The 103,415-nt window shown below is 35.6% G+C and overlaps 20 protein-coding genes across 20 annotated transcripts; 8 read left to right on the top strand and 12 right to left on the bottom strand.

The window, feature by feature from the left end:
* Nucleotides 1-12,051: 12,051 nt before the first annotated feature.
* BKA55DRAFT_668896 (uncharacterized protein) lies at nucleotides 12,052-13,309 on the top strand (the record flags this gene model as incomplete). Its single annotated transcript, XM_046197921.1, has 4 exons — nucleotides 12,052-12,317; nucleotides 12,354-12,443; nucleotides 12,528-13,146; nucleotides 13,262-13,309. Exons 1-4 carry the CDS (start codon nucleotides 12,109-12,111, stop codon nucleotides 13,307-13,309), a joined length of 966 nt encoding a protein of 321 aa, XP_046040894.1. The 5' UTR covers nucleotides 12,052-12,108.
* A 6,738-nt stretch (nucleotides 13,310-20,047) lies between these two features.
* BKA55DRAFT_587315 (uncharacterized protein) lies at nucleotides 20,048-20,986 on the top strand. Its single transcript, XM_046194642.1, has 2 exons — nucleotides 20,048-20,546; nucleotides 20,605-20,986. Exons 1-2 carry the CDS (start codon nucleotides 20,356-20,358, stop codon nucleotides 20,747-20,749), a joined length of 336 nt encoding a protein of 111 aa, XP_046040893.1. The 5' UTR covers nucleotides 20,048-20,355; the 3' UTR covers nucleotides 20,750-20,986.
* On the bottom strand, nucleotides 20,780-22,255 carry BKA55DRAFT_698653 (glycosyl hydrolase family 61-domain-containing protein; the record flags this gene model as incomplete). Its single annotated transcript, XM_046200538.1, has 2 exons — nucleotides 20,780-20,877; nucleotides 21,229-22,255. The coding sequence occupies 2 exons, from the start codon at nucleotides 22,253-22,255 to the stop codon at nucleotides 20,780-20,782; spliced, it is 1,125 nt and encodes a 374-aa protein (XP_046040892.1).
* Nucleotides 22,256-23,895: 1,640 nt separating this feature from the next.
* Nucleotides 23,896-24,402, top strand: BKA55DRAFT_547285 (uncharacterized protein; the record flags this gene model as incomplete). Its single annotated transcript, XM_046191006.1, has 2 exons — nucleotides 23,896-23,935; nucleotides 24,062-24,402. The coding sequence occupies 2 exons, from the start codon at nucleotides 23,896-23,898 to the stop codon at nucleotides 24,400-24,402; spliced, it is 381 nt and encodes a 126-aa protein (XP_046040891.1).
* Nucleotides 24,403-25,117: 715 nt separating this feature from the next.
* Nucleotides 25,118-25,470, bottom strand: BKA55DRAFT_722850 (uncharacterized protein; the record flags this gene model as incomplete). The annotated part of the gene is made up of 1 exon (XM_046201036.1): nucleotides 25,118-25,470. Exon 1 carries the CDS (start codon nucleotides 25,454-25,456, stop codon nucleotides 25,118-25,120), a length of 339 nt encoding a protein of 112 aa, XP_046040890.1. The 5' UTR covers nucleotides 25,457-25,470.
* A 4,003-nt stretch (nucleotides 25,471-29,473) lies between these two features.
* BKA55DRAFT_587314 (uncharacterized protein) lies at nucleotides 29,474-30,817 on the bottom strand. The gene is made up of 4 exons (XM_046194641.1): nucleotides 30,632-30,817; nucleotides 30,337-30,581; nucleotides 29,927-30,288; nucleotides 29,474-29,872 (listed from the first exon to the last, which is right to left on the bottom strand). Exons 1-4 carry the CDS (start codon nucleotides 30,734-30,736, stop codon nucleotides 29,610-29,612), a joined length of 975 nt encoding a protein of 324 aa, XP_046040889.1. The 5' UTR covers nucleotides 30,737-30,817; the 3' UTR covers nucleotides 29,474-29,609.
* A 1,017-nt stretch (nucleotides 30,818-31,834) lies between these two features.
* Nucleotides 31,835-33,304, bottom strand: BKA55DRAFT_629165 (uncharacterized protein). The gene is made up of 2 exons (XM_046196917.1): nucleotides 32,535-33,304; nucleotides 31,835-32,443 (listed from the first exon to the last, which is right to left on the bottom strand). The coding sequence occupies exons 1-2, from the start codon at nucleotides 33,012-33,014 to the stop codon at nucleotides 32,015-32,017; spliced, it is 909 nt and encodes a 302-aa protein (XP_046040888.1). The 5' UTR covers nucleotides 33,015-33,304; the 3' UTR covers nucleotides 31,835-32,014.
* Nucleotides 33,305-34,059: 755 nt separating this feature from the next.
* On the top strand, nucleotides 34,060-35,524 carry BKA55DRAFT_587304 (uncharacterized protein). The gene is made up of 6 exons (XM_046194640.1): nucleotides 34,060-34,311; nucleotides 34,373-34,832; nucleotides 34,887-35,171; nucleotides 35,224-35,422; nucleotides 35,454-35,458; nucleotides 35,482-35,524. The coding sequence occupies exons 1-3, from the start codon at nucleotides 34,163-34,165 to the stop codon at nucleotides 35,133-35,135; spliced, it is 858 nt and encodes a 285-aa protein (XP_046040887.1). The 5' UTR covers nucleotides 34,060-34,162; the 3' UTR covers nucleotides 35,136-35,171; nucleotides 35,224-35,422; nucleotides 35,454-35,458; nucleotides 35,482-35,524.
* A 712-nt stretch (nucleotides 35,525-36,236) lies between these two features.
* On the bottom strand, nucleotides 36,237-36,695 carry BKA55DRAFT_600390 (uncharacterized protein; the record flags this gene model as incomplete). Its single annotated transcript, XM_046196517.1, has 3 exons — nucleotides 36,237-36,260; nucleotides 36,325-36,345; nucleotides 36,465-36,695. 3 exons carry the CDS (start codon nucleotides 36,693-36,695, stop codon nucleotides 36,237-36,239), a joined length of 276 nt encoding a protein of 91 aa, XP_046040886.1.
* Nucleotides 36,696-37,475: 780 nt separating this feature from the next.
* On the top strand, nucleotides 37,476-38,195 carry BKA55DRAFT_587299 (uncharacterized protein). Its single transcript, XM_046194639.1, has 3 exons — nucleotides 37,476-37,753; nucleotides 37,841-37,862; nucleotides 37,923-38,195. The coding sequence occupies exons 1-3, from the start codon at nucleotides 37,679-37,681 to the stop codon at nucleotides 38,036-38,038; spliced, it is 213 nt and encodes a 70-aa protein (XP_046040885.1). The 5' UTR covers nucleotides 37,476-37,678; the 3' UTR covers nucleotides 38,039-38,195.
* A 12,803-nt stretch (nucleotides 38,196-50,998) lies between these two features.
* On the bottom strand, nucleotides 50,999-53,904 carry BKA55DRAFT_530888 (uncharacterized protein; the record flags this gene model as incomplete). Its single annotated transcript, XM_046189177.1, has 5 exons — nucleotides 50,999-52,753; nucleotides 52,804-52,989; nucleotides 53,051-53,557; nucleotides 53,622-53,676; nucleotides 53,744-53,904. 5 exons carry the CDS (start codon nucleotides 53,902-53,904, stop codon nucleotides 50,999-51,001), a joined length of 2,664 nt encoding a protein of 887 aa, XP_046040884.1.
* Nucleotides 53,905-57,271: 3,367 nt separating this feature from the next.
* Nucleotides 57,272-59,218, bottom strand: BKA55DRAFT_530949 (Up-regulated during septation-domain-containing protein; the record flags this gene model as incomplete). Its single annotated transcript, XM_046189181.1, has 4 exons — nucleotides 57,272-57,853; nucleotides 57,905-58,707; nucleotides 58,763-59,094; nucleotides 59,154-59,218. The coding sequence occupies 4 exons, from the start codon at nucleotides 59,216-59,218 to the stop codon at nucleotides 57,272-57,274; spliced, it is 1,782 nt and encodes a 593-aa protein (XP_046040883.1).
* Nucleotides 59,219-61,798: 2,580 nt separating this feature from the next.
* Nucleotides 61,799-63,350, bottom strand: BKA55DRAFT_547277 (uncharacterized protein; the record flags this gene model as incomplete). The annotated part of the gene is made up of 4 exons (XM_046191005.1): nucleotides 61,799-61,985; nucleotides 62,027-62,209; nucleotides 62,357-62,828; nucleotides 63,164-63,350. The coding sequence occupies 4 exons, from the start codon at nucleotides 63,348-63,350 to the stop codon at nucleotides 61,799-61,801; spliced, it is 1,029 nt and encodes a 342-aa protein (XP_046040882.1).
* Nucleotides 63,351-73,971: 10,621 nt separating this feature from the next.
* Nucleotides 73,972-74,145, bottom strand: BKA55DRAFT_530927 (uncharacterized protein; the record flags this gene model as incomplete). The annotated part of the gene is made up of 1 exon (XM_046189180.1): nucleotides 73,972-74,145. A coding segment is annotated over one exon (174 nt), but the record flags the coding sequence as incomplete, so codon positions are not given.
* Nucleotides 74,146-79,241: 5,096 nt separating this feature from the next.
* Nucleotides 79,242-79,418, bottom strand: BKA55DRAFT_530912 (uncharacterized protein; the record flags this gene model as incomplete). The annotated part of the gene is made up of 1 exon (XM_046189179.1): nucleotides 79,242-79,418. A coding segment is annotated over one exon (177 nt), but the record flags the coding sequence as incomplete, so codon positions are not given.
* Nucleotides 79,419-84,609: 5,191 nt separating this feature from the next.
* On the top strand, nucleotides 84,610-85,330 carry BKA55DRAFT_722774 (uncharacterized protein). The gene is made up of 3 exons (XM_046201035.1): nucleotides 84,610-84,810; nucleotides 84,876-85,187; nucleotides 85,239-85,330. The coding sequence occupies exons 1-2, from the start codon at nucleotides 84,676-84,678 to the stop codon at nucleotides 85,134-85,136; spliced, it is 396 nt and encodes a 131-aa protein (XP_046040879.1). The 5' UTR covers nucleotides 84,610-84,675; the 3' UTR covers nucleotides 85,137-85,187; nucleotides 85,239-85,330.
* Nucleotides 85,331-85,474: 144 nt separating this feature from the next.
* BKA55DRAFT_681896 (uncharacterized protein) lies at nucleotides 85,475-86,814 on the bottom strand. The gene is made up of 3 exons (XM_046198277.1): nucleotides 86,663-86,814; nucleotides 86,376-86,605; nucleotides 85,475-86,317 (listed from the first exon to the last, which is right to left on the bottom strand). Exons 1-3 carry the CDS (start codon nucleotides 86,698-86,700, stop codon nucleotides 85,683-85,685), a joined length of 903 nt encoding a protein of 300 aa, XP_046040878.1. The 5' UTR covers nucleotides 86,701-86,814; the 3' UTR covers nucleotides 85,475-85,682.
* Nucleotides 86,815-87,107: 293 nt separating this feature from the next.
* On the top strand, nucleotides 87,108-88,194 carry BKA55DRAFT_722770 (uncharacterized protein). The gene is given in 2 exon segments (XM_046201034.1): nucleotides 87,108-87,983; nucleotides 88,002-88,194. The coding sequence occupies 1 exon segment, from the start codon at nucleotides 87,550-87,552 to the stop codon at nucleotides 87,724-87,726; it is 177 nt and encodes a 58-aa protein (XP_046040877.1). The 5' UTR covers nucleotides 87,108-87,549; the 3' UTR covers nucleotides 87,727-87,983; nucleotides 88,002-88,194.
* A 2,151-nt stretch (nucleotides 88,195-90,345) lies between these two features.
* Nucleotides 90,346-91,413, bottom strand: BKA55DRAFT_587282 (uncharacterized protein). The gene has a single exon (XM_046194638.1). It carries the CDS (start codon nucleotides 91,057-91,059, stop codon nucleotides 90,637-90,639), a length of 423 nt encoding a protein of 140 aa, XP_046040876.1. The 5' UTR covers nucleotides 91,060-91,413; the 3' UTR covers nucleotides 90,346-90,636.
* Nucleotides 91,414-94,716: 3,303 nt separating this feature from the next.
* Nucleotides 94,717-94,890, top strand: BKA55DRAFT_530890 (uncharacterized protein; the record flags this gene model as incomplete). The annotated part of the gene is made up of 1 exon (XM_046189178.1): nucleotides 94,717-94,890. A coding segment is annotated over one exon (174 nt), but the record flags the coding sequence as incomplete, so codon positions are not given.
* Between the last annotated feature and the right edge of the window lie 8,525 nt (nucleotides 94,891-103,415).

The following is a 103,415-nucleotide window of genomic DNA, read 5'->3' as shown; positions in this document are numbered from 1 at the left end:
AAATTGAATTTCGCGCCCACTGAAACGGCGTCGCCATGAAATTTTGAAAGTCTTAACCAATAGCTTTTGATTAAGCAGATAAGCAAAGAGCCCCAGCAGCCAGGCTCAAAAAACTCACACTCCAGGCTAAAATCTTCTTCTGTTTCATTTTACCTCACTCAGTTTTTCAGGGGAAGTTTTAAGAGAACTGGACTTGTTCCTTTTGACCCAGAACGTGTAGTCTCAAAGCTTGATGTGCAGCTACGGACTCCAACGCCTGCCGAGGAGGAAGCAGGCCAGGCTCAACCTTGGACTTCAAAGACCCCAAAGACAATTATTGAGGCTGAATCGCCGTCTGAATACTTTGAAAGGCGAATTAGAAGGCATCAAAGCAGCTCTCCAGAGTCAATTTTAGAAGCACTAAAGTCTGTTTCGAAAAGGAATAAAGGCAGTTATGCATGAGATGGCTTTAAATAGGGCTGAGATCCAAGATCTTCAACAGGCGAATAAGATACTTAGCCGACGGCGCAGAGCAAAAAGAACCCGCCTACAGCATAGAGGGAAGATGACCGTAGAGGAAGGTCGGGATCTAACGGATGAGATGGATGTAGATACGCAGGTAGTAGCCGAATTGTCGAAAAGTGGTGGTCAAGGAAGGTCGGCGCGACCGGGGGTTCGGCGCTGTGGCACATGCGGCAAGACCGGGCATAATGCAAGGACCTGTCAGGAATGTATTGGGGTTTCTGGAGAAGAGTATAGCAATTAGCATTAAATGATTAGATAGTTTATGGTGTTTTTATTGTGATTTTTATTTTTAAGGTGAAGATTTTTGTAACACTTGCTTATCTGTAACACCCGCTTATCATCTACGTTATTTATTTACTCTGGTTTTACTTCTCTTAATCTCCTTATGATCAATCTCTTGTAAACTTTCCTTTCTCTTTACTTCCCCCGCTCACAGCCGCGCTGGCAACTTCCTCTACTTCTTTTTGGTGGGTCTTCTCTCTGACCAATCACCTTCACCGCTTTCACTAAAGTCCTTCACTTGGCATCCCACCGTCCCTCTGTCGACGCCATGTCACTCCCCCCGCCAACTATGCCGTAAGAGGTACTTCCACAAACGACAGGGGTTTCCTCTTTCAGTGAAAGCAGGACGAACAATAAGGATGTAGGGGCGAGCTTAATTTCGAGACTCAATACATAATTGGATGGACTGACAGGGTTGAGAAACGATTACTGGTTGGTTTCGGAGGGACGGACAGAAGCGCCTGTTGAGAGTTTGCGAGCTGATGGGGAAAAAGCAAATAAGAGGTCAACCCGGCACTTGTTATGTCAGGGCCGCCAGGTAAAATACGGCGATGGCGATCTAGGGTAGGAGCAAAGAACAATCGCGACAAGCGATCGCGGTGGAAAAGTAAACTCGGTAACGAAGGATATATAATAATCTCTTAATGAATCAAGTGGCCCCTCAAAATCATATTTATTGTATCTTGAATTCATGCTATGTTAAGTAATAAGTCTAGATTGTGCACAATATAACAATATCTGCAACTATCTGGCCGTTTAGTCTTGATAGTGCTTGCTTGACTACTCGCTTGGCTAGTTCTATGGGCAAAACGAAACTTACCTTGTTTAGGACATTGTTATGGAGTCAATAAGGATACCGTCCGGTCCAAGCCCTCCTTTTATTAGTTTGAGCTCTAGACCAAGCGACCAGGGTGTAATGATATTTTATAAGCAGCCTCTAAGCTCAGACTATGCTTTCGTCTTAACACCGAGTTAGATGCTTTCTTTTCCTGTGTTTTTTAGCTAATAATAAATAAAAAATGGCTCTATAGAGATTAATTAATTAATTGCTTTATTTTCTATCGTTTTATATACATATTGCTAGATACATTATTATAGTTAAATTTTGATAAAATAAAATGCCATAAAATGCCACTGTCGACTGCCCGCGCGAATTCCACTAAGACCACCAAGGACCCAAGCCTGGGGGAGCCCGATTCGCATGTCCTATAGACCCTAGCTCAGCACGTCCTGTGCCCCAGTAGGGGACTTTCGGGGCCGATGGCCCCCCGGACGAAAAATAAACATATATACATACATCCGGCGCCAGAGCCTCTAGCACCAGATATGCCCATCGTTGCAGCCCTGGCTAAGGTCTTTACAGTACGGGACATCTGGAAGGAGTAGGAGGAAGGGATTGCAGGTTAGCCGGCTGTATAGGTGCTGGAAGTGACATAGGGAAGCCGCTAGCGCCCGGGGAACAGGTCAGGGTGCAGTTCTGTCTCCGGAAGGTGATCTAGGACGAGCTCTTGGCCTGTATGGCATCCGGTAAGAATGAGGAAGAGGCTGTTATAGAGCTAGAGCTCTTATGTGCTAGTTGGAGCTTAAACCGGCTTATCGATAAGCTCAAATAGCGCCGCCGGGCAGGGCCAGGGCCAGATATGGGTACAGGTAGGGACCCCTGTGCCTGATGGCGCAGGCCTAGGGCCAGAACTAAGGCCAATTCGGAGCCAGGGCCATGGCCATTAGGGCCGCCAGACTCAGCTAGGGAGGAGGTGTTACGATCCTCGCGGTTACGTCACGTGGAACCCACAAATTTCCCCCAATTAATTGACGACTTATGCTTTCTTATTTCTATCATAAGCCGCTTGATAGGACTTACGATTAGACTTATAACTTATGTATAAGTACTGACTTACTATAGCAAGTTATTATAAGTATATAGAACATATTTATTAGCACTTTTATAAATTCTAGCTTACTAGCTATTAATATAACTTCTTTATATTAATTAAGCCTAATATATATTAAATTTACTATTAAGAGATATAATACTTTAATAATGCTTAGTTTATGCCTTATATAATTTATTAATAATAAACCTAATATAGCTTAGTTTAATATAGTTAAACCTAACTATTATATATTAATAGCTCTTATTTAGACTATATTATATAATGCTAAGTAATATAAATATAATAGCTATACTAGTTACTTCTATCTAGCAAAATGCTACTGCTAATATTACCCTAACTCTAGTTAATAATAATCTACCTACTAACCAGGATATAAGAGAAAATAATAATAACTTATTTAAAAGTAATAATAACTTTAATATTATCTAGCTTTAATAGCAGATTATTAATATAACTATTAAAATAATAAAACTTTACTAAATACTTACTAAAGTAGTAAACCTCTAAGCCTAGTAGGCTAATAATAACTAGAATAGACTTTAGGAAATATATAACCTTACTAATATTATTATTTATAATAAAGATATTAGAGAAATCCTTAAGCCTAACCTGCCTAAGATATTTAATAGAACTCTAAGTAAACTCTTTATATTCCTTACCTAGTATTAAGCCTTTATATCTTACTATTTAACTTAATTTATAGAGGAAGTAGATAAAACTAGGTATATATTAGGATACCTTAAAGGCACTGCTATATAATAGTTCTAGCTACTCCTTAAAGAGTAGACTACTAAAAGAGACCTAAAAGCCCTTAAACCCTAAACCTATATACTATATATTAATTACCTAGCTTTTAAGAAAGCCTTATAATAAGTATTTAGAACTATTAATAAGAAAGGATAAGCTAAAAGAAAAATTAAAATACTTAAGTAAACTTAGTTTATATTTAAGCTTAGAGTAAAATTCCTTTAATTAGTATTTAAATTACTTTAGGATTAAGATATACTTATGTTATTCTTCTTTAATATACTTAAAGAACTAATATAAGCTAAACTATATAAAGAAAACAGACCTAAAACCCTAATAGACTATATTAACTAAGTAGTTAGAATTAATAACTAGCAATTTGCCTAGAGAACTTAAAACTCCTATTATAATAAATAATAAGATAATAAACCTTATTATAATGCTAATTAAGGATAAAAACATAATAATAATATATCTTATAGTACTAAAGCAGGATTAATAGAAATTAGAATAGTTAAATAAGATAAGTCTAAACTTACTTACTAAAACTATAATAAGAAAGGATATAGGGAATTAGAATATAAAAACCCTATTAAAACTAATTAGAAATATAAACTAGTACTTAAGGGAAAGAAATATATTAATACTATAAGAAAGAATAAAAAACCTTAAATAGTAATTAAAATAGTTAATATAACTAGGAAGGATAAATATAATATATTTAATATTAATTTTATTATAGCTTTAAGACTATTAGAAGTATATAACTTATTCCTTAATAAGAAAGAAACCCTTAAAAAATACTACCCTAACCTAATACTAGAATAACAACCTATCCTAAGATATAAAATACTAACTTTAATAAGAAAAAGGGAAATTAAGGAAAAAACCCTTAAATAGAAAAAACTTAAATATGCTAAAGATATAAAAGACCTTAAATACTAAAGAAAATAAAACAAATAATAAAAAGATTATAGAAATAAGTAAAGTATTTAATAAAAAGAAAACTCAGAATTAAGGATTAAATAATAAGAACTAGTACTTATATAGAAAAAATAAAATAGTAAATATAATAAAGTTATAGTAATAATTAGAAAAGGAAAAGAAGTTAACCCTAACCTAGATAATAGACTAAGTATTAAAGAATTTAACTAAGGTATTAATTAAGTATTAATATAAACCTTTAATAAATTAGGAATACCTCTTAAAATCTAAAATAAAATAATTACCTATAATCCCTACTTAGTAGTAAATAATATTCCTATTAGAATTACTTTAAAATAACTTAATAAACACTATATAAACCTAGGCTATACTAAAGTAATTAAGGTATAAGAAAAACTTAATACTAAGAAAATTAAATATAAGGAAAAATAAATAGTTTAAAATATTAAAATTATACCTTAATATAATAAACTTAGAAACTATTTCTAAAATAATAAATACTAAAAGTATATAAAACTTACTAAAGAAAAAGTAATTATAAAATAAGATAATAATATCTATATCTAAGCCTATATAAAGGAAGTAATAGAAAATCCTATAACTTTAGAAAAACATATATAATTAAAAAAGGAATTATAAAGATACTTATATTATCTAAACTATAAGTAAATATTATAGGTATTATATATATAATACTACTATTTATAATATTAATAAGATAAAGTAGTAAATAATTACTTTCTAGTTTAAATTAAGGAATATTAAAAACAGAAACTATACTTAATTATTAATATAATAAGATATTAAGTTATATAGAGATATAGAGGATCTTATATAGCTAGGCTAAAAGCTTATATAGAGATATATAAGAGAGCCTTAATATATATCTAAAACTCTAAGTATATTATATAATAAAGATAATAAGTATAATATAAAGTTAATATAAAAGAAAATAAAGCTATTAATAAAGGTATTACTAAAGTTTATTAAGATATAACCTAATAGGAGGAAGAACTTTTTAAAAAAGAATCCTTAAAAGATATCTTTAAATAATTCGAAAAAGAATAACTTTAATATTTAGTTATAATAGTAAAAAGGGAGAAAAGAAGGCCCCTTACTAATTAAGAAGAAAAAGACATTACCCTAAACTATAAAATAGGGAAAATGGCTTATAAAGAATACCTAGTAATTATTAATACTAATAAATACCTAGATAACCTAGACTGCATTTACAGCAAATATAGTAAGGATTACCTAAGTAAGTAGGGAAAAGATTTATACTATTTATAAAAGAGTAATAAATAAGTAAAGAGCTAGAGAAGCCAGAACTCCTAAGAAAAGCTTTATAAATAATAATAAAATAAAATTAAAAAACCTACCTATAACTAAAAGTATAAATTAAGGGCAAGTAGCTTAGTATACTTATAGATAGTAAAGTAGATATAAATATTATTTCCCTTAATATAATAAATAAACTTTAAATATTATAAAGATATAAAGAGAAAAGAAGAATTTATATTATTATAAATAAAGAAGGAACTAATTATAAATATAAAAATAGAAAAGTTATTAAAGAGATTAATTACCTTAAGGTCTTTATAAATAGAAAAAACTAAGGAATTAACTTTAATATTATCCTAATAAATAGTTTTAACTTAATACTTAAATACTTATAGCTATAATGCTATAATCCCTATATTAACTAAAGAACTAGCTAGATAAACTATAAAGATTATCCTTTAAATAATAAGTTAGATAATTTAGAAAATAATAATAAGAGATCTTAAACTTTAACTAAAGAGGATAGCAAAGTCTAGTATAAAAAACATTTACCTATTTTAAAAGAAATATAATATATATATAAAAAAGGCAGAAGAAAATGCATTAAAAGAATAGTAGTAATCCTTAAAGGTTAATTTAAATAATTAGACTAAGATATTAAATAAATAAAACAGATTGCCTTAAAGGAATTTAATAATTAACTTAAAAACATACTATTAAAGTATTATATTTATAAGAAACTATTTTAGGAGGAACTAGATACTAAGTTACCTTAATATATAAACTATAATATTAAAATTATACTAAAAGATAAAAAGAATTTAAAATTCTTCCCTATTTATAACCTATTTAGAGATAAGCTTGATATACTTAAAGAATAAATAAATAATATATTATAAAAAGGATATATTTAACTATTAAAGTCCTTAGCTAGATATCTAGTTATATTTATACTAAAACCTAATATAAATAAACTATAACTTATAGTAAATTATAAATAACTTAATAAGATTATAAAAAAAGACTAAATACCCTTACCCCTTATTACTAAACTTAAGGACTGCCTATTTAGTAAAAAGGTATTTATAGCTCTTAACCTTAAATCCGCTTATAACCTTATTTAAATTAAAGAAGGTAATAAATAGAAAACAGCCTTTAAAATAAAATATAGACTATTTAAATATTTAGTTATGCCCTTTAGATTAACTAATATACCTGCAGTATTTTAATATATAATTATAAATATACTTTAAGAATACCTTAATATCTTTATAATATACTACTTAAATAATATCCTTATCTTCTCTAATATAAAAGAAGAGCATAAAGAATATATTTATAAGGTTTTAAAGGCATTATAAGATATTAATATACTTATTAAATTAATAAAAAGTTACTTTTATTAATTTTAAGTAACTTACTTAGGATATAAAATCTTATATAATAAAATTAAAATAAATAAATAAAAGATTATTATAATTACTAAATAGAAAATCCCTATATTAGTAAAAAAAATATAATCCTTCTTAAGATTTATAAACTATTATTAATAATTTATTAAAAGCTTTAGCAAAATTACTATCCCTCTTATTAAAATTATAAAAAAGGATAAATAATTTTAATAAAGTAATTAAGTATAATAAGCTTTTAAATAGCTTAAGAAAGCCATTACTAGTAAACCTGTTTTAGTAATATTTAACCTAGATTAGTAAGTTAAACTTAAAACTAATACTTTTAACTTTGCCTTAGGCAGATAGATAGGGCAATAAGATAATAATAATATATTATACCTTATTGCTTTTTATTCTTATAAGATATATAAAGCAGAACTTAACTATCTTATTTATAATAAAGAATTCCTAGCTATTATTAACTACTTTAAGGAATTTAAATACTATCTTAAAGGAAGTAAATACCTAATAAAAGTATTTACTAATTATAAGAATATAGCTTACTTTATAATAATATAATAGCTAAATTAATAATAATTAAGATATATTAAATACTTATATAAATTTAATTTTACTATTATATACTATAAAGGTATAGATAATAAATATATAAATACTATTAGCTAATAACTAGACCTTAATATAAAAACTATTAAAACTAAGAAATAACTTTTAGAATTTAATCTAGAAGGAGAATACTAGTTTACCTAACTAGTTAAGATAATTATAAGAGTAGCTAAGAAGCCAAAACCTTTACTAAAACACTAAGTACTATTATACTAGAATAGAGAATAAGACTTTATTAATTAGCTTAGAGGATTATACTATAATTAATAAAGCAGCATAACCTACTTTAATAGAAAAATTAAGATTCTTAATAAGTATATAGTAAAAATCTTTAACTATTACTATAACTAAATACTATATAATAGAGACTATATTAAAATATAAAATACTATAAATAAAATCTATAATAGTATAAATCTAGAAAACTATATTTAAAATCTAATAGCTAATTATAAGAAATATAAACTAACTAAAACTATTACTTAAATATAGAAAAGTATAAAATTTAAAGAATAGTTAAAAGAAGCTAAAACTAAAAGACCTTATAACTTATAAGAAATAACCTTTAGTAACCTATATATATAATTTATTCTAAATAAGTTTAAAAAAGAACTAATATAGGATATATATAAACATCCCCTATACGGCCATTAAGGCATTATAAAAACACTAAAAAGGATATAAGAAAAATATAATATAAAAGGGATAAAAGGAATAGTAAAAAAGGTTATTTAATAATATAATCTCTACCTATAAACTAAGGCATAAAGATATAGACCTTATAAATAGTTATAACTACTGCTAGTAATATAATAACCTTAGGACTTAATTATAATAGACTTTATTATAAAGTTACCCTTATTAGAAGAACCCTTAACTAAAATCCTCTATAATAGCATTATAGTTATAATTAACTAACTTATTAAGTTTTCTTATTACCTACCTTATAAAGAAGTAATAGATATAGAAGAACTTTCTTATATTTTTTATTAATATATTATTAGTATATACGGCCTACCTAGAGAGATTCTCTCTAATAGAGGACTTATATTTACAGTAACCTTTTAGTAATTACTTATAGCATAACTTAAACTAAATTATTAACTTATAACCGCATTCTGACTACAAGTTAACAGATAAACTAAATAAATAAATTAAGTATTTAAATAGTATTTATAGTATTATATTAACTATAAATAAAATAATTAGGTTAAGAAACTACTAATAGCCTAACTTGCCTATAATACTATATATAATAAAAGTATAAAGCTTATACTAGCTTATACTAACTTTAGATTTATATTAAATATATATTATAATATATAATAGGAAAAATTAGTTAACCTAGCTGCTATATTTAAAAGTAATAACCTTAAAAATCTATATAAATAAATAAAAACAAAACTTAAATTTATTAGAAAATATATAAAAAACTACTATAACCTAAAATAGTTAAAGGGACTAACCTTTTTAAAGAGAGATATAATTTACCTAGCTATAAAAAACATTAAAATAAATTAACTAACTTATAAATTAAACTATAAATTTATTAGACCTTATAAAGTATTATAAAAAATTTTATAAAATAACTATAAACTAGACTTACTATTAAAGGTTAAGCTCTATCTAATCTTTTATATTTTATTTCTTAAATTAGTAGCAGATACTATATAAGTTAAAATAAATAACAAACCTTAAGAAATCTTAAGATTAAAAGCCTATAAAGCAGAGGCAATTAGGAAAATAGATATAATTAATAAATAAAGAATATACCTAATTAAATAAAAAAATTACTTAAAAAACGAAAATATATAAAAACCTCTAAAATATCTTACTAATGCCTAATAACTCCTAAAGAATTTTTATTAGTAATACTAATAGAAAAAATCTTACCTTAGTTAATAATATTAAAAGCGCCTGCTAATTAAGCCTTAATAGCAGTAAATAACTTAGTATTATCTATTACTTTTAAATTATCTATAGTTTTAATATTATAATAAAGTATCTCTTTACTATGCTCTTATAGCTGCCTCTTTTAATAATAAAGATATATTAAATAACTTAATTATTTATTTACTTACTATTATAAGTTTAATAATTTAGTCTTAGCTAACTCCTCTTTATACTTTAATTAACGCTTCTTAGTAATAAAATAATTAGCTATAATAAGTTAATAATAAAAATTGCATATTAAGAAAAAATTTATAAACCTTTAAAAATAGTAATACCCTTACTATTATACTTATAACTATAATAAGTATATTATATATAGTGCTTATAACCCTCCTTGGCCTAATACTTTAAGTTTTAAGGTTTATAATAACTATAAGGTATAATAAGAAAACTAGTATTTTTAATTAAAATTGCTTATGCTTTTTAGTTATAAGTAGCCTTTAACTCTAATATCTTATTAATATAATATTAGAAGGATAATTATAGGTTTAAATTAGACCTACTAAAAAAAGGATAGTTAAAATAAGAGTTATATAAGTCTTAGGGATAAGACCTAATAGAGGGGAGATATTATATTATAATCCTTATAGTTATATTATATAAAACCTATAAATTTCCTTTAATTAATTAATAACTTATACTTTCTCCTTATTTCTATTATAAGCCGCTTAATAGGACTTATAATTAGACTTATAACTTATATATAAGTATTAACTTATTATAGTAAGTTATTATAAGTATATAAAATATATTTATTAGCACTTTTATAAATTCTAGCTTACTAGCTATTAATATAACTTCTTTATATTAATTAAGCCTAATATATATTAAATCTACTATTAAGAGATATAACACTTTAATAACGCTTAGTTTATGCCCTATGCAATCTGCTAACAATAAACCCAGCATGGCTTAGTTTAACATAGTTAGACCCAACTATTACAGGAGGCAGACTGTACCTTATTAATAGTAAGCCAGCTATTAAGTAGGATCTTTATATATTTATATAATAATAACTAGCCTATATATATCTATCTACTTAAAAGATGTATTTTTAGAGATTAAAGTGCTATAGGATTAGTATATTACTATCTTATAGTCCTTATAATAAAGCCTAGCCTCCCTATTCCTTTTAGGAACTGTATATATAAATATCTCGGCACCTGGTAGCCTATATAGCGCTGCTCTTAAACCAAACGCACTGCCAGAGCATAGCAGTCCCCTAGCCCAGAATGGCCTCGATTAGGCTATAAAATATTAAGTTATTTGCCTACGCGGCGCCAGGCACTTATCAGGTAGTAGTTATATAATTATATATAATTTCCTGAAATTACTCTATAAAATAACCCTATAATAAGTTCTGCTTATTATATATATTATTATATAAGTGCTAATAGTTATTATGCTTACTATTAACTTTAGTATAACTACCTCTATATATTCGGCAGCTTCTAGGCGCTTCTAAATAACACCTTGCCTCCTTATGCCCGCAGCCCCTATCTAGACTTCGTTTCGCTAAGCTCCTTTGCCTCTTATAAAACCCTAAGCCTTTTGTTTAGCGCCAGTCTATTAATGGTTACTTACTCGCTGCCTCCGTTTAACAGCATCACCTTCCTCCTCTGTATCCTCTGACCTCCGTTTCTAAGACGGCGCAAGGTCTGCTCTATTTAACGAGCTATCTTTAATCAGAGATTCTGGCTTAGAGAGTTTCTTAATATAGCTCAAGGGTATATTATAATCGGTCGGCATTATAGACGTTTCCAACTCACTGCTACTATCAGTTTTCTAAGCTTATAGGCGCAGTTTTTCCCTTAGCCCTGGTAGTATATAACCAGGGCGCATGTTCCTAGCGATTTCTAGGCCGTATATTCTATATCGCAAGGCCTGTCTAAAGGCAGCTACTTCTAGCGCTTAGTGCAGGCGTTTGATAAATATAGCGTTGCATAGGGAAGAGGGTTCTGGTATCAGTATCGGGGGCGCGGCGATAAGATAGGATCCTGCTAATTCTATAACATCTAAGAGAGTCTAGGAAGGTCAGCATTAATTGTATTAATAGACAGGAGCATCTTACCATATTATTAATGCGCTCGTATAGTATTGCTTTAGTCTGACGCTATGGCGCTGGATGTTAAGGATACGGGCGAGGCTTAGATATCGGCGAATAGCATGGTTAAGTCGTCGATATAATGCATCGCGCTAATAGAGAGCATGGCATCAGTATTACCTTTATGCTTGGTTAGTAATGGTAGACTTTTCTATTAGCTGTTTATTATGTTATTATCCCGTGTCCGTGAACTGACAAAGCGCCATCGGAACGGAAGTTTAATGATCCGCTTCGTGATCGGCGATCGGAACATTCCTCAGACCGGCTCCACCGCCTAGATATAGGAATCAAGATACAAGGTATCAGGTACGTCAATAAATTAACGCATATGAATTAATTTATTCGATGAGAGATCGAGCCACCCTGCAGAACACCAAAGATGGCATCAAGTCCATCAAGCAGTCAAGCCACTAATGAGGATCCACACGGTCCTCTAACATCTGCATGCCAAGCCACGATAACTCTTATACCGCAAAACGCTGAAGCGAAACTTGCATTCACCGAAGTTGTCGACTGGCTGCTCGACGTTTCCCAAGCAGACGACTCTCAGGCTGAAAAGAGAGTTCAAGCCAGCAACCATGTCTCCACGTCTTCCAGACAAATCCGCGATCAATAAGTCTACAGGCTCATGAAGCAGATCCAGACTGGTCACCTCTCTTCGTCGTCTCCAAGCTCTTCTGGGCGAGACATTAATACATCTGCTAGGTCTGGCACGTATATCTATACCGGCTGCTACTTCATAGACCTTTAGCACCTACCAGCTAACGAATTCTGAGGTTGGATCGCTGGTCGATGAAGCACAAAGACACATAACGATTTGATCTTATATCTTGACAACTCTGCCCTCCACGGCATTCGCCAACATCATGCTGCATTCCAAGTCCATAAGACAGGGAGGATTCTAGTACAAAAGATCTCAGATCGTGGTATCATAGAAGTCGATGGCGATATGCTAGGCCTAAGAGAGCTAAGGGTATTAAATAAGCATACCTCGTCTATCCGCCTCGGACAATTAAAGTACCAGATTGAGTATACGCGCTTCAGTGCTACACAAGAACATTCTGAAGCAATAAGTAAATACATAGGCAAGTTCTACAGACATACAAATCCACTTGATATATCCATAACGCCGACGCCAGCACTGGGCAACACTATCCAGATTAGTCAATGGACCCTTAGCAGCGCTGGGATGATAGGCATAGGCGGTTCAGGACGAGTCAGCGTAGGCATGAATAATAGGGGAGACATCATGGCTTTGAAGAGAATAAGTGTTGCAAGTAACAATGTTGCTATTCATAGGCGACAAAGAATACTCGAAACACTGACGCAATTAGCAGATGATGCCGACGAGGATCGCATCGTGCGACTCGTCGAGGTTATCACAGCTGATCCAAATGCCGCTAACAAATCTGCTGATGTGTGGTTTGTTTTGACGCCCTTTACGCCAAAGACGTTGGCTCAATACAAGGGTTCTTTTGCGTGAATCAGTTGCTTTTTTTTTTTTTAACTGAACCACGGCTAATCTTTCACAGCCCCAAATTAGCTCGGAGCATGACGCTATCTCTACTAGAGGCACTTAACTTTCTTCATTTGAACAAATAGATCTATAGTAATATCAAGCATATAAACATCAGCATCTAGAAATAGGACTCTAATTAAGCATCAATTATTCTTCTTAATACAGAAGATGCTATCCAAGCTCCTTGTGGCTTTGTTTCTATTACTCCTGGGATAACTGGTATAGTAGGCTGGCTGTCTTTAGAGCGCGAAATGGGCTAATTTACTATAATAATAGATATTTAGGCTGTAGGTATGGCCGCGATCTGGATGCTCTTGGGTAGGCACCTGTGGCAATACTGCGATAATCCTTGGCGGGATGGGGAACGATATGAGATCAAGCGGCCATTCTTTTATATATAATACGATGCCGCCAGAGAGATTATTATAAATTGCAAGGATAAATGTAAGTTAATGACTATTCTCTAGGCATCGCACTGACGCGATGCCGTGTAGCTCTTGGCATTGCTATTTTGCATATGATTTGGCATCTATATGCCCGTATGGAAGACTAGCGAAAGGCACGGCCTACCTGTTAAGAGGTTATTCAGATGTTACGTGCTGGTTCGGCGACTAGGGGCTTAGGTGTCTCTGGCCAAAAGCGAGCCCGTGAGCATGCGATATGAAAAAGATGTTCCCTTTTATAGCTTCTTAATGGCCGCAGGCAGAAAAGGAGCGTTGGAGGATTAGGACTTGCTGCTAAAAACGGCGTATAGGCGAACGATGCTAACCTTGATTAGACTATAATATATATACACATCCCTCGCCCTTCTTAACGCATGGCTACTGCTGTACGAGAACAACTTACGAGACTACACTATATTAGCCCGCCTAGTGCTGCTAAATTATATATAATAGGTACCTTGCTTTAGCAGGCGCAATACTAGGTCTTAATCCTATAGTAGCAACTATATAGCTGCAGAGAGCTACCTACATTTAAACCAAAGCCTGGCCCTCTAAACCTTATATAATTCCTCTATAATTCTAGTATTACTAGTTAAAACTCTTAAAGGAAGGGGGTAAAAACAACACTAAGGGTTAAGGAGGATTAATATATCTAATAGAGGAGGCATAGAATTAAAATAGGAGAGGATACTCTAGCACCTTAGACTTGATTAAAGATAGATATAAGACCTTAGGCCAGGTGCTAAAGGTATAGATTATTATAAGAACAGGAGTCTATTACTATAAGATCTAAGTGGTAAAAGCGAGCTACTATTGCTACTACTACTCTTATCTTACCTAAATATATAACTAAATACTAATTAGAAATCCAAGTTAATACCCTATTAAAATCAAATCTACCCTAGGCTAGTTAATTTTCAAAATTTAAGTCTACCTTATAAAGTAAGGTAAATTAAATTAATTATATAATAATTAATTTTAAACTAAAAGACTAGGTATCTATCTCCTTAAAGTAAGTAGTAATCTTTATTAGGTTAACTTACCTGCTATACTTAAACCATGTCTAAAATATAAAACACTATCTCTAAGGCATATTATAATTTTATTAATAGAGTTTAGTATTAAGTATAAATTACAATAGGGGCAAGTTATAATAGGCTAAATATATATTATATATAGCCTTATCTAATTAAATACTTAAACCTAAGCTACTATTAATCTAATAAGTTAAGCTCTTAAACTAAATAGTATTAGGCCTATATCCCTAACTAATAGATATTAATAAATATTATAAAAGTAAAAATACTAAGGAACCCTAAAAGCTAGAGTTAGATAAATCACAAGGGTTAGCATATTATAAGAGTCTCTATATTAATAGTTTATTTAATAAAGATATTAATTAGGTTTTAGTAATATAAAAGAGATAAAAAGGGCTTTACTCTATTACTTAGGCTTCCTTCCTTAAATAAAGTAAATTAGCAAGTATAGGTAAATTAACAGGTCTTTAAGGTCCTTCCTAACCTTAGCTATATATACCTAGATCTCCTCCTCTATCTAGCTAAGTATAGTTAAGAAGACCCTAGGTATATATAACTTTATGGCCTAAATCTGCTAAATAGCTTAATATCTGCCTATTTCCTTAAGTTTTAAATTCTTAGGCTAAGCGCTAATAGGTATCTTACTATCTTATATTAGTAATAACTAAATATTTAAAATAAGATAATAACTTACCTTATAAACCTCCTGCTATATATCTATAAATCCTGCCTTATCTATTTTCTTTTTCTAATTAATAGTACCCTTAAGAGACTTCCTAAACTTAGCTAAGCCTTTTAGTAGGATCTTAAGCTAGCTCTAGGCATTCTCGGCCTTGCTAGCAGTGCCGTTGTTAGAGAGCCAGTGCAGGTATGCTGCCTAGAACTTAATATACCTGCCTGATATAAGGTAGCAGAAGGCGCGCTAGAAGAGGTTATTATCATTACTAATACATCCCTCGAGCTCGCGCGTATAGATAAAGTTAAAGGGCTTAGTATATAGCTACTTAGCTTTAAAGTTATTAACCTTAAAGAAGCAGTTTAAAGAGGTCTTAATTTTATAGATTATTATATAGAGCTAGATAGAAGTAGGAAGAAGGTCTATTATTTTAGCTATATAGGACTAAGATCCGTTCTAATTACCTCTGCAGATAGATATTTACTATATTTATATTAGTAAGATAATTATACTAACTTTAATTAGGGAGATATACTTAGCAAAGTCTATAGCCTAGATACCAGTACTAGTGCCGAGGTTAAGGACATAATAGGGTTTATAAGGGATTAAAGCTAGGAAGAGCTTGCCGCCAAGTAATAGGCTATATAGGTAATATATAAGATCTATCTAGTCTTGTTCTTTATTATTATTTAGCTATTATACCTTAGCTAAATTTCTTCCTAATACCTATTATAGGGAATATATAAATAAATAAGTGCCTATATAAAAGGCATAGTAGTAATATCTATTCTAACTAGTATAAGTAACTAATAATAAACTAGAATTCTTATTAATATTTACCTTATATCTATATTACTAGAGTAAGTGCTAGTTAGAGAAGTTACTAAGGATAATAACTACTTAGTATATATACTTATAGTTTATAATACTTAATGCTAATAAGGTTTAATAATTATATAAGTTTTCTCTAATAAAATAATTAGCACTTAACTTAAAATTGCATATCTATAAACTTATAAGATAGTATAGGCAGAATTATTATTAGGAAGATTATCTTAAAGGGGAATATTAGCTAGTTAATAATTAGGGAAAATAATATAACTTATATCTGCCTCTAGAGGCTGCTTAGCCAGGGCCTCCTGTAGCGGCGGTATTAGGGATTTAGACTTCTATTACTTATCTGCATATATTATTAAGGCAGGCGGCTTAAGATAGAAATAAAGGGTGGCAGTAGTTAAAAGGGCAGTAAATAGGATTATTATATATTTAATAGCAGTAGGGCCTATAGGACGCTTTATAATGTAAGTTAATAAAAGTAAGATAGAAAGTACTTCTATTTTAAAAGGCATTCTACAGCTTTAAGAAGTACTCTTTAGCAACCTTAAGCTAGTATAGATAGGGGTTCCCCTCCTACTATACTTCTTTAGTGCTTATGCATATAATAGCCCGTTCTCGGGCCGCTCCTAGGGCAAATGGGGGCCAGAGCCGGGCCCCTGCCCCCCTGGAGCCAAAGCGTTCGTTAGGCATTAGGCCTATGCCGCCTGCTTTGTGTAGTATTAGCCAAGATATAAGAGCAATTTAATCCCTGCTGTTTGGGCGTACGGCAAAGTTGGCAATTCTGAATGGCTAGAGGTGGTTTCTCGAGCTTGGCAACGAGGCTTTTGTTGAACAGGTGCTGGGGTCTCACGTGCAAGCAGGGATACTTTAAGATTACAACCGAAATAGTAAAACCTCTAAGCGTGCACAAACCAGGATATATGTATTATTCGCAATCTTCGCAGCAATTATTGCAGTAGGGGATATAATACCTAAAATTTCTAAATTATATTTATTATAATTAAGTTTTCAGCATACCTTTTATAATATAAAAGATACCTCCTATTTGCAGTAATAAGTAATTAGTATTAGGCTTCTAGAAAATATATAGGCTAAATATTCTTATATTCCGACCTAGACCTAAATCCCCTAGAAAAACTAAAAAAGAAAGATATATAGGCTAAATAAAATGTTATTAGGTACTATTACTAGTACTAATTAATATAGTAAGATTTAATAGGAAATTATAATAACAGGAAGTATATAATCTAATTTATTATATTTAATTAACCTTATTATAGTAATATAAGTACTATAAGGTAAATAAAATATTAATACTTTAACTTTTAGCTACTAGTATATTAATAATTATAATAAAACTATCTATATCTATCTTAATAGTAATACTACTAAATAAATTTATTTATAAACTCTGCTAATTCTCTATTTATATTATATATTAATTCTATCTATGTTTTCCTTAGGAGCCTATATGCCGCTTAAACCTATTCCTAAAATGTATATATAATCCCTTATTTATAACTAAAGGTAGTTTATTAAGGACTAATAGAATATAAAAAAATAAATCTTAAATATCTAAATAATAAATAAAATTAAAGTAATATATTATATTAATCTAACCCCCCTTTTTAAGTTAATTTAAAAAATAATATATTTTTATAAAATAATAAGCTTATTAATAAAACTATCTGCTATTTTAATCCTATATTATAAAGCTAGATATATTAAACTTATTAAAGATTATTTTAGCTATATTTAGGAAAGTTAATAATATAAGGGCTTTAGTCTATAAGTTATTTATAGCCTATAATAAATTAAAGCCTTTATTATTTATTAAGTTATACTTAAATATTATATTAATTAGTAAGTTAAGATTATTATATAAAGTATATAACTACTTATTACTATCCTTTAATATAAAGGTATACTTTTATACCTAGTTTATATACTTATTAAGTTCTTTTAAATACTTAATAATATAGTTATAAGTAATCTTAAAGCTATCCTTAAAGAAAAAGTATTACTTTATAATAATACTAGTTATATTAATACCTTAATAATAGTAAATATAGCTATTATTATAATTAAGAGCCTAGAGGTTAAGAAAGTAATCCTTAGTAATCTTACCTTTATAAATTGCCTAGTCTAAGTAAGAGTTAAAGTCTAGAAAGATATTATTATCTAGGTTATTATAAGGAGTAAAGTTAAGGGGAATAGCTAAGGTAGTAGAGGCAAGGAGGGCAGAGAGGGTAATAATAATAAAATATATTTTATTAAAAGGCTTAATTTAATAAGTAAAAATAAATATAATTAAGTTATTTTATTTTATTAAGTAAGTAATTAATAATAATAATATTAATAAAAATTAGGATTTTTATTAAGACTTTAATAACTATTATATATATTTTTAAATTTATAAATAAATATAACTAAATTATTTTAATTTAAAGGATATTACTTATACCTCTAGTAATAATATAATAACTAAAGCCTAGAGACCTTATAATCTAACTATATAAGACTTATATAGCTATATCCTAGCCTATTAGAGAGCGGGGAGGATATTAAGAAGGGGCTTTAGCTATACTAGTTAGGCCAGGTTAATAGACAAGACATACACTTTAAGCAGACTAGGCTCTTCTAGGAATAGCCTATTAAGGCTTAACACTTTTGCGGCTTGACCCTGCTATTAACAGCCCGGTGGCTTGGCAGCATACCCCTTTAATACTTAATAGGGCTGTAGCATCGATGTGGCTCGGTATTGAAAACCTTAAAAATAGCGACTAATGTTCTAGATCTTAAGCCGTAATGCTTTCTTATAACGGGATTCAGATATATCTACATCAGCCCAAATAATTACATCACTATAAATTATTCTAGTTTAAGCTGCAAGATAATAGGAATTTAAAGTACTAAAAGCCTTATTAATAAGGCTAATTAGATAGCCTAGTATTTACTATACTGCTTAGTATTAGGTAGCTAATTCTTTATATTATAATATTTCTTTAACTTAACTGCTAGCCTTAGGGGTTCCTTTTCTTACTCTAAAGAGAGCTTTTTCTTATACTTATAATTCTTTTAATAATCTTATATACCTAGCTATCCCTATCTTAGGCATTAATATTAACTTTACCTATATCTAGAAATAGCTTAATAATAAATTTATATCCTTTTACTGCTGCTATATAAGCTATAATACTATAATTTATATAAATACTAAGGGAATTTATACTTATTTTATATCTTTAGCTCTTTTATATAATAAAGTAAGGCATTATGCTAGATATATATTTTTATAATTTTAGGGTTATTTTTTTATTTTTATATTTGTTTTTTTATATTGTATAGTCTTAAGAAATATAACTTAACTAATATTAAGATAGTTATTTAATCTTTTAATTTACTAAAGCACTTTAGTATAAGCTAGGTAGTTAATATAATTTATTTAATTAACTTAGCTTAATAAGTATTATATAGGATTTAGGTAAAAAATTATATAGCTATTTTACTATTTTATATCTCTAATTACTTAAAGCTAACTCTCCTTATATTTAATAATTTAATATTATTTAAGCAGGGCTATTTAACTAAACCTATAAGGATATAATTTAAGGAGTAGTATCAATTCTTATGTTATTGGCGTTCTACCGCGATAAAGGCTAATAGGGGAGATCTTGCTAATATACATAGTTAGGAAATTGCAATCAGAATGAAGAATAAGTGGGGGGTTAAGATGATCTTTCCCTTATTTAGAAGGACCTCGATGCGTGCACGGGCCAGATTCTGTCTAATTCGACACATTACAACGAGCTCTTGTTACAATAGGGGGGTGATTCGAACCATCCTCTTGTCGACTTGAGCTCTACGAAATCACCACTGCCATTGAATCCGAGAAACAAGCCAAGCAGTCAAGCTCCTATGCATCACTCGTCTCTACACCAGCACATCGTCGCCGCCTCTTCATCACTGCATCATTAGCAATCTACAGTCAATGGGTTGGCAATGGAGTCGTCAGCTACTATCTCTCTACCGTTCTAGCTACAGTAGGCATCACTAGCATCACAGACCAGACCCTGATCATAGGTTATCTCCAGATCTGGAGTTTTATTGCAGCATGCGCTGTGCCTTATGCGTTGAGCGACTAGGACAACGACTTCTTCTCATGATCTCTTGTGCGATTATGCTTATTAGCTTTATTCTGATTACAGCTATATCAGGAAGCTTTGCGCAGACTGGATCGCACTCAGTTGGAATTACCATGATTCCATTCGTGTTTCTCTTTAATGCTGGTTACGCTATTGCAGTGTAAGTCCACTCTGCTTGCCTACATCCTAAACCGTGTCACTAACGCAGTTCTCGGTAGAACCCCTCTTCAGGTTGCGTACCCTCTTGAGCTCTGGCCATTCCAGCTACGCAGTCGCGGTCTCTCTGTAGCGTGGAGGATCATGATCTTGGCACTCATTTTCAACGTGTTTGTGAACCCAATTGCTTTATCAGCCATTTGTTAGAAGTACTATATTATCTATGTGGCACTTCTCTTATCTTATGGCCTTGTAATCTTCTTTCTCTATCCCAAGACTCGTGGCCGTACGCTTGAGGAGATCTCTGTCATCTTTGGCGATGCGCCGGATGGTCTCTACTCAGATGAGCTGGATACGAAGCAGGTGGTTGAGGAAGCAGATGCCAAGTATCTAGGTTAAGATATCTACGGAGTATGACTAGCGTGGTGTTATTATTGTGGTTTACAAGCTATTATGAAACTAAGAGCGGCCCCCTTTCAACTTCCTTTAACCCATGCTCCCAATAATATGTCATGAATGATAATCAATGTAATTGAATAATGTCGGACTCGAGGTCACATATATATACAGCAGAATACTCAAAGATTCATCCCATTCAGGATAGGCAGGCTTTTGATCCTTGTAAAAACCTTTCATACACAACCTCGCTCAGCGGGCTGCTTAGTTCATGAGGTCGCGAGCGTGACGGCGAGCCTTCTTGCTGCTGCGCTTAGACTTGCAGCCAGTCTTGGTGGGTTTAGGGGCAGCAGGGGCAGAAGTCTGGACAGGAGTGGAAGGCTCCTGGGCGGCAGAGGAAGTCGCAACGGGAGCAGCAACGGAGGTACCAGCAACGGGAGCCTCAGTCTTAGAGGGAGTAGCGGGAGCGGCAGAGCCAGAGTCGGAGCCAGAGTCAGAACCGGAATCGTAGTCAGTGGTGGGAGTACCCTGGGACTTCTCAGCGAGCTTGCCCTGCGTGACCTCAACAGCACCCTTGATCAGAGCAGGGCCGGGGATAGGATAGCTGGTAGGGTTGCTGTAGATGTCGAACTTGATGCCCCTGTCGTCAGGCTTGTACAGCTCAGTTCCAAGAATACCCTCGGGCTGCTCAGTGCCGGAACCCTTGATCTCGAGGTTGAAGCACTGAGGGTAGTTCTGGGCACCGTCCTCCTGGAAACCACCATGGAGAGCAATGATCTCATGACGGAGGACATAGGCACCGGCCTTGATGTTCTCAGGTATCTGAACGAGCCAGCCGTTGTCGTTGGCAATGAGCTCGTCAGAGCCGTAGGTACCGGGGTTATCGGCCTTGACGAGACCAACCTCGTCGATCTTAAAGAACTTGAGGGTCTCCTTGTCGACGGTCTCACAGCCGGCAGAACCGCAAGAGGCCAACATATCAATGACAGGTCCCTTGTGGCTCTCGGGCCAGTTGGTCCACTTGATGTAGATCTGGTCACCGGCCTTGACCTTGGCGTGGCCCTTGGCGTTCTTAGCACCGCGGTGGCAGATGATGTCTGCAGAGCTGAAGGCATCAGGGGCGACATAACCGTTGTCGGTAGCGGTGGTTGACCAGGCGATGAGGGTCTTGGGGGTCGAGTAGTAGGGAGCAGTGGGGGCATCGTAGCCTTCGTAGACAGTGCCAGCAACGTTGATCTGGGAAACGTGACCGTGGGCAGCAACGCCTATGGCACCGGCAACGGCGGCGAGAAGAGTCTTTGAGGTAAAAGAAGGCATTATATAAGAAAGGTGGTTTGTTTGGTTTATAAAGAGTGGTAATATCCGACTGGCGGTTTAAGTGAATAAATGAATAAAATAACTTCTATTAAAGAACCGTGAAAGAATGTGCAAGGAGCAAAAAGTGAATAAAATGAACTGCTGAATGAGCCTGAGTGGAGAAAGAGAGTGCTTCGAGGGAGAAAGAAGACGGTTTATATTAATGTTTGGAGACTTAGGCTGCCGGGCAAATAGCCCCATGGCTAAACGGAACGGTCCTGTCCTGGATAGATTGATGTAGGGGTGTCTTGCTCGGGTCGATATGCCATCAGGGATAAGGCTGGTGAGGGTGGTGAAGGTTTGCATGGTGTTGGTCAAGGCGGTTTCAGCCCCTGTGGCAATATGGATATAATTGATCGAGATATGAGCAGACCATGCACATGTTAAAGTGTTTTTAATAGTAATTAAGTTTAGAGTAGCATTTTACTGACAGTATATTAGAGGCTAGTATCTAGGTCTTCACGATAGTTTATAGAGGCCTAGGGTAAGATTGATTATTGTCAAGAAATGAATATACGGTCATTTCAGTTGAAAACTGCCAACGCCATCCCAAGCGAAGTGAAATGCCTTTCTTGCTAGCGAGCTGTGCTGGCCATCTCGGCCAACGAACCTCTGTGCCTGAAACCGCGGGGAGACAACAAGATGAAAAAATACAAGCGTTCTTTGTTCCTGCTTTAGCGCTGCAGGGATCATGTCACTGGTGTTTATTTTTCTGCAAGTCCCCATCTCAAGTCCCTTGCAGGCCCAAGCTTTGGGTCAATCATCCTGAGACGATGGCTCCTTACGTCGCTTTTAAGATATCTAGAGTCTAGACGAATAAAGATGAACCTATTAACCGCTGGACAGATTAAATCAACGGATGAATTATCCGAACATAGACAAAAGACCGAGATTCTCAGGTGGCGTCAATCAATTCCGTCTTGACAGGTCAGCTGTGCGTTGCATGCCGTCTTCTTGGGCCGATTGAACCGATCGTGGTGAAACCGTAAGAGCTTCACAATGACGCTAACCCCAAACAGTTCATCCACCCGAGAGTGATAAACTTTAGGGAAATAGTGTGTTTTTATGCTTTTCTAGTGTCGGAAAACCTTCAACTACGACTCTCAACAAGTGCCATAGAATCGAGTGACAGCCCATGAGATAGCGGTGTAAAATGGTGCCATGTGAACAGTTTTTCAACAAAGTGGTATTGTAAATCTCGGATTAGTATTCGCATTCTCTCTTTTTCGCTAACAGACTTTTGTTTTTTTGCCGTCTAAAAGTCCAAGCTTTTGGCGACTTTCTCGCTTAATTTCCCGAATTCCCCTTTAAGCACTAGGCAACCTTTAATTAAAATTTCCCAAGACGAAAGAAAAAGACAAACCAAACAAGTTTGCAGGTGTTGTTCTCCCCAGGGAAAAGATATGCTTACGGCGGCACAACTTGAGACACAGGGGCCGAATGTGCAGGGGTCTAGCGGGATCCTGAAACCTGACAACCTGGGCGGCCTGGGATAGGAACAAAGTGGAGATGACAGTGACAGTTAGGGGCGCTTGAAGCCGAGTCTACAGCTTACGGTATATCAGCTATTCTATGTTTTTGGTCTTGATAGTATAGGCGCTATGGCTTTATCCGGGTGTGTGAATTTTGCTCTGGCTTATAGTAAGTTTGCAGCTGGCATTTGAGATAAAGACTAATAAGAATGGATAGGCATGTATACCACGCAAGACACCGTCAAGAACCCAATTCGGTTATTTCAACTGCCAAACATACTAACAGGTAATACAGCTATAACTATTATTATCCAATGCATTCTCACGTGGTTCGTTAAGATGGGACTTGTCAGTTATGACCTTTCGAAACGGTCTGTCCAGCCGATTGGCTTTATTCGAGAACCATTATGTCAGTGGCTTCCATGGCTATTCTTTCTCCCACCAGCCTCTGATCCAGGCGACTCAGAAGTAGAGGAGAAAGAGCCTCAACCGGAATCTAAGGTCCCTCCTGTACTTACGATAATCGTGCAAGGGGCGCTAAGGGGCTTTATACTCGCTGTCTTGGGCTTCTTTATTCTCTGGCCCCTAAGCGTGGCGGTTTTAACGACTGTTAGAGAACGCGATAGTGGGGATTAGAGATATCAAGATCGGTAGATACCACAAGTTTTCAAGGCTATTCTTAGTGGCGTTCGGGGGTTACTCACGACACCGTTAATGGCCCTGTTCTGGTTGATCAAGGCGGATTGGGAGGGTAATGATGAGAGGATGAATGCATGGACTTCAAGACAGAGTCGGTACATGGCGGAAGTATAGACGTGCATTCCTATGAAAGGGGCGGCGATAGATTGACGGATTCGTGATATTGGATGGGAATATCATATACTACTAACTACTTAATTATGCCGGAGCAGGGTCAATTAACACATTTGCTGCTACTTATCACATTCACTTTAACCCTTTAAGCACGCTCAGTGAATATTCAGTCAGGAAGTCGCCAGTGGATATTTGCAGGGGTACTTTCACTTTAAACATGCTTTCATTGGCTCGCGAAGGAGCAGCAGGGATGCCGGACACTTTAAACAGCCTCTGATTGGTTGCTATTAGGCAGGGGAGACAACCCGATTTACCAGCGGCTTACCCTATACAAGTTTGGTGATGGGTCTTTTTGGCCGATACAGATCGCTTTAAATGAGTAAAATGCAATTCATTGAAAGAAGTCAATTGACAAAGGCTCTTCCTATATTCTAGTGTACGTTTTACTTCGTGCATTAGCGTGGCTGAGACATAGTGTGTCAAAATCTGTTTTCTCCTTCTATTTGAACGTAGAGGTCAACCCGGACCCTTCCAACCATTATAAATTATTATACCCATGATAATACTTGTCATGTTGCCCAGTGAGTGGTGGCGGTTGGGTGGATGCTTCGGCAGGACTGAAGCCGATCGGGTTGTAGATTGCGACGCCCGACGGCGCTGGACCATCACCACTTGCCAATGCAGAAAGCTCGGCGATCAGCGGCGCATCATGGGATTCTACATCTTGCTGTGTATTCGAGCGGCCCGGCAAGCTCGGTGGTTTGTAAGGCGTCGAAGCTGTATGCCTTTCTCGTGCTAGCGGATTTAGAGAATTGTCGTCTTCGTTCGCGTACGGCGGATCTAGCCATATAAGTCTTATCGTTAGAACGCTAGCCATTAGATTTGACTCGAATGCACCTATGGTAGCTGTAGTGGTCTGTGACGCGTATGATGCAGGCAATGTACTGTCAACAACGACGCGTAAATTTGGATCAAGAGCATATTCCCGAGCAAGTTCTAGTGTTTGTTTTGTACGGAGCGCCTCTTGTTGCTATATCTGCCGGTCTGCTCTTTCCTATGCGGCCAATGCTCGGCGACCTATCTTGAGTAAGTGAGTGAGCGTTGTTACGAATTGGCATGTATTGCGATCTTTATGAGTTTTCTTAATCTGTTATTTTCTAGCGGATTTGCTGCTTTTTTTTTTTAGTGTATTATTTTATCCCCCTTTTTGCCCTTGAAAGGCTGTTGTGATTATTGGATACTATGTATATTAGTGTGACTCTCTGAAATAAGTTGAAAGAACTATTTGTGAGAAGTATAGTGTTTATTATATAAGCCCTATAGTTCTATGGCCTCTTATTGGATCGAGAAGCAAGAAGGTTATAGTGGCGGTGATAGAGTTAATAAGGTTATATTATACCTAGGATGGTTAATTAGTCTAAGGTTAAGATGCTGGTAGTAATGGCGGTTTTAATAATAAGGGCGCGTTTTAAGTTAAGTAAAACATAGCGATGAGGTTCGGGCTTATTAAGCTATTAGTCTTAGGATAACTTATAAATACCTTTATAATTCTCTTTTTAATTAAATATATTTTTTTAAAGTTATAAGATGTTTTATTACCTCCTTTATATAGGCTTAAATATAAATATTATTATCTTATTTTATAATTACTTTTTCTTTAGTAAGTTCTATATATTTCTAGTATTTATTATTTAAAAAATAATTTCTAAGTTTAGTATATTAAGGTATAATTTTAATATTTTAAATTATTTATTTTTCCTTATATTTAATTATCTTAGTATTAAGTTCTCTTTATACCTTAATTACTTTAATATAGCCTAGGTCTTTATAGTATTTATTAGATTACCTTAAAAGTATTTTAATTAGAATATTATTTATTATTAAGTAAGGATTATAAATAATTATTTTATTTTAGATTTTAAGAGGTGCTTTTATCTTTTTAAAGGTTTATATTAATACTTAATTAATACCTTAGTTAAACTCTTTAGTATTTAGTTTATTATTAGGTTAGGGTTAACTTCTTTTTATTTTTTAATTATTATAATAACCTTATTATATTTATTATTTTATTTTTTCTATATAAGTACTAGTTCCTATTACTTAAATTTTAGTTTTAAGTTTTCTCTTTATTAAATTCTTTATTTATTTTTATATCCTTATTATTACTTATTTTATTTTCTTTTAAATTTAAGGTCTTTTATATCTTTAGTATATTTAAGTCTTTTTTATTTAAGGGCTTCTTTCTTAGTTTTTCTTTTTTTTATAAAAGCTAGTATTTTATATCTTAAGATAGGTTATTTCTCTAATATTAAATTAAAATAGTATTTTTTAAAAGTTTTATCCTTATTAAGAAATATATTATATACTTTTAATAGTCCTAAGATTATAATAAAATTAATACTAAATATATTATATCTTTCCTTCCTAGTTATATTAATTATCTTAATTACTATTTAAGGTTTATTATTTTCTCTTATAATATTAATATATTTCTTCTTTTTAAGTATTAATTTATATTTTTAGTTAGTTTTAATAGGGTTTTTATATTTTAATTCTCTATATCCTTTTTTATTATAATTTTAATAAGTAAGTTTAAACTTATTTTATTTAATTATTTTAATTTCTATTAGTCCTGCTTTAGTATTATAAGATATATTATTATTATATTTCTATACTTAATTAGTATTATAATAAGGTTTATTATCTTATTATTTATTATATTAAGAGTTTCAAGTTCTTTAAGTAAATAATTAATTATTAATTCTAATAACTATATTAATATATTTAATTAGGGTTTATAATTAGTCTTTTTATTATAATTTTACTTACATTAATTCTTTAAGTATATTAAAGAAAAAAGATATTAATATATTTTAGTCTTATAATAGTTTATTTATAAGTTATAGGAATTTTACTTTTAAGGCTGAGGCTAATTTAATTTACTTAAGGGTTTTAATCTTCTTTTTAGCTTATATTTTTTAATTAATTATTTTAAAAGCTATATAAAATACTTCTTTAAATTTAAGAAATCTTTCTTTTTTAAAAATAATAGTAATTTAGGGTTTTATTTTATAAAATAATATTTAAATATAATTATTTATAATAAGTTAAAACTATTAGGCTATAGTTTTAATTAGTCTTCTTATTATATATATAACTTTTATAAAGTTATAGTAAAATTAATTTAGGTAATACATAATAAATACTTAGCCTTATATAAGGAATATAAGTAATTTATTAAGGGTTTTATTAAAAGGCTTAAGTAGGTTAAGCTTAAGGATTTCTTTAAAATTCTTTTTAATATTTATTACTAAGGCTATAGTATATATTTTGTATTAAGTATATATAATACTTTAATTTTATTATTATTATATAATAGAGAATTTATTTAATATTTAATATATCTTATTTATTTTATTAGTAATATTTTTATGTTTTTTATAAAGTTATTTAATCTTTAAGTTAGTAAAGCTTTAAGATAAGTTATTTATATTTTTTATCTCTTAATTAGTTAGTAATCTATTAGCTATTACTAGTAAAATAAGTATAAGATAAGTAAGTATTATAGCTTACTGCCTTTAAGGGTTAGTAGTTATATTTTACTACTAGATAGGGTTAATATTAATAAATATTATATTTAGTATTACTTAGTATTTATATAATATAATTTAAATAAAAGCTATTAATATATAATAATTAGGTTTAATTATATTAAATTAAGTTATATTAGGTTTATTATTAATATATAGTATAGGGTATATATTAAGTATTATTAAAGTATTATATTTTTAATAATAGATTTAATATATATTAGGCTTAATTAATATAAAGAAGTTATACTAATAGCTAGTAAGTTAAGTTTTATAAAGTGCTAATAAATATAATTTATATACTTATAGTAGCTTATAATAGTAAGTTAGTACTTATATATAAGCTATAAGTTTAATTATAAGTCTTATTAAGCCGCTTATAATAGAAATAAGGAGAAAGTATAAGTTATTAATTAAATAGGGAAAGTTAGTAAGGTATATATAATATAGCTATAAGGATTGTAATAAAAATAATATAGCTAAAAATCCTTAAAAAATACTATTAAATAAGGTTAACTATACTATTTTATAAAATATTTTTATTAGATTTTTATTTATTTTATTTATAGCTTAAAAGTATTATAAGGTAGGCTACTTTTAGTTATATAATATAGTAGAGTACTTACTTCTCTAAAGCATTTACTTATTAAATATATTATAACTTATAGTAAGATAAAATATACTATAAGGACTATTAAATAGTTATTATTATATTTTTAAAAGAATATAGTAATTAATTTTAGATAATAAATAGTTTATTATATTTTTATAGCTATTTCTATTTAAGATGTTTAGATGCTTAAATATAGTTATTTATTTATTATATTTACTTATTTATTATACTTACTTATTGTATACATTATAGCAGAAAGCAGAAACTCTTATATTAACAGAGGCTGGTATTAGTATGATGTAAGTTAGGGTTTGCGGCTAGAGAGAGATTTTCTTTTAGCAATTCTTTATTTCCTATCTACCCAAGAAGGCTAGTAGCAGCGTTATTGCGTTAAGTGTTATAAGAGCAAGATTACCTTATTGTTAAGTATCGAACATTGAGTCCAGGTAGTATTAAGAACCTATAAAACGATTATAAGATAGACTGTCCTTATTAAAGATTATTTCATATATGCAAGCTTATTCTCCGCGGCTTGAAACTACATATATTCCTGTTAAACATAATTAAAGCACTATACGGAGTACTATATACCCTAGTCTTACCTATATTTAGAGTTACAGTAGCATTGTGTTGATGCCCTATATCTCCGTCACCCCTATACATGAGTTCAAAAACTCATATTTAGCAAAGCGTCGCATATTCTATAACTCTAAAAAACCCAGTCTAGTAAGTATATAGATTTGACTATATGTATATAACGCAGCCGAAGCTGACTTAGAAGTAACTAGTTTCCAAGTTGAATAGAAGTAGCCTATGTACTATATTATCTATTTACTCCAAGCCCTCGAAAGAAAGTCCTTGAACTTGAGAACTTCTACTTTAGGGTAAAGATCGTTGAGAGTTTTGTCACTTCCCACATGCTTAGTCAAGTCGAACCAACCTTCCATAAATCCTAAGCTCCAGAGCGATAAGATTCCATCTAAGACTTGCTTTGGGGCAACCGAGTATCTCGGAATATTGCCTGGGAGCTCAGTAATCTCTGAACGGCGTAGTGACTCGGGAGAGTCAAAAGCTACTTCAAACTTTTGACCTATTACAGAGTTAGTAAGGCTCTGGATCTTACACGGCTGCTATATACCTCGACCTTCTTCGGCAAGCTTGAGTGCTTCGTTCCACGAGATAGTGTCACCTACAACCCACGACTTCTCTGGCCACTCGGGTGCACTCAGACTATCAGCGACAAACTTGCTAAGTGTTTCGGAATGGGTCAGAGTGACGGTCTCGTTGCCTGTGCTGGGAATGCCAGCCTTCAAGTTCTCTACATCGAGGACTACGGCAAGGGGGATGACAGGAACAGGCTCAGCCGGGAAGCCATAATAATCCATGAGAAACCCGATCATGAATCTGGTGTACTCCATTTCCGTTGTCTTTATAAGATCAATTGCCTCAATCTTGTACTGGCTCACTGTGTACTGTTGCAGGCCAGGAAGCGGGTAAGGAAAGCCACTGCGGTAGTCAGAACTTGACCTATAATTGTTACGTGACGGCACTCACTTGTCTCGGGCTTTGATATAATCAATGCCAAATTCGCTCGGTGCGAATCGAGTAACAGTACCAGCTTCTGCAGCCCCTTTGATGAGATTGATCTGCGCTCGGTGTGTATCTTCGAACAACACGCCGATAGCACTAATCACAACCCGCACTTCATTCTTCCTCAGAACCTCAGCAATTGCACTCACATCAGAATAATCGATGGCGAGCGATGTGACGGTGTGGTTTCCAATGATGTGAGTTTTGGCCTACAGGTATGAGAGAAATAAATCATCAAAGTAGCCCCAAGCCAACTCACCTCTCTGGAAAGGAGAATCAACTGATGCTTTCCGTCATCAGCAATAGCCTTAGTAATAACGCGGCCAAGGCCACCTGAGCCACCGGCGACAGCAACTTTAACCATGTCAGAAGAGAGTAGGTAAAGGTTAGATGAATCCTCTGTGAGAACGAGAAAGAGAGTATGCCTCACCTGGCGTTATGTATCAAAGAAGTCAGAGGTGATGATAAACCGTATATTCCCCGACGGTGCTTTCACGGCGCCATTCATTTGAGAATGGAGGCTGTCCCACTTTGTGCCGAGCTGAGCCGAGGCTTGGAACGGTAATCTATGCAGGGATACACGTCACAGGCACTAGAAGCGGTGCAAGAGTATTTGTTGAGGATGGGGGAAAACGGAGGTTCGGGTGCATCGTACTAGAATGACAATTTTCCTTCTTAATCAGGAGTAATCACAGTCACAAACATTACACGTCGTGTTCACCACTGATGAAGCTTGTTCAATCAACTAAGAATATTTGTCCGCTACAAGTGCCACCCATCAGACATAATGAAGATACAAGGGGCAATTAGTAGACTGGGTTGTTGTGAAGAAAAACGTTGTCTGTTACCTCAGGTTCGAGGACTTGAACACAAACGCCTTATTGGCACCTAAGAACCGGGCTTTAATACTCAAAACAAAAAGCGGGTAAAGACATGCATGTGTGGTTGAGGTATAGCTAGTTCATTAGCCAAAACCCCCTCACACATGCAAGAGACTGGGATCCTGATACGACGTAGGCGGCAAAAACCTTTAAGAGCTCCTCTAAACAGGTGTTTTTTGATGTAGCATTATCGCCCATATAATAGCCGAGGTTTTGAGCAGTAATATTGAACTTCCGTAGCGTACCAGCGATCAACTCAGCCTGCAGCTCGGGTGACCCACTGTATCTGTCAAGGGCAAGGATCACAACCATCGGGAATAACTTTACGGTTGCCATGAACTCTAAATCACAGTCAGCGTCCTGCTGCCTCGACGATCGGCAGCCTGAACATGAGTATAAGGACCAACTCTCGTCGCTCCTCTAGAAATCAAGCGCTCATTTGACCTTAGCTGCCTATCCATGCATGAGATAATAATTCCTCCCCATCCTATTCTTCACTAGTTGAAGATACTGTATATAGGCATAGACCAAGAGGTTAGGAATTATTCTAGTAGACTGAGAGATCTCCGTTAAAAGGAAATCTGTCATATTAACTCTACTTAGCCAAAAGTACACGGACTGACCATTAGAGTATTACTGCTCCTTCTACCGATTGGCATTTTGAATTATTGTGCGACTAAGAGCTATCTTATACAATTTATCCATGCTTTCTCCTCCCTACTTGAACTATCCACTCAGTTTACTCCCAACGTTTACCGTTGCTAAAGCTTACTGCTTATGACGTTTGACTCTTTCCAGCGTTTCAAGTGTCTCTGGGCAGCCTTGAGAGGACTTTCACCGTTGACGAAGCCGATGAAAGGTTTACCAACCTGGTAACCCATCATGTCGACAATGTGCTTGGGGATTTCAGGTAGTCTTCCGAAGTTGACAGCGAGAATCTGATTCTCTATTGGGCGGACCCAAGGCTGACAGTACTGGACTGTGAGAGCGCGACGTTCATGGTCCGATGTGTTCTGACCACCGCCATGCCACAATGTGCCTAGGAAGAAAACAATGCTTCCCCGTGGCATAACGACGGGGAGGGCCTCAGCACGACTCGGTATGCGATCTGGTCCCCATTCATGGGATTTTGGCACAACAACAGTCGAACCGTTGAATTCTGTATATGCGTCGAGTGAAATCATAATAGCCTGGAAGCCACGTATTAGCTAAAATCTCACGTCCGGACTAAGGCTGGACACTCTTGAGGAGCTGAGAGGGTATAAAGGTATCAAGACTTACAGACCCAAAAGGCCGGTGGGGCCGGGGGACGGTAATATAGCCATCATCGTGATGCAAAGTCTGAGCCTCTGCGCCTGACTGGAGGGTGATGCTTTGGAATGTGCTCACCAGCCAACCAGGATCGAAGAAATAGTCGTTAAGAGCCACGATCTTTGGGTGAGCAACGAATTTATCAAAGACCCTTGACTTATTGAGTAAAGCGTAAATACGATTGGTACGGAAGCCTTCAAATTTGTTGCGACCGCCACTACTGGCCGGGCCGGCAGCATCGGATTCAGACAGTCGCTTCAATTCTTGACAAGCCTCCTCAACCTCAGCTTCAGTGAACATGTTTTCAAGAATGACAAATCCATTCTCAATGACAGAGTGGATGAGGTCTTCGTTATGAGGGTCAACCTTCTTGTTGAACAACTTGGCATATGTGCCGACATCACTATTGATGATGCTGTTGTTCCCTGGCTCTTCAGGACGGTACGACATGGTCCAGGTTGTCTCTATTGGTGCTTATTCTCGGCGATCAAATAGAGAAGTTTGATGTATGTTGATCGGTTACTGCAATGAACATTGAACTAAGGGGAAAAAGAAGCGAGCTCCCCAGAAACTTGGTCAGAAAAGTCTTCATATAGAGCGGTTTTTTGAGTGTTTTGGTTAATAAGATAGCATCAGCAGATCTCCCAGTATGCAGGCAGGTGGGGTTGAGTGGAGCCTAGCTACAACTGCCGAGGCACCCCATAATAAAACCTGTGGGCCTGATCTTCTTATCTCTTTGACCGGCACAAGACTGCAGCGGGGTACCGACAGGGACGTAAAGCCAATCAAAATGAACAAAACAAAAGGTACTTCTGCACACACCTAAATCTGCAAGGAGGAAGATGCCCATGCACTATACAGTATAAACATAGAAGAATAAAATAAGGTTTTGCTTACCTATAAACCCCAGGCTTTTTAGCAAGTCCCTGATCATCAGCTTCTTATCCCTTTGAGCGGTACATACCAATTTGTATAATGGTAAAAGTCCCAGCAGTTTTGACTGTTACAAAGAGCTACCTCACAGACCAGACTCGGCAGCAGTACCAGGTCTGCCTAGTACCCTGCACGTACTAAGCTTGTGACTAAGCAAAGTGGGGCGAGTGACCTGAAGGGCTGTACCGCTTAAAGGGATACTAGATTTATTAGCACCAGTAGAAATCATATATGATCTAATAGCAGCGCTTATTCTAATGGATTGGATTTATGGCGATTGGGCTTTGTGTGACAGCTGGTGCTTTATTCAGGCCTTATGTCCACGGCTTCTATCGATGCGGCCTCTGATCTGTCAAAGCCGCCCGGAAATCCGGGTAGTATTTGCATAACAGTTCTGCGAACTTGCGACTCGGAAGTGTCGGGATCGCAGAACACTTTGCCCCGGTCGGCTCTAAAGATAGGGTCAACCGCCTTTATCTTCACACCGTAAGTGGAGAACAGGGCTGACTAGCCCCATTTTACCCAAACGGCTTGTAGCTTGAATCTCTTATGGGGCAATCTTCTTTTTTAGTTGGTGAAAGATTCTATAAAATGCACACTGTAGCCCACATCATCCCGCAAGCGTATCCTGCAAGCGTATCCCGTCATCACTGTCATCTCACACCATGGTCGGCCCGCGAGATCGATTCGAGTGCCAGGAAAGAAACTGTTCCCGCTCGTATTTGCGGAAAGAGCATCTGGTTCGGCACCAGAAGGATCACACTGATTTCCGACCATTTCAGTGCCATTTGTGTACCGCCACATTCAACAGAAAGTACCAGTCAACCTATATAGACAGCGGTTATCTTACGACCAAGCTGTTAATTAATTGCTAGGGACCTTTGTAATCGGCATATAGCACTTTCCCACAAAGTACCCAAGTCAGAGCCTGACACCGCCGGTAGGCAGGAACGCCCTCTAGCTTCCTCCGATGATGCAATCAATTCAACTCGTACGAATGGCAATCAGGTAGTCCAGGCTATGTTCACCACTAGTTGTGTGACCCAGAGCCTGCGTTCAGAGGAATCCCTCGCAATTAAGACGAGACCTGAACATATAGTATGCATTGACCAAACCTTAGGTTCAGAGAACATGGAGCTGATTGAACTCTACTTTTGTCGAATTCATCCGCATTGGCCGTTGCTTGGCCACAGGATCTTTGTCAGCACACCTCAACCAGAACGTCTTGTACGATCAGTACTTGTCGCTGGCCTTTGGGTGAAACAGCACCCCAACACAAGAGAAATGGCGCAGCTCCAGTATGACGTCTTGTTGCAAGATCTTAGTAAAACACTAGTGAGACTCGGTAGAAGTATTGTTGCCATTGAAGTATGCTAAGGTTATTCCAAGTTCAACTATCAGAAGCAAAGTCACGACTGTGCTCATGTTTCATCTGACCAGCTTCCTATGTTTCAAGCTCTCATCATACCATTGATCCTAGCAACCTACAGAGGTAGTGAGGCATTCGGAGCCCTTACAATGAACACCAAGTTTCTTTTTGGACTTTTCGATCGAGCAGGCTTGTTCTCGCAGAACAAGATTGACGAACAGTGTTCCTCCCCCGTTGTACGGGAACAATACCTATTTATAGCTTATTAGGAATTTAATATTAAGTTATTTTAAAGGGCTTAAAAGGTAAGAAAAGTATTTACCTTAATATTAAATTATAATATAGTTTATAATTAAGAATTAATTAATTAAAGGAAAAGTAAGATATAGGTAGGAAAAGTGTAAGGCTTGCTTATCGGCGACGGTTGCTTATTATGTATATTAGAGTTGATTTGGTTATTAGTTAGTAGGGTCCAAAATAGAGTATCACCGCGATAACAATTGCACGCCCCATTATATAAAATACACAACGTAACAATGGCATAGACACTTCAAGTAAGTGTGCTCTACCTACCCCTCTAAAGTTTATCAATAATTCTAACCATTTTAGGTTCAATTTTTTCTCCAAATTATCATTAATCGTTCCTCCATCTTTCTCACGGATCCGATAACGGGATACTACTAGTCCAGAAACGGAAGTGTAGCGCTCACAGTGCTCCGCCAATGAGGGCCGTCGAGGCTTCTACTTTTGACCACGAACTGCAACAGCAACATAGACATAATGGCCGAAATGAATGTATTGACATATTAGTGATACAAACTTATATTCAATAAACCCACAGAAGACTGGCAATTCAGGTAGTGGTGCTGAAAACCTAAGTCGCAATTGTGTACTAGATTTCGGCAGGCCCCCTTTGACAATACACGAGTCCAGGTGAGACTTTTAAAGTTGGGACAGGTAAACAAGTGCACAGTAGCTTGACTCTCGGGGGCATTGTTAGTGTTGGCGTTGGCGATGCAGGCATGGAAAGGTTACAGAATGACTGTAAGACACGATCTTGAGGTATTTTTGGGCTGCTGTTATAGGGATAAATGCAAACAAAGGAATTTCTCTAAAGAAAAGATATTATGGAATAGGCGCGGGTGGTATATCGCATTGCATACTACGGATGCTATGTTGGCAATATGTGATGAACTTCTTGGTTAATGGTTGGCAGGCAAAGTTATAAGAATGAGCGCGCTGAGTTCACTGTTGCTCATGCGTGCTTCCTAAGTTATATGGTATTTCTTAGATTGTAATGACTGCCGATGAGGCTAATAAACACAGGGTCTTAACATCTAGACATTAGAATAATAGCCTCGCATGTAGTCTCAAATTATTCTTGTATTGCGCTTCTTGGAATAGTAGTTAGTTATTATTTAATTCCTAGTACATTGTGCATAATACTAGGAAACTTACGTCGACCGTGGCTCTTGCCCACTGTGAATGAATTCAGTTATATTGGCAGTGGCATGTACATTTACCACCCGAGCACTGACGACACTTAGCAAATATTCAAACCCAACTGCTAATTTCAAGCATGTATCTCTGGTACTCACCCTAGATCTACCACAATTCAAAAACCCATTACACCCAGCGTCCTTACAGCACTTCGAGACGCAACTACCTGCAAAACGGTGAGTAAATTGGTCTACAACTTTGAGGAGAGAGGGTAAAGAGAATGTACTGTATGTGCATGCTCGAGCCTCGAGTGAATTGGGATCGGCTTCAGCAGCCGGAAGGGCAAGCGAGAGGCCCAGAAAGAGAGGGAGAAGCTTAAATAGATGCATATTGGCAGGTGAAGATGTGTTAATGTTATATAGCATAGAAAACTCCTAGAGCTGACGATGGAAGCATTGAAAAATAATTTCTGCTTAGGCGTATTTATACCTAAAATATAAGACAACGGACAAACAAATATATTGCACATTAGCCAGTCGGATCATCAGAGTCCGAGTGCTCACATGCCACCACTGTCGGTGTAACTCTCGGCCAAATACCTAAGGAGAGTGTGACACCCATAGGGTCCTTCAGAATAGGGGCGGCTCAAATTAAACAGGCTAATGCCAGGCGGTATGATTCCAGTTGAGATTTACTGTCAAAGTATAAAGCTATGTACAATCTCTATCGATTACTCTTCTTTGCCCCTCTTAATAAAAAATGTTCCATTTCAATAGAGGCCTTACACCGTTATAACTAACCGTCGTAATAAGGTCTCAGGAAAAGGCTCACTATATACTGCTAGTCCTGTTAAAGAATTTAATACGACGCTGCGATGCATAACGCGGGGAAGGGCACATCGAATCGATTCTTAATGCAGATCGTCTTCCCGTATATGCAGGGAGAGTAATATGCGGAGTAATAAAAATGCCGTTAGGTATTAACTCTCTTATATGGTCGGAATAGTATTAAGACTTGTCGGGTAATTAGAGGTCCGATCTTACTGTTGTTGCTTTAACAGCTTTACTTTATTAGACTCCCGTAAGCGCGGCTTAATTTGTAATATTAAATATTAAAAGACTATATCTATACTAATTAAGATAGGAAGAACTATCTAGATCTAGGATAGTACTATATCTAGATGCCTAAAAGACATATAATTTACCCGTACCCCGCTCTCGTGCCCTGCTAGCAAGTAGCAACACATATATAAAATATCTATAGTATCCTTTACTTGCTTCAGTGGCCTCATTGTTTAATATTAATTTGCAATAAGTAAAACACTACACCAAATCAGGAGAAACCATTTCACGTCTCGTATACAACTAACAGTATGCGCTTCTTCGCTGTAGCAACTCTGCTCGTGGCCCTAGCCGCTGCGGCGCCGACTGATGAAGTTGAAAGCCTCGTATGCCTGACCTCCCTCATTCTTCCCCTCTTCTCGATCCAAGGCATATTACACATATAAAATTTAGCTAACATATGTGGTTTGTAGGAGAAGCGGGCTTGTACCAAGCGTAAGTCGGATCTTTCTCTGTTCAGTTAATGGCGAGGAATTAACGCAATTACTATAAAAGGAGATTGCATATCGCAGTGCTGCAAGCAATATGGCAACTGTAACTTTTTTACTTGCTCGGAATCCTACTGCGGTGGGCTTACCCCTGTCTGTAAATGTGTATGCAGGAGGGTGTGAGAGATTGGGTGCTAGACGGCCAGGTAGAGATTAGAGGTGGAGGGAGAACATGTTGCATACTCTTTCGACGGCAGTAGTTCATTATCTATTATCCCGCATAAAGAAAGAAGCGATATCTCTAAATCTTGTGACCGTTGAGGACGGGGAAGAATTAAATGTCTTTGTATAATTATGTTGCTCTCCATCTCTGTGAAAATCTGGGGGTCTGTGGCCTCAGCGGCGTCGTCCCTCTGACGTCCTTCTTGGCCATGCAAATTCCAAAATGCTGCCAGTGAAGGTTTCGCAATCTGTCTTTAACGTTGCGTGTTGTTGAGTCGATTTGTAGCCACTGCAAACCGCACAGCCGCCCGGACTGTACCTACAGCTATAGCAGCCAATCTCTTTAAGTGGCACAAGCCAATAGAGGGGATATGAAAAGGGTGTACAGCCGATGAAAATAACTTAAACTGAAGGTACTCTGACGGTGTGAGCCAATAATAAGAAAGACAGGACAAGATGCCAAACTTAGATATCTTTAACTGCAACCTAATTTCCAACAGCAAATCAGGTCAAATTAAGATAGGGTTTTCTTTATAAAAGATAGAATTAAATAATTAATCCAATAATAGTAAAAGTAGGCTAAAAGGATATATATTTCTTGCTAAGAAATGATTATTAAGCTAAGATACTATACAATTTCATCCCCTTTTACTAGCCTTACGTAGCAGCCATGTAACAATTAATCACGGCTAGACCTCTTATCCCTGCGTGCTTGCCAATGCCGTTATGGTACTTCTTTATATTGACTTACGGCGTGTTATGTGTCACGGGTAAGTGCGAGCAAGCGAAGCCTTTCGAGTTACGCGCAAGAGAATCTGCTGCCTGGCTCCACAGCTTGGAGCCCTGTCCCATCCGCGTTAGGTTCGCGCTCTTCTCGAGCTAGCCTGGCGTCTGATTAGAATTGATTCTTTTGAGCTCGTTATTCAGCCTACGTACGCAAAGTTGAACGATGGGGCCATGGACGTTGAGCCTCCATGTGAAGGTCTGGGGGGGTCAGTCGTATGTCTGCCGAGTGTGGATTTTGGTCTGGGACCTAGACCCTTAGACTGCTGTCTGAACACAAATGGCGTTCTCAGACTATAGGACGACAACTTGGAGATATATTTCTAATCACGGCAGAATTAATATCACACAGAACCTATTAATAGGCGAAATCCAGTGACTATGCTTTGACTTGCATGAATGTGCATCTCAAGCGGGACCAGCGTGTTTATTGACATCTCAGCATATTTTGCCTGGGAGCTACTCGAGCTGGCCTACCCTATATGAATCCGATAGTGGCTACCACGCAACTCGCCAGGGCTAGCTACGAGTAGGAAAGTGCTTGCGAGGCTCTCTGTTAGTGCGAGTGGACATTGCAAGTGTTCTGGATGAGGTTGGATGCGATAGCAGTTGTAATGGTCTAGCTTAGCATGTCCTGTGATCCCTTAGGAGACTTTTCGGGACCGAAGGCCCCCTGGATGAAAAATATACATATATACATATATACATTAGGTTACATGTTAGCTTTTCTCCATCAGGGTAAATAAGGTTTCCTCGTGCTCTAAGCCCCTGTCTTCGCCGCGGGACACCTAACATCCCATACCGCTTCCCAGATGGTTGGTGGTCTTAATGACAAACTCTGTGCTTCTGGCTTATCTCTAAGTAACCTGTATTCTCCCACGGATCCGCCCGACCTTTCCCCTGTAGGAACCTTATCGCAAACGTAAAATGACTCACTTAGCTTAGCTAGTAATACAGAAATAGCGGAATAATAGCCCCGTGAACCCCCAGAGCGTGCACGGGCCAGGATATGTGCATTGCGTTGCAATATTCGTTTGCAGCTTTTATTAAAGTAGGGCTCGGTGTTGTATTGTGCCGATTCCAGTGGGGGCTGACAACCAATGTCGAACTAGAGGTGATCTGAAACCTCAGACCCTCCTCTCTCCTTCCCTAAATATCGTTCCTAGATGCTTAAGTTTGACTGCAAGCCTAAGATAAGCTAAAATCCCCTTTTAATATAATAATACCTAAAATAGATCTAGCCTAGTATTAAGGCAAAATTAGGGCATAGGGCTAGGTATATAAGCCACAAAGACTATAATAGATAAGAGCGCTTTAAGTATATTTTTTAATAAATTCTAATATTAATATTAAATATAACCTATTTATAATAGACCTTAAAAAGAAATTAGGTATAATAATTATAAAAACTTTTAAAAAGGCTAGGTATAAGGTATTATTATATACTTAGGGGGATCTTATACTAATTAAGGTAATTTTAGTAAATAGGCTACTATTTTAAATTTTTATAAATCTCTTTATAATATTTAGATAACTTTAACTCCTAGAATAACTATAAGTATTATAAATAGATATTATTTATATTAATTAAAATAACTTAAGTAAAAAAGTAAGCTAAATAGGGATAATATTTAGTATTTATCTTAAGGCATATAGGGTTATTATCTAGCTAAGGTAAGTAATTCATAATAATAAATATCTCTTTAGCCTATTTAAGACTTATAATAAGGAGGGTATAAGTAGTATTTATAAAGAGGTTAAGGACCTAAGAGTATATAAAGTAGCTACTAAGCTTATTAAGACTAAGCTATAGTTTTAATAAACTTAGACTTAATAAGAGGTATATATAGCTTATAAAGTCTATATATTATATAAAAGCTAGGAATGTTCTTTTAAAAACTTTTAGCTAATTATAAATTACCTGCTTTTAGATATAAAATATATTTAAACCCTATTACAACCCTTAGGAATAAGCCTTAAGTATAAGGAGATATAATAGTTATAGTTCCTAAAGGATAAACTAGTCTGTGCTAGGTTTATATTAGAAAGTAATATATATCTAATATTATATATATTTAGTTTATTAACATAAATTAGTATATTTATATTCTATTTTATTACATTCTGCCTTTTAGAGATTTTACTATTTTAATTATACTTTTAAAATATCCCTACTTATATATAAGATCCTAGTATCTGTTTAATATACCCCCCTAGACTGGCCTTTATAGCTTAGTCTATCCAGTTTGTATTCCTATTATTAGGTTAGCTATCCTTTTAATCCCTTATATAGCTCTTTCTCTATTAAGTTATTCCTTTATTTTAATAAAGTCCTTTATAGTAAGCTCCTTAAACCTTCTCTTTTAAATTATATTATTAATATTTATTAAGCTAATTTATATAATAAATTTCTAGAACTACTAAGTAAGTACTACCTTTATAAGGCTATTTATAATTATCTTAGTATTAAATGTATACTAGATTAAAATCTAGTTAATAAGTACTTCCTAGTATAGCTAGTAGTTATAGATATTAATATATTAAAATTTAATCTATAGGAGAGCTATATTATTATTAATTAGGTAAATAGTCTATATATTATTATATTAAATAATAATACTTCTGCTATTAAAGGTTATACTAAGCTTAGTAATTAATTTAGAAATAAATATAAATTCCTTTATAGCTTATATAAGTACTAGTAACTCTACCTCTATTATAGAGGTAGTTATAATATCCTGCTTATTAATATATTATTTAATAATCCCTCTAAATACCTTTATTATATAGTCTTGCAAGCTCTTTTAATTAATTATATAATTAGTAAAAAAAGTATTATTATATATATTAAAAGTATCTATTTTACTAAGTTATAATATAAGTGCCTTAGTATTTTATAAATACTAGAATAGGTAGTCTAAGGCCTTATAATAATTATTACTTAGATTTATATTAAATTAATAAAGTTAAGAAATAATAAAGGCAATATTAAGTTAAGTAATTACTATTAGGTAAAGTATTAATCCAGTCTTATATTAATACTGCTATATTAATACTCTTAATATATACTTTTTATTTAAAAGAAGTTCTTTTATAATTATTAAAGTAAGAAAAGGCTTTCCCTTTTAAATCCTAAAATAACTTGTAATCTTATTTATAAATAATAATTATAATAACTAAATTAGATATTAGTTTTAATTATAAATAACTTAAAATTTAAGAAATTACTATAATATATTTCTTTTAGAAAGTTAGTATTTTTCTTAAAGCTTGCTTATTATTTATTTAATTAATTTTTAATTACTCTTCTTATAGGTAATAATAAAGTTATTTATATAGAGAAATATTAATATTCGTTCTTTTAATAAATAATATAGCTTATAAAGTATAGATTTAAACCTAATATTTATAAAGGTAATAATTAATTTCTTTTACTAAAGTAATAGTAATTAGTATAAGTTATATGGTATGTTTTAAAGTTTAAGAATTAGGCTAGGCTTTTAGTAGCCTCTAGGTATCTATATATAGATATCTTACTTTAATTTAATATTAATATAGGTATTAATAATATTATATTAAAGAAGTTTTAAATTAAAGTAAGTAGCTATAATTATAAGTATTTAAAAAGATCTATTAGTAAGTATAAATATATAAGTATCCTTATATATTAACTTAATTTATTAATTGCCTTATATAGTAAGCCAGGCCATATACTTAATAAACTATTTATACTTATTAAACTTATATATATAAATTTATATATAATCTAGGAGTTTTTTACCTATAGCTTCTTTTCTTTAAACCTTATACTAAGAGTATATTTATTTATAGGTTTTAAAATAAGTCTTTTCTGCCTTATAAAATAGGTTATTTAGTAAATAGTATTTAAGGTCTTTATGCCTTTTTAGTATATTAATATATCTTATTAATATATTTAGTATTAGCTATTACTTAAATTTATTAACTTTATAAATTATATTTTATAGTTAGGAAAATCTATTAGTTTAGTAAATTCTCCTTACCATCTTATAAACTAAGGTTCTCTATTATTAAGGTAATAGCTAGCTAAGCTTAATTACTTCTTAAGCTTTTACTTACTTACTACCTTATTATTTTAAGTCCCTTATATAAATATAAATTACTTAGTATTAAATATAACCTCGTAATAACTACTTAAAGTTAAAATAATATAAGGCACTTTATTTATATTATCTTATCCTAAGGAAGTGCTAGTACTAGGTAAAATATATACTATCTTAGCAGCTTATAACTAAGGGGGGTTTTCCCCCCTTTTTCTTATAAGAGGTTTTTTAATAGTAATAACTAAAAGGGCAGCAGGCTATAAAAGGCAAGTCTTTAGGGTTAGATAAGGAGCAAATTAAGTAATTATATAAGGGTAATTAGTCCTATTAGGATCTTCTTAATTATAATCTCTTATAACTAATATCTTACTAGTTTTACCTTATATAATTATTAAATTGCATTTTAACCCTTTAAGTAAATAACTTATAGCCTTTTACTTAAATATTAGTCCTTTTAGTAAGGTACTAAGTTCCTTATCTTTTTTTTAGGTTAATATATCTGAATTAATATTAAATCCCTATAACACCTTGGCCTTAATAAGGTATTAAATAATTGTTTTTTTATTAAGTTTTATTAAGTTATCCCTAAGGTATTAAATATCCTTAAAGAATATTTTCTCTTTATTAAAGATTATATTTTTAATAAAAATAACTTTATTAATTAATAGATTTTAAACCTTATAAATATTTATTAAGTTATACTTAACTAGGTATTTTATATACTTTTAGGAATTAAGTTATTATTATTAATTCTTTTTTTTTAAAAAAAATATTAGTTATTATTATAAACGCTTTATAGCTACATATATATAGGTATATTTAATTAGGCTTATACTTTATAATAATTATACTATTTTTAAAGGTAAAGTAAATATAAAAATACTTATATAATATCTTCTAATTATAAATGTATTTAAATATCTTATTTTATAGGTATATAGTAATATATTAGATTTTAACCTAAAGGAATAAAGGTAGCTTTACTTTAATTCTTATTATATAAGCTTTTTCTTTAATTATATCCCTTAAACGCTTTATGCTATTATATTAACTTTAAATATATAATATAAAGGGCTTTAGGTATATCTTATTTTTAATACTAAGGAAGTTACTTACTTAATAACTATCTAGGATTTTAGTATTATACTTAATAACTTTAGGCCTATATTAGAGTTATTATTTTAGTATTTTAAGTAAATACTTAAGTATATTAATAAGTATTAATATAGTTTAATTAAGAAGATAATAGTTTTAAGTATAGCTAGAGTAATAGTTAGTAATTAATATAGCTAAAATATAGCCTAGATTCTTACTTATATACTAGAAATTAATAAGAAGTTAAATTCTAGCCTTTTTAAATAGGCCTTATCTTTATTAATAGACTTAATACTTTATCTATATTATTTTATAAGTATTATACTTAATTATAAAGATCTTTTTAATATTTATTCCTTAAGATTAGCCTATATGGTACTTAAGTACTCTAGGCCTTAAGTATTTAAATTAAAGGTAATAAAAGGTCTTATCTTTATTATAAAAGGGTATTTAATTTATAAATTATATTGTGTTTATTTAATTAAGAATACTATTATTATTATTAATTTATTAATATATATTAGTATATACTAGCTAAAATAATTTATTAATATATACAAGATTAAATTATCTTTTTTATAAATTTAATTAGTATTCCTGTTAGTATCTTAGTAATAGCCCTTTTTTTTAAAACTAGTAATATAATATACTATATATATAAAGTTTATATAATACGCTATATCTTATAATCTAAGAAAAGAAGGTTTTTAAGGTTTTTAAATATAAATATCTATATACCTATATCTATAAATAGTTACTAATAACCCTTTTATATAAATAAAGTTTTTAAATAATGCTAGTTAGTAATTAAGAAACTTATATACTTTATTAAAAATATAAATTATTAATTTAAAGTTAAAAATAATAAAATATTTAAAAAGGGAACAGATATAATTAAAGGCTATAATAAATTTATATATTATTAAGTAAGTTATCTTAATATATATTATTCTTTTTTTAAAAAAAGAAATTATAAATTAGCTTTAAAAGGTATATCTAAATATCTTTAAAATCTAATATAATTTAAATATTTATTACCCCTATAGCTAGTAAAGCTTTATTAAGTTAAATTATTATAATTAACTACCTTAATTATAGCTTAAACCTAGGTATATATATATTAGCTAAAAAGCCCTACTTATTAGCTAGCCCTAACCTTCTTCCTATAACCTATCTAAAAGGATACTATACTTTAATTATCTATTATATAATAAGTTATCTAACCTAAATAACTTCTAACTATAACTACTAATAGCATTATATAATATAAATTAGTATATTTATATTTTATTTTATTAAATTCTGCCTCTTAGAGGTTTTAATATTTTAATTATAAGTTTAAAAATATCCTTACTTATATACAAGAACCTAATACCTATTTAATAGTAAAAGGTATATTACTAAATAGTATAAAGTATTATATTTTTAAATAGTTAATAATATATATTAAGCTTATTAAGGTAAAGAAGTATTATTAATAGCTAGTAAGTTAGAACTTATAAAAGTGCTAATAAATATATTCTATAGTTATAGATATATAAACTTAGGGTTAAATATCCTTTTACTTGTAGAGGAGCTCTGGTAGGTACCCCGCCCCACACTATCCCTATTAATAGCGAGGTACCCCAGGGAAACCATACGACACGTCATTGAGCAAGACCATCCAACCTCCAATACAAGCCAATGTTAATCAGACAATGACTTCCCAATCAGCACCTGTGACAGATAATATAGGTTTAAACCATCTGATTTTAGTAGCATAAGATATAAAATAAGTTTAATTATATCTATTAGGTACTATAAATAATAATATAGTTTATCTTAACTATAAAGAATATTTAGTATTTATTTTATTTTCTCTATTAGATCCTATTAATACTCTAGCTATATATTACAATATTATATTTTTAAATATATAATAACTTTATTAGGTATAAAGGCAAACTTATAAACCTAATATATAAAAAAGTAATATATAGAAAGAAGAATATAAAGATATATTATATTATATAATTTAGATAATAAGTTTAAAGCCATTATAGTAATTATTATAATAACTTAGTCCTTAATAATAAGATTTAAATAATAATTATATTTTAATTAATAATAAGACTATTTAATAATATAATATACCCCCTTATAGCACTTTATATAAAAGGATATAATATATTTTATATAAACCCCTATTCTAATTAGTATTACTATTCCTATATATAGAATACTGTTAAATTAACTCTCTACCCTAGTAATAATTAACCCTCCTAGGTTTAAAGAAGCTTACTTAAATCCCCTTTACTAAAGTTAATTTTAGACTATAGGGCAGCAGGCTATAAAGGCCATATTTCCCTATTTGCTTTATAATTAGCCTACCTTTACCTTACCTCCTTCCTATTACCTTATTACCTCCCTATAGCATATTATAATAATTAAAATCCCTTATTAAACTTATATTAGCTTTTCTACTAGACTTATTATAGAACTTTATAATTATTATATATAATTATCTTATTACTGCTTTAAGTACCTACTAGTTTCTTGCCTTTATATATACTAATACTCCTAGTATATCTCTCTTAGGGAACCTAATAATTACTTCTATTAGGTCTAGAAATAAGGTTAAAACCTATTCTGCCTCTAAGTCCCTTTATATCCTAGAATATACTGCAGATTAGTTATTATAATATATATAGCTTATATATCTTAATAGGGATTATCTTTATTTAGTTACTATAATAATTAGGTATTATTATTACCTATCTTTTAATTATATATACCTATAGCTCTGCTATTACTAATACTATATAATTTTAAAGGTCTTGGTTATTTATTATACACTTAGATATACTTTATTATTCTTTTTTATATATAGTTAATATACTTATAGCCTAGTATTTATCTCCTTATATTAATATAATCAATATGCCTAATAGAATAATTTATATTACCCTCTTTATAATATATATATTAGTTCTGCTGTCTTATATTACCTATAATAATATCCTTACTTTATATATTTACTATATCTCTGTATTTCTTTATAGATAAATGCCCTATAGCCTAGCCTCTAGTAGTTATAGTATTACACTATACTAGTTCTAGGCTTAAATATGCTAATTCTTGCTAATTCTCTTTTAAGGTAAAAGTACTTATCCTCTAAGAAACTCCTTATATTACTTTTTTTTATTATATACTTTATTATTAGCCTATAGGCCTTATTATTTCCCTTATTATTAAGCTAGTTTATTTTAGCTATTATTATTTTATTTTCTTAGCTAAGTACCTTACTTACTTTAAATTAAAGGTTATTATTAATAAAGAATAACTAACTAATTAGCCTTATTAACCTTAACTAGGTATAGCCACTCTCTAGGGATCTTTGCCCCTAGTATATCTATTCCTAGAGCTGCTTCTTAGTCTATATATAGTTCCCTGTTATCTCTATAGATTACCTTAATAATATCAGCATTACCAGGCCCTCTTATTACTCCTATATATCTCTATCTCTTATCCTTCTTTCTTATCCTTGCAGCAGCTTTAATTACCTATTAACCCTCTCTAATCTGCGCCTTATTACTATCGTCATGGCCAACTCCGGAGATATCTATTATATAAAACAAGTCCTTTCTAGGGGATAAAGCGGCAGAGCAGGTAATAACACCGGCTCGGGATATCCAGCACTGCCATTCTGCCCCTCTATTAGTGACATATGAGCTATATCTGCAAATAACTGCCTAGGGTTCGTCAGGGCAGAGCCGGCTATGATAGTATTGTTAGTCTGACCGACCAAATTCTCATTGTCCTGACCACCACCCAAAGGCTCCAATGACTCGTCGACCAAGTCTTCTTGCCTTTGATTGAATAAGGCATCCTCGGCTTCTTGAGAGCCAGTGTTAGAGGTATGGGCGACGGCCTAACCAGATGTGGCTTAAAAGATTCCAGCAGTGCCTCCTGCTGCCAGAGAGGACATGCTTTCGATCTCCTTGAACGGCCGTTCAAGGAGATCGAGCATGTCGGCGCCCTGGCCTCGAATCGTTTAAATGCACTTGGTTCGCGTTGGGTGCTTGACTGCGCAAGTGTTGGCCTGTTCTGAATGCCTGACTCAACTCTACCTGGCTCGAGAATTGGTCGTGGCTGTGCTCCGTTACGGATGAGATGCCACTGTTTATGGAAGTTATCTATGTGAAGGCCTTTATGCTGGTCTTGCAATGACTTGATCTTGTGAACACAAGGCAGACCAAATGGTCGAGTGAAGGTCCCTGTACAGACCGAGGAAACAGGCGGATCGATATTCTCCAATAGCCTCCGCTGTTCTTCGACCTTCTTCATTGCTTCATGGAAAACCCCGCCGCGCAAAACACTAAACAGGCTGCTGTCTAAGTGCTCCGTCGGCTTCCGGGTATGCTGCCTGACTTGTGTTGACTGCAGTTCTGATAATTGATTCTCAACTGCGTGCTTGATAGTTCCCCGGGCGTCAAGGAGATCAGACTTGTTTGTATTCAGATATGACTTCAATAATGCATGGATGCCTTCAACGCGCGAGGTGGCCATATTACCGAAATGCATATGCTGATCTACCCAGGCTCTGACAAGCTTTTCTTTGTATGGCTCAAGCCAGGTCTTCTTAATGTATGTAACTTCTTGAATGTGATTTGGAAGATACTTCTTCTCAAATTCTGCCACACGTTCCTCAAAAACGGCTTCAGGGGGTGATTGCGTGATAGAATGTCAAGAATTATCGAAGTCTGCCAGCCATCAGGTTTAGATCCTTTGTTTTGCTGTTGCCTTTGCCGCAATGCCAGCGGCAAGATGTTCCTGCAACGTAAGGATTGGAAGGCACTGGGCTAGAATCGCTTTGTTTGCATGCCAAAGGCAAAGCAATAATCATGCTAATGGAAAGACGACTGTGACTGCGTTTATACAGGCAAGGCAACGATCCGTTAAGACCGCACATGGGAGCTTGGCGTTGGTGACTTTATAAAGAGATTGAAGTCGCTCCAAGGCCCAGATATAATCTTCCTCTTGCCCGCCACTGAGAAATGCAGATGCAATACAAAAGGACCGCTAACAAACATCAACCCCAAGCATATCAAGAAGTGGCATCTGATATTTATTAGTTTTGTATGTGAAATCAAGTAGCAAGAGGTCAGAAAAAGCCTAAAGATATTAAATAGAACCAGGATAGGCAACTAGGATTGCCATGACTCGCTGATTCTCATCGATTCGCATTCGGCTCCAAAACCCTTCACGATGCAATTGGTTGATCAGAGCATGGATGGAGCTTTGACCCTCATGCATATCATCCTTCAGCTCGGCAATCCGATTGTAGATGTCCTTTCTAGTTGCTAACGAATCTGGATCCTGCTCACGTAAAAATGTTTAGACACCTCTAGGGGAGATACCAGCAGACACAAGTTCTGATAGGGTTGCTTTGCCGGAGGCATCCAATTGGCGATATACTGGATGGCCTGATGGTGAGTTGGAGGATGATTATGCTTCAAGAATTGTCCATCTGTTCGGTGGTGTCAAGAGCATGTGGTTTTATCGAGTGATTCCTTGGCTAAGATTGAAAACAAGCAGCCAGTGGCTCGAGATGTTATCTGGCTCTTCGTTCCCTTGTTAACAGTAGCCTTGGGCTTCCAAGATTTATCGCATGCATAAGTAACGATTTTACGGCCGCTAGTCTTTATGGTTGACTTTCGGGCAATAAACGCGTAACCTCGCGTGACAGCCCAGGCGTTGATTGCTGTAACTAACTAATCTCGAGATTGGTATTCAGCTTCTGGAGGGAGATAATCGTGGGGAAAAGAAACAGCTTCAATGAAATTTGAAGGAGTAGAAGCCATAGAAAGCGACTGCGAGGTACTCATTATGCCTAATCGCGTCAAGAAAGAAGGGAATACTTGATGGAATGCTACTTAAAAAGAAATGCAAGCACGATAGGCCACCTTGAACGCGCTGAACATGTTGACAGCTCTGGCCAATGGATGATGTCTTGATCCACAAAAACGCCATCGCAGCGCCCGGCGCCGTTCCAGTGGAAGCCGATGATGGGAGTTGCTCATTAACGGGTAGTATCAGCGAAGACTCTGTTTGGTCAGATCCACTCCCTAGGCATTCACTCAGGTTCCGGGTAGGCTACAAAGAGGCATCCATCAGCGGAGCAAATTAGATCCCCAATCTACTATCCTGTATCAAATATATGTTATTCAAATCCGGTATTTGCATTTGTTTCATTTGAAATGAGATTTTGATATATTTGACTGATCTGTTTGACAGTTTGTTTGATTGGATTTGATTTATAAGCAACGCTGCCTGCAACCGCTGCAGCCACTAACAGATCAGACCACGTTAGTCACACGGTCTCAACATGTGCAACCCACCCAAGCCGTCGCCTCAGCTCGTCACTCGAGTCTCCTTCTCAACGTCCACACCGTGACAAGCGAAGAACCAGATATACGCGCCGTAAGCCCCCATTCTCTCCCTCCATCTGGATCACAGGCTTACCCACATGGCCCCGGTTGGCCATCTCCCTCTGTCGATCATCGTCCAAATTCCTCACCTCCCTTTTCTTATACGTATTCTTGACCGCCAAGAGATAAGCATCATCATTCAAAATAACGGCTTGGAAGACCACTTGTCAAAGGTAGCGTTATGAGCAGCCAGGAGCTCAGATGGGGCGCTGTCTGGTACTGCTGCTGAAGTCGTCGCGCTCGACAACAGCAACCTTGAGGCCGCGAGTGGCAGCATGGAGAGCGACGTAGGCACCAGTGGCACTGTCTCCAATAATAAGCACATCATACTCCTGAATACCGGGGCTGCCTCGAAGCTTGTTTAATTGTTCGTCACGCGACCTGATGCGAGGGAAACGTGGTAGCATGAAGGTGCCATCTGTGCCGAAGGTAGGAGGGGGGACGGCGGGAGAAGAGTGACCTACAAGCCCAGTCTAACCACGTGGTCCGCCTCAGCGACTCTCCACTGTTTCAGAAAACAGTACATCAACGAACGAAGCAACATGACTTGACGCGCCTCTGCGAGCTTCAATGTCCTTAGACACTTGGGCCCCAACCTGCACGTTGGTTCCAAAATGGCCCATGGTCTGCAACTCGATGCCAACTCCCGGCCACGACTTCGAGTTTGTCTTCTCCAGGGCGATCGTATCCGAAGTTACGGTACCGTTGCTCTGCGCCCTTACTGTCTCCTTCCCTTCCTCTACATCAATGGTGATTTCTTGGAACACCATGATGCCACCATATGACGGCGTTGCCTGTGGTAGCTCGTCCCGCGTCGGGTACGCCCCTAAATCATCTGTCGAATCAAGCGATCTCGTCCGGTTGACGCTTCCAGGCGGGCAGAGATTGATGGTTGAGCTTGACCTTGATCTTGCTGAGTCAGGTGATGGAAGCCGCCTGCCACTGAGTGCGGCGGACACGGATTTTGCTTTTCGTCGCGCCTCTACTAAGGTATCGGATCGTCCGAATGGCCACATTTTGGATGAAAGCCCAATGGTGCTGTCCTGGTATCCTTCGCGACGATCTATCGTCTTAAGAATATGTCCGAATTCCACATGAATGCCTTGCGTGAAATCTTGGTTGAACTGTGGCAACCCCTGTCGCATCTTGAAGAAGCTAAGAGGAACAAACTCGCAGTTGGGGCTGCTCAGCACCGAATGGATGGGGATCACCAGCCGCATCGCGATCATGGTTGCTTCTGACCGCCCTCCATCGCCTCGGCAAGGCACACGGACTGTACTCGATGTGAGAACGGCGTCTTCGAAAAGGGGTTCTTGCGTCCACTCTCGCAGACCCTTCATAGTATCTGAGAGCTGTCCCGCAAACTCAGCCTCCCGAGTGGTTCGCTGGGATGCATTGTCGTCTTTGAAGCTCCGGAGGATCCTGGAGACCGACATATTGGTAAACTGCATAAGGAAATGGACCTGCCAATCCTCGAGCGTCTTGAATGGCAGAGCCATAGATGGGAGCAGATTTCGGGCACCCTTTTGTGCGAGGACCTCGAACCCCGAACTGACTCGGGCTCGAATTGCAAAGAAGCCTAGATGCACGCCAGGGAACAGATAGTTCTGCTCGCTTGTGTAGGTTGACATATCCCGTAGTTTCGTCTCGAACTCGTGGCTCTTGATATGCATGCTCGACCTGATGATTTCGCTGACCTGATGCAGCTCGGCAAATCGATAGCCGGCTGACACAAATCGTTCGGCGTCACGGTCCGAATCGGCACGGCTGATCAAGAACATCAGCGATCCACGCCCGTAGTCCTGCTGTCGGATGTTGATTCCCTTCTCCGCCATGTTAAGGCTGTCATGTTTATCGTCACCGGTCTCGATAGCCTCCGGGGCAAATCCCCCCCGGCCAGGTTTTTGCTGTTGAGCCCGCGGCCGTCTGCGGTTCGCACCTGTTGGCAAAATCTCGTCCCACAACACTCCAATTGACGTGAGGTCATTTCTAAGCCGGTCAGCAAGCGCCGCCGCAGCGAGACAAAAGAGTTCCCGGAAGATCATGTCGTAACTTTCAATCATCTCGCCGTGGTCAGTTACGAGCTGAATGCCACGCCGTCCGTCTTTATGCGTACGTGAGTGCGGCAGCTGCGATACGTGCTGTCTCATGCCTCCGACTAGACTCGCGATCATGCCCCAGTTCCTGGATGCTAGAAACATCCAGTGGAAAAGCGGGTGGCCAATATTGAAACCTTCCTTGGTATTCTGCCTCGGTCAGTCTGCAGTCATCGGAGCTTCAGGTAGTGGACACTCACCTTTTCCAAGAAGGAGTCAGTCACAACTGTGCTAGGAATGAATCCATCCGGGTCAACGAGGATCCTCCCTGTCTTGTCGAAGATGGCGGCTCCAAGAGTGATCTGCTGGGCGCGGAGGGCAGATCGCCTCATGTTTCTCGCTCTGAGGATGGCTGAGATGGCAATGATGAAACAAGCACTGAGTGACTGTTGCAGGTTAGCGACGCGCGGGGTTTGCATACATGCTGACAGGAGTCCATGATCTCACCAAGCAGATGACCACAACTACAGTGGCAGTTCTCGACGGCTCATTGCCCTCTGGCTTGATCTTGACAAGTCGATAATGAGTTCCTACAGCAGCACACCAATGCATCCCAGACACAGCGCCGGCGAGCACTGCGGCCGAAATGACTCGCTTCCACCATGAATTAGCCCACATGGCTCTGAAGACGAAGAACATGGCGAGGGCCACATTGCTGGCAACAATGGCGATAATTGCGGAACTGACGACGTATGCTGGTCGATAGACGCATGTATAGTTATCAATGGAAGCATTACCAAGATAATGCATTCCGCAGACGGCAGTGCCGCAGAGAACTCCTCCAGTGATCAGCCTCCACCAGGACACGGAGTTGTTAGTACCGACGGCGACGAAGGCAGCTAGAAGCACCAGGATGGGGACAAAGAAGGATACGGCAGTGAATCCGCTCGAGTATGCCACCTGCATATCTGGTTCTCCGTTGGCGAGATCGATGGCTCGGTTACCGACGAAGTGCTGCATGTTGAAGGACCTGGTAAGTGTATGTAAGGAATCCAGTGTAAGGCGAGCAAGTACATACCATGCACCAGATGGACACTCCACCCATCGTAACGGCGGAGCTCATGAGTAGTAAACTGTTTCAGTCAACAATCAAGTCTAATAATAAGAGTCAGGTTTGAGACGGCCGAGGGAGAAGCATACTGGTTGTACAGACCCCGGAGGCCGGTTCGTCTGTTGATGAGTTCGAGCGTCGAGCCAGCACCAACCAAGCTAACAACGAAGCTGAGGGCGACGAAGCCGGCATTGTAGCTCTGAGGCACAATATGGCCCTGATACTCGCGAAGCAAGTTTTGAGCAGTCATTGTGGGCAAAGGAACCCATGGAGGAGCAACTGTCAGTTGCTACCGCCGTGCTGGGTGAAGCGAGGATCTTTGCTTGACGTGAGTGGAATTGGCACGGCACTGCAGGTTCTTAACTGATACCGACATGCTCTACGAGAAACCGGGGCCCATCGGCAGCCGCGCATTGCTCCTGGTTGGTGTTTACCTCATCGGTCCCACCACACTCCCCTGAGTCCGAGCTGACCTGAGCTGAATGTGTCCATTGGACAGTTGCAGTCGGGGCCTCTAAGTTTACCCCAACGTAGTCGAGATGGCCTCTTGTGCTTGTTTTGAGACAGGCAGTAAGCACTAACAGATGCGGACAGGGGGATGTTAGCGATACTCGGCGCTCAATCGGGGGCTCGTCGGATTTGATTGCATGTGCGATCTGTGTTTTTGGTCTGGGGCTTTAGCCAATGGAGGCACGGCGACTGGGGGAGAGGGGGCTGGGCAGGCTTGGTGGATCAAGATGCGGGCGCTGAACCAAGCCATGAATTCGTACAATGGATGGGATGCTTCGACTCGTGTCGGCAAGCTGCTAACATGCTTTGTCATATCGCTAACTCTGTCGAGTGCCTCCAGTCGGGACATTAGGAAAACTCCGATCAGAGAGCTAGGATTTGGTGCATCTTCCCAAGCGGAATTTGACCTCCTATTGACTAGAAGGCAACAAGGTAGGCACATGTGCGATGAAAGAAGATCCCCTACAAGCTTGGAACATGCAGTCTTGTGTGACGTGGACCGCGAACCTGGGATCAGGACTCGTAACTTTGGACGGAGGGTGTTTTCACGCCTTTTCCTTTCTCTGCCTTCCCGATGTGGAAAAGTGGATAAGGAAGCTGGGAGCTGAGAGCGGGGAGACTAGTACTGACTTGGACTAGGGAAAGACGGGAGAGGCCACTGTCTGAGGAGCGTTGGTCCTCAAGATTTGAGGACTCGACCCACGGCCAAAGCCCCCAGACTGAGCCTCGGCTTGCGAGACACACAACCAAGCGAGCAAGAGCAAGGACAGAAGAGAGTCCACGAGGAGCGTGATATCTCTGCACGGTCTCTCTAACAAGGAAAAGATGCCACTATCCCGTCAATTGTCGAAAGGCTCCGACGCGGTGACTCCCAGAGGGATTTAATCCAATTAAAATCACACCATTAGGCTAGTTATGCCTCTTTCAGCACCGATTTTCGCTCGACCTGCACGTCGTCAAACGATAAGATCATAACTGATAGGCACGCTATCGCTGCTGAAAAAACCCTGCAGCATGTAGTTTTATAACATGGGGTAAGTTACTTCGCGGAGCCTTTCGATAATTGATGGGATGAAGTTATTTGTGGAACTCGCTGGAGACAGCTGCCACAGTTTACCATGCCGTCGGGAGATTGCCCAGAGCCTGGAGGGTGTTCCTCAGATTAGCAGCTCCCTAAGGTAAGGCAGACGATCAGCGATCCTGATCCTGGCTTCCGGGCAATGCAGAAACGACGGTGCCCCCAAGAGTCTATGATCTGCGCGCCGTGGCTTGCTGAAATGCTTGAAACCCCCCTCCCGCGGGGCTCATGACGATGATGCTGTAATGATTGTTATGGAGATTGGGGCAATGTTGGTACACAAACGAACAAGAAGCCGCATGTTGTGATAATTGCATGGCGTCTGCTCTGGCGTCATGCCCACGCTTCCGTTGTTAGCGGGAGCGGCTCCCGCTTGTGAGATCGTGATAACGGTACCGTAGCTCACTCAATTTGAGGTTATCCTTACCTTCAGCTCGTCATTTTTTCACGCCGCTGCTTTTTTTTTTTTTTTTTCCCTTTCTCCCCCGTTACGACTCGCAACCAAGCCGATTCTCTCCCTTCTCAGCCTCCACGGTATGGGCTTTGCTATGTGTTGCCATCTCAGGTATCCGTCCCTGGAGAGGGGAAACAAGGCGCGAGCCTCGATAAGAACTGCGGGGCGTGCCAAGCGTTGCACGCTAGGTATATAGCTGCCAAACCATCGATCACAATATCGCCACTAGCGTGTCATGGTTTGGAAATATGCCGGCTGGGAGCATTTCCTAAATGGGAAATCCTTGTGTACTTAACCCTCGCTAGTTTGGTCGCTCTCTCATGACATCGGTCACATGTAAACTTCAACCCTGTCTTCACTAGTAGGGCTTAGTTGTGAAGAGAATGCACCGTACTAATTTAGGCAGGTAGGCAACCTTTAGCTGGTTCCATGTCTTCCCCATGCTTCGCCCCAGCCCGGACCGTTTTAGGGCTCGTGAAAACTTTGACACCTTTAATAAGAAGCTTGCCCCTTTGTTATTCTCTGGGTAAGAAGAGAATAGGGTGGCCGAGAAGCAAACCCCGCTTAGGGTTAGGATAGGGTTAGTATTAACTATCTAAGCTACCTTGCCCTAGTGTTTTCTTCTAACTAAAAATATAGCTATACCCGTTGGCTCGAGCCAACGGGTAAAGATAAGAGTGGAGATTTTTCGCATTTATCTAACGACAATGTCTAGTAGATCTCATTGAACATTCTTGTCAGGCATTACGTGTATTTGGTCCATTAATGCAGATTCGTGTATTCATGTTGTGTTGTGTTCAAATTCTGCCCCTTGGAGGCTTTACGGTTTACGTGCGCAATCTTAGATGACCCCTGCTTGCACGTGGCAGACACCTGTTCAACAGATTGAGGCTTGTAGGCACTGAAGAGATGACAACTGAGGAGATAAACAAACGGCGGAGTATCTAACACACCATCTTAGTCAATATTAATTATATACCTATAATATCTCTAATTCTAAAATACTACTTAGGATTATTTATATAAATTATAACTCCCTCTTAGATATCTGCGAATTATATTTAGGCTTACCGCACCTCTTATAATTTTATTTACTTGCTTAGTCTACCCTAGGCTAACTACCACTCCTGCCTATTTCCTTCTCGGTCTTCTTCTTTATACCGTTCTGAGATATCATATATTGCCCTGCTTAAATAGAAAGTATTCCACCTAGTCAGAGGTTTGTTCTTTTCGCCCTCCGATGTGGCGTCGAGAGACTGAGTTGCTTAGCCCCGCCACCAATCGAGCCGAAATAAAAATGCCTGATGCACGGGCCTGTTGTTGAGGAAAGAAGACTTGATCCAGGATACATCGTCTTGTAGTGGGTAGCAACACATGCACCAACTTCGCTCCCGATAACTTCCAACTCATCTATTGCATATGATTAAGGACAAAGATGGGCGCTGCCCAGTTTCTACAGACCATATTAGACGAAATTTGCGAGAAGGGAGATGACGCCCTCAACCGGCTCATTTTTCTGGGTTGTTGGTGGTAACGCTAGAGGAGAGACGGCCTTGGCATCAGGATATCCTTTCGTCAAACATACAAATCATCACCAGCATAGATGCAGATGATCTCCACATCAGCTCGATTCGGAGATGCAGTCCTTGTCACATGCTGCTCAGGTTCTCGTGTTGCTACCTTTCCGATAATAGACTGCTCCACGACGGTGTTGAGAACCCGAGCTACGGCGCGTTGAGGCGAGGGCGAGGTGCTCGAGGGACGAGCGGATGTGAATATTTCCTTGGAGGGGCTTCGCAAAGGAGTCGATATGTCACCGGTGCCAGAAGCAGGAGTGTTGGTCTGTTGTGGCTCCGGTGTAGTGGTCAATCCGCCAACAGGTAGGCACGCAGCTACAGCAATATGCTCGAGAAGCTTCTGATGAACGCGGGTTCGTCGGTTCTCTGCCTGTTCCAGCTTCATCACCCAGTCATCAATAGAGGCATCCAGACTCGCAAGTACTTCCTCCTGTTTCAGCAACAACTCATGGCTGAACTTGGCGATACTAGAAGAGCGCAGGTACTGACAGATGCGTGAGTGAAGGTTCCGGCGGCCTATGCGGAGAGCATTGTAGGTGTGACGCAAGTATTCAGTCCTCTCATCCAAGTGACGGAGTTCCTGTATAATTATTAGTCGGGTTCCGCTGGCAATACTGACTATATGACTGACCTTAGAAAGCGTCTCGACATCCGCTGACTTAAGAATATCAAATCGTCTTACCTGGTCGAACGCTTTCTTTTGAAGTAAAGTAAGTTCAGACTGCTCGAGTTTCTCAAAGGCATCGGCTTGCTTAAGACCAATAGGCAACGGTTCAAAGGCCTTTTGCTCTAAGCTCTTGCCTCTCCTCGGCTCTGGTCTCTGGATGAATGGATCGTTGTTGGTGCCTAAGCCAGATCCCTCCCTCGGTAGGCCTCTGCCCATAATCCCCGATGATTCCAAGTCACCCCTTCGGTGGCCTCGGGAGGCATTACCTACTTCCGTCGTGATGGTGGGAGGAGTGTAACTTCCATCCCATAGGTTAAGAGCTGCGGCACTAGACTCCATTAGTGGTGCTAAAACAGGAGTAGGCGGCGTGCCGCAGGACGTGGTATTGGTTGATGCTGACTTAGGTGTCGTGAGATCGGGCATAGAAGACTTGGGTATGGTGGCCGTGCGGCTTTGAGGGGATCCATTGATGCGGCCATGTCTAGGAGATTCATTCCTAGTAGGGAAGTAGTTGAAGGATTGCAGGCGCTGGAGTAAGGGTAATGGTACATCAGACTTGGGGTTGGCCAGGGGGTCAAGCGGCGAGACGGTGGCTATGCCTTGAGGGCATGCCTGAGGAGCCTCTTTGCCGAGGGACTGAGACTGGGAACCTTTATCGTCGCTGGAGATGTAAAGGAAAGTATCAGTAAGCTGGTACTCTCCGAACGAATTATTAGGGACACTAGTGGAGCGCGCGTGTGAGGGCGGCGGGCGTCCAGGAATAGCCGCTGGTATTCAGTCAGTTCACAAGAGCAAGTCAAATGCTAGGCTTGGATCACATACGGGAATCAATGGCAAGTTCTTGAACTGCTGTCATGGGCCCAAGCTCTGGTACACTGATTTTGCGCTGTAGGACCAAACTATACTGTTTGAGCCTCTTTTTCAGGCCACTGGAAGCTAGCGCGAGCTTGTCTATCTTATCACTCGTTAGCAGCGAAGGTGTAGAAATACCCTTCTCGACGTCCACGCCTTTAGTCCTGCTGTTAAGGACCGGCAACCTCCTCTCCTTGGGGAAGAACTGGTATTTCCGCGGTGGGTCGGGCTGTCGCACTTCCCAAGTAAATGGCTTCTCTGGATGAAGCTGATTCTGAAGAGACAGGCTAGGTAAGCCTGGGCTAAAACGAAAGACTTAAAGTGTCGAGGGAGTTGCGTTCATACTAAGTCATTTGAGGACTGAGAGGGCGGCTTTGTTATATGGTTGACATCAATATTGACGATGTATCCAGCAATATGAGCCATTGTGTCAAAATGATCCGATTTAGTCGAGGGGCTAGAAAGCGGGGCAGATCAGTGCTAGAGATCGATGGCGCCGGCTTAATATATTAATGCTGTGATATTAGGGCGGCGAGCCTAGCACTTGTCAATGGAGATACTGTAGGGTGGAGTATTCCGGCTTTGAAGAAACTGGTAGGACGTGAGTGCTACGTCGATTGTGGAATTGAGGGTATATAACAAATCGAAAGTGTTGACGGCAATCCCAAGACTTGTCTAACGCCATGATCGCGCGCCGTCGACTTTGGTCTCTTCGCTAATAGCTAGTTCGCGGATAGCTAGGCGTGCAGTCACCGGAAGGCAGGTTGTTTCATTCATCTGCCCCTGTTGATGACCATGACTGAATAATTGGAGCCCTTGACCACAGCCATGGCCAGGGGACGACGCGGGACAAGAACCAAGAGGAGGGTGACAGGCCCGAAACAAAGCCCCACATAGGAGGGCGCAAACTGCCAAGGGTCGGGCTCGTAGCGAAAAGCGGGATAGATTGGCAGGGCCTGTTCCGAGGCAGTGGCGCTCGGGGAAGGTGCGTTTTATGGCAAGTCAAATCTGGAAGGAGAGCCAAAGCGGGAGATACACCTGGCGCCGAACTAGTCCATTGGGTTACATCGCTTAACATCTTGCCTCTTTCTTGGTCGCGTTATTTCGAATAGAGCCAAGTTCAAGTTTTAAGGGTCTAGAATTGGCCAATTATCGTTACTTTAACTTGCTAGATCAGAGCTCGATTCAGCCTTTGTCAATGCTCAAAGCTCAAAGCTCCGACATGACCGATGGTCCAGATCGACCTGGATCCACTAGCACGAATATTTCGGCGGAGCTATATGCCAATTATTCGGGCCTTGCTTCCAGTGGTGCTGTGCTTCGGCTTTACGGGGAAAACTCTCGGTTTATGGGTTGCCGTCATCATAGTTGTCTCGACGAAATCCCCATCTCCCCTCATTTAGTCCAAAACGATTGCAACGCAATAGCGGTGCAAATTTGTACTCTTTTAACGTTGGAAACATGTAACGTTTCGTATAAGCGAGCAGCGGATATAAGCGAACGACGGATTTTCCACCACCCCATCTATATCAACGTTAATTACACCACCACACCAAATCTAATTCCAAGCTGCTACTCGGAATTATATATGTAAATCAAATCTCCCTCTTCCTTATTGTCCGTATATTGTTTCTGGGCTTGCCGTACCTTCCGCGGTTCCCTTTACTTGCTTCGCCTATTCCAGGTCGGCTACCACTCCCGTCTATTTCCTTCTCGATCCTCTTCTTGATACCTTTCTGAGATATTATGTTCTGTCCTAGTTGAATAGCAGTCATCTCACTAAGCTATAGTCTTGTTCTTTTTGTCTTCCGATGCCTACTAAGCGCCTTATTAGTCCTTTATAGTGAATAGACCTGGTCGTTGAGAAGGGTTACTCAATGTGCTAAAACTTGTGTGCCTTTCGCAAGCTCGTCTATGGCCTTATATATCTGTATCTATGAGTTACTCTGGTGTCGAGCAATTCGATATTTGGTTAGTGTTGATTATAAAATGGCTTCCGTGGGGATATGAGGTATCTGGGAAGTCCAACGTCCCGCCGCTGTTATTAGGCTTACTCGGGACGTTAGCGTTTGTAACTTGATATCTAGCTTTGATAGGATAACTGCCGGGTCCAGAGGTGCTAATCCCAATACCCTAATCCTGACTTGATATTTATTTCTCCTATAATAGCAAAGAAGGCGGCCTTAAAAGTAATTAAGAAGTTAACCTTGGTCATATGGTTAATATGTGACTTGACTAGCTGTTCGATTATTGACTATATGCTCGCTTCAGAGGGCCGAAGTATCTATTATCTAGAGGTTAAAGAATATGAGATAAATAAGAAGGCATAGAGCTTATGATAATCTTATTCTCTTTGCAGAATCGGTCGAAACCAGTGGAGAGGTAGCGTAAGTAACTATTAATCACTAATATGCGATAGATGCCATTCTTAAGATATGCTATATACTTATTAAAATGCTAAATGTGTTTTAGGCCTTTTTTTTTACTTATATACTTATCCTTAATAGGCTTAATTACCTAATCTATTAGGAGGTTGTACTTGAAGTATAAATTTATAAGGTAGCAGGCCCCATTAAGTATAATAAACGGCGGGATGCATTAGCTTTAACTTATCTATTAATCCCCGAGATTACTAGGTAAAAATAAGGCGATGCAAATTTTTACTCTACTAAGAGTTAATTTTGTTATTGGTTACTAGCGAGCTCTAGCCCCTTATTATAAACAGAGATCATTATTCTCAGCAGTCGGTCGTAAGTGTTCATAGGGAAGGCCTTCCGTCTTTCTAGCACTCTTGCAAACCAAGGCACCGCCGCTTCCTTGAGGTATGGGCAACTCCTCTGGGTATGATCTGGGTTTCAATTCTACTTAGTACTTATTAACTGGCTAAAGCCTAGTCTGTCAAGTGTTTTACTTAACATCATCCAAGACGCCGTCGTATTAGTTTATTTCCAGAATTGTGATTCTTGTGCAAAGCTTGGGCCCTCTGCTAGTACTTTCTTGGTGTTATTAAATACTATAATAAGGTCTTTTATGCCCCCGCCTCCTTGACAGTCTTTGTCCTTTGTTTGTTTCGGTTTCTGTATTAACACCAGAGGTAATAACTCCATGTGGACCAATCTCATAATCGACACTGTAGCCGTCCTCGATTCTGAGGTCTGATTTCGTCATGTGCATAACGGCTGTACTGATAAGCCTAAATAATGCGGTAGAATGGCTCAGCCAGTAGATTCGGACCTTCTTCGACTCGAATAGTTGCTCTTTGGGTTGGCCTGAACGCTAGCAAATAATCCAGCCTCGTCGTGACCCAAGTCGTAAGCGTCGTGGTGTACCTCCTTGTCTGTTCTTCCAGCATCGACGTGGAAGGATCGGGCCATCACGATCTCTCCACGTCTACTAACATCTCCATGGGTTGAGTGACTTTGGTTTCCATAGTAGGATTATCTCTTACGTCGAACTAGGAGAGCGCTTATAGATGGAAGACAGGCGCATATCAAAGCCAATCCCGGCCTCCGCATTGCTTTGACCATTAGTCCCACTGTTAAGTAAATCGGGGGATGTTCTTACCCAGATAATATCGCCTTTGTGAAGACGATGGCCTGGTTTACAGACTTGCCCTCGTGCAGGATCATTGCCAATCGGTAGATACTGAAAGCTGTCGCGACGCCTCCAGCACAAAGAATTCCAATGACTCGGAGTCTTTTCCGTCTAGATAGCTGTAGTGACCACGTGAGCGGGGTCGGGAGTAGCAAAATGACCAAGTCACTGATGACGCTGATGATAGCATGGGCGAAAATGATGGCGCTTTGGTTTAAGCATTTGTCTGTCTCTCCTTTCCAGTACGCGCTGATCGGCCAGCATATAAAGATCTTGATGAAAAGACCTGACACATAGTATGCCACAAGCATGCCGATAAAAATGTAGATGCCCATCATGGTTTTCTTATGGACATCTCCGAAGACTCGTATGAGATGAAGAGGAGAGCAAGTTTGACGATCAGAGCCATGGGAGCGTAGAAGATAGTGGCAGTATATCCGGACTGTAACACCATAATATTAGAGATTAGTCATGTTGTTATATGTATTTAACTTACTCGAAAGAAAAACGGCGTATATTCCTTTCGTACTTCCAATTGATTGAGCCCGCCACCGTAAGTCCCAGCCGTTAAGGTGTTAGCAAGAACAGCAACGGCTTGAGAATAGATGGACATACCAACGCAGGCTGTGATACAATACCCGATCATCAACGCCTAGAAAGAGATGAGCTTCACACATACAAGACATAGGAAGCTGCGGCGCCATACGTAGGAAGTATAAGCGGCCACTCTTCAGGGTCAGCGTTCAATACGAGATGGCCTTCCTCAACAATACTCACAGTCATCTCTTGTTGTCCCTCCTCCCATAACTCTTGTCTTGACATAAAAACGAGTCACAACGAAAGCGGACACAAACGCAATGGTAAGAGCTTGCCTGGCATAATTGCACGACCTTAGCACATCCTGTGGATGCTTTAGGTTCGGCTCCACGCCCGAGGGCGGAGGCGCTGCACCGGGAAAGCTCATGGTCGAGAAGGATAGATCCTAATAGACCACCTATAAGTCATACGAAGAGAGCAACAAGAGGTTTCAGGAAAGAAGCCACGAGGTGGTGAGGGTGGGAACGACGGCCTCTAAAGGCGGGAGAGGCGCCCAGTTTTCTCATCAAACTTTGTCAGCAATTAGAGATTCTACATGACATGTCTTGGGGCAGGTGGTTCATTATGTCTTGGCCTCGGGCTTTCCTGGCAGTTCCTCAGACAATTCGGCATAACAGTGGGTTCGATATGCCGATCATGAAGCAAGATCATCAGGAGATGCATCGTCGACGTTACATTGAACCTTTGGCCAGTGTTGGAGGAAATTTTCAAGCGCAACTTTAATTCCCAATAAAAGGAGGGGATCGGCACAGATATCTTAGTCGGTGGAGAACGCTAAAAACGAAACATGTTCGGCAAGTTGGTTTCATGTGGCGTCCAAGACAAATGAATTACTTAAAGCTCTTGTAATGACCTTCTTGAATGGTGCTGGTACCTGCGGATACATGGCCCGATGTCCTGCATGCGCTATTGAAGTGTTTGTGCAAGAGGCTTGGATTGTCAGTTCAATTATAGAGTCGTATTCGGCTGACCCGCAAAGTATTTACCTAGAGCTTCCCAACCTTATGGAAATCATCGACAGAAATTAGTAAAGGTCAAGACTTCATTTCCTATAATATCTCTTATCATCCTGGGCTTGCGCGAAAATTGAAGCTCTCTAAATACCAGACCACAAAATCTTGATCAACAGTTATAAAGATGGGTGACGTGCCTTGATAGCGGGGCAGATTCCCACTTATTTCAAACTCTAGACATTGCCAATGGAAAGATACGACTTAAGCACCGGATCCTCCTTGCGTAACTTACTAGAAACCGGGGAACTCTGTTGAACTCAAATTCCACACCGGAGAACCCCAATCGCATCGGTTTGATGATGGAATACTACACGCAACGTATAACAGAGGGTGGCCTTATCATTTCTGACGGCCTTCCCTCCTCACTAGAGTTATGCTTAACCCGAGAAACCTCACTGACATAAGTGAAAAGACTAACGTGTATGATAAGCGAGTGGAACAGATAAGCGAATTGAACAAAAATCCCTCAACATACATTATCAGCATTAGGTCAATTAATTCTCAACCACCTACCACGCCTCAATTAAGTAGAGAGTCTAATATGCTTCTTGCGCTTAAAGCCTATCAAGATAACCCAAAACTAAGCCTCCGACGCGCCGCAAAGATCTACAGAGTTTACTATATAACCCTCTTCTATTAAAAGCACGGAATGCAAGCCCAGGCTAATACTATCCCTAACTTACAGAAACTACCTAATCTAGAGGAATAAATTATATTTTAGCATATTCTTAACCTAGATCTGTAGGGGTTTCCTCTGCAACTATATAGTACTAAAGAAATAGTAAATTAACTACTTACTAACTGTAATATATTACTAGTTAGTAAGTGCTAGGCTATAAACTTTATTAAGTAATAATTAGAGCTTAAGATATATTTCTAATAAAGATATAATTATTAAAGGGCTAAATATAAAGATCTTATTATTATTTATAATTAGTTTAGGCTTATATAAAATATAATTATAAAGTATAATATTTAATTAAATAATATTTATAACTTTAATAAGACTGGCTTTATAATAAATATAATCTTAAATAATATAGTTATTATATAGGCTAAAAGGCATAAAAAGTTAAAATTAATTTAACTTAAAAATTAAAAATAAGTTATAATAATATAAGTAATTAATATAAAAGGCTAGGTAGTTCTGCTAATTATTATATTTATAGCTTAATATTACCTTACTAATTAGTATTAAGAAAGTAACCTCTAGGGTAATTAGGCTATTACTATAACCTAAAATAGCTAGGCTAATAATAAGACAGGTCTTAAGTAACTAAAGCACTTTAATTAATATAAAACTAACTAATTAATTAGTTTTTATTATCTTCTAATCCTTAATAGTTATAAAAGTTACTACTTAGCTGACTTTAAGATTTACTATAAGGAGAATGATATTATTATACTTTATATACTGCCTTTTTATTGCGTATGCTTATTATATATATTATATAATTTTTTTTAATAATTCTATAAAAATTTATATAAGCTATTTAAAAGCTAGTTAATATTATATAAAGAGTTAAGCTATTTTAGGCTTAATTTAAACTTTTAAGAACTTATTAAAGTAATTATCTTATAAGGTATAAATACTAATAAAGTTAAAAGTGACCCACTTGCTTATTTGTCCCACTTGCTTATTATATATTAGCTGGTTTAAAATGTAACTTATTAATTCCCCTAACGTGGTTGATAAGTACGTGCTCCAGACAAGCAAGTGCTCCATAAATCCCTCAACCTTACACCTTATAATCTAATCAATTAATTCTCAACCATTTACTATATCACAACCCTCAAATGAAGCTAGAATCCTTCTTGCCCTTCAGGCGCTCCAAGATAACCTAAAAATAAGTTTCCGACGTGCTGCAGATACTTATAAAGTTAACCGCTTTGCCTTATGCCGCCGTTAACGCGTCATTCAATCGCGATGCAATACTATCTAAAAGATAAGGCGACTATCTGATCTACAGGAGCAGATAATAATTCAATTTATTCTAGACCTAGATTCGCAAGGTTTTCCCTTATAACTATTATATATAAAAGAAAGAGCTAATTCTCTGCTTGCTAACTGTAATATATAATATATTAGTAAGTACTAGGCTTATAACTTTTATTAAGTAATAGCTAAAGCTTAAGATATATTTATTTTAGAAATAATATTATTAAATAGCTAAATATAAAGATTTAATAATTATTTAAGGCTAGTTTTACTTTATAAAAAATATAATAATAATATATAATATTTAATTAAATAATATCTAGAACTTTAATAAGACTGGCTTTATAATAAGTATAATATAGTCTAGGATAGTTATTATAGGCACTAAAAGGTAAGAGAGATTAAAATTAATATAGCCTAGAAATTATAAATAAATTATTATAATTAAGGCAGTTAATATAAAAGGTTAATTAATTATATTATTTATTATTAATATAGGCTAATATTACTATATAAATTAATATTAAGAATATAACCCCCCTAGTAACTAGGTTATTGTATTAAGTAAAAATAAATTAATTAATAATTAGCTAAGTCTTAACTAGCTAAAGTACTTTAATTAGTTTATAGCTAAGTAAATAAATAGTTATTATTATCTCTTAATCCTTAATAATTATAAAAGCTATTACTTAGTTAGATTTAAAAGATATTATAAGGAAAATAAGATTATTATACTTATATACCTACTTATACCTCTTAATATAAGGTACTTTAGGCTGCTTAAAAAGGCTTATAGGCAAGAAATAGAGTATTTAATTAGATGCTTTATAAACTATATTTCTAAGACTGAGTTCTTTCCCGCCTTTTATACCGCCTACTAAGCTACTATTATAGAAAGCAATATCTAGGGAGGTTTTAAAGGAGCCAGGCTTACTTCTTTTAACTTAGAAAATATTATCTTAAAGCTTAATATACAGCTACAGACCCCGACCCCTTATAACAGTTATGTTTTTAAACAGGTAAACTAGTCTATATTAGGTTTGTATTTGCAGACTATATAAAGTATAATACTAAGTATTTATAAAGTATTATATCTCTTAATAATTAAGTAATATATTTTAGGCTTATATATATAAAGATATTTTAATTAATAACTAGGAGGCTAAGTTTTATAAAAGTATTAATAAATATTATTTATATATTAAAGGTAGCCCTATAGCTTAATAAAAAATAAAAGTAATTTAAAAGTTAGATTTCTAAGGATTATTAGTAATTTATAGTAATTTAATCTTAAAGTATTATAATTTAAGTAATTTAATAAAAGAGGATTACTACTAGAAGAAGTGATCTTTTTATAATTAGTGGAAATTGTAAGGGCTATGTAATATAGCCGCGTAGGTTGTAACACCCCTCTTGCAGAGGTTACAGCACCTTTGACCCCCTAGACTTTAAAGACCTTAAAAACACTATTAGAGGTCTAATCTTATTTTAAATATCTATAGGCATGGATTATTAATTATAAGAGTAGCTCCCTAGAGTTAAATATTTATGCTATTTAGTATTTTAAAAAGAGATAAAGTATTCTTCTATATAAGGTAGCCTTATTATAAAGTTAGGTCTAAGACCTTTAATAGGTAAATAAGGTATTAAGCCGGCGCTAGAGGGGAAAAAGAATTAAATTATAAAAAGGAAGGCCTTTACTTATAGAAGAAGTATTATAAGTAATTAATTAGATAGATATTAATATGCAGGTAGCGGCTGAATTTTTAAGATATAGTAGTTAAGGAAGTTTAAGTTAACTAAGGGTTTGGTATTATAGGACTTATAATAAGGCCAGGTATAATATAAAGGCTTATTAGGAGGTAATTAAGGTTAATAGAGAAGAGTATAATAAGTAATTTTAATTAATTTAATAAGTTATAGTGTTTTTATTGCTTTTTAAAAGTCTTAGGGTCTAGATTAATAAAGTACTTACTTATTTTAAATACTTACTTATTAATTATATTATAACTTACTTTAAAGAAAAAGTTTAAATCCCTTATAAATATATATTTATAATCTTTAATTATTATTATAATTAATATATATAATAAGTAAAATAGTTAAATAAGTAAAATAATTACTTTTCTTAACCTTTAAATTAGAAATTAAAATAAAAATATAATAAATTAATTAATTAATTAAAATTACTTATTATACTCTTCCTTAAATATCTTAATTATTACCTAATAAGTTCTTATATTATAACCAGGCTTATTATATATATTATAATACTAAACCCTTAGTTATATTAACCTTCCTTAATTACTATTTTAAGATACTTTAGCTACTATCTATATATTAATATCTATCTAATTAATTACTTACCTTTTTTCCTTTATTATTATTGCCCCTCTTTTCTATAATTTAGTCCTTCTTGCCCTCTAGTACTAGCTTAATATCTTATTTACCTATTAAAGGTCTTAGACCTAATCTTATAATAAGGTAACCTTATATATAACTACCTTTATTTCCTTTAAAAAAGACTTTAAAGTGCCTAAGATTAACTCTAGGGAGCTATTTTAATACTTCTTAATTTATTTTTTAATATATTTAAATTAAAACTAAGCCTTAAGTATAGTCTTTAGGGCCTTTAAGACCTAAGGTATTAACAGGCTAGCTATTTCCTTAACTAGCATTAGAATCTATTACTATATATTAAGCTTTAAGATTATATTTTCTATATTAAGAGAAATAAGCCTAGCTCTTCTAAAAGCTAAGTTAATATTTCTTTTTATTATAATAACTTAAAATACAGTATAAAAGGCCAGAAAGAACTTAATCTTTAAAATATAAGTTATAAAATATTTAATTAAATACTTTATTTCTTAATTATAAGTATTTTTAAAAATACTAAAATACTTAATATTAAAAGGCTAAAGTAAATAAGATAAATAAAATAGTATATAAAGCCTAATAATCTTATTTTCCTTATAATATCTCTTAAAGTTAATTAAGTTATAGCTTTCTTACTTATTAAGGATTAAGAGATAATAGAAACTAGGTAATTAATTAGTTATATATTAGTTAAAGTGCTTTAGCTACTTTAAACTAGACTTATTATTAGTCTAGCTATTTTAGGTTATTATAATAAAGTAATTGCCTAGGAGGTTATTTTTTTAATATTAGTTAGTAAGGTAATATTAGCTTATATTAATAATAAATAGCTAGACTGCCTAGCTATTTATATTAATTACCTAAATAATTATAATTTATTTTTAGTTTTTAGGCTATATTAATTTTAGTTTTTTTATATTTATTTATACTTATAATAACTATTCTGCTTATAATTATACTTATAAGAAAGCCAGTCTTATTAATATTATAAATATTATTTAATTAGATATTATATCTTATAATTATATTTATTATAAGTATAAACTAATTATAAATAATAATTAAATCTTTATACTTAGCTTTTTAATAATTATATTTTTAAAAAGAATATATCTTAAGGTTTAAATATTACTTAATAAAGTTCAAAGCCTAATATATATTAACTAATAGTATATTATAATTAGTAAGTAATTAATTAGCTATTTCTTTTATATTATATAGCTAGGGGGAAAATCCTTATAAATCCAGGTTAAAAATAAACTAAATAAGAGTTTCTTCCTCTAAATTAAATAATTTATATAAATTAGGTATTATATTATATTAAGTAAGAATACTATTATATTAATTAAAGAGGTTATTATAATAAACTTTATAAATCGTTATAATATATTAAAGACTTAATTTTAGGTCATTCTGGTAGGCCTAAAGTGTAAAAATAATATTTACCTTATTAATTAATTATAATATATTAAGTAGTTAAGAAATAAATAATTAAATAGAAAGAGGAGAGATTAAGGGAAAAGTGACCATTTCGCTTATCTGACCATTTCGCTTATTATATACGTTATTAGTGTTATTAATCTCTTAATATTAAGATATATTCTTATAGTGGTAACTGGATTTGGAAAGCTAGGTAGGTGCAATGGTTGTATTATACTAAAGCTTAAAGAAGGGAAGACTCTCCTTGTGTCTGTTTTGTAAGGTACCATCCACAACCCCTCTTTCGCCAGGCAAAATAAAAAAAAGCTCCACCAAAACTCATCAACTTCACTTACACGAAAGTCAGCCTGAATATATAGCTAACTGAGAGAGACTACCTCTTTTGATCATAAAAATGATTGGGTATGATGATTCTGACCTTGTAAGGCTGTGCGGGGTACGTGATCTATGCATGCTTTGCTATGGAAATGCAGTTAGTTTGATCACCAAATTCCTCACCGCTCTTTGCCTTGTTTTTTGGCCTTTGTCTTTGACAACGGTAAGAAAATGCCTAGGTCAAGACTTCGATGGAAATACACAGAGGACGACATGGCAGAGGCCATATTGGATGGCTATCCAAGCCACCAGTTCACGCCACATTAATGCTTAAGAAGCATCATGTCGCAGTTAGATAGATAGATAGAGTTTATTACGCCCGGGAGAACGAATCTCATAGGGCCAGTAGGTACGCTAAGCTACTTACGATTCCTCAGCATTGATCCGGTCTGTATAAAAGAAAGCCCTACTTCTCGTGCTAAGTCTTTTCCATTCTAGCCTTGCTTGACTCTGCTTCACATGCCTGCTTGAATGCCGACTTCTTCAAGTGTTCATCATCCTATCTTCAGCAGCCAAAGTATGGTCTGTTAACTTGAGGCTATTTAGTGCTAGTAGCCAACTATGATGTTAACTGGTGTTAATATTTAATATGTTCTGTCTTCCCTTCTTAACTTAGTCTTCCCCTTGCTATCGCAAACTTAACTGTCGCTCACACCGCCTCTAGGTTAGGTGCCCACTTTAGGTCTATCTGCCGCCGACTTGCCACCCAGAAAGAAAGAAAAGTTCCCTATTATGCCTTATCCTACCTATCGCATAACTTCACGCTCCGTCTCCTATCTTGTATATCGGAACAGGAAATATTCTATCGTCTCTGGTGCGCGTCTGCACTCACATATGCCCCATGGTGAGGCCGTCGTCTTGGGATGGTATCCACATCATCTTGACCCTGTTATTTCCATTTCCCAGTCGCTTGACGTGCTCATAGATCTGACGAACCGTGACCTGGCCGGACTGCTGACGCGGTCGCGAGATTGCTTTGAGTGAAGACTGGCTACTCAATAGTATAGTAAGGTCCCGACGTTGCAGATCATCGGACATGCATCGCAATGCCATCGCTATCGCCTCCAGCTCGGCCGTGTGCAGCGGAAAATATGACGTAGGACTACCGCGAAACAAATTATCCACTAACTTAGTTTAGAGATTATTAAAAATAGGGAAGGTAAAGTGCTCGGGGGTGCAGATATATGACTAGCATTTCCCCTGAGCTAAGGGACCACCAGGATACGCAGGTCCTCAGATATCTATATCAGACGCAGTCAATATGGATTTAGAAGGGCTTTAACAAGTAGAGTATATCGTCATATAATCTTAGTACTATTTGGCTCTCAGTTTTTCAAGCTTTACATTCTGTGCGTGACTTGATCTCTGCGCTAATTCCCATGTGCTGACCACCGAATCTAAACTACAGGCAGGAGTTACACTCACATTAAGTCTAAGATATCTGCAATGAATCAACCGCATCCCAAGGTCCAAAAGATTCCATGTATACTCAGTTTCCGATAAAACATTGAGTTTATTTAACTAACGTACATGATAAGCGAGTGTCTCAAAAATCCCTCAACTTCCCCAAATTTGCATTCAATCATGAATTTCTCAACAACCAACAATGCCACGGCTTAATAACGAGGCGAATATTCTTCTTGCTCTTCAAGCTCTTCAAAATGACCTAAAATTAAGTCTCCGTCGCGCAGCAAGCATATATATAGTCTCCTGGAAAACCCTTAGTCGCCGCCAGAAGGGCATCTAGTCTTAACGCGATGCTACTCCTAAGTCACGCAAACTATCTGATCTGGAAGAGCAGACTATAGTTCAGTTTATTCTCGACCTAGATTCGCGAGGATATCCCCCGAGACTATGTTATATAAAAGAAATAGCTAACTAATTACTTACTAATTATAATATACTACCTATTAGTAAGTAATAGGCTTTTAACTTTATTAAGTTATATAAAGAGCTTAAAATATATTTTTTTTATAAATATAACTCTTAAAGAGCTAATTATAAAGATTTAAATATTATTTAGAATTAATTTAAACTTATAGAAAATATAATTATTAAGTATAATATTTAATTAAATAATATTTAAAACTTTAATAAGATTAGTTTTATAATAGGTATTATTATAAGTAAAATAGTTATTATAGGTATAGATATATATAAAAGGTATAAATTAATTTAATTTAAAAACTAGGAATAAATTATTATTATTTAGGCTATTAATACAGAAGGCTAAGCAATCCTGCTATTTATTATTAATATAGGCCAGTATTACCTTGCTAACTAGTACTAAGATAGTAACCTCCTAGCCGATTAGGTCATTGCGATAAGCCTAAATGGCTAGACTAATAATAAAGTAGGCCTCGAGTAGCTAAAACATTTCGACCGGTATATAAGCAAGTAATTAAATAGTTACTATTATCTTCTAATCCTTAACGGCCACGAAAGTCACTACTATCAATTTTAAGAGATATTATAAGAAAAACAAAATTATCACGCTTTATATACTACCTTACTTATCTTATCTACTTTAGCCTCTTAATATTAGGTGCTTTAACCTACTTAAAAAGGTATATAGTTAAGAAATTGAGTATCTAATTTAATGCTCTATAACCTATATTTCTAAGATTAAGTTCTTCTTGGCTTTTTATACCGCATTTTAGGCCATAATAATAGAGAAAAATATAAAATTAGCTTTTAGAGGAGCCAGGCTTATGCCTCTTAACCTGGAAAGTATGGTCTTAAAGTTTAATATGCGGCTGCGGACCCTAACGCCTGCCGAGGAGGTAGCTAGCCCCTTAACCCCTTAGGTCTCAAAGACGCCAAAAACCATGCTTGAAGCATAATTTTAGTATGCATACCTCGATATATAAATCAGGCAGCACTAAAGTAGCTCCCCAGAGTCAATTCTAGGAGCTCTCAAGTCTCTTGCTAAGGGAACCAAGGCAATAATGCACAAGAATGCCTTATTAAGGGCTAAGAACCAAGACCTTCAATAAGCAAATAAGATACTAAGTCAGCGGCAGAATATAAAAAAAACCAGACTGCAGAAGAGAGGGGTAATAATAGTAGAGGAAGGAAGGCAAGCGATGGGTCAGATGAATGTTGACGGGCAGGCAGTGGAAGAATCGTTGAGAAGTGGTAGTCAGGGAAGGTCGGTGTAAGCAAAGGAAAGGCATTGTGGAGCATGCGGCAAGATAGGGCATAACGCAAGAATATATCAGATAGTTATTTCAGTATCTGAGGAAGAGTATAGCAGTTAGTTTTAATTGATTTAGAGGTTCGTTGTGTTTTTGTGATAATTTATATCTTATTGATTGATGTTTGTTGAGACACTCGCTTGTCTGAGACACTTGCTTATTATGTACGTTATCCGTTTGGTTTAGATCGAGGTATTGTTGGTAGTTACAAGACAAAAAAAACTCTTCGTCATACTTAGCTTTCCCAACTTCCCCAAGTTATCAAATGTTAATTACAACCTTCCCCAAGTTCTGTTTCTTCTATTGATACTGATACGCGTCCTTGGTATTATTAATAAAAAAGACCTTAAAGTTAATAACAGGATAGATCTTAGCTAAGTTAATTACTTAATTTATTTCTATAAATTATTACTTAGATCTATTAAAAATACCTTATACTTTATAGATATAATTTAAGGTATTTATTAAAGATAATTACTTATTACTATTAGTAGAAATTAAGAATCTAATAATAGTAATAAGACCCTTAAGCTTAATAGCCTTAAATAATTAGGTAATACCAGTAATACTACTAATATTAAGAATATAATTAAATCTAAGGCCTATATAAGTCAGGGCATAGGCCAACTTGCCTTAACTAGTATCCTTTTAATAGTTAATAATATAACTAGCACTAAGCTCCTTAAGAGTTTTAGCCTTCTTATTCGATAATATAATAGAAACAATAGTAGCAACTGCGGCAGCAGCAAATTGAATTACAGCCAAGCCGGCGCCACCTGTTCCCTGGGTCAAAACCCAATCACCAGCCTTGATTGCCTTAGAATGGGTAATAACTAGGATCAAGAAAACCGCCCTTAGGGTCCCGAGTCAGACCTAATGTAGCACTGTACATAGCTTCATTTTGCAACCAGGTTGAAAATAGGGGGTATATCACATCGTATAATCCTCGGCCTATGTGACCCTCAGGGTAATTGAAGGGTTGTTAGGGGAAGCTCGTTAGAAGAATCTCGTCATAGTAGGTAAATACGAGCCTATCAGACGATAAAAACTAGTTCATCATTTAGGGAAACATCAAGAGCTTTTATGTAGTTAAAATCCCTTATTGAATGTGATACCCGAGACGGTGTGCTGCTTTGACCTACAGCCCTTTTGAGTAGTATCTAGACTAACTCACCGCTACCCCACATACCCCCCGTCCCCGCATACCCGTAATAGCATTACAACCGAATCCGTACATAACTTTAATTAATTCTATAATAATAAGTATTTATTTAATTTAACTGAGAGTTTGGAAACTAATTTATAAATATTATATCTGTAATTTGTGTTTTTAGTAAATTCTTTTTATATTAATTTTTCTTATTTCCTTTAATTTAATATAGTCTATTCTTTTTAGCTTAATTATAAGTTAAGATAATTTATTTAATCTTAAGGAAAGCCTTATTAGGGTTTAATTAAATAGTAACTTAGCTAATAGGCTTTTTTGTTATTATTAATACCTTTAGTATTACTTTTTCCTCTTTTAAGTATTAAATTTAATTATTCTTTTAGTTAATATATTTTATTACCTTCTTTATAATATAATTAAAGTTATAAATAAAGGTATTTCCTTAACTTTATATAACTTCTAGTTATTTTTAAATATTTATACTTCCTTAAGGCATACTTTAGATTATATTAGTAATTACTTAGGCCTTTATTAGTATTATAGGCCTATTAAAGTGCTTATATTTCTTCTCCCTTAGCTTTAATACTATTAATGCCTTTTATAAATTAATTAGGAAAAGCCCAGAGGCTAAGAAACTACTTATTATATTCCTATAGCTTAAGGCTTTTAATAAAGCCCTTTTATAAGCTTTTAGGAAGAGTTATTATTAGTATAGTAAGGTTACTTTATATAAGGCCTAAGAGCAGGTAAACTAGTAATAGTATGTTTTTAATAGCCTAAATAAAGTAATATTAAGTAGCTAAGTAATATATAATAAGTATAAAGGTAATTAAGAAAGCTAAATCTTATATACTTATGCCTTTTTTATTAATTCTGCTATAATATATAACTTATACTAGTCTAGAACTAATAGTTTTTATTAATTAAAATCCCTTAGCTTAGTTTATAATATAAATACCTTTATAAACTAATAGATAAAGATATTATTATTAAACTAATTAATTAAACTATAAGTATATTTCTAATTAAGAAAAATAGCTAGAAACTACTATCTTTAGAGGTTCTTACTAGTAAAAATAATATAAGGTATAAGATACTAATTATCTGCTAATATAAACTTAATTATTAAGCTTTAAGTTATATTATTAGACTTTATCCTCTTTAAGGAAGAAGTTATTACTATTCTGGCTATTATATTATTATTAGTCTTATTAATTTAAATACTAGTCTTATTAATATTATATATATAAGGCTTAATTATCTTTTTTATATTAACTACTTAATTAAAATTATTATAATACTTAGAAAGTAACTTTTTTATTATATAATACTTTTTTATAAATTCTATAACTTATAATAGCTTTAATTCTATACTTAAATAGCAGGTAAAGAATTTATTAACCTAGTTCTTATTAATATAATAGACTTACCTATTAATTAATAATAATACCTATATAAAGTTATAAATATCCTTTTTTATAAGAGGCTAAAAAGCATGCTTTTATTTAATAATATAATTAACTAAGTTATTTTCTTATTTTATAATAAGTAATTAATCGTTTTAATATATTATATAGATATCTTAGCCTCTAGTATATAAATTATATAATATTAAGAGCTTAATTAAGTATTTTACTACTAAGGGCTATAAACTAATAATTTCTATATCCTTAATAGCTAATAATATCCTCTTTTTATAATCTAATAGCTGCGATTTTATTACCATTAAAATAAATAAAAACAGATTTTATTTAATAAATATAAAATAAAATAAAGAATCCTGTATTAATAACACGATAATGGTGTTGAAGTGTGCGGGGACAGGGGGTGTGTGGGGTGGCGGTGAGTTAGTCTAGTAGGCTTAGAGATGACATCGCTCTGCGAATTCAACTGCCTAGCATGTGCTTCTGTTTTGCGCTAAGTTTTACAAGAAACATAGGGGCAAACAGATAATGCTAGGGCAAGGATAGTACTTGAAGATTGTCACGCTGTTGGTGGTGGGTGCAGCTTCATTGGCTTCAAAGGGCCGCCAATTTATAAGTCATTTGCGCCCGCAAAGAGGGTCGTTATGGTAGGCTTGGTGCTTATTGCCGTATAGGAGGTCTAGTCTCGGCCAAGTAAAGCCGAAATAGTAAAATTCGCGGATCACCAGTGGTTCTGATAAAGGCATCCCCTCTACACCGATCTATATATCTAATTAACCCCCCCTTACAGCTACCTTATAGGGAACTAATTTAAAGGTAAAAGTAATATAATACTATTAATATTAATACACTATATTAGTAATACCTTATACTAATCTAAACCTGGCAAATATATAAAAATACCTTATTAAGAGGGCTATAAGTTACCTAAGGCCCCTTAACTAGCAAAAGTTAGATTAATTTGTAAAAAAAATTAAAGTTCCTTAGTTTAGGTAAAGGTCTTATAAAAGTATATATATCCTTATTTTAGTAAATAACTATACTTATTATAATAAAAGATATTATAACCCTACTTATAACTTTACTTTATTACTAAATTAATAAGATAATTAAAATTTAAGTTTAAAAGTATTAAAATGCCCTGCCTTTAACTACCTTATTTTATTTATATATAATAATTTTACTTTTAATAAAATTAATTAATTTATAATAAATTAATATATATAATATATTAAATAAAAGCCCTGCTTTCTCTCTCTAATATTAGATATACTATCTCTATATATAAATACAGACTTTAAGTTTATAAGGCAGAGACTAAATAAGGTTATTAATCTTTTCTGTTATTTCCGTTATAATCTCTGCTCATGCCAACCTTATATATTTAACTAATTCTTAGATATTAGATTTATTCTTCTTTAGGTCTTCTAAGTAAGGGTAATACTTCTATATTTTAGACTTAACAGCTTTCTAATATGCTTAATAAAGTTAAGATCTGGCAAATATGCAGGCTAGTTAATTTACTTAATTAATTACTTTAATAACTAATTAGTTATTAACTGTAAAATATAAATCCTTATATTAGCCTGCTAGAAGTATTATATGCCTTTATATATAGGAAGTAGCCCTTTTATTAAAGCTAGTTAATAACTTTATAATATATATCCTCTTCTTTTAGCTGCGTTATTATAGATTATAAATATATTATTGATTTTCTACCTCCCTAGATTACTTCCTAAAGTATAATTAATATTTTAGACTTTTCTTAAATTATAAGATTAATAAATAGTTTTATAAACTTCTTATAAGTCTTATAAAATAGCTAGTCTTATTTATAATTAGGTTAAGATTAAAGTATAAACTTATTAAAGAATATTATTTAAAGTTATTATTAATTTAGTAAAATCTTCTTAAGCTTAAGTAATACTTTATCTTTAATTATCTTTATCTCTATTAATTTATTAATATTATCTTTCTAGCCTTAATACTATAAAAGCTATTATTATATTATTTTTCTTAATAATAGTATTAGCTAGATTACTCTTTATTTATAACTATAATAAAGGCAGATAACTTAAAATAATATAAATTATAAGAACTTATTACCTAATATATTAATAATTACCTTATATATAATATAGTAATCCTATTTAAGTAAAAGTAATATATATTAGATTTCCTAAATTATAAGTTTTTAGGGATATCTAGGTCTTAGATAATTATCTAGTTTCTTATTATCTAGTATTAAACTATCCTTATAATAGATAATAGTAAATACTTCACGTTATATGCGATATTATAATATAACCTTCCTGTCTCTATATTGCAAATAATAAGAGCTTTAGCTACTAGACTTAGCTCCTGTTTAGGGGGGCAATTAGCATATATTTATGCTAGGATTCCTTAACTTAGACTTTCTATTTATTATAGTTATAGACAGTTAAAGATATAGAGTCTATTGCGTGGCGAGGTAGTGGATTACGCTGCGGTGTGTTCTGATACATTTCGACATTTATTTTAGCATAAACACTATTATATAACTCGCCCACAACTATTGCAATTCTACATCAATCTGCAATAAAACTAAATTAATAAAGAGAAAATCTTTAGAAGAAACTATTATTTAAAAATAGATTAATTTAGTAACTAGAAAGCCCGACTTTATACTCTTTATTACATTATTAAGAAAGCTACAGACAAGCTAAGGGTATTATATTTTAATTAAGACTTTATAACTAAGATAGTCCTATTTACTAGTAGCTAGGATATAAATACTATATAAGGAACTATATAATCTCTTAATATCTTATATAATCTAACCTTATTTCATAATCTCTTAATAAAGGGCAAAATTAAAATATAGGAAATAAGAAAATATTATTTTTATCTTATAATAAAAAGATATATTAAGGGAAAAATATATAGCTAGTTATTAATTATATTATCTTTATTCTTAAGTAAATACTATGCCTCTTATTGGCTTAAATATTTATAGAAAGCCTTATTGCCTTCTAGCTGCTGTATTAGTTATCCCTTAGCAGTCTAGTATTATTATCCTCCTTGCTTATAAATCCATTCTTATAGACGCTAGTAATACTACCTATGCCATAGCTGCTTAATGTCTGCTTAGTATTAATATAAATTTCTTATATAGTATAAATAGCTATCCGTACTTGTAAATCTAAATATAAATATTAGCTAGTAAACTTATCTATATTGCGTATTATCTCTTAATTATAATTAGTAGTAATTGCCCTATTTGGCATTTCCTATAGTTTAATAGAAACTATATTTAATATATTATTAATCTCCTTTATTAATATCCTTTAATTCTTACTAATAGAAGTAAAGCTTTTATTTAGGAGTCTAGTATATCCTTTCTTAGTATAGCTAAAAGCACTTTTAGAGATAATACTATAATTGCGTTTTTTAGTAACCTTACTTATTAAATTAGCTATAGATATCTCGATTTTAAGCTTAATAATATAGGCAAAGGGATAGAACTATATATAACTAAAGCTGCTATTAGTGTTATTATTTATACTTAATTATATACTTAACTTATATAAATATATTATTTAAACTTATTATAAAAATAATTAAAATATCTATATTAAAAGAGAATCTAATAATATATATATTAAATTTTATTAGATTTCTATACTTTATTAGGCTATATATTACTAAGTTATATTAAATAATTTTAGTAAAATAAAAGTTTACTACTTTATTAATAATTAGATAAATTACCTTCTTAATATAGTTCTATTACGTATTAATTTAAATATATCTCTTTAAAATTTATAAATAAGTAAGAATCTAAATATTATAAACTAAAATATTTATAGCAGTAATTAAAACTATAATACCAACTTTAAGATAATAGGTATGTTTTTTATCTATAAGAAGGATAACATAATAGTTAATAATAATTTAAAGGAAGAATTAGACTTAGCTAGATTAGCATTAATAATTAGTTTTATAAGGATAATTAAAGCATACTTAAAAGGCCTATATAATAATTACTAAGATTAGTATTTATTATAAAAAAGACTTTAAAAAGGCAGATATATAAATAGTAAAATAAAATGCAAAACTAGGGATATTAAAGTATTAATACTTTAAAATCTATAAATAGGAATTAAGCCTAACCTAGGAGGTATATAGCCTTTTAAGTATAACTAATAGATAATACTAAAGATAACGCAGATAAGAATCTCTAGCTATATTATCTAAATATAAATATTATAAAATATATTAAGGTAATACCTCTTATAAATATACTTTATTTGCTTTATAATAATCTAGGTTATAACCTAGCTAAAGCTAATTATAAAGCCCTAGGTAAGTAAGGTAATAACTATATTATCTTTAGTAACTTCTTAAAGTATATAATATAGAGAGAGAAGGGTAATTATAATAGATTAGGTAAGAACATAGTAGTAATAGAAATAGATTATAACTCTAGTAAATATTTAATTAAAAGGCACTAGCGGCCTATATATTATAATAATAAAACTTAGCTCTATATTTATATATATAACTTTAGGCTATTATATAATATAATATTCTTAAGAGCTAGTAGGCTTATAACTTACTATATAAAGAGCACTATAGCTATTATTATAATACCTTTCTATAAGTTATTTATAAGGCATAGAGATAGCTAAAGCTTATTAGCTTATATTATTCTTACTAGTCTACTGCCTAAGTTATAGCGGTCCTTTCTTATTTAGCTTAAAGATACCCTATTATATTCCTTTGGCATATTCTATTAGCTCCCCTAGCCGCATAGATAATAAGGTTTACAAGAAATAAATTCAGCGCCACTAGTAAGGGGAATTACAGGGAATATTATATTATAAAGGCATATATTCTTATAATAGTAGAGGATAGGCAAATCGGTTTAAGATAGCATGCTTTCAAGACCCTAGATTAATATTATAAAGTAAGTTCAGCCGTTATATCGCTAGATATAAGTTAGATTTCCTATTAATCAATTGCAGGGCTCTTAATTAGTGCTAGTTTATCCCATATTCGTAAGCTTAGCACACAGACACCAAAAACCTAATCCGGTGGCGTAGTACGTTGTGTCACCAATGTGGCGCCGTCGCACCCGTAGTTCTAACTGGCGCCCGCACTCCAAGTACAGATTTCGCATATTTTAAGACCCATACAAGTAGAACGTTTGCAGTGGCGGAGCAGGTAGCACAAAGCTAGGTCTATCCCATCAAGTGCTAACTGACGCCAGGTACTGTCAGACATTACGTGTATTCGGTCCATTGATGCAGATTCGTGTATTCATCTTGTGTTGCGTCAAAATCTGCTCCTTGGAGGCTTTACTGTTTACGTGCGCAATCTTAGATGACACCTGCTTGCATGTGACAACCCAGCACCTGTTCAACAGAGATGCATGGCTGCAGCCAATTAGCGAGCTGCTAAGAAAGTTTTGACCCAATCAGAAACCGCACCCTATCGGTATTTCTTTTTACTACATAATTTGCGTGTGAAATTAGTACCAGCAATTTTCCGAGTTACATAGAGAGAGAGACATTGCACTCATAGCAACCTGATCTCGAGTACCTCCTTTTGCCTCTATTTCCGGACACCCGTCCTAATGCTTCTCTCACCCGCGGAGGGCTGCTACAAGCTACACAAGGGGAATTGGAACCGCACTTCCTTCGACTATGCTCTTGCCATGGAATCAAATCCAAATCAAATCTATCCAAATCAAATCAAATCGCGATGTCCAGATTTATTTGGATATCTGGCTATTTGGATAAGCCCCACTGCTGTGATCTGGCCCAATCACTGCCGGTCATTACGTCCCTGCCTACCTCACGGCGCCTGTCCTCCATCCCGCATTTCGCTGGTCGACTGCCGAGTCACAATGGGCTGATCATCCGGACTGGTTAATCAGAGGAAAGGCAGCAGTGCAAGAGCTATGGGAGGAGTATCAAAACCTCTCCGTCGAGCAGGGTGCGCTACCGGAGCAGCCAACTATTGCAAGGAAGGCAACGGAGCTTGATGACTCTATGACCTCAATCAGGAAGCTCAGTACTCAGCCTGCGCCTTCGCCGTCTGCCATAGGCGATAAGTATGCAGAGTGGGTGGCCACAACCGATCCAGGCGATTGATCTCTTTTCAATCCCGGCCATATCATCCGAGCCAGAGCGGATATTCAGCCTCGCCGGGCAGATAGTCAGGGCAGGGAGAGGGCGTCTCAATGCGGATCTCATAGGAGCCGCTCAATGCATATCGTTTTGGAAGAAAAGTGGAGTCATCCAGATATCCAAATAAGATCCAAATCGATATAAATCAAATCAAATCAAATCAAATCAAATCAAATCGCCAATTTCAGTATACAAATCAAATCAAATTAGACCCCCGATTTGATTTGATTTATTTGTTTGCAAGCCTGTCCCCGGGGTACATGCAGACGTGCATGCAGCGTAGAGGTCCTCAGGAGTAACTACCATAGTAATATGAGAGTGTTCTGAGTCCTCAGAGTCGCTGGTATCCATCATGACGACGGCGTCCGTCGTAGATGATGGGTTTTGGCTGCACGGGCTCCTCTGTTCAGATTGGCGGGAGTGTGGATCCCCAGATCGAAGGGATCCGAAGCAGCGGGCGGGTTCGTCGTAGACGAAGCCATCGCCGCTGCTTGCGACTGCGCAGAGCGAAGGTTGGAGTGTGTGGTGTGCACTTGTTAAGGAATTAGGTGTAGATAAGACCACTTTCTTAACACTGTTGGAAAATCCGGGGACCCCCCTTCCCTTCAGGGTTTAGACTGTTAGTCTGAAAGTCTTAGATTTAAAGTTCAAAGTCCTAGATAAAATTATCTAGAGATATAAACCCGAGAAGAACTCTCATCTCAATAATAGAACAATCAAGTTTCGTAAAAACATATATATTTTCACTCAGCACTACTGCGCAATATAAACAACACGGGCTCGACAACGATACACGCTGGAACTCATATTTTCTTCTGCTCGATGCCGCTCTTGATAAGGAGGATCATATCAAGTGGTTTCAGGACAAGTACTACGACGCCCTTGTGGACGACTACTTAGCACCACAGGATTGGCAAAACCTTCGCGAGACGCGCAACTTCTTACAGCCGTTTTGGAAGATAACTCTCCTTACTGAGGGGTATCGTTCAACGCTCGATCGTACATTATTTACGATGGACGTCCTTCACAAGCATTACCAGGAAGCATTCAACAAATACAAGATGAACCAACAGCTACTTGGTCCAGTACTGACGAGCTGGCATGTCTTCGACAAATACTACCAGCTCTCCGATGAGAGCCCGGCATACGCTGCAGCGCTTATTCTCCATCCATCCCGAGGAAAGGCTCATATACAGAAAAATTGGCCAAAGGCATGGCATAAGAAGATCTTTACAGGGGTGAAGACGTTGTGGGAAGACGAATACAAGAACCTGCCAACCGTTTATACTACTCCTTCCATTGTTCCGGCACTGGAACTGGACGAGTATGACCTGCTTGCACAGGAGCTTAATGTCTTTGGCACAGAGCCCGACGTTGACGAATACGAAACCTACACCACCCAGCCGCCCATTCCAATCGACTGCTCCCCCCTTATCTGGTGGCTCCGCAATGAGCAGAAGGAGCGCTTTCCCCGACTGTCAAAGATGGCAATAGACATTCTCTCAATACCCGCCAAGTCTGCTGACCCTGAGCGTACATTCTCTGGAGCATGGCGTACAATTTCGTAGGATCGAATGCTCCTTGGAGCATCGACAATTGAAAAGGGGGAGTGCCTGAAGAGCTGGATTCGCAGCGGTATAACGGCAGGGCTACAAGTAGACGAGGTTGAACAATATGAGTACATGGCAGAGGAGGGAAGCACCAGCGCTCTAGAGGAAAATGTCGGCCCTTGACCGGTTTGACGTCATTTGCCGTATGGGCAATATATGGTTTAGTTCGCCATACGAGAATAAATCATACACCATAAACCATTCAGGTCCGTATTGCGTATGGCGTATGGTTAGAAAGCCTGGGAGCAGTCATTGCGTGGATATTCAGACGGTATGATTGCCAGTGTAGTTATGATGTATAAGGAGAGAAAGCAAGAAGTGGAACGATGAACTTGCTTTTTCCATTTTCATTATTTTGCACGAGGAAAACCATCATAATATAACCGTCCAGTTGGCTCGGGAGCCCAGCACATCGGCTTCGGGGAAGATATGTCCGCATCGTAAGTATTAGTCATCGTATCAAATACATGCGGAGATTCGCCGTTATGGCGGACCACGTTAAATCTTTGAGCTTCCGGGAGACTCGGTCCCTCCACTCGGCAGTTTCAATGAGCCAAGATCTGGCAGCCAACTGACCCTGCGGCAGGTTGATTGAATGGCGGGAGCTGCATCGAGTCAGTAGGCATGTAATCATAAAGCACGACATTCCATGCTGGATATTGTTCTTGACCCTTATCAGACTATTCTGTTTTTCGGGCAGACTCATTACTCCGAGTCATGATTAGTGATCCGATCCATGATTAGTGATCTAGTCTAGTCCACATTTCCCGCGACTTAATGGGGATCCACCCAAGATCAAGACAATCATAGTGGTAATGAATAACCTTTATGCTTATATTGCAAGGTATACTATCAAGTCAAATATCTTTCCTAAATTTCTTATATCTAATCAATAATCAATGCTACTCTAGGATATTGGCGTCCTCCAAGCCGTGCTTGACGAGCACCAGATTGTGATCGTCATCTCAACGCTAGCAATGCAAATCATTGGTGACGGAAAGTCCCAGATTAATCTTATTGAGGCAGCTGAGAAGAGCAGTTTCGACGGAGCGATCCGTGGCCAGCACCTGGGCTGTCCGAACCCCTGCAGAGCAAGCCCCTCAAAGCCCCAAGTGCAGATATCACACTGCTAACACCATCTTTGCTAGGCACCTAGCTCCTACCCCATGGATTTCAGCACAACGAATCGTACGCAACGCTTGAAAAGACGGGGCTCGAATGGACCACCTTCAACTTGAGTTGGTTCCTCGAGTACTATTCAATGCCGCATGTAGACACATATATCCTGCAGACGACATTCGTTGTGGACATGGCCAACAAGTTTGCCTCCATCCCCGGGGACGGTAATCAGATGATCTTCACATGCACAAGGGACGTAGCGAAATTTGTTGTTGCGGCGCTCGACCTGCCAAATGAGAGCGCGACACATATGTCATAGGCGACAAGATGACCTTGGAGGATTTCATTAAGCTTGTTGAAGAAGCCAAATGTAGGCACCCATTACTATATGGCCCGTAACCCTAACTCTAACCCTGGCAAGACAAACAGAAAAAAAAGGCAAGTGAATAATTGCCGCTTTATAACTTCCATTAAGCATCATATTAGAATTTATTCATCGCTATCCATATGCCACAATATGCAGATAAGGGAGTTGTAAGTAACGGGTGCGTGCATTCTGTACTTAACATAAGCTTCTCACTGCCTCTGAGTGTCCACTTGCAACTACACAGAGCATCTAAATTGTTTTAGGGGAGGACTTGGGGCGTCGGCGTCATCCTACACTTTTCATACATAAAATTCTAGCTAGAACTGCTCTAAAGAGTGATGAGCTAGGAGTCCTCTCAATCCCCTCTCAAAACAGTAAAGTATACAGGGTTTTTAACAAATAATTAGAAATATAAGTAATAAATGCAACCCAGCGGCCAAAATGGCTAAAACTAAGCATAGCTCTAAAAACATCAGATCTTCACCCTTCTAACGTACCCTATACTTGGGCCTTCTTCTTGGCCACCTCCTGGCCTCGCTTGTACACACTCGCCTGAGTCTCCTTGTTATCTAATCCAGCTGCCTTAACCAAGGTACTGTCAAAAACAGTCCTAGGTCCCAATACATTCAGCAGCCATACTAAAGATGCATTAGTACCTTTCCAGAGGAAAGATTGTTTTCCACCAACGATTTCGCCAACCACCTCACGAGCGAATTGCTCCGGCGGCATTGTTTTATCTAAATGAGTGGTTGTTCTTTGTTTGACAGCGGCCTCCGCGTCATGGTAGATGCTATTGGCTCCAAAATTGATGTTGTCGGTCGCCATTAGGGGGGTAGATACTTCTCCCATGTGGAGCGTTACGACCCTTAGGCCCAGTGGGCGAACCTCAAGTCGAAGAGTGTCCGAGTAGGCTACTACCGCCGCCTTAGTCGCATTGTAAGCGGAGGAGAAGGGGCTTGGGAGGCGCGCTAGAACCGAGGCAACATTGACGATAGTTGGCGCGTAGTTTTGGGAAACAGAGACGAGGAGAAGGGGGGTGAAGGCCGTAACCACTTCCATCAGTCCAAATACATTCGTGTCGAACAGGCGGCGAACACGAGTAGGATCGGCCTCAACGGCAGGCGCTTCGTACACTCAAAAACAGCTGTTAGTACTCGACAGAATGAATCCCGGAGAGAACGGGCGACTTACAGGCACCGGCGTTATTGAAGAGAATATCCAGAGAGCCTCCTGTGCGAGTCGCTATCTCAGTCTTGAGGTTGGCGATGCTTTCAGGCTTGGTCACATCGAGAGTGAGGGTCTCAATGCCCTTCTCAGTCAAGTTACCAAGTGTCTTGAGTGAACGCGCGGTGGCGAAGACACGGAAGCCTTTGGCAGCAAACTCTAAAGCTAATGCATTGCCGGCGCCGCCCTGGGAACACCTAATAATGGAAAGTTAGAAGACAAAGGCAGCACAGTACAGGGTCTTGGATGCGCACCCAGTGATTAGAATTGATCGTTTTAATGAGTTGGACATAGTTTACAGACAGTAATAGAGCTGGTGTAGAAGACTGGCCACCTCTTCGCCTGTATACGCTGCTCTTAATAACTTTTTTCTTTAGGAGTGGCGGGTAGGAAAAAGTATATTACTAATGATCTCGAAAAGTCCGCACGGCCGGGGATGGCAACGCTCGGGCGTATCCGGACCCATTTTGATATTGAAGTCCGTGTCTCGGCGAGATAGTTACCCCGTAAACAGCAGATAGCAGGCTAAGAAAGGTAGTTACAATAGTGGCTTCAGCAGAAATGTGGTTAGCGTTCATAACGGATTAGTCAACAACCACCATCGCCATACTAGCAGGAATTATTACTGTGCACATAAATTCTCGGCGTCTAGCAACCTCTACAGCCAAATTCCTCATCTCTTCTTCCTAGCATTATTATCATGGCTAACATGAAAGCTCTCGTCTCTAACCAAAGCATCATCACCAGGCTCATAAACGTCTCGCATGCTAAGGCCTTCAGTAGCCAGGGTGGCCATATCTAGGACAATATAACTATTCCTACTATTTCCTCTAATAAATTTCTCATCGAAGTTAAGACTATGGCCCTTAACTTGATAGATTTTAAGCATCTAGATGCTATCTCTCCCCCCCATTCTATTATTAGATGTAATTATATAGGTATTATTTATTAAGTAGGCGACTCTACTAAAGGCAAATAGAAGGTTGGTAATTGCATGGCCGGCGCTATCTACAGCAGCCTATACCTTGATAAAGGCACTTTTGCTAAGTACTTAAAGACCTATGCAGATTTGGCCTAGAAAGTTCCTGATAGCATTAGTAATATAGATATAACTATATATAGAATCTCTATTATAACTACTATGCTTATCCTTAATATTTATTATAGGCTCCCTTTTATTACTATTAAACCTATAACTCCTAAGAATAAAACTATCTTTATTTATATAAGAGTAACTAGTATTAGATTATATTATATTAAGGTTATAAAGGCTGCTAGATATATAGTTATTATAACTGCCTCGCCCTGTTTATTCTAGTTAGTAAAGGAATATAATACTAATACTATCTTTAACTATAAGTTACTAACCATTATAGCAGATATTATTAAAAAGTATCTTAAGATTATAAAGGCGGTAGATTGCTTCTCTAAGGGCAAGTTAATATCTATTTATGCTGCGGTACTTAAGCCTAGTAGTAGTAAGGTAGTTATGCTATTACCTAATAGCAAATCTAGCACTCCTAGCATAACTTATAATCTTATAATGTTATATATGGCTTTTGGGCACCCCTTTTAGTAGCTACCCCTAATTAGCCCTAAGTTTAAAGCCAGGCTATAAGATTATACTGCCCTTATTCGCTTTTATGAAATTCTGCTATAAATTATATATATCTTAAAGCCCATCCCGACTATTGTGCTGAAGAACGGCTTTGATGGCGTGCTGGAAGGGTTGAATAAATTGCAGGCAGGACAGGTAACAGGAGGCAAACAGGTTATCAGGTTTAATATAGAAGAGTGATGAAGGTATTCCCTGCAGCCCCTGCGAGTGCTGAGGGCAAATGGCTCTCTGGGGCAGCGGCCTTGGATTCATTTTGTTTCTGCTCCTGGCGTGATTAGGCGTCTTCTGAGTAACCGTCAATCCATAACTTGTCGCAACTGAACTGCATTATACTAAAGGTGGCCTGCCGTACCAGCCAATATTCCGATATCTAGAGCTGCCTACGAACGGGTAGGATTGCAAACGGGTTTTGCTTAGACAACTACTTTGCCCACCTAAATTTTGCCTTCCAAGAGCTTCAAGTATATGGCGCCCAGCCCAGTGACCATACATGGGCACTTTCGTTCGTTCGTTCGTTCGTTCGTTCGTTCGTTCGTTCGTTCGTTCCGTTTAAAACGTTTATGCATGTTAAATCGTTTAACCGTTTAAGGGCATCCTAAAACCGTTTGAACGGTTAAACGATTTTCTAGCCCTGTCCTGGTAACAGGTCATTGATCGTGCGATTAGAAAGAAGGACAGAATCCAGTCCTTCATGTCTGATCATGAAGAGGCCATCGGAGACAATCGGCTATTAGTTGGAGATTGGGAGTTGCTAGGCAAAGCACATACGTTTCTTCAGCCATTTGCTTCAGCAGCATTGTATGCAGAGGGAGATGACTCGTCTATCTCACAATCGTTGATGCTGATGGATATGTTACTCCATTACGAAGAACAACAGGTACCCTTCGATCTATCCACATCAAGTCGATTACTAACATTGTATCAGAAGATATATCAGTCGGATGAACACTCCGACGAACGGATGGTTCGAGCCATCGATATAGGATGGTTTATCCTCTCTAAATACTACCGCCTAACTGACGAGGTTCCCGTATATGCCGCCGCTCTCCTCCTTGATCCCCGTAAACGCATCGCGTATATCAAGCAGAACTGGCCAAAGGAATGGCATGAAGATACTATTGCCTCGGCCACAGCATTCTGGCAAAAGGAATTTAATTACAAGCAACCTAGCGACCATCCCTCCACCCCCACGTTGATGCCACCACCGCTAGCAAAGAAGCTAAATCAACTCGCGATACTATCAAAGAAGCTGGAGGTTAGGACTATTAACGCGAGTGTTAGGGATGATTTCACTAGCTTCATCAACGTTGATGCAACAGATATCCCTCCGGATTATACGCCTTTGGAGTAGTGGTGTCAACCACAGCAGAGAAAGCAGTATCGGAAACTTAGCCGCACGGCTATTTGCATTCTTTCTATCCCAGCAGAGTCATCAGAGCCGGAGAGGACGTTTTCTAGGGCAAGAAGAACATGTTCATGGGATAGATTACGAGTCACATGCAAAACCGTCGAGATAATTAAATATACGGGCAATTAGTTGCATCAAGGACTCATACGGCCTTTGCATGAGAATGAGATGGGTCTAATCGGAATCCCACGGCCGGAGGGTGACTCTCAGGACGTTGACGATGACAGTGGGCATTATTTTGACTGGTATTAGAGCAGGCGCGGTGGATATTTCTTACCGTCATAAATCGTTCATTCGTTCATTTAAATCGTTTATTCGTTCGTTTAACCGTTTGCAATATTTTTGAACCGTTCAAACGTTTGAGGAAACATTCGACCGTTTAAACGGTTTGCCCATGTATGCGAATGGCGTTGGATTCAGTTACAAGGACTGTCACTAATATTTGACTTGACATCTAGTCGAGGCTATCGGTTACGCAGGGCTTGCTGCTGCCACGAATGCGACAGATCAGCTCGGACCGTATATCGTGTAATCTGTTCTTCTGCTAGACCCACCCTCACTATTCGCCGGTTCTATCTACATGACCCTTGGACGCCTCATCCGAGGCCTCGGAACTACGGCAATTTCTTGCTCAATTGTCAGGGTCACAGTCATGACAAAGCTTTTCGACTGGGGCGATGTTGTGTCATTCCTCGTCCAGGCTACGGGTGCCGGCATGACCGCCTCAGGAGGTTGCTCGATGGCTGATTCAGGGCGGTGGGTTGTGATTGCGGGATTGGTTATTTAAATCGTCTTTTTCAGTGCCCATGAAGGGGACTTGAGTCGCCTACGGCCAATGGACGGACGATACACACACACACACACACACACACACACACACACTCAATTTTAGATCAGTTGTCAACGTTGAAGCCATCGAGAAGGATTGACTCCGTCAACATAAAGATCAAGTTGAATTGATTGTATTGATGCTTGATCTTGACAGCACCCATCCTAAAATATCGTCGATCCCATGCTCACAGAGCTAGGATACATAAGGTTTACTATGTTCCCCCTTTTCCCGTAGCACCATCTATCCCCAAAAATAGGTATCGGAGTTTGCAATCATTTCTGGTCGTGTAACTAGCCTTCCGTCCTACCTCCTAACCAGAAAGAAAATATCCAGCCCTTCCGAGAGGCTTTCGCCCGATACATTTGTTCCTTTAGTGAATATAAGAAGGATCATCCAAGCACTTGGTAACATCGACGTCCAGGTCCGCGATAGGGACCTTCTTGCAGCCTTGGATTCTGAAGCTCTTCATATAGGAGCCTTCCTTGCTGGTGCTCTTCTTGTACCATTCCTTGGGAGAGCCGGCCGTCGCACTGCCAAGTTTGTCACCAGTGCAACCAGGCTTGCTGTGGATTGTAATCGAGCAGCGAGTCCAGGCAGCGCTGCAAAAAGTGAAGGATCCAACGCGCTCCCTTGTGATTTGATCAGGGATAGAGTAGCAGTTGTTGTCCGCGACCATACTCTTAAAGTGCATGTGTTTGCCCTTTTGGTAATCTTCGGTCCACACGGTGAAGCTCCATGCGTCGGCGCCGATAAGGGCCATGGAGGAGAAGGCGAGGATAGAAGAAATCTTCATTTTGAGAGTGGTAAAGGTTCAAGGACAAGGGTGTTAAAAGGAGTTGGGTGGATGGGTAAGAAAAGAGGCAGTATGCATGAAGACAAGTGACGTCCTTTATATCTCTTCTTTGCTTCATCGGCCTGCGTACTGCGTTTAGAATAACTCGATTCCTAACTTTGTAGCGACAATATTCGACGTAAGACCTTGACTTGATTCAGTTGATTCTTGAGCGGATTCGGAACTAACAACAGGAAACCGTTATGCCTTCCCAGTTATTTGGTGATAATACGGGACAACTTTAAGTCCCTAATCCTGTCACCGCTCAATACCCATGTTCTATGGATAGTTTAATGGCCCACACTTTTGTTATACCATTTTATTTTATTTCGGAAGGTAGTAGTAACGATACAAACGCTATAAACATTTCCCCCACTTAGTGCTATGAGCAGCTCGTTAGCTCCATGCTTGAGATCCTATCGTGACCCAAAGAGCATCATGGAAGACCTTTTGTGAGTTTACTAACCCAGTCTATGGTGAACTCGAGTAAAATTGGTTTTGTGACCCCAGAAAACAGGGCGCTCGGGCTGCTCATAGCACTAAGTGGGGAAAATACTTAGAGTTTGCTTTGTTACTACTACCTTCCGAAATAAAATAAAATGGTATAACAAAAGTGTGGGCCAACCTTCCTTCAGCCGACGCAGCCGCCATTCAGTCTCGCCTACGGCACGTCAAATACCTTGTTATCGATGACAAGAGCATGCGACGGCTTCCAGTCTAAAAGCCCATTATGGACCGCCTATTTCCCACACTGGAAAGACCTTATCGCTAGCCACCCTAGGCACTACAACACCGAAACTTTATTGTCACACCAAGTTTTAGTTTGACCTTGGTACCAGTCTAATTAAGGCAGGTGGTCCAGTCCAAGGCCTCTGGACTGCTGGGCGGTTCAGTCCAGTAGTTGGGTCGGTGACGACCAGCGAATCCCCGCTGTTGTATGTTTTTGCCTCGATCGACAAGGTCGCTAGAAACTCAATATCTTCTACTTTTGGACCTTCGGTTACCCAAGTCCAATGATGATCGACATGCCCTTATCGTGTCACTATTATTGGTTGTGAAACCCCCCTATTCGGGTCAAGTCACCGGTATCTAGCGGTTCCACTATGGAGTACTAAGGGCCCGATCGACAGGAAAGATCTACCTGAGTCTATCTTTTAGGGAGTGAACTACGATAGCAGGGGACGATCGCTCGGCAGTTCAGATCCAAATGGTACTCAAGGCGATAATTAGGCAGCGGCAGCAATCTTTAAGCTTGTTCAGGCTGAGCGAGAGCAGTTCAACAAGGGTTCACGACATCAGACGAGATCAACTTTTGCTTGCAGTGGTTGATGCTAATAACTACATCCTTATTGTCCGTCCTATTTTCAGTAAAAGAGGAAATTCTATATCTCTTATTAGCTTATACCCCTATTAGTTCCTCTTTTAATAAAAAAGGGATAGTATTTTTAATCCCCTGCTAGTTTTTTTAATTAAAAGTATATAATAAACCTTCTTATTAGCTAGTTTATTTCTTTATTAGAACCTTTATAAATAGCTTTACTTTAATAATATAAAGTAATATTACCTCCTAAATACCTATATATAAATTAATATCTTAATTATATATATTTTATAACTATATTATAGTAATTTAGTAAGGGCTTTATTAATATTAAGATATTTATAACTAAGATTTCTCCTTCCTTAATTAACTCTTAATCTTATTAATTCTCCTACTTTTATTATAAAGTATTAACTACCTTAACTATTTTTAAATATATAGCCTCTAAAGCTTTATAACTACTAGACTAGTAGTTATAATATTAAGTAAAATAAAATAATACTATAACTATAGTATATAGGATAGCCTTACTCATTTTATAATAGACTGCTTAGGATTATTATAGTTATAGTAAGGAAGCCTAAGCTAGTATAAAATAAAGGTTATTTATTAGATTAATAGTATAATATAGCACTTTACAGTCTAGCTATTATAAAAACCTAATTATAAGTTATACTTTATAGTATTAATATTATAGTTAATTAAGCTAGTTTTATATTAACTAAGACTTTATATAGATTTTAATACTAGCTAAATACTTATTAAAAAGATATCTTTTAGCCTTATAAATTTAAAATTATAAATTATTTAAAAAGATATATTAATATATAAAAAAGGTTTATTTATTATATATTTAAAGTTAATTATTGTAAAATATATTAATAATAAAATATATATAACTTATAACTTAAATATAATAAAACTATTATAATTTATTATATATTATATCTAGTTGCCCTTTTATAATATAAGGCTATAAACTCTAACTAAAACTTAAATAAAGGATATAAAGAAGATAAGGATAAGCCTAGTAATTGTAATAATAGAGATAAGTATAAAGATAAAGATAACCATAATAATAGAGCTAATAAGGAATATATTGGTAAGTATAACCAAGTCGAGACTAAGAATTATTTTAATAAAAATAATAAATATTATAATATAAATAATAATAGAGATAAGTTATTTATAAATTTGGCATTTTCTTTTTTATTTGGTTTTTAGTTATACTTATTTAAGGCTATTTTTTAACTTTTAATAATATTTTAAATATACTAGGAACCTACTAGAGATATATCTATATTTACTATTATTTACTATATAGCTATCTTAAGGATTAAGGGACTATTACTTACTTTTTATTTAGCTTATAGCTTATTACCTAGACTAGCTGCCCTTATATAAATTAGGCAGCTTCTGTTTCTTAAGTATATTGTCCTTATTTATACTTATAATACTCTTGACTTTATCTGGCTTAGTTAAGCAGTTTACCTATTATAAAATAAGAAGGAGTACTAGGTAACCTAACTTAAGCTCCTAATAGCTAATTATTTATAATTAATAATAATAAAAAAGTCTTATTATTAGAGTTTTATAAGACTTATTATAAAGCAGTAATAGTAATATAAAAGCAGGTAAATAAGATACTATTAAGATAGTAATTAAATATTAATATTTCTACTACTTAAGATAATTTAATATATTAAAAAGCAGGCTAGTTATTTATTAATAAAATTAAAAATAACTTAATAAATATATAAAAAATATTACTTTATTAGTTATAAAAGTTATTATTTTATAATATACCTTTTATAAAATCTAAATATTAAAATATAAAGACTTATTATAAATATCTTAATACTAGTTTTAAGCTTAATAAGTTTACTTTTATAGTAATTTACTTTAAAGCTAGTTTACCTAGCTAAGGCACTAAGGTAATTAGTATTTAATATCTAAACTTAAAGCTATTTATATATAATATATTTTTCTATAATAAATAAATAATTATCATTATTAGTTATAATAAGGCCTAGGTATCTAACTATTATATATTTTATATTATTTATTATATTCTTATAAATCTTAGCCTTAGCCTCTTAATGTATTTTATTATTATTTAACTAGTTTAAGAATTCTTAGCTAGAAAGATATATATAATATACTATAATAATAAGGAGTTCTTTTTCTTAGACCTTAATAATATAAAAAAGTATCTATTATTTAAGCAAGCTTTAAGTATCTTAAGAAGCAGGACCTAAGACCTAATTATGCCCTAGATATTATTACTATATAGATAAGCTACTTTAGCAATTGCCAAGAGGTACCTAGTAAAGCTAGTTAAGAAGACGAATTTCTACTACCCTTTAAGCGTGGCTAACCTAATTTGCATGTTTGTAACTAGAGCTGGTCATCATCCTCGCATACTGCTAACTATATATACTATTAATCGAGCTCTTCCAGAAAGACTCTAACCAGAGCTCTTAGAGATATATTGCTACTTATCAAATATTTAGCAAGAATAGAGTAGATAATATTACCAAGAATGTTGCCTTTATTTGCAAAAAGAATCTACTGGTATAAACGCCCCTATTGCCCGTAAGATCTATAACAAAAGGTCAGCAGAACCTTACAGCCGAGGCCCAGCGTTAAAGAAAATTAGGATTAACAATACCATTCCCTGTTACGATAATGACCGAACTGAGTTTGCGGAAGGATTCCTCTATAATGCTTAGTATAAGATCCTTATTTGCATCGTATGCGAATCGATAATCTAACCAGGGCAAAAGTCGTTCTATAACTACCTAAATAAATTGCACTGTATTACTAGGCTTGCTTATAAAGCCTTAATAGAATAATTTAATATATATAAACTTTGCTTATTCTAAGAGCTGGCTATCCCTTATAAGAAGGTATAACCGGTTCCAGGATTAACTATTCATACTGCATTTAAGTATAATATCTGCATTAAAACTTCTAAAATGCCACACTTCACATTATCATCAGATAAAGTTAGAGATTATATAATTATACATAAATTAGGGGTTTCACCGATAACAGCAGAGGAATTAGGCATATTCCAGACATGTCATGTCCAAACATTTTCTTCTGCGAAGGGTAAAATTCGATGGTTCGAGATTGAATAGTAAAGTTTTATTTAATTAGATAGGCAGCATTAAATAGAATATGGAGTTACTATGTCCCAGGCTTACAAGACATACCTAATTCGTAGTAAGGTCTGGAGGGACGGTATGGTCTCATCCTGCTTCTAGAAGGCGTACATGCAGGCGACGCAAATATCGCGTACCTTGCCGGGGTGAGCAATCATAGTTTCCGGACATTTAACTATAGCTATGCCGGTAGCACGACCTTAACTATAATAAACTCACTTCACCATGCCTACCGAGCATCGCAAAGCTGGCAGTCTCTATTTCAGATTGATTAAGTGCTCCAGGGTAAGTAATTATATACCATATCAGATACATAAGCGCAAGGGCTATTTAATACTTGTAAGAAGGTATGGTTTTATATAAGACCGGCTGCTAAAGAAGATAGAATTACTGCGGCTGCTTGTAGGTTATATAACGACCCAGAACTACAATTGCATCGCCCTAGTCAGCAGGATGCCATGCTAGCGACTATAGGTCTACATATACCTAAATAGGTTATTATTATTCTTATAACAGGTTTAGGGAAGATATTAGTATTTATAGTTAGAGCTACCCTAGAAGGAGCTAAAATAACTATTTTAATCCTTCCTACTATAGCCCTATATAGTAATATGCTTAAGTGCCTTAATAAGTTGCGCTAAAGTACTATATCTGGCACCCAGGCTGGAAGAAATTAGCCTCTATTGTTATTATATTAGCCGAGGTAGCTTGTATAGAAGCGTTCCTAGAGTACGCCAACTAACTATCCGATAGACAGCACCTAGATTAGATTATAATTAATAAATGCCATCTTACTATTATAGCAAGCTATTACTAATAAAGCATATTGCAGCTAGTATGGTATATACAGCAGATCTGCATGCAGACTATCTGGTTAACGGCAATACTGCCACCAATCTATTAAGAGCTTTTCTTCAAGCACAATAATCTTATCTCTTTGAGCGGCATAAGACTGCCACAGGTCGCTTACCCCGCTTTTTTGCAGGTACCTGCAGGGTACGTAAAGTTCCTGTCAGACAGCTTCTTCTTTCAACACTACCAAAATCATCAAAACCCTTATATAAATTAACATATATAATAAATAAGTATAATATGTAAGTAAGTGTAACACTTTTCTTATACCCTTAAGTTAGAAATTACTATAAAAACATAATAAATTAATTAATTAATTAAAACTACTTACTATACTCTTCCCTAGATATCTTAATTACTACCTAATATATTCTTGCATTATGTCTGGGCTTGCCGCATACACTATATCGCCGAATGCCCGGCCTAACTGACCTTCCTTAACTACTACTTCTCAACGATTCCCCAACTACCTGCGTATCTATATCTATCTAATTAATTGCTTCCCTTGCTTAATCTACTATTATAACCCCTCCTTTCTGTAATCTAGTCCTTTTTGCCCTATAGCGCCGGCTTAGTATCTTATTTGCCTCTTAAAGGTCTCTAACCTTAGCTATTAATAAGATAACCCTATATATAATAGCCTTTATTCCTTTTATAAGATATTAAAGAGCCTTTAAAATTAACTTTAGGGAGCTACTTTAATGCCTTCTGATTTGTTTTTCGAGGTATTTAGACTGAGATTTAGCCTTAAGTATAGTCTTTAGGGTCCTTAAAGCCTATAGGGTTAACGGTTTAGCTGCCTCCTTAACCGGCGTTGGCGTCCGTAGCTGCATATCAAGCTTCAAGATTACATTTTCTAGGTTAAGAGGAATAAGCCTAGCTCCTTTAAATGCCCCCCTGATATTTCTTTCTGTTATAGTGGCCTTGTATGTGGCGTGGAAGGCCGGAAAGAACTTGGTCTTCGAAATGTAGGTAATAGAGCATCTAATTAGATGCTCTATTTCTCGACTATAAGCCTTCTTTAGCATGCTAAAGTACCTGACATTAAGGGGCTAGAGTAGATAAGAGGAATAAGGTAGTATATAAAGCCAGATAATCTTCTTCTCCTTATAATATCTCTTAAACTCGATAGAGTGGTGACTTTTATAGCTATTAAGGATTAGAAGATAATAGTAACTATTTAATTGCTTAGCTATATACTAGTTAAAGTGCTTTAGCTACTTTAGACTAGTCTTATTATTAATCTAGCTATTTTAGGTTATTATAATAGCCTAATTGCCTGGGAGGTTACTATCTTAATACTAATTAGCGAGGTAATATTGGCCTATGCTAATAATAAATGGCTAGATTGCCTAGCCTTCTATATTAATTGCCTGGATAACTGTAATCTATTTCTGGTTTCTAGGCTATATTAATTTCGGCTTTGAATGCCTTTCTAAACCTATAATAACTATCCTGCTTGCAATTATACCTATAAGAAAGCCAGTCTTATTAAAGTTCTAGATATTATCTAATTAAATACTATACTTTATAATTATATTTACTATAAGCTAAAACTAATTGCAGATAAAAGTTAAATCTTTATATTTAGCTCTCTAGTAGTTATATTTATAAAAAAAACATATCTTAAGCTCTTAGTATTATATAATAAAGTTATAAGCCTAGCACTGGCTAACAGGTAGTATATTATAGTTAGTAAGTAATTAATTAGCTATATCTTTTATATTATATAGCTAGGGGGGAAATCCTTATAAATCTAGGTTAAGAATAAAGTAAAGAAGAATCTCTTCCTCTAGATTAGATAGCCGGCGTGATTTTAGGATAGAATCACGTCTTAATTAAATGCCATTCTGATGGCGATGTAAGGTTATATAATTGACCTTATATATATCTGCAGCGTGTTAGACGCTTAGCTTTGGGTTATTTTGAAGGGCCTGAAGGGCAAGAAGCATTCTAGCCTTATAGTTTGGGTCTGATATATCTAGTAGTTAATAAATAAATTAATTAATTGCAAAGTTAGGTGTAGGAGGGAAAAGTGTCACACTTACTTGCATGTCATACTTACTTATTATATATATTAACCTTAATAAGTCTTAATTAAAATAATAAGCTCTTAAGAGATATATATATTAGATAATTATAGCTTTAATAGCCTGCCTTTTATAGTAGCTATTAATAACCCTACTAGTATAATTAATATTCTGCTTAAAGAGGGCTATAGTAATAATTTTTAACCTTTTAATATAAAATATTATAATTTTTAAATTAACCCTTTGCCCTAGCTATTACTTAAATTATTTTAGCTTTTTATACCTATTTCCTTTATATAGTTATAAGTTAGATATATTAAAAACTAGGCTTTTTTTTATATTAATAATAGTATTAAAAATAGCTAAAATACCCCCCTTTTTAACTACTTATGCTTATATACTTAGGAAGGCATTTCTACTTTAATAGCTTATATATAGCTTAGTATCCTTATTTACCTAGGAATTTATAAGGAAATATCCCTTATAGACTATTAGAAGGCCCTTAGCCTAGGAGATTAGCGCCCTCTTTATTTATTTATAAAGTTTATACTATTATAGAAATTTAAGCTAATTATAGAGTATTTCTATACTTTTAATTATACTAATCTTAATATAAGTAATAAAAAGGATTTTTTAAAGACCTTTTAAGTAGCTAAAGAGTAGTTTAAATATATATAAAGGATATCTATTAAGCTCTATTATTTAAGGATTAATTTAATTATAAATAAGTATATAGTCCCTTTTATAGGCAGATTAAAAAAGATAATACTTATTAAGGGAAAGCCTATATTAATAAGCTTTAAAATCTAAGTTATTATATAATAAGGCTACTTTTTATAATAGCTTTAATATATAAAGGCATTACTAATTATAGCTATAATAATTAAAGTAAAAGATATATTAATATTATATAGTAAAAAAGGGAAGCTATAAACTAAGATCCCTCTTAGTAATATATAAAGTATTATAGTTTACTTATTAAAAAGGCTATTAATATAAATATATTATATCTTTATAAATAACCTTTTCTTATTACTATAGCTTTTCTACCTACTTTAGTAGCTTAGATATAGGGCTATAGGCATAATATGCCCTAATTATAGCATTATTACTAAGATAAAGCAGATAAAAGAGATTAAGAAGCTTCTTAATAATAAGTTATTATTATTTAATAAGGTATATTTAATCTTAATAAAGGATAAATAGGTATAGATAACTTTTAGCTATATTTCCCTTATTAACTTATTTCTTTTTTATCCTTCTAGGTCCTTTAAATTACTTAGAAAGATAGCTTTATAATGCTCTTCCTTTTAACTATATATAGCATAGCCCCTCTTAACTGCATACTAAAAGAGAGGAAATTACCTACTAAAAGAGGCATAAAGGCAGAGGCATAGTGCCTAAAGGAGGTCTTTAATAGAGATTAGGCTAGGATAATCCCTATTCCTTCTATTATCGCTTAGTATAATAATAAAATAAATTATATAGATTGCAGTAATTAGATAAGATCCTATTTATTATATTAGCATTATTTCTAGTATAATCCTTAGCAGGTATTACTTTAGTCTTTCCTCCTTAATATTATACTTATAAATAGCTTTATTTTATAAAAGAAGACCTAGCACCCTTATTAGAAGCCCTATAGCATGCTTCGAGACTAGAAAGAGGCTATTTATAATGCCATTTTTAATAAATACAGCACTAATAGCAGCATAAGGAAGAGATACTATATAGGGAAGGAAGAAGATCTTAAAGCATGGCAAATTCACCTACAAAGAGATATTAATCATATCTATAGAGGCAGAAAAAGCTCTTCTCCTTACTTGGCTTGCAAAGGCCTCCGGCAGGGGCAGCCTCGGCTAAAAAAGCAAAGAAAAGGAGGCTATCCATAGCCAATATCAAGAAATCAGCAGCAGTTATAGACTAGGTACGGCTGCAAAGTATATAATATAGCTATTTATAATAATGCTAACTGTTAGTACTTATATTACATGCCATTTTAGGTGTAGGTAGAGGTACCGGCTATCACGGTCATTTTGATTGGCTCCCCACCCTGGTCGTGACCCCGTGGCAGTCTTATGCCGCTCAAAGAGATACAGCCGCATATCATTAGAGTTAACAAATCGTCCTAATATCTAATATATTATCTAGCAAGAACGAGGATTAGGTAATCTATATAAGCAGGCAGCTTATCTTATATAGCCTTACTAGACCTAGATAGACCTGTTTAAGAGTAAGTAGGATAGGGTTATTATATACTATCTGATAAAGGACCTCGTAGCAGAGCTTGCTGACTTATTAGGCTGCTTGTCTTATACAGCTAACTCTGATATGGAGGAAGAGAGAGGGGTAATCATAGAGCGATAGTTAATAGCTGCTGACTCGCCTGCTATTATAGTGACATCGGCGCTGGGTCCCAGGTTTGACTATCCGCATATTAGATAGGTTATACACGTCGGTGCGCCAGACCTCCTCACGAACTTCTCGCAAGAGTCAGGCAGAGCGGGTCGGGATAGGAAAGTGGCTAAATCCATCGTCCTACCTAGTGCAGCCTGGCAGCCGCAGCTGGATCGATCGTTAGGGGCGGAGGAGGAGGCTATGCAGCTATACCTCATGCAGGGCCTTCCTAGTCCTACAGACAGACAGACAGATCTATTACGCCCGGTAGGCCACCGCCTATAGGGCTCTAAAAACTAAAAATACATACATTTCGCCAATTAATGTCTTGATCTTGCAAAGCCCCTATGTTTCCTGCCTTATTCTTCTCTATCTCTTTATTATTCTCCTTTTAGATCCCTATATTAGTTAGTAGTTATAGATTAACTTAAAGCCTAATTCCTCTAAGTATTTAATATCCTATCTTTAGTAACTAAAGCAGTATCTATTATATATTATATAAGGGATAGCTATTATTAGTAGATATGTTTTAGTAATTAATAGGTAAGTAGTATTATTATCTCTGCTTTAGGTAACTTATAATAATTATAAATCTAATTATAGCTTATACTGCTTTTATATTTAGTGCCTATTTTTATTTATTTAATACTGCCTTATCTCTTAGGTAAAAGGATAAATTACTATATTTTTCTTTTATATATTAAGATATTATCTCTTTATATTATACTATCTATTTTATATATTAAAAGAGAAAGTGCTTTACTATTTCTTTTACCTGCCTATATAGACATTTATCTATTAGTTCTATTTTAATCTAATAGAGATACCTATTTAATTATATTATTTTAGTCTTAAGTTATATTAATATACTTGCTTCTTTTTATAATAGCTAATTATAAAATAGATAAGTATGTTTTCTAGGTAGAGCTAGGTCGACCTTCTTTAAATGCCTGCTAACTTTATCTAGTAGCTTTCTCTTATTCTACAGGCCTGCCCTTATTTTATTAAGAATTATAATCTGTACTTTAATTATCTCTTTTTGCAGCATAGCATATAGCTTAGTTATATAATAGGCTGATATCTTGGCTATCTTCTGGATTTTAAGCTTATTACTAGATAGTAGCTAGATAAGATTAACTCTATTTCTGTCTTCTTATAGCTTCCTTATAGTATTATATATCTTCTAAATATGGCCTTAACCTAATTATTGGCAAGGATTTCTTATAGCTTAGGCCGCCAATCTGTTACTTATTAAGATTATAATAACTTAATACTTTACCTCTGGCAGATAGTTAAGCCTGTAGGTAATAGCTGCTAATTCGGCTATATAGGGGTTATGTTCTTCTCTTATGCCTAGTATAACTGAAAAGTTCTTAATAATCTTGCCGGCCCTTGCTATAGATATAGGAGTCTGAATGGTTTCTCTTATATTAATACAATCGTTCCTTATAGAGCTGCTTATTGCTATTTTAACTACCTATTTTACTTTAGCTAGTTCTTTAATTTAATCCTCGTTTTCCCTTTTATATCTGCTTAGCATGGCTTGCATATATACCTCCTATAATATAAGGGCAAATAGGTAAATAACTTCTATAATATTTCTTAATAGCTTTCTGTATATGTTTGTAATATATTTAAGAGGAGATATAAAGTGCCGAAAAACTTTAATTCCTTATAAGAGGTTTTAGACTAGATTAATTTATAATAATATATAAATATCTACTTAAAGCTTACTTATTCTTTTTTTAAAATTATTTATAAATAGTTATTATATAAGCTTTTACTTTAGCTACCCTTATAGCTATGCTTATAAATAATCCTATAACTACTTATACTCTTACTCTTTATACTTAATAAATAGTATATATAAATGCTATTTTATATATATATATCTAGATTTTAAAGGCATAGTTTATTATAAGAGCTATTATAATTATAAAGAGCTATCTTATTATTAAGGGAGCTATCCCCTTTAGGCATTTTAGTTCTATTATAGCTTTTAGCCCCCTAATTACTGCCCTAGCTATATACTATTTATAATACAGGTATAAGTCTATAATAACCCTAAGGATCTTAACTTAGTCTTTAAGAAAGACTTTCTTACCCTTAATAGTAAACAGTTCTAAGTCTACCCTGCCTATATATTTAATAAAATATATAATTACTATTTTTTCTACTTTAAAAGTTATATTACTATGCTTCTCTTAATTTAAAGCCTTATTAATTATTACTTATATTCCTCTTTAGTTACTTTAGGCTATAGGTCTAAATACCTATATAATATAGTTATTAATAAATATAATAACTCTACTATTCCTATTAATTTAGGTCTGTATTAAATTTATATTAAAAAATAAGAATAGTATTAATAATAAAGGCAATCCTTATAGAAGTCTTACTTATAATAAAAATCTACTTTTAGAACTTTATTTATTAATTATAATAGTTATAGTTTATTTAAAGTAAAATATATCTACCTAATATAAAATCCCTTTAGGAATCCCTCTTACTTTTATCTACTATAATAATCTCTCTTTATATATACTATTA

This window comes from Fusarium redolens (genome assembly GCF_020744475.1).
Source record: "Fusarium redolens strain MPI-CAGE-AT-0023 chromosome Unknown BKA55scaffold_40, whole genome shotgun sequence".
Lineage (NCBI taxonomy): Eukaryota > Fungi > Ascomycota > Sordariomycetes > Hypocreales > Nectriaceae > Fusarium > Fusarium redolens.
This window is presented reverse-complemented; position numbering and strand designations above follow the sequence as displayed.

Excerpts from the sequence above, each read along its gene's own strand:
- BKA55DRAFT_587304 (XM_046194640.1), top strand. The coding sequence starts at position 34,163 with ATGGTCGGCCCGCGAGATCGATTCGAGTGCCAGGAAAGAAACTGTTCC. Across the intron at positions 34,312-34,372 it reads ACCGCCACATTCAACAGAAA|GGACCTTTGTAATCGGCATA; the intron begins GTACCAGTCAAC and ends ATTAATTGCTAG. Across the intron at positions 34,833-34,886 it reads AAGATCTTAGTAAAACACTA|TTCAACTATCAGAAGCAAAG; the intron begins GTGAGACTCGGT and ends GGTTATTCCAAG.
- BKA55DRAFT_629165 (XM_046196917.1), bottom strand. The coding sequence starts at position 33,014 with ATGTCGTACCGTCCTGAAGAGCCAGGGAACAACAGCATCATCAATAGT. Across the intron at positions 32,444-32,534 it reads CCCACCGGCCTTTTGGGTCT|GCTATTATGATTTCACTCGA; the intron begins GTAAGTCTTGAT and ends CGTGGCTTCCAG.
- BKA55DRAFT_587282 (XM_046194638.1), bottom strand. The coding sequence starts at position 91,059 with ATGAAGATTTCTTCTATCCTCGCCTTCTCCTCCATGGCCCTTATCGGC.
- BKA55DRAFT_722774 (XM_046201035.1), top strand. The coding sequence starts at position 84,676 with ATGCAAATCATTGGTGACGGAAAGTCCCAGATTAATCTTATTGAGGCA. Across the intron at positions 84,811-84,875 it reads CAAGCCCCTCAAAGCCCCAA|CACAACGAATCGTACGCAAC; the intron begins GTGCAGATATCA and ends CATGGATTTCAG.
- BKA55DRAFT_587314 (XM_046194641.1), bottom strand. The coding sequence starts at position 30,736 with ATGGTTAAAGTTGCTGTCGCCGGTGGCTCAGGTGGCCTTGGCCGCGTT. Across the intron at positions 30,289-30,336 it reads TATATCAAAGCCCGAGACAA|TGGCTTTCCTTACCCGCTTC; the intron begins GTGAGTGCCGTC and ends TGACTACCGCAG. Across the intron at positions 29,873-29,926 it reads ACTCAAGCTTGCCGAAGAAG|GTCAAAAGTTTGAAGTAGCT; the intron begins GTCGAGGTATAT and ends ACTCTGTAATAG.
- BKA55DRAFT_681896 (XM_046198277.1), bottom strand. The coding sequence starts at position 86,700 with ATGTCCAACTCATTAAAACGATCAATTCTAATCACTGG. Across the intron at positions 86,606-86,662 it reads CGATCAATTCTAATCACTGG|GTGTTCCCAGGGCGGCGCCG; the intron begins GTGCGCATCCAA and ends TTCCATTATTAG. Across the intron at positions 86,318-86,375 it reads CTTCAATAACGCCGGTGCCT|TGTACGAAGCGCCTGCCGTT; the intron begins GTAAGTCGCCCG and ends GCTGTTTTTGAG.
- BKA55DRAFT_587299 (XM_046194639.1), top strand. The coding sequence starts at position 37,679 with ATGCGCTTCTTCGCTGTAGCAACTCTGCTCGTGGCCCTAGCCGCTGCG. Across the intron at positions 37,754-37,840 it reads CTGATGAAGTTGAAAGCCTC|GAGAAGCGGGCTTGTACCAA; the intron begins GTATGCCTGACC and ends TGTGGTTTGTAG. Across the intron at positions 37,863-37,922 it reads GAAGCGGGCTTGTACCAAGC|GAGATTGCATATCGCAGTGC; the intron begins GTAAGTCGGATC and ends TTACTATAAAAG.
- BKA55DRAFT_722770 (XM_046201034.1), top strand. The coding sequence starts at position 87,550 with ATGCTTATCCTTAATATTTATTATAGGCTCCCTTTTATTACTATTAAA.
- BKA55DRAFT_587315 (XM_046194642.1), top strand. The coding sequence starts at position 20,356 with ATGCGCTGTGCCTTATGCGTTGAGCGACTAGGACAACGACTTCTTCTC. Across the intron at positions 20,547-20,604 it reads GCTGGTTACGCTATTGCAGT|AACCCCTCTTCAGGTTGCGT; the intron begins GTAAGTCCACTC and ends AGTTCTCGGTAG.